Raw genomic sequence first — 144,179 nt, 5'->3', positions numbered from 1 at the left:
CATATATGGGGTCAGCATATAATATAAATTCATATATGGGGGTCAGTATATAGTATAAATTCATATATGGGGGTCAGTATATAATATAAATTCATATATGGGGTCAGTATATAATATAAATTCATATATGGGGGTCAGTATATAATATAAATTCATATATGGGGGTCAGTATATAATATAAATTCATATATGGGGGTCAGTATATAATATAAATTCATATATGGGGTCAGTATGTAGTATAAATTCATATATGGGGTCAGTATATAATATAAATTCATATATGGGGTCAGTATATAATATAAATTCATATATGGGGTCAGTATATAATATAAATTCATATATGGGGTCAGCATATAATATAAATTCATATATGGGGTCAGTATATAATATAAATTCATATATGGGCTCAGTATATAGTATAAATTCATATATGGGGGTCAGTATATAGTATAAACTCATATATGGGGTCAGTATATAGTATAAATTCATATATGGTGTCAGCATATAGTATAAATTCATATATGGGGTCAGTATATAGTATAAATTCATATATGGGGTGAGTATGTAATATAAATTCATATATGGGGGTCAGTATATAATATAAATTCATATAGTATACATTCATATATGGGGGTCAGTATATAATATAAATTCATATATGGGGTCAGTATATAGTATAAATTCATATATGTGGTCAGTATATAATACAAATTCATATATGGGGGTCAGTATATAGTATAAATTCATATATGGGGTCAGTATATAATATAAATTCATATTTGGGGTCAGTATATAATATAAATTCATATATGGGGGTCAGTATATAATATAAATTCATATAGTATACATTCATATATGGGGGTCAGTATATAATATAAATTCATATAGTATACATTCATATATGGGGGTCAGTATATAATATAAATTCCTATATGGGGTCAGTATATAGTATAAATTCATATATGGGGTCAGCATATAATATAAATTCATATATGGGGGTCAGTATATAGTATAAATTCATATATGGGGTCAGTATATAATATAAATTCATATATGGGGTCAGTATATAATATAAATTCATATATGGGGGTCAGTATATAATATAAATTCATATAGTATACATTCATATATGGGGGTCAGTATATAATATAAATTCATATATGGGGTCAGTATATAGTATAAATTCATATATGGGGTCAGTATATAGTATAAATTCCTATATGGGGTCAGTATATAGTATAAATTCATATATGGGGTCAGCATATAATATAAATTCATATATGGGGGTCAGTATATAGTATAAATTCATATATGGGGGTCAGTATATAATATAAATTCATATATGGGGTCAGTATATAATATAAATTCATATATGGGGGTCAGTATATAATATAAATTCATATATGGGGTCAGTATGTAGTATAAATTCATATATGGGGTCAGTATATAATATAAATTCATATATGGGGTCAGTATATAATATAAATTCATATATGGGGTCAGTATATAATATAAATTCATATATGGGGTCAGCATATAATATAAATTCATATATGGGGTCAGTATATAATATAAATTCATATATGGGCTCAGTATATAGTATAAATTCATATATGGGGGTCAGTATATAGTATAAACTCATATATGGGGTCAGTATATAGTATAAATTCATATATGGTGTCAGCATATAGTATAAATTCATATATGGGGTCAGTATATAGTATAAATTCATATATGGGGTGAGTATGTAATATAAATTCATATATGGGGGTCAGTATATAATATAAATTCATATAGTATACATTCATATATGGGGGTCAGTATATAATATAAATTCATATATGGGGTCAGTATATAGTATAAATTCATATATGGGGTCAGTATATAATATAAATTCATATATGGGGGTCAGTATATAGTATAAATTCATATATGGGGTCAGTATATAATATAAATTCATATATGGGGTCAGTATATAATATAAATTCATATATGGGGGTCAGTATATAATATAAATTCATATAGTATACATTCATATATGGGGGTCAGTATATAATATAAATTCATATAGTATACATTCATATATGGGGGTCAGTATATAATATAAATTCCTATATGGGGTCAGTATATAGTATAAATTCATATATGGGGTCAGCATATAATATAAATTCATATATGGGGGTCAGTATATAGTATAAATTCATATATGGGGTCAGTATATAATATAAATTCATATATGGGGTCAGTATATAATATAAATTCATATATGGGGGTCAGTATATAATATAAATTCATATAGTATACATTCATATATGGGGGTCAGTATATAATATAAATTCATATATGGGGTCAGTATATAGTATAAATTCATATATGGGGTCAGTATATAGTATAAATTCCTATATGGGGTCAGTATATAGTATAAATTCATATATGGGGTCAGCATATAGTAGGAATTCATATATGGGGTCAGCATATAATATAAATTCATATATGGGGGTCAGTATATAATATAAATTCATATATGGGGTCAGTATATAGTATAAATTCATATATGGGGGTCAGTATATAATATAAATTCATATATGGGGTCAGTATATAATATAAATTCACATATGGGGGTAAGTATATAATATAAATTCATATATGGGGGTCAGTATATAATATAAATTCATATATGGGGGTCAGTATATAATATAAATTCATATATGGGGTCAGTATGTAGTATAAATTCATATATGGGGTCAGTATATAATATAAATTCATATATGGGGTCAGTATATAATATAAATTCATATATGGGGTCAGTATATAATATAAATTCATATATGGGGTCAGCATATAATATAAATTCATATATGGGGTCAGTATATAATATAAATTCATATATGGGCTCAGTATATAGTATAAATTCATATATGGGGGTCAGTATATAGTATAAACTCATATATGGGGTCAGTATATAGTATAAATTCATATATGGTGTCAGCATATAGTATAAATTCATATATGGGGTCAGTATATAGTATAAATTCATATATGGGATGAGTATGTAATATAAATTCATATATGGGGTCAGTATATAGTATAAATTCATATATGGGGGTCAGTATATAATATAAATTCATATATGGGGTCAGTATATAGTAGGAATTCATATATGGGGTGAGTATGTAATATAAATTCATATATGGGGTCAGTATATAGTATAAATTCATATATGGGGGTCAGTATATAATATAAATTCATATATGGGGTCAGTATATAGTAGGAATTCATATATGGGGGTCAGTATATAATATAAATTCATATATGGGGTCAATATATAATATAAATTCATATATGGGGTCAGTATATAGTATTAATTCATATATGGGGGTCAGTATATAATATAAATTCATATATGGGGGTCAGTATATAATATAAATTCATATATGGGGTCAGTATATAATATAAATTCATATATGGGGTCAGCATATAATATAAATTCATATATGGGTTCAGTATATAGTATGAATTCATATATGGGGGTCAGTATATAATATAAATTCATATATGGGGGTCAGTATATAATATAAATTCATATATGGGGGTCAGTATATAGTATAAATTCATATATGGGGTCAGCATATAATATAAATTCATATATGGGGTCAGTATATAGTATAAATTCATATATGGGGTCAGTATATAGTATAAATTCATATATGGGGTCAGCATATAATATAAATTCATATATGGGGGTCAATATATAGTATAAATTCATATATGGGGTGAGTATGTAATATAAATTCATATATGGGGTCAGTATATAGTATAAATTCATATATGGGGGTCAGTATATAGTATAAATTCATATATGGGGGTCAGTATATAGTATAAATTCATATATGGGGTCAGTATATAATATAAATTCATATATGGGGTCAGTATATAGTATTAATTCATATATGGGGGTCAGTATATAATATAAATTCATATATGGGGGTCAGTATATAGTATAAATTCATATATGGGGTCAGTATATAATATAAATTCAGATATGGGGGTCAGTATATAATATAAATTCATATATGGGGTCAGTATATAGTATTAATTCATATATGGGGGTCAGTATATAATATAAATTCATATATGGGGTCAGTATATAGTATAAATTCATATATGGGGTCAGTATTTAATATAAATTTATATATGGGGTCAGCATATAATATAAATGCATATATGGGGTCAGTATATTATATAAATTCATATATGGGGTCAGTATATAGTATAAATTCATATATGGGGTCAGTATTTAATATAAATTAATATATGGGGTCAGTATATAGTATGAATTCATATATGGGGTCAGTATATAATATAAATTCATATATGGGGGTCAGTATATAATATAAATGCATATATGGGGTCAGTATATTATATAAATTCATATATGGGGTCAGTATATAGTATAAATTCATATATGGGGGGTCAGCATATAATATAAATTCATATATGGGGTCAGTATATAATATAAATTCATATATGGGGTCAGTATATAATATAAATTCATATATGGGGTCAGTATATAATATAAATTCATATATGGGGTCAGCATATAATATAAATTCATATATGGGGTCAGCATATAATATAAATGCATATATGGGGTCAGCATATAATATAAATTCATATATGGGGTCAGTATATAGTATGAATTCATATATGGGGGTCAGTATATAATATAAATTCATATATAGGGTAAGTATATAGTATAAATTCATATATGGGGTCAGTATATAATATAAATTCATATATGGGGTCAGTATCTAATATAAATTCATATATGGGGTCAGTATATAATATAAATTCATATATGGGGTCAGTATATAATATAAATTCATATATGGGGTCAGTATATAGTATAAATTCATATATGGGGTCAGTATATAATATAAATTCATATATGGGGGTCAGTATATAGTATGAATTCATATATGGGGGTCAGTATATAATATAAATTCATATATGGGGGTCAGTATATAATATAAATTCATATATGGGGTCAGTATATAGTATAAATTCATATATAGGGCTCAGTATATAATATATATATTCATATATGGGGCTCAGTATATAATATAAATTCATATATGGGGTCAGTATATAATATAAATTCATTTATGGGGTCAGTAGATAATATAAATTCATATATGGGGTCAGTATATAATATAAATTCATATATGGGGCTCAGTATATAATATAAATTCATATATGGGGGTCAGTATATAATATACATTCATGTATGGGGTCAGTATATAATATAAATTCATATATGGGGGTCAGTATATAATATAAATTCATATATGGGGGTCAGTATATAATATACATTCATATATGGGGTCAGTATACAGTGGTCCCCCGATATACGATCGTTTCAATATATGATGGACTCTCAGAGGCCATCGTATTTTGAAGGCAGCATCAACATATGATGCTTCTGTGTGTCGGGGCCATCGCATAAACGGCTATCGGGCAGCGCTGACTGCTTCGGCTGCCACCGGATAGCCATTTAATGTACCCCACTAAATAACACTTACATGTTCCCACTGCTCCAGCCCATCAGTTCGCAACCCCTTCGCTGCTGCTGCCCTGTGCCGTCGTTCTCCTTCGTCGTCATCCCGTCGCCACTCACCCTGCCCTGTCATCCAATAGGGGCGGCGTGAGCGGCGATGTGATGATGGCGACGGCGCAGGGAAGCGGCGTCATATTCATATGGCAGCAGAAGAGTGGAGAACTGACGGGCCAGAGCAATGGGGACATGTGAGTATCATTGATCATCTGTCCGTTTGTCTCCATGTATAGTGTCAGTGATCCCTCAACATACGATGGTTTCAGCATACGATGGTCCGCCTGGAACCAATTACCATCGTATGTTGAGGGACCACTGTATAAGTATAAATTAATATGTGGGGGTCAGTATATAGTATAAATTCATATGGGGGGTAAGTATATAGTATAAATTCATATATGGGGTCAGTATATAGTATAAATTTATTTGTGGGGACCAGTATATAGTACATTTATATGTGGGGTCAGTATATAGTATAAATTCATATATGGGGTCAGTATATAGTATAAATTTATTTGTGGGGACCAGTATATAGTACATTTATATGTGGGGTCAGTATGTGGTAACAATTCATATGTGGAGGTATTAAAAGATTGATAAAAATAAATAAATAAATAAGGAGATATACATTTTATTGTATGTGGGCAGCCCACCTATATAGCAGTGGCTTACACATGGGTGAGCGGCCCATGGGGCCCCTCATGATCCACTGTTGCCTGGGGTCCCATGAGTTGTCAATCCACCCCTGCCCCCCAATGTGGACCTCACTGCCAGACTCCGAAGGGTTAGGGGTTAAATTTTTTGCCGCTGGGCTGGTACGTGATGCAATGTGACTGGACATGGGCGGAGCTTCCTGTTATATCACGCATATATAATTAATTATGCAGATTAGCATGACCGGTATTTTTTGCCATTAAGGTGGTAACCCTAGTCTTAGAGGGAGTAATAGCCTGCAGCATCATATTTCCTAAAGGGAGTAATAACCTGCAGCATCATATGTCCTAGAGGGAGTAATAACCTGCAGCATCACATGTCCTAGAGGGAGTAATAACCTGCAGCATCATATGTCCTAGAGGGAATAATAACCTGCAGCATCATATGTCCTAGGGGGAGTAATAACCTGCAGCATCATATGTCCTAGAGGGAGTAATAACCTGCAGCATCATATGTCCTAGAGGGAGTAATAACCTGCAGCATCATATGTCCTAGGGGGAGTAATAACCTGCAGCATCATATGTCCTAGGGGGTGTAATAACCTGCAGCATCATATGTCCGAGAGGGAGTAATAACCTGCAGCATCACATGTCCTAGGGGGAGTAATAACCTGCAGCATCATATGTCCTAGGGGGAGTAATAACCTGCAGCATCACATGTCCTGGGGGAAGTAATAACCTGCATCATCATATGCCCTAGAGGGAGTAATAACCTGCAGCATCATATGTCTTAGGGGATGTATTAACCTGCAGCATCATATGTCCTGGGGGAGTAATAACCTGCAGCATCATATGTCCTAGGGGGGAGTAATAACCTGCAGCATCATATGTCCTAGGGGGAGTAATAACCTGCAGCATCATATGTCCTAGAAGGAGTAATAACCTGTAGCATTATATGTCCTAGGGGGAGTAATAACCTGCAGCATTATATGTCCTAGGGGGAGTAATAACCTGCAGCATCATGTGTCCGAAAGGGAGTAATCATCTGCAGCATCACATGTCCTAGGGGGAGTAATAACCTGCAGCATTATATGTCCTAGGGGGAGTAATAACCTGCAGCATCATATGTCATAGGGGGAGTAATAACCTGCAGCATCATATGTCCTAGGGGGAGTAATAACCTGCAGCATCATATGTCCTAGGGGGAGTAATAACCTGCAGCATCATATGTCCTAAGGGGTGTAATAACCTGCAGCATCATATGTCCTAGGGGGAGTAATAACCTGCAGCATTATATGTCCTAGGGGGAGTAATAACCTGCAGCATCATATGTCCTAAGGGGTGTAATAACCTGCAGCATCATATGTCCTAAGGGGTGTAATAACCTGCAGCATCATATGTCTGTGGTGTGGCGGGGTGTGTGGTGCAGGGCAGATGTTGTTACCCCAGGGGCAGATAGTATTAACCCCTTGTGTTCATGACGCCAGGGCTTGGTTTAGCCTATAACCACCCAATGGTTTACTGCTGGATCCTGGGCTAGGTACGGGGGGGGGGGCAATAAAGACTCCGACGCCAAGTTACAGACAACGGTAGCTTTACTGAGGGTAGCCAGAGGGTAAAGTCTATACAGTGCAGCCAGGGCCGAAGGAGGTGATCAGTGACTCGGAGACCTTGCAGGCTCGCTGGGACTTTTAGTAGGACTGGGTATTTTAGTGCAGGCCACGTTGACTAGACAGATGACTTGACTTGACTGGTGACTGACAATTATTGCAGGTTTATCTTACTTGCACTTGATTGTGGCTGCAGACTGGGCTTGAAGCCTCCAATGCTCTGGACACACACACTGAGACGACTGCACTGGACCTCAGCAACAAGAGAGAGAAGCTCCGCCCAGGGCTTATATGGGGGAGACTGGCAGGGAGCCCATAGGTCACCATTGTGGTCAGCTGGTCACTGACACCTCCTGGGTAACAATCACATGGTATATTTCATTAAAGCTATAACAACTCTTATAATACAACACATATGTACAAATGGGGAAACAACTACAGGGGCCATGGGGACACTGAGGGACACTGCCGGACAGGGCAGTTAAGGTACGGGGATACACCATCCCGTACTGGGCCACCACATGTCTTAGGGGGAGTAATATCCTGCAGCATATCCTGCATCATACAGAATGTCCTAAGGGGAGTAAAATTGGGAGAGTCACTAATAGGGAAGGATTTGGGTGTACAGAACATCACAATGCCAGACAGCTTCTTCTAAAGCCAGCAGGATATTGTCTTGTATACAAAAGAGGCCTGGACTGGTGGGACAGAGACATAATATTACTGCTTTATAAAGTGTTGGAGTATACTATTTACTTCGGACCACCACAGAAAGGAAATCCTGAAGGTAGAAATGATTCAATGAAGAGCAACTAATGGAGGCTGCAGTTTCCAGCCAATCCTTGAAGAATGTTGTGTAAAGTTGCAACCGGACTCAAAAACCTTAAAAGGGTTGGGTTATCCACCATGAGGTGATCTTAGTTTTTACCTGCCAGACAGTAATGTACATGTTTACAAAGGATCCATGCTTGTCTTGGAGCTAAATAGCTGTGTTGTGAGTTTATTATAACGCTGCTGCTTTTATTTTCTTTTTTTGTGAACTGGCTATTTCCTGTTGGAGTTCCCTCCCTCCAACTACAAGTGTCAGGATCCATTTTTCACTTTTGGCAAGGGAAGAGTGAAGCCCTGAACTCACCGACTCCCACTTGCCATGCCTACTTGCGTACCCTCCCTAGGCGACGGTTCCACAACCACGGTGACAGTCCCTGCCTGAATAAATGCAGGAAATAAAGCGTCAACAAAATAAACTTACAATACAGACAGAGGTCGGGACACTGTATGGAATAACACACACTAACAGAAATAATAACTAAACATACACACACAGTATGTCACAGTCCACAAGCCGAGTCAGTACCAAGAATTAACAAAAATGCCAAATTGTAGAAACAGGAGAAGAGTCAGAGAGTGGAGCCAATGGGTCAAATATGCCAGAAATACAAGACACAACACAAACGCAAGCTAGGAGTATGAGCTCTTTCGCAGGCAAGGCCTGGATTAATATTGAGGGTTTAAATAGCAAGCTAAGCAGGTGAAAAGCCAACGAGGTCAGCTGACCATCCAGAGAACATGGTGTTTCCACAGTAACCAAAATAACAAAAGACCTCAGTGCAGAATAACCCTTCGGGTTCTTACACCATTCTTTGCAAGTGTGAGAAAACTTATCTCCCTCCCTCACTTCAGCCAACCCCCCATTGCAGCACAGCTAGGCTCCCTTCCATGCGTGTTGTGACTGAAACTACAATTCCCTGTAGCCTTGTGTAAAAATGATCTCCCTCCCACCCAGTGGTCGCTCCACCCATTGAAGCGAAGACAGGCTCCATTTCAACACCTGACTGGTGCAACCTGGGAAAACCTGAGATGACACTTATTTTGTTTGCTGCTAAAAATGAATATCAGGGGTTGAGGTGCAGACTTGCGCCCCGTGCAGAATTGCTTCTGCTCCTCCCCTCAGCTCTTTGAAGATTTCCAAAGTTAGAGCTGGGGGGAGGGCAGAGCGAAGCCCAGGGGCAGGGGGAGAGATGTACACGTCTCCGTTATTTCCCCTCCCTTCTTCTGAGAACGCAGCTTTGCACGGGCAGAGCAGGGGGAAAGAGGAGATATATATGACTCCCTCCTCGTCTCTCCTTCTCAGACTCCTCCGAACGCAGGTTTGGTTATACACAGACCCCTTATAGAAACCAGTCTCAACCCCTGGAGTTGGTCCTCTCCTTGCAGCCCGTGCAAACCTGCATTCTCCGAAGACAGGTGGAGCAGAGGGAGGGGAAATAAAGCAGGTATGTATGTCCACCCTCCCCCTGCTTTATTTTCACTCCGCCCTCCCCCAGCTCTAGCTTCATCTTTGGAGAGCTGAGGGGAGGAGCAAAAGCAATTTTACACAGGGCGCAAGTTTGTACCTCACGGGCAAAGATCACCGAGATCATGCAAGACCATCCATCAAACACAGGTACAGACACTATATTGTGAACTACATTTATACATTAACTTTACAGCCCCTGTAACACAATCAAATGAAAACAAATCCTGGACTACTCCCTTAGGGCCTATTCACACAAACAGTATCATGTGGACATTTGATGTGATAGTCATTTAGTTTAAATTAAAATGTGCAGCATAAAATCCTGCATATCAAATATGCACATGTGGTATGGGGTGTGAGATGGAGGGCAGATGAAATACCCGAGGGGCAGATGGCAATAACCCCTTGTATTCGTGATGCCAGGGCGTGGTTTATCCTAAATACCACCCGAAGGTATACCGCTGGATCCTGGGCTAGGCACAATGGCAATAATGACTCCGACGCCAAGTTACGGAAACATTGGACCAAGTTAACCCTTTCAGGTACCGACTCTCTGCAGTTCACTATGGCAAATAACAGTCCTTTCTACACTTCCCCCTCTATTTCACAAGCACCTCGGGTAAAACACTTTTCACTGGTAAAGTCCCATACACTTTTTGGTGCAAATTTTATCCGCATCGGCATGCGACTTTCTGACAATACTGGACACAGTTCAGACTGGGGGAGGACTTGTCGCATAAGGCGCACACCCGTATACTGGTCGTAGGATGCCAAAAGTTGTGGTATGGGGTTTGAGATGCAGGGCAGATGGAATTACCTTAGGGTCTGATGGCATTAACCCCTTATATTCGTGACGCCCGGGCATGGTTTATCCTCAATACCATCTGAAGGTATACCACTGGATCCTGGGCTAGGCACGGGGGCAATAATGACTCTGACACCAAGTTACGGACAATGGTAGCTTTACTAAGGTTAAACAGGCAGATAAGTCTATACAGTTCAGTCAGGCCCACGGAGGTGACCAGTAACTTCAGAGACCTACCTTGCTGGGACTTGTAGTAGACGTGGACAATTTAGTGCAGGCCACATTGACTAGACAGATGACTGTGACTTGACTGACTTGTGACTGACAAGACTGTGACTGTGGCTTACTTGCAGCTAAGTAGCTTGTGGCTGCAGTCTTGACTTGAGGCTCCTATGACTCCAGACTCTTAGGCTCTACTGCACCTCAGCAAAGACTCAGGAACTAAGAGAGAGAAGAGACTCCTCCCAGGGCTTTTATGGGGGAGACTCTGGTGGAGTCCCATTGGTCACCCTTAAGTCACCTGGTCACTGACTGATACCTCCTGGGTAACAATCACATGACAACTGGTGATCACATGTTAACCTTTCTTAAAGATACAACATTCTCATATACATAACATTGGGGATAATATACAATTACAGTAGATCAGATGTAGGGGGGCCCAGGGGACACTGCAGGGAGGCTGCCTGACAGGGCAGCAAGGGTACGGGGTAACACCTCCTGTACTGGGCCACCACACACAGGACACTATGTGTGAATACACATTTAAAGGGATATTCCGGCCTTATACATTTTATCCCCTATCCAAAGGATCGGGGATAAGATGTCTGATTGCAGGGCCCTGCCGCTGGGACCCCCGCGATCTCGGTGCAGCCACTGGCAATCTGTGCCAGGCGCTACCTCCGAGATGTGATGTCATGCCACGCCCCCCTCCATTCCCAGCGGCGGGACCCCTGAGATCAGACATCTTATCTCCTATCCTTTGAATAGGGGATAAGATGTATAAGGATGGAATACCCCTTTAAGCGTCTATAGCTCACCCAGTCACAAGAGCCAGGGTTCTAAGATGGTGAAAGAATAGTACAATGAAGATCCTACAGTAGGTGAAGCTATGTCACAATCAGAATATACGTAGATAAAGTTCTATTAAGAATCTTCCTCCATTGTTGATAAATATTGACCTCCTGTAGACCATGTTGGATAAACTTACTTACTTACCAGCATTACTTACCAGTACATCAAACTCTCCTCCGAACCTTTCTCAACTCTTTGCCATAAACTTCCTCCTCTCCCGGTTTTCAAGAGACTTGGATTCCTGGGACTTGATGGGGTTCTTTTTAGTTCTGCAGGATCCATCTTTGAATAACCATCTGGTTGTCCAGGTTGCTTTACCTCTTACAGACCATCCCCATCTACCGTATTTTTCGTCCTATAGGATGCACCGGCGTATAAGACGCACCCAATTTTTAGGGGCAAAATCTAAAAAAAAATAAAGATTTTGAACCCAATAGTGGTCTTCAACCTGCGGACCTCCAGATGTTGCAAAACTACAACTCCCAGCATGCCCGGACAGCCGTTGGCTGTCCGGGCATGCTGGGAGTTGTAGTTTTGACACATCTGGAGGTCCGCAGATTGAAGACCACTGCATAGGAGGTAGTACTCACGTGTCCCCGCCGCTCCGGACCCGTCACCGCTGCCCTGGATGTCGCTCCATCACTGTCCCCGTCACTCCGGAACGTCTCTGCTGCCGGCCGGGTATCCTCGCTCTCCGTCGCCGCCATCACGTCGTTACGCACGCCGACGCACGTACGCGACGACGTGATGACGAGGAAGGAGAGCGCCGGCCATACAGGGGATCCCTGAACGGAGAAGACACCGAGGAGGCAGGTAAGGTCCCCCCCGGTGTCCTGTAAGCACTAACCCGGCTATTCACTAACCCGGTCCCGAACAGCCCGACTGAACAGCCGGGTTAGTGTCACTTTCCCTTCAGACGCGGCGGTCAGCTTTGATCGCCGCGTCTGAAGGGTTAATACAGGGCATCACCGCGATCGGTGATGTCCTGTATTAGCCGCGGGTCCCGGCCGTTGATGGCCGCAGGGACCGCCGCGATAGGGGTGTATTCGCCGTATAAGACGCACTGACTTTTTCCCCCCAGTTTTGGGGAAGAAAAAGTGCGTCTTATACGGCGAAAAATACGGTAAATTCCGCACGATTTGGCAGTCATACAGTATTTGGTATTTAGACCACGTGAGGATTTGGCCACACGATGAATGTGAGGTTGATCTACCTGACTGGTTATTACTTAGTCAAGTTGTCTTCCCACGTTCTTGACATGTTTCACAATATTAAAGTAAACTTTTGGGTTTGATATTGTTCAATAATTAAGCCATTAAAGGGGTACTACGGGCTTGACTTAACTGGTGCCAGAACATTAAACAGATTTGTAAATTATTTCTATTTAAAAATCTTAACCCTTCCAATACTTATCAGCTGCTGTATACTACAGAGGAAGTTCTTTTCTTTTAAAATGTATTTTCTGTCTGACCACAGTGCTCTCTGCTGACACATCTGTCCATGTCAGGAACTGTCCAGAGCAGGAGAGGTTTGCTATGGGGATTTGCTTGTACTCTGGACAGTTCCTGATATGAACAGAAATGTCGGCAGAGAGCAGTGTGGTCAGACAGAAAAGAAATTCAAAAAGAAAATAACTTCCTGTGGGGAATACAGGAACTTATAAGTACTGGAAGGATTAAGATTTTTAAATAGAAGTAATTTCCAAATCTGTTTAACGTTCTGGCACAAGTTGATTTAAAAAAAAAAAAAAAAATGTTTTTTCACCAGAGTACCCCTTTAATCCCTAACTACACTCTCTGGACCTGGTTCTTCAATATGTAATACCATTCTGAAACTGACACGTTTTACATGTTCCTCAATGTCTAATGGCTTCTTTATGGACTCAATGGGTCCATTATTGCCAATTACAGATAACTCCATGGAGTTCCTCATCCAATAGAACAAACATAATATCCTCCCCCATTCCTACATTTTTTAAGACCAAACTCCTATAGTTTGTACTTTTTTGATTGTACAAAACTCCAACAATTTTATGTTAACACTCACCAAAAGGCTTGATCCGTGATGGTTTTCATACTTTGATTATACTATATACTGGTTTTCTTTCTCCTGCACCCGGCATGTAATCTCATTCATATACAAGTTGTTGATCTCTTTCTGCCCTTGACATCCTTTGTGTTCTGCGGAGCCTGGGAGATGGAACCGAAGAAACAATTCTCTCCTGCCCTATAGTAAAGATGTTATCACTAGAGATAAAGTAATGGCCAGAGATTCATTTTGGGTCTAATTCAGATAATCTGTATGTTTTTAGATTTCAATCCTGATTCAGAAGTGCCCCGATTGCCCCGTGAGTCAATGACAGGAGTCCCTGCTCTTGAACAGTACACTAAGTGGCTGGAAAGAGTTCAGAACACACGGCCCGGTGAAAGAGTTCAGAACACACAGCCCGGTGAACGTGGAAGCTGCCACACATACAGAATCTGTATCTGATCTGCCCCAAATCAGTTTTCTCATCTCCACTCAAGGCAGTCAATGCCACTAAAGCTCAAGAAGTTTTACAATGGTATACTTTATAGGATGTATGGCTTGGTACTAGATGTCTGATGGTGGATCTGACAGGCTTCTGGGTTGTGGCAGACATCATGATCCCAGGCACTCCTGAAGTCTGCGGGCATTACTGGCGGCCGTGGTCCGGATCTGGACCGCGGTCCGCCAGTTGATTACCCCTGGCCTAGGTCTTATTTTCGGGGTAGGGCTTATATTGCACCCCACCCTGATAATCCCGCTAGGGCTTACTTTTGGAGTAGGGTTTATTTTTGGGGAAACTATATGGGATATGTCCCATGGTGTACTAACCCAATGTTCCTCTGAGACAACTTTTGTCAAGAAAGCTATTCCTGTATGCAGGGGCACTCTGGACACTAGGATTGCATGAAACAACTTGTAAACTTTTCACAAACTTTTGGTGCAATTCCAATAAAATGCAGTTGTTTTATTATCACTTGGAATGTTACAGCTTTTCAGCCATAAGAATGGATATTTGGTCCCTGTTCCTTTAATTATTGCTTTTTTGGCAGCTTTTGTGAAATAATCAACCTTTAGCTCTTCCTTAGCATGTGTACATGTGGCCATTAATGCAGATCTATATGTTTTAGCACTTAAAGGGGTTATCCACCATAAGGGGATTTTAGTACTTACCTGTCAGAACTGGGCATTTCCTTTTGGATTTTGTTCTCTAAACTACACATCCCACAGTTCCATGCTTTAAAGTTTGAGGTCACTTTCCTTCCTCCCACAAATCAGCCACCCCACCCATTGACACACAGTGTTTTCTGACCAGGGGGCCTACAGCTGCTGCAAAATTGAAGCAGGACAGGCTCCCTCTGATCACCTGAATAGTGATGTCAGGTCTCAACGCACTGCAACCTGGGAAATCCTGAGACATGGGTAATTTTGTATGCTGCTAAAAATACATTTTGGGGCAATAATCACAGAAGAATTGTTAGACCACCGTCACACACAGGTACAGACACTATATTATGGACTACACTAACTTTACAGCCCCTGTAGCATAGTCACATAAAAAAAATCCTGGACTACCCCTTTAAGTTCCTGAAACTACTGTTGAGGATCTTCTCAGGTTGGTACACTGTGTTGCAAGGTGCTAAATGTAGACTTCTCTCTTTTCACTCTTCTGTGACACAGCACTTGAAAAGGCACATTCAGAGTGGTCTTCCTGACATGGCAGACAGGCAGCACTGATCCTACTGATTGGCACACAAAAGTTCAGTGTAATTCAGGAAGGCCCTTGTTTAGCATTCTCCTCTCTTGCACAGACAACATTCTCCCTCTTGAAGACAAAGTGTTGTTGAGCAATATCCTAACTGTGTGCAAGGAACAGGAGCCTTGATTTATAGAACTTGATCAAAAAATTGATTGTAGACATGTGGCCCAGGAGTGTTAATTTAATTTTACTTGTCTTCCCGGCAGTAACTGAGCAGAGAGACATTTCTCCTTGAATAGAGAGGCTGGACTAGCGACTTCCTCTTGCAACCATCTGGTGAAGGTCCAATCTAAACGCTAAGGCCTCGGTCACACCTATACTAGGCACCTATAATAGCCGAAACAGCGCCTGCAGTAGAACATAATTATTACTCTAATAATAAGTTGAATAATAATAATAAGGGTAAAACAAGCGAAGGTGTGGAAGATTTAAACCTACTGTTCCCTGTTTTACCTGAATACTGCCACACACACTGTGCCCTAGAGTATAATACCGCCACACACTGTGCCCCTGAATATAATACTGCCACATATTATGCCACCAAATATAATATCACCAAACTGTGTCCTGAACCGAATAATTGTGTAACACTCACGGTTCAGTAGACAGGAACACTGGAGGTAGTAGATCCGTGTTGCAGATGATGCGGGCCGTACCAGAGAGCGGAGTCTAAGGTGCTGCTGGTTTTCAGCAAAGCCCGCCGCAAAGTGGGATGGACTTACTGCGGCAGGCAGCACCTAGGTCGCTACTCCTGGCACAACTCAACCCCACAGGCGGCTGAGGAGATTTGAGGTACAGATGGGAAACAGCAACTCGTAGTCTGGATAGCAGAAGGTCAGGGCTGGCAGCACAGGTGTGTATTCAGGAACGAAGCAGGAGGTCAGTAGGCAGGCGGCACAGAAGGAAGGTCAGGAATGTAGCAGGAGGTCAGTAACAAGGCAAGACAAAACACAGTAACGCTTTCTCAATGGCACAAGGACAAAAATCCGGAAGGGATGTGGGGGAGGAGCAGGAACTTATAGAGGAAGCATGTGTTGCACATAATTATGGGAGTACTGGCCCTTTAAATCTTAGAGCTCCGGCAAGCGCGTCCTAGGAGATGGGGACACGCGTGTCGGAGTTGAGAGGCAGAAGAGGAGGCAGCAGGGGAACGAGGTGAGTAACGGGCTGGGATTCGCAGGCCGGCGCGTTTCGCGATGCGAACACCAGCCCCACCGGCAGCAGGGGAGAGCAGGGAAATGCGCTCACGGCCAGCACTGGCGGCCGAAGTGCAAACCGTAACAGTACCCCTTTGGTCTCCCCCTCCTTTTGTGGTTCAGAAATTTCCTGAGAAGGTCACGGTCCAGGACATTCTCCTCCAGCACCCAAGATCTTTCCTCATGGACCATAACCTTCCCAGTCAATCAAGAAGAATTGTTTATGTCTCACGGTCTTGGTGGTAAGAACATCTTTGAGCTTAAAGACATCAGAAGAGCCGGAGACTGGCATGGGGACAAGATTCTTTTGTGAAAAACAAGGGGCTTGAGGAGAGAAACATGAAATTAATTAGAAATATGTAAAGTAGCAGGCAAACGGAGTTTGTAAGAGACAGGATACATTTGTTGCAAGACTCTGAATGGACCAAGATAGAGAGGACCACGCTTGTAGCAGGGTATCTTGAAGTGAATATATTTGGAGGAAAGCCAACCCAGACAGAGACTGACGAGTTTGTTGCGAAATGGAAGGGAAGTCCCCAACAAGCTCATCAACAGCTGGCACACCAGAAAAAACTGGAAGTGGAAGAGGAGAGCGAAGATGGAGACCATAAACAACAAAAAAGGGAGAAGACCTTGTAGACTCGGAATCCTTATGATTATATGAGAATTCTGCCCTAGGGAGAAGGTCGACCCAATCATCCTGGCAAGCTGAAACAAAATTACGAAGATATGTCTCAAGAATTTGATTAACCCTCTCCCCCTGACCGTTGAACTGAGGGTGGTAGGAAGAGGAGAACTCCAGATTGATGTCAAGACGGGTACAAAGAGTTCGCCAAAATTTAGAAACAAACTGAACTCCATGATCCAAAACGATATGCTGTGGAAGATCATGCAGACGGAAGATATCAAGCAAGAAATACTTCGCCAGTTGTGGAGCAGATGGGAGGCCAGGAAGAGTGATGAAATATGCCATTTTGGAAAACCTATCGACCACAACCCAAATGACCGTGTTATTACAGGAGGGAGGCAGATCGGTGATAAAATCCATAGCGATGTGGGACCAGGGAGTCTCCAGAATGGGAAAAGGCGGCAAGAGTCCAGCTGGTTTCTGCCGAGGAGTTTTGTCACGGGCACAAGTATCACAGGAACGGACAAAATAGTCCGTAGTGCCGAGAAATTAGAAGAAAAGTCTTGCGTACACCAGGATGACCTGCCAACAGAGAAGAATGACCCCACTTCAGTACCTTCCATCTCAATCTGGCCGGTACAAAGGATTTTCCAGGAAGAACTTGCTGAATATCGGCAGGAGCGACAGAAATCAAACGGTCAGGAGGAATAATATGCCTAGGCATGGAGTCCAAACCTACGACGTCAGAAGACCTGGAAAGAGCATCAGCCCTGATGTTCTTGTCTGCTGGACGGAAGTGAATGTAGAAATTGAATCTAGAGAAGATCAGAGACCACCTTGCCTGACGAGGAATTAATCGCTGAGCAGACTGAAGGTACAGAAGATTCTTATGATCGGAGTAGATGCTGACCGGATGAGAAGACCCTTCCAATAAATGTTGCCATTCCTCCACGGCAAGCTCTCGATCTCCAATGGAGTAGTTCCTTTGATTCTCCAGCTGTTGCCAACTATCACTCCCATTATGCACAGACAAAAGGATATGATGGGAACCATAATTCTATAACAACTGGGCAGTCACAGTTGGGGAAACACGAGCGGCTGTTAACCAGAGAATTATTTCCTCCCCTGTCCCAGGCCCCATGCTGATCCTTTGCTCTGACCTCTTCTAGTCAGGCCTGGCCAGAGCAGAATAATGTAGGCAACGCTAATAGCGCCGCCTGCATCATAGAAGAAGCCCTGCGTGGCTTGGCAGTGAACAGAGTGCTCCCTTGCTCCTGCCCGCACTCGGCTATGGATTTGTAAAAGACACTGGTACAAATAAATGCAGGGAGAGCAGTTGCCTCTCTAGGGAACCGGCTGGTGGTCCAGATGATTGGTGGCCGCAGTCACTTCTTTCTATGATCATAGAGATGAGTGCAGAAAGGGGACAAAGAGCACTGTGCAGCTGTAACTGTATGGCCACACAGTACTCTCTATGGTCATAAAGATGAGTGCAGGGAGGGGATAGAGAGGACTGTGCAGCTGTAACTGTATGGCCACACAGTACTCTCTATGGTCATAAAGATGAGTGCAGGGAGGGGATAGAGAGGACTGTGCAGCTGTAACTGTATGGCCACACAGTACTCTCTATGGTCATAAAGATGAGTGCAGGGAGGGGATAGAGAGGACTGTGCAGCTGTAACTGTATGACCACACAGTACTCTCTATGGTCATAAAGATGAGTGCAGGGAGGGGATAGAGAGGATTGTGCTATGTAGATGTATGGGCACAAAGTTCTCTCTATGGTCATAGAGATGAGTGCAAGGAGGGGATAGAGAGGATTGTACTATGAAGATGTATGGCCACAAAGTTCTCTCCATGGTCATAGAGATGAGTGCAGGGAGGGGATAGAGAGGACTGTGCAGCTGTAACTATGATCACACAGTTTTCAGTGATCATAGAGATGAATGGGGAAATATGTTGGCCAAATAACACATACACTTTTTTTTTTTTATAGTGACCAAATACTATTATATATAAATGAACCCAATAATTGTCTACATGATACTGCTATAGATGTAATAGTCCAACATATGGTGATCACAAGCCTCAGGGCATCTTAGATCACACAATCCTGGAAGATCTTTTCCATGACACCTTTCTCTTCCTTGCTCCTTTCCCTGTTGGTCAGCCTTCAGTGGGATTCTGGCCTCTTATTTGTGAACAGGAAGGCTCAGGATGAACAGTTTTAGTATGTACTGCATGAAACTACAAGAGCAAATATGTCTCCACTCCATGGGGCCTCTTGGAAAAAAAATTCTTTACAGCTACTCCAGAGCTTTCTCCGGTATTTCTTTTTATATACCCCAATTTGCTGAACTTTCTAACACTCTTTCCATTCCCCAGACTGAACATTTTAGGAAACTCAATCCAAGTATCGTGTTACCTCTTAGATTAACCAGCCTGGGATATTGATAATTTCGATCTCCGCTGGCTTGGTGACCATTGGAGGCACTGACTCTCCTTCAAGCACGTACAGAATGAATATCTTAGAGGAGATGAAAGAAGCGGACATATCTAACAATGCTTATAGTAAAATGCGAGACGCTTAGGAAGAGTAGCAAGCGAGTTACGACAGCCACCGGGGAAAGCAAGTCAGGGTTAAAGAGAAAGGTCGGAGCTGCTCAGTTGCTCGGGGAAACATAGATTGTTTCATCAGACAACTTGTATACCATAAAAGAAAGCGAGGTCTCGCCAAGCTCCATTCAACTACTACTGAATGTTTGTGTTGGCCCAGCTGTCCGTACGGGGGGAATCGTTCGCCAAAATTGAGCACTAACACGTTCTCTGTCGTCATGGATACAGGGAATAAGGAAGCTTCTCAAGGAAAGGATCACACACTTTTGGCGCTGAAAAAGCTTTGTCCGTCATTTCGCACACAGACTCCTATGAAGGACACCTGAAGAATATCAAAACTATCAGTGCTGTGTAGGATTGCCACCTGGCCGGTATTTTACCGGCACAGCCGGTAATGACGCCCCCCTGCCTGTATCTTTATATTTAAAATACCGGCAATGCAATGGCCGGTATTTATCCAACCAATCCTCCAACTCCCGGAATGTTGCACCATATACTATACAAGTGTTTCCCAACCAGAGCGCCTCCAGCTGTTGCAAAATTACAACTCCCAGCCTGCCCGGACAGCCGTTGGCTGTCCGGGCATGCTGGGAGTTGTGGATTTGCAACAGCTGTAGGCACCCCTGGTTGGGAAACACTGACCTAAACTATATAATACTATATAGTCCAGCATGCTGGGAGTTATAGTTTTTGTTTGGGGCAGCTGCTGAGCCACAGGCTGTATCAGGGCATGCTGGGAATTGTAGTTAATAACCAACTGCAACTCCCGAATTTAATAAAAAAAAATTTAAAAAATGGTGCTGTTAAAAACTACAGATAAGGGCGCAAAAAATGAGCCCTCACACAAAATGAGGCCCGTATAAGGAGAGATAAAAAAAAGTTATAGGGGTCAGAATAGGACAAAATTTCCCCCGCATATGTGTTTCCTGTGATGCCACGCATATATAATTAATTATGCAAATTTGCATGGCCGGTGTTTTTTTGCAAAAAAGATGGCCATCCTAGTGCCGTGTCATGAAAACGTGTATAGTGGCGGAGAAATCTGTGTACGCCATTGTGCATTGGTTTGTATACAAGGATAGCAGAGCCCAGCAGGGTGGCCTCAGCCTTTGACACAATTATGGTTTCAGAAGAAGACATAAGTAGGTGATGGACCCCATAAGTAGGTGATGTTGGAGCTATCACTTACCTCTTGGGTCTATTTATGATTGGATGATTCACAAATAACCTACTAGATCTTGTTGATGATCCAGCCTCCAAGTACAATGATAACAATAAAGAATGCAAATGGAGGTTGGGCCTCCGAAAACATCTGTTTTGGTAGGCCCAGGGAATTTTTGACCAAAGCTGGCAAAGCTCCGGGGGGCTCCTATCATTGTGGTCAAGGGTTAAAGGGGTTCTCTGATGCTTACACATCTTTTCCCCTATCCAAAGGATAGGGGATAAGATGCCTGATCGGCGTGTGACCACCGGGCGGAGGTGTGACATCACACGCCGCCGGCCCGGTGGTCGCCTGTAATCAGACCCGGAGCGACCACTCTCCGAGGAACTGATTACGAATGGGGTGCCGCGTGCAAGATCCCGGGGGTCCCCAGCGGCGGGACTCCCTCGATCAGGCATCTTATCCCCTATCCTTTGGATAGGGGATAAGATGTGTAAGCACTGGAGAACCCCTTTAAGGGCCAGTAGGGTCTGTACTTCAGGTGAATTGGTATCTGAAGTTGCAGATGAACCCATAGGACTGCTTTAGGTTGCAAGGTAAGTTTAAAAATTGCCCATCTAATGGTTGTGCAACTCTCACACGTCACAGAGACCTCCATAGTAATTGATGTATAGGCCATGCTGCCATAGACTTGGTAGGGTGATGTGTCTTTGTTTAGAGAGTGAAGAATTTATCTCATGTTCACCTATCTGATGTCTAACCAGAGGGGTCCGACTGCTGGGACCCCCCAATTTCTTGTATGGGGCCTGGCTCTCACGCTAAACTTACCAAACTTTTGAGCGGTCCAGCTCCCACCCTAGGAGACAAACAGGAGTGACAAATCTCTTAGCCCATCACTGACTAAGAGGAGCTCGTCTTGGATGATGATTGGCTGAGCGGGCCATCACTCTTGCTCATCTCAGAAGGTGGGGGCTGGAGCAGTCCGAGGACTGGTGAGTAGGTTGGGCCCCGTACATGAGATCGTGGGTGGTTCCAGCAGTTGGACCCCCGTCATCAGACACTTATCTCCTATCCTGTGAACAGGGAATAAGGTGATTCCCCAGGAATACCTCTTTAGTGGAATTCAACCTGAAAAAGACTGAGAGCATTGTAAGCCGCTCTGTCTCCTCCATTTCAGTCAGATGCCAGGTATTGGATAACATCTCTCAAACTGTGGTTCTTCAAGCTGCAATGAAAATCTCTTAGCATTCACTAGATTAAATAGGTTATCCCAAAATACAAAAAGACCCGGTTCACAGAATATAGCCTATACTCAGCTATGTTTAGAAGTCAAATAGAGAGTGAATGAACAATTGCCGAGCATGCGCACTATTATTCAATTCACTCAAGGGACAAGGGACCTCTGTTCTTGTGATTGGTCATGGTCCCAGCAATAGGTGGTCCCCCCCACAATCAGCTAGTCATCACCTATACCTTGGATAAGTCATACCATTTAATCTTGGCATATCCCCTTTTTGACCACCACAATAAGCTACACTGTTTCGGTAAAATGGCAGCTACATCAACAGCGTAGCTTCAATGAGTTCAACTGCGTAAAACACGTTCAGTGGCCCTGATTTAAACCGGCATAAATCAGACATATATTCAGATATGAATACCCCCTTCAACTTCATACTGGCACCATAGTAGCCTCCTGGTCTATGGTACCGTATATACTCGAGTATAAGCCGAGTTTTTCAGCACGACTTTTTGAAAACGCCCCCCTCGGCTTATACTCAAGTGAACTCTCCGCCTGTCAATCCCTTCTCAGTGGTCTTCAACCTGGTCTTCAGCATGCTGGGAGTAGTAGTTTTGAAACCTCTGGAGGTCCGCAGGTTGAAGACCACTGCGGCCTTCGTCATCATCCAGACCCCCCCTTTAGTTTTCTTCTGACCCGGACTAGTGACGTTGCCTTGACAACGACGCACAGGGACGTTCATTCGCAGCCTCCCTGCGCATGAATGTCCCTGTGCGTCGTCGTCTAGGCAACGTCACTAGTCCGGGGCAGGCCCGGAGCGTGGAGAAGAGGCCCCCCCCCCCCGGTGAAAATGGACAGCCCGGAACGACTAACCCTCCCCACCGGAAGGTCCCTGCAGCATAGATGGCCAGGACCAGCTCACCCTTCCTTCCCACCGAGGGGAGGTGAGTAGAAAACTAAAGGGGGGGGGGGGGTCTGGATGATGACGAAGGCCGCAGTGGTCTTCAACCTGCGGACCTCCAGAGGTTTCATAACTACAACTCCCAGCATGCCCGGACAGCCCATGGCTGTCCGGGCATGCTGGGAGTTGTAGTTTTGCAACATCTGGAGGTCCGCAGGTTGAAGACCACTGATGAAGGGATTGACAGGCGGTGATGATGAGGGGGAGGTGGGATGATGACGAAGGCTGCAGTGGTCTTCAACCTGCGGACCTCCAGAGGTTTCAAAACTACAACTCCCAGCATGCCTGGGCAGCCGATGGCTGAAGGGATTGACAGGCGGTGATGATGAAGGGGGGGGGGGGGGGCGGATGATGATGGGGGTCTGGATGATGACGGGGGTCTGGATGATGTATTTCCCACCCTAGGCTTATAGTCGAGTCAATAACTTTTCCTGGGTTTTTGGGGTGAAATTAGGGGCCTCGGCTTATATTCGGGTCGGTTTATACTCGAGCATATACGGTATATACTCTCCTCTCACTACCTAAATAAACGTTTCTTCTGTTGATCAGAATCACAAATGCATGAAAAGTTTGCTGTGATTTGATATCGTTCTTAAATTTAAAAAAAAAATGCAAAAAAATTCCACGGGGGTGAAGACTTTCTATTGTGTGTTTTTTCCCAGCTTGAGGACAGGTGTTCTCAAAGGTTTGACAAGTTAAAGCTACTTTTCCTCTGGCCCATGTTCCGTGGTAATCCTGTTCTCCACAGAGCAACCTGTATTTTTGTAATCTTTTTTTTTCCCCCTAGTTCAGTTCATACCGGAGCTTGTACTTTAAAAATTCCAGAAGTTCCTTGCAGCGGTGGTTGAGAAAGAATTTGATGACAAATCAACTATTTAATGCTGTCTGCTCAAACCTTGCTTTTTTTTCTCTCTCTCCTGCGCTGAGAAGTTGGCAATCCATCTTACAAAAATATTGAAGGAAAAGTAGCATTCAATTGGCGGATTTCACTTTGCTTCAACTATTCCACATTAGAAATTCCAACTGATCACTTCTAAAAAAAAATTCAGTCTATGTTACACAATAGGAAAGAATGGAATTTATTAAATCAATATTTTGTAGATTTTTCTTTTTTATTGTTGTAAAATAATTTGCCGTTTTCCAGCGATGAGTTCCTCTCTTTTTATGTTACAGCTCAAATGGAAGGAATCCATTCATAAGAGACATGAAGGGTTCAACGGCTCGAGAGGCGTATTAGTGACTAGACTGCTGTAGAGTCGGTCCAGATAGACGCAGACGGGAGATTAAAAGTTGGATTCATTTGGAAATCGTATTAAATGTGAATTTATGGACGTGGTAATGGTAATATATCACCTACAGGCAGCGAGGGAGGTCATTGTGTGGCTCCAGCCTTATGTTCAGTTATGGGAATTGGCAGGCTCAAGCCCAAAACCCAAGCTCCGAGTCGGAAAGTCGCAGCACTCTTTTAATTTCTGCTCATCATTATTTTCTTTTCCTTTAGGATCAATTCACACTGAGGCTGGGTTTGGATTTTTGTGAGGTTAAGAACAGGGTAGTCTGGAGCGTTATTCTTGCTGTCAAAACCTTCCGAGCTCATGGACCACATTGTAAGCCCATGGAACCCATCAGGATGGGTCAAAGTTGTCTTATCTGCATTGAGAATGGAAGCCTTGGGGGTTGAGTGAACAGACCATCTATCATATGTGTTTGTCTGATTGTGGGGGGGCTGACCACTGTAACCCCCTAAGATCTCCAGGATGGGGCTCGTCTCTTACCTCTGAGCACTCCGGCCACCAGCTTCTGGTGTACCGCCTCACTGATTGGCTAAGTGGCCATTACTGCTAAGATCAGTTTGTCTCAGAAGGTGGTGGCTGCTGGAGCGCTCAGTAATAAGATACGGCCCCGTTCTGGAGAAAGTGAGGGTTACCAGTGGTCGGACCCCCTAAGATCAGACACTTCAGAGATTCTGCTTCGACCAAACGAGTAAAGTCAAGACCATAGACAGGACTCTTGGCATGTCTACATTTTATAAGATATTGTCATTTTTGTTCCATCACTCTGTGCTGGTGGGGTTGTCCTCCCAACATCACCTATCTACTTGATGGGGGATAATTGTATGCTTATTTAGTGTCTGACCACTTGGCTAAATGTGATCACTAGTAGACCACATTTGGCCTATAAAACTCAGTGGGCGCTTTGTTAGATAGAGCACCCCATTATACCTTTTGCCGATATGCTAGTGAATACACCTCCGACATACTGTCCCAAACACCGTGTGAACCCAGCCAAAGATATCTTGTATTCCACCTTTTTGATACTTTTTACCATGTTCCATTCTAAACTGTGGACAGGCATAGTACTGGAAATGGAAGAAAGCAGCCATGTTTTTCTAATGGTAGCTATAGTAAAACATAAGAGGACCGGCTCACCTCCACATGTAGCATCCATATACCCAGAGATCTTGCTTAGGTTCTGGAGCACATAAGACATCAAGCCGGGCTAACTTCCAGTTTAACACAAGGTGCAAGATTGGAATAGTTCCCCAGAAACAAATAGTAGTTAAAAACGTACCCGTATTTTTTGCCGTATAAGACGCACTTTTTCTTCCCCAAAACTGGGAGGGGGGGGGGGAAAGTTGTTGCGTCTTATACGGCAAATACACATTAAAACCCTGTCCTATCGTGGCGGTCCCTGCGGCCATCAACGGCCGGGACCCGCGGCTGATACAGGACATCACCGATCACAGATGATGCCCTGTATTAACCCTTCAGATGCGGCGATCAAAGCTGACCGCCACGTCTGAAGCGAAAGTGACACTAACCTGGCTGCTCAGTCGGGCTGTTTGGGACCGCCGTGGTGAAATCGCGGCGTCCCGAATAACTTACAGGACACCGGGAAGGACCTTACCAGCCTCCTCGGTGTCTGCTCCGTGCCGGGATCCCCTGCATGGCCGGCGCTCTCCTTCATCGTCATCACGTCGTCGCGCACGCCTCCCCGTCATCCAATAGGAGCAGCGTGCGTAGCAACGGCGACGGAGAGCGAGGATACCGGGCAGCAGAGACGTTCCGGAGCGACAGGACACCCCGGAGACGCGGCAACAGCAATGGAGGGCGACATCCATGGCAGCAGTGACGAGCGGTGACGGTCCGGAGCGGCGGGGACACGTGAGTATTACCTCCTATACCAGTGGTCTTCAACCTGTGGACCTCCAGATGTTGCAAAACTACAACTCCTGGCATGCCCGGACAGCCAACGGCTGTCCGGGCATGACGGGAGTTGTAGTTTTGCAACATCTGGAGGTCCGCAGGTTGAAGATCACTGTCCTATACTTTACATTGTATTTGGTTCAGAATCTTTTTTTTTCTAGATTTTCCTCCTTTAAAATTGGGTGCGTCTTATATGCCGGAGTGTCTTATACGGTGAAAAATACGGTAGTTTCTATTTGTTCATAGAAAAACAAGACACATGAACGTGCTACGTATAAAAATACAAATGAATTTCTGACGTGTATCGAACTCTTGAGTTCTTATTCAAGCTATGTTTTTGTAATGCTGTAATACAACCCTTCAAACCTTCGATGTAAACCTATATGACAGAAGTAGGACACATAATAACGCTGAGTTGTCTGTGCGGTTTGAAGACTAGAACAGTAACTCATTTTGTCCCATACTGGCGAGTTGCCATCAGCTGACTGGACAGGACATATGGAGTAAGGTTATAAATGTACTGTTATTACAAACTCCTACTAACTCGTTTCCAGAAATAGCACAAGAGGCAACAAACAATGCACAAAACATGCTCAAATATACAGAAATACTCTAAAAAGAAAACACAAAACGTCATGTTTTGTTTCTCAAGAAAACAGAAAACAGGAAAGGATATTTTCCCCAAAATATGACCCCCCCCCAAAAAAAAAAAAGTGATAAGGAGAAAGGATGTTATAATGCTATCAGTGTGTGTACGGGGGGGGGGGGGGGGGGGGTCATAGGATTTAACAGACCTTAAAGAGGCAGAAGGTAATAAAGGCTACACTGGAGCAGTGTCGATACAGCCACAGAAATTCAATCCAAAATCTTAGAAGTAGGAGGGGTAAAAGAGGTCATAATGGTGCCCTTTTTAGCCTTTTTTTGGCTAACAGTCGACAGGAGTTTATAGTCCATAGCCTGCCATGTCTGTATGCCACCCAAGTTCATGAAGCTGTTTTGATGGTAGCTGACCCAGAGACATTAGTTCAAGTACCTTAATAATCCTATCTGCACTACTCTCCCCATTCTGTTCCCCTATGGCAGCCCAAGATATTTAACTTACTTATATAGGTCTGGTCTGGGGTCTGATATTCATGTAGAAGGTCTGGTGTCTGATATTAATATAGGAGGTTCTGATCTGGCATCTGATATTATATATAAGAGGTCTTGTCTCTGATATTAATATAGGAGGTCTGTTCTGGTGTCTGATATTAATATAGGAGGTCTGTTCTGGTGTCTGATATTAATATAGGAGGTCTGTTCTGGTGTCTGATATTAATATATGAGGTCTGGTCTGGTGTCTGATAGTAATATAGGAGGTCTAGTCTTGTGTCTGATATTAAAGGGGTTCTCCACCATAAGGTGATTTTATTATGTACCTGGCAGACAGTAATGGACAGGCTTAGGAAGGATCTGCGCTTGTCTTGGGGCTAAATGGCTATGTTGTGAGATTAGCACAACACTGTGGCTAGCTTTTTGTGAACTGGTATTTTCTGTTTGACTTTTCTTTTTTTTGACTACAAATCCCACAATTCCATTTTCCTCCCTCCCTCCCACACATCAGCCACCCCACCGAATGAAACATAAATGAGCTGCATCCATTCAAAAGACCTGTGGTTTTCAATCAGGGTGCCTACAGCTGTTGCATTAGTTGCAGATTGATCTCTCTCCCACCAAGTGATCCCTCCACCCATTGAAGCAGACCGGCTTCCTGTCAACTAGTGAGTCAGGTCTCAGCCGCATTGCAACCTGGGAAAAATCTGAGACAAAAAATAAATATTGGAGTGAAAATCACAGAAGAATTGTGAGAAAACCATCACACACAGGTATAGACACTATATTATGAACTACACTAATGTTACAGCCACTGTAGCATAGTCAAATTAAAAAAATCCTGGAATACCCCTTTAATATATAAAATTTGGTATGGTGTCTGATATTAATTTAGGAGGTATAATCTGGTGTCGGATATTAATATAAGAGGTCTGTTCTGGTATCTGATATGACTACAGGAGGTTCTGGTCTGGTGTCTGATATTAATATAGGAGGTCTGGTCTGGTGTCTGATATTAATATAGGAAGTCTGGTCCGATATTAATATAGAGGTCTGGTGTCTGATATTAATATAGGAGGTCTAGTCTAGTGTATGATATTAATATAGGAGGTCTGGTCTGGTGTCTGATATTAATATAGGAGGTCTAGTCTGTTGTCTGATATTAATATATAAAATCTGGTCCGGTGTCTCATCTTAATATAGGAGGTCTAGTTGTCTGGTGTTGGATATTAATATAGGAGGTCTTGTCTGGTATCTGATATTAATATAGGAGGTCTTGTCTGGTATCTGATATTAATATAGGAGGTCTGGGCAGGTATCTGATATTAATATAGGAGGTCTGGGCAGGTATCTGATATTAATATAGGAGGTCTGGGCAGGTATCTGATATTAATATAGGAGGTCTGGGCAGGTATCTGATATTAATATAGGAGGTCTGGTCTGGTATCTGATATTACTATAGGAGGTTCTGATCTAGCATCTGATATTAATATAGGAGGTATGGGCAGGTATCTGATATTAATATAGGAGGTCTGGTCTGATACTAATATAGGAGGTCTGGTGTCTGATATTAATATAGGAGGTCTAGTCTGGTGTCTGATGTTAATATATGAGGTCTGGTCTGGTGTCTGTTATTAATATAGGAGGTCTGGTGTCTGATATTAATATAGGGGGTCTGGTCTGGTGTCTGATATTAATATAGGAGGTCTGGTGTCTGATATCAATATAGGAGGTCTAGTCTGGTGTCTGATATTAATATAGGAGGTCTGGTGTCTGATATTAATATAGGAGGTCTGGTGTCTGATATTAATATAGGAGGTCTGGTGTCTGATATTAATATAGGAGGTCTGGTGTCTGATATTAATATAGGAGGTCTAGTCTGGTGTCTGATATTAATATAGGAGGTCTGGTGTCTGATATTAATATAGGAGGTCTAGTCTGGTGTCTGATATTAATATAGGAGGTCTGGTCTGGTGTCTGATATTAATATAGGAGGTCTAGTCTGGTGTCTGATATTAATATAGGAGGTCTTTTGTCTGATATTAATATAGGAGGTCTAGTCTGGTGTCTGATATTAATATAGGAGGTCTTGTCTGGTGTCTGATATTAATATAGGAGGTATGGCGTCTGAAATTAATATATGAGGTCTGGTCTGGTGTCTGTTATTAATATAGGAGGTCTGGTGTCTGATATTAATATAGGAGGTATGGTGTCTGATATTAATATAGGAGGTCTGGTCTGGTGTCTGATATTAATATAGGAGGTCTAGTCTGGTGCCTGATATTAATATAGGAGGTCTGGTGTCTGATATTAATATAGGAGGTCTAGTCTGGTGTCTGATATTAATATAGGAGGTCTGGTCTGGTGTCTGATATTAATATAGGAGGTCTTTTGTCTGATATTAATATAGGAGGTCTAGTCTGGTGTCTGATATTAATATAGGAGGTCTTTTGTCTGATATTAATATAGGAGGTCTAGTCTGGTGTCTGATATTAATATAGGAGGTCTTGTCTGGTGTCTGATATTAATATAAGTTTTCAAAGTCCAAGTGTCCACCAGAGCAGAGGATTAAAGTCACGTTTTATTATATTCGCACATTTTTTGCTAAAACTTTTTGTTCTTTTATTCCAGGGTAAAGTCACCTTCAATTATCGTTCAAAAGAACAAGTATTTAGCGCAGTAAAAACATTTGTAAAAGTGACATATTTGAGTAAATGTAGCATGACATTAGCTTGGATAGTGGCTTAAGTAGCAGAGTATGTGTCAGTAAACACACTGAGTAGTTCCTGTGTAGTTTTCCGTATTGTTTTCTCATAGAGAACCTTTTGGAATCACAGACAACTGACGGGCTATTTATCATGTGTACTGCGGGTGACAGCTGAAGAACGGTTAATAAAAACAAGTTCAACCCTCTTCAAAGGGAAGCAGAATGCTAAAGTAACCAGATCCCCGGTACAGTATTCTCATCGCTGAGCAGAGAAGCTTTGAAGAGTCTGTCACCAAACATGAGCTTACAATAGAACAAAAAATGTATAGATATCTGCTGCGGGATTGTTTAATGGAGGTCAACGTTTTATATCTTATGTTGAAATATAAATTGTAGATACATTTTTCTTCTCTAACAAATTCTATTCGGAACATCTGGTAAAGATTAGTCGCTTTTCTCAAGAAAGGACTCGAAACCTAGAAATGATTAAGAAAAAAAAAGGATCAGACTCTTGTAGAAGAGAAGTGGGGTCCTTGCTCCCCCTAGCAACCAATCAAATCGCTTCTTTCATTTTTGAAAAGGCAATCTGATTGGTTGCTATAGGCAACTACACCACTCTCCTCCATGTTAAAGGAGAACTTCGGAATAGGAAAATTATCCTCCATACTGCCGGCAGTAAAAAAATAAAGATGTACATACCTTCCTTCGCTCCCCCGATGCTTCCGGTAACTGGCTCCGGTCTCTGCCGCGATCCTCTTCCTGGTTGCCGGTGGTCGGCGAGTCATACTGCACTCAGCCAATCATCGGCCGCAGCGAAGTCCCGACTTGGCCGGCGATAGGCTGAGTGGCAGTGTGACGTTTTCGGCCCCGGCAGCAGGTGCTGGTGTAGTGAAGAATTGTGTGTCTTAAAGAGATCTCACACTGCCACTCAGCCCATCACCGGCCGAGTCGGGACTTCGCTGCGGCCGATGATTGGCTGAGTGCAGTATGACTCGCCGACCACCGGCAACCAGGAAGAGGATCGTGGCGGAGACCGGAGCCGGTTACCGGAGGCACCGGGGGGAGCAAAGGAAGGTATGTACCTGTTTATTTTTTTTACTGCCGGCAGTATGGATTATTTTCCTATTCCGGAGTTCTCCTTTAATTTAAAAATGGACAGTTTGATCCTTGTTTGAGAGAGTGGGGAAGGTTTCTTCTGCAGAAAGTCATCTCCTATGCAGAGTTGTCTACTTTTTTTGTACTTTTTGACTTCTTGGACTACATCGCAAAACAGAACAGGATCAAGGAAAAACAAGGACTATTGGGGAGATTTATCAAGACCTGTGCTGAGGAAAAGCTGCTGAGTTGCCCAAAGCAACCAATCAGATCGCTTCTTTCATTTTTTGAAAAAGCCTCTGAAAAATGAATCTGATTGGTTGCTATAGACAACTCAACTTTTCCTCTTCACAGGTCTTGATAAAGCTCCCCCTTTGTGTTGTTGACTTCATTGATGGCCATGGTGCCTTCACAGTGATCAAGGCGAGAAAAAAGCATTCAGAGAACACTGATACATATCATGAAGGTTACAAAAGTACAGTTTAGACAGTGGTGTTATTGTGTTGTCCTCCTCCTGAGCTTTGGTATTGCTTGATCATCCATGGTTCCCACTCCATTTCTTCTACAGAAGGTCTTATGAGTAACATCTGACATTTCTTTGATTTTTCAATTTCTTTGGTTCCAGAAATGGTTACAAGAGGTTAAAGGGGTACTCCGCCCCTAGACATCTTATGCCCTATCCAAAGTATAGGGGATAAGATGCATGATTGCGGGGGTCCCGCCACTGGTGACCCCAGTGATCTCGGCTGCGGCACCCCAGACATCCGAACTTCGTTCCGTGCCAGATGACTGGCGATGCAAGGTGGAGGCTCGTGATGTCACAGCCACACCCCCTCAATGCAAGTCAATGGGAGGGGGCGTGAAGGCCATCACACCCCTTCCCATAGACTTGCATTGAGGGGGCGTGGCTGTGACGTCACGAGCCTCCGGCGCTGCACCCAATGCTCTAAGTGAAAGCCGGGTGCAGCAGGGAGATCGCAGGGGTCCCAGCGGTGAAAGTGTTGTGACTCCCTGGCTTAATCAGCTCTGCTTTTTAATGACAGTGGCATGATCAGACGAGGAGGGTAGGGACGTTGGGGAATTTTATCAAAACCCATGCAAAGGAAACGCTTCCCATAGCAACCAATCAGATCGCTTCTTTCATCTTTCAGAGGCCTTGTCAAAAATGAAAGAAGCAAGCTGAAGCAACTAGTCAACTTTTCTTCTGCACCGGTTTTGATAAATCTCCTCTGTTGAGTATATTGGTTCCTTTACACCTCTCATGTTATGACTGATGCTTTGGTCTATATAGGCCCCAATCTGGCGAATGAAGATTCATCTCTTGGTGGCCACAGTTAGAAGCCTAATGGGTATGACGCACTAAGTGGTGCACCTATTGGGCAAGGTTCCTGTAGAGGGCAACCTTTTTTAGGGTGATAACACAGTCTAGGTCCAAGGAAAGGCCTTATTGCAATATTAGGGAAAATAAGTTGAGTCTACAACTATCATGACCCTCTCCCCCTCCACCCCCAATTACCTTTTGAATACCTTGCTTCCAGACGTCACATTTCAATATGGCTAACGTTGGTGGTGTACTGTAACCATGATCATTGTACTGCGCCGTGTGGCATAAATTACTGTGTGTTGTGACACTCTTCCAGTTTGCTCTCTAAGACTTGTGATGATATATATAGAATTCATAACCAGGAGAATATAACACAAATTTATTAATATGAAAAGTCTCACTATCTATCCATGTTTATCTATACACTACTGATGTACACCAAGCGTGATTTCCATTGGTGACACGGCCGGTGGGCGGTAGTCCAGTTCTGTGAAGACGTGGATGGACTCCACTGTTTGAGGGCTGAGTTGTCTCAGGTTGGTCAGATTCTGTGGCTTGGGGGGGGGGGGGGGGGGAGAGACAGATATACTGTACTAATTCTGTATAGGAGGACTTAGTCTGGCACTTCAAGTCCGAAACAATAGACTCTTTTAAACAAATCTCAGAGGCGTGAACTGTGACCAAAGGGCTGTCCAGTTAGTGGTGTAGATTCGTGTATAGGCAAGTCCATATAAATAGGTATGAAGAAGTAAAGCAAGCGCACTCACCACTCTGTAGCAGCACAATTTATTCAAGCATATTCAGCAGGTACAGTCGTGCAGGGGCGCCTCCCATGGAGGCACCTCTGCATGACTGTACCCGCTGAATATGCTTGAATAAATTGTGCTGCTAAAGAGTGGTGAGTGCGCTTGCTTTACTTCTTCATACCTATTTAGATATACTAATTCCTTGATGTATATTTACAGAAAGAAGTCACGGTGTTAGATCTGGCAATTGTGGAGACCAGCGCAACCATGGTGAATTGTTGCTTCCGATCCCCCGGTAGAGTTTCATTCAGTTATCGGCAAACACCAAAATGGAACATTCTGCTGACAGAGGAAGATCTGCCAAGTGTAGTCTATCTATGGCATAAACCTTTCCTTTAAGATGCCCTTGTAGGAGCGACCAGTGAACGGCCTAAGCAAAAAAAAAAGTAAGTTCAAGTAGAGAAAACAGACATGTTCGAACATCCACAAATTTTATTTTAATCGAATTGCTTCTCAGCATAAATTCAAAAACTAGCAGGTTGTTAGTATACATTTTGATCAAAAAGTACAAGCCCACTCGCTACGTCAAGACCACCTATTTAGAGTGGGTCCCTAATGTCCCTAGCATAAAATGGCATAGTACTGGGCGGCGACCACCACAGCCGCAAAACCAGTGCCCAGAGGGGGAACGACCCACTGGCAGAGCAGCCCCAATTCCACTCAAACCAGTCCCAGGGCTGCACCTCCCCACAGACACAGCGCCACGGCAGCAATGGACGCCGCAAAGCACAACACCAATAAGAACAAGGTGCAAATGCTCACTTACCATGTACTCCCAGACTGGGAGGCTACCAGAAAAGAAAGGGCCCTGAGCAGCTTCCTGCTCATTTATATAGGGTTGGGCTGAGTCCAGCCCTATATAAATTAGCAGGAAGCTACACAGGGCCCCTACCTTTCTGGCAGCCTCCCAGTCTGACTGGGAGCACATGGTAAGTGAGCTTTTACACCTTGTTCACACTGGTTGGTGCTGTGCAGCATCCATTGCTGCCATGTCTATGGAGAGGCACGGCCCTGGGACTGGTTTGAATGGCATTTGGGCTGCTCTGCCGGTGGGTCGTTCCCCCCCTGTGGGCATTGGTGTTGTGGCGGTGGTGGTCGCCGCCCAGTGCTACACCATTTTATGCTAGGGATGTTAGGGACCCACTACTTACAGGTGGCCGTGACGTGGCTAGTGGGCTTGTACCTTTTGATCAAAATGTATACTAACAACCTGTTAGTTTTTGAATTCTGAGAAGCAAGTAGATCAAAATACAAATTGTGGATGTGCGACCATGTCTGTTTTCTCTACATGAATTCACAAAAAAAAAAGTAAGGACTTTAACTATAGGCCTTTACTTTTGCACCATCCTTTTTTGAACACCCTGTACAACAATATCTAAATTCTACGTTTCTTGAATAGTAGCAAACACCGATACATTTGATCATTTTGCTGTACATAAGATATCTATGAAAACACAGCATTGACGGAGATCGGTGTTCAGAATCTCTCACCGGGTTTCGAGCTGTAACTTAAAGCAGTCGTATCTCAGCTGGCACGTAGGATTGTAAAACACCATTTACACATTATTATTATACATGAAAGGACCTTTTTTTCTGCTGGAGGGTCTCGAGTTCTAGAAGATGCCATAGAAAGTTGGTTCTCCTTGCCATTGATGTGCTGCATCTGTGAAGCTCCATGGACGTGACGTCACCTCCAGCCCCGCTGCACCTGCTCATTTCTGAGCCCTACGACCGGCGTTCACTTTTAATGATCGTATTTGATCTTTATTCCGTCCCTTTCAAGTGATGGAATGCGTGAAGTAACACATCAAGAGAATATAGTAATCTCGGTTTGATGGACTTTTTTTTTTTTTTTTTGCCTTCTTTCAACCTCACCGGCTACGTAATTGCAAATACCATTTTCCAACGACTTGGGCCAGGAGAAATGTTTGGAGAAAATGTTTATACGATGAAGGAGTTGAGAAAGAATAGGTCTCGGGAAACATATAGGGAATTTAGCAGAAGACTACCGGGTCTATAATGTGTGAGGGAATCTCACGTTGAAAAATGGAGGTGGTAGAGAAGCTTCTCGTGCGTTGACATTTCAATGTGCCATGAATAGTTACATCACAGCAGATGATCAAATGGAGGTTTCATGCACATACACCAGGTCCTTTGTGTTCGGAGCCGACGCTTGGATTAAACAAATAGGTGGGGGCTTTGCCTTGGGTTAAGCTTTCTTCATAATGTCTTTGTTACTTGACCTGTCAGACACCCATCCGTGACAAGTGAGTGTATCAGTTTCAGAAGAAGTCACTCTCCTCCTGAAATTGCACAGAGGCCGTGTTGAGGCAGCCGATTCTTGTTTTCATGGGCTCATATTCTTCGTGCTTGTCAGGAGATATTTCAGAAATTATTATTTTTTCCTCTTCTTCAGAAAACCTTCCCTTCCCCAACAGTTCATAGACTGCGTTCGGTACGGTTCAAGAAGCAAAGATGACGTAGTATTGAGAAGAAGTGTGAAGAAGTCAAGGCTGAGGTTATATAACTCAATTGGCGTTTTGTTTATTTTTTACCGGCCAAAAACACCCACGTTTTGTGGAGAAGCAAGCCGGCGTGGGCAGAAGATGTGGATCATATTTAACTCATTCAGCATTGGACACACTGGACACTTATTTTTACTAGAAGATATTTGTACAGTGGTCCCTCAGGTTACAATGGCCTCAGATTTCAATAATGTCGACATAAATTGGTCTTTTCTAGACTGATGTAACTTGAGATGAGCATACAATGATACAGATGGCCTGTAGAGATGAGCGAACTTACAGTAAATTCAATTCGTCACAAACTTCTCGGCTCGGCAGTTGATGACTTATCCTGCGTAAATTATTTCAGCCTTCAGGTGCTCTGGTGGGCTGGAAAAGGTGGATACATTCCTAGGAAAGAGTCTCCTAGGAATCTTTATTTTTTCTATATATTTCTATATATTCTATAGTTTGAAATGTTAGAAACCTCTGAACCAATTGCTAGATTTCCTTAGACTTTTACTCTAAAGGTAGAATATTTTCAGCTACAATGGTCACCCAAGCAACTATTATTGCTACTTGAGGGACCACAGTACCACTGAGTACCACATGATTTGTGCTCAAGTCTCATGCTCACATGCAACATTGTCAATATTTTTGAATGGTTTCATTTAGGGGCATTATATGAGTTCTGTGTAACTCTGCAGGAGTTCTGTCATGAAATCTAGGGAACTACTTTCTTGGATGATCCAACCTAAATGGCGGCCCCCAACTGGGTGATGGTCCCTACACAGGACACTAAAGAGAGGGTCAGACATGCCAAGTCAGTAACACGCGGACAGAATTTGCAAACGGAATGGAAACAAACAGAAACAAGTCAGAGGGTCAGAAACAGGAGGAAGGGAAAATTGTGTTGCATCTGAATGTATACGCAGAACTTGTTCATATTGCGAACGTTTCATTACACCTCCTCCTGCAGCACACCTCCAGAAAAAGAAGTCAAGGTCTATTGAGCAAGTAGACCATTCCACATGACCTTCCCACAAATCACATCACACTATATTTTGCGCTCCTTGCTGTTAGTTATATTTGTGTGTGACTTGAGGGACACCCTGTAGTACAGAACAATTAGAACTTTGTATGCCATGGGGCCATATCTTGACTATGTTACACCCATGGTAAAGCTAAATCCATGCCACTGTCCGGGGGAGCTCCATCATGACAAAACGGAGCCGAACATGATCTCTGTACATCAGACACCAACGGTCCCAACAGATCCATTGACATGAATGGGTCCATCTGATGTCCATTGTATTGGAAGAGTTGAGTAGAGAACAAAATCAAACCTGCAGTATTTTTTTTCTCCACTCAAGTCCTGTACTTTAAAATGGACTGAGTGAAGAGCTCCCCTGGACGGGTAGGAATGGGGTTGTGAATAGAGTTGAGCACGAATATTCGTAATACGAATTTTCATCGCGAATATCGGCACTTTGCGATTTCACGAATATTTAGAATATAGTGCTATGCAAATTTTCCATGCGAATAGGGGTCTATCACATGGGTCTATCACATGGGTCTATCACGTGGGTCTGTTTATTTTTATGCGAATTTTTGCATGGGAAAAAAAAGTGAATGAACATAGCAAATATGCAAGTTTTGAGAACATTGGACGAATAATCGTCAATATATTTGCGAAATATAACAAATTAGTATATGGCCCCTGCCGCTCATCACTAATTGTGAACTTAGCCAAAACCATGTACTTCAAAAGGTCCTTCCGAAAACATACCTTGTGAATCTCTAAAACACCTCTACCTATTCACAGTGCTCTCTAGCTTTTCCCCAAATAACTTTCTTCCCAAAACCTTTCTTTAAAGGGGTACTCCGCCCCTAGACATCTTATCCCCTATCCATAGGAATCTAAAACGAAAAGCAGAGGCGCTCCATGGTGCAGGCTTCCTACACAGTATATAACAGGGAGGGAGTCAGCGCCTTACCGAGGCAAGTTGTGTACCCGCATTCACAACAATGGTGAGCATGAATCAGGGAAATCCAGCCTGTCTGCAGCCTTCATGAGTACATATAATGGACAACAAAAGCCACTTCAGAAAGTTTCAGAAATTCAGCGGCACTGTACAGGACTTAAAACACGGGAGCCGGCAGTACGTATAAAATCCCTTACTCTATCATGCAACGCATTTCACTGCACATGCGCAGCTTCCTCAGGCATACAACGCGTTTCACTTCCTGAGGAAGCTGCGCATGCGCATTGAAACACATTGCATGATACATAGAGTAAGGAATTTAATATGTATTGCTGGCTCCCTGATTGAACCTATCCATAGGAAAGGAGTAAGATGTCTGATTGTGGGGGTCCTGCCGCTTGGACCCCAGTACTTGCTGTGCAGCAGCAGGCATTCTGAAAGGGTTTGCGTGGCCATTATCGTGACATGACGCCACACCCCCTCCATTCATGTCTATGGGTGCTGCCAAGCTACCGCCCATAGACATGAATGGTGGGGGTGTGGCGTGAAATCACGACCCCCCCCACCCCCGCCGGCAGGAATCCAGTGTTCTAAACATACTGTTGTGAACAATGGGTGCTGAGCTGAGATCGTCGGAGTCCCAGTGGCGGGACCTCCGCAATCAGACATCTTATCCCCTATCCTTTGGATAGGGCATAAGATGTCTAGGGGCGAGTACTACATTAGAGTATCCCTAGACATCTTATGCTTTTTATTTCGTAGGAATTCTCCTTCCAGGATACGCCCATTACATAATAACATGGTATTCCCTGGATATCCCTGTAATAGACCTTCATCGTGGTATCATACAAAACAGCAGCTAAGTGAGAATGTCAGAAATGTGGGTAATACGGGGGTCCCCACAGTGCAAAGTCCAACTGTATTGTAGTTGTATGAAAACCAGATGGACTGCTGACTTCCTGAGCGATGTTCAAGGTGGGACTGAGTATCGTATAGTTTTAAAAGACTATTTCACTGGTTTTACGCCTCAACTGAGATATACAAGATAGAGTTTGCCGTATTATAGCTCGACTGACAAAGCGCAAAATGAGTTGTGGGATCAGATGTCCGCCATCCAAAAGTTTGACGTCTTTGATCGTCCTCATCATCAATATTCAGACCTCAACTGGAGGGGGTATAGATTGTCCTGAGACAACCCAGAAGGGAAAAAAAAAAAAAAGACAGATTTGCATCTGCTATGAGTTAAGAACAACCTACATTTTCACTTAAAGTGCTCCTGAATTTTCAGCTCAGCATAGTCCCCCTTCAGCTGTGATCAGCCTTACTTCATTCTTTTCGTTGACGTAAGCAGAGAGGTGTATGGATTCATATTCTTCCTATGAGCCTGTAAACACATCTAACCTCACCTCTAAAACAACAATCCGACACAGCCTTCACACTGCTTAACTTCTGGTGGAGATTCAGTCTGTAGTGAGCACCACCAAAATCAATCGGCGCTAGAACTACACGGACATCCGCCATCCCCATTGACAGAAATACAGTCCTCTCAGAATTCAGAAGAGCGAACATGTTAAAGGGGTTATCCAATATAAGGTGATTTTAGTAATTGTTATACAGTAATGGACATGCTTACCAAGGATCTGTGCTTGTGTTGGTGGTAAATGGCCATGTCCTGTGTCCTCCATCACGCTGCTGGCTTGTTTTTGGGAAGTGGCTACTTCAGGATCCTTTGTTTCAAGGTGGTAGGTGACTTATTTCCCTCTCACACATCGGTCACCCCACCCATTGTGTTATGAATAGACACATGTGTGCTGTCATCGGGGGGCCGGCTTCACACACACAGACAAAGCAGCCAAGCCCCCTTTTAGCACCTGACTTGTGATGTAATGTCTCGGGCCGCACTGTAAGCTGGGTAGGGTCCAGGACAACACTCATTTTGTAGGCTGCAGGAAATTAATTTCCAGGGAAAAGAACGACAAAGAAATTCAATACCAGCTACCAAACACAGGTTAGTGGAGTATATTAGTAACTAGACTAACTGTGCTGGGCATGTCTTACATTCAAGGAACCAAAAATCCAGAATTTCCGTGGCTGAAAGGGAGAACAGTGTAGCAGAATCCCATGGAAAACAATGGAAATTTTGTAGTGCGTATAGGTTCTAAGGGGCATTTCGGTTAATTGAGCATTGCTGACCCTTGGTGGGTCCTCAGCACCCTGTGAACCATACATCGATATGAATAGGAACGGTCTAAAGCTTTCCATTGTGGGTTTTCCAGGCAAAACTGTCATTGTAAAATCTGGTCAGGGAGTGGCCAGTAAAAAAATAAATAAAACCAAACCCTCTCTTGCCTTCCTTGCTTGGTATGGAGGAGCTCTGGTTCCCGCTGTCTGGTCCCTCTGGGTTCGGAACATGATGTAGAAAACACATTGTGATCTACTTTTTGTCAATGGACCCTACTAATAGGTAGCCCTGTTTCCCAACCAGGGTGCCTCCAGCTGTTGCAAAGTTACAACTTCCAGCATGCTGGAAGTTGTAGTTTTGCAACAGCTGGAGGCACCCTGGTTGGGAAACACTTAAGTAGGAAATTAAAGTGGGGAAAAAAAAAGGCTGTCTTAAACCTTTGCCTTGGGCCATTCCTCTTTTATTACTCCTGCAAACATATGAATGAATTGATGATTGGGGGGTTACAGTTTCCCCTCTCGTCCACCTAAATGAGTTGTATCCCTGCACATTGTCCATCTATGCTGTGAGTTCTAGTTTTGAGACAGCTGGAGGCACACCAGTTAGGAAACAATGTCTTAGACCATTTCTCTTTTATTCCTTCTGGAAACATATGAGTAAATTGATGATTGGGGGGGGGGGGGGTTACTGTTTCCCCTACTGTTCACCTAAATGAGTTGTACCCCTACACACTGTCTGGGCATGCTGGGAGTTGTAGCTATGCAACAGCTGGAGGCACACTGGTTTGGAAACATTGAAGCAGGATTTGATCAAAGTGGAGAACCCCTTAAAAAAACTAAAACCCAAGAAGGTAGCAGATAGAAATAAACACATTATAGTTAATGTTTAACGTATTACTACATTGTTATGGCATGCCGATTTCGCCTATGAAAAAAAAAAAGATGGTTTTTGTAAACCAGAGACACCTGGAAAGTTACTTCTCAACCCTTCCTAGTCTCAGATTTCCTGCTTAATGTTACACATTATGTGGTCGGCTTTTTACAATTTGCGGTTCTTCTCTAGATTGCCTTTCTTTGGTTATACACGGATAAGCTTTTGCTAAACACAAAGGAAGTAATCTTTCTAAAATTGCTGACCAGATCATTAAACGAATAGTCAGATTTTACAAGGTGAACGCTACGAGGAGACGTGTATTTTGAAGGCTTGGGAGGGAGCTGCAACCCTGTACAACAAACTCCCGATCACTGTGGGTTTAATGGGGGCTACAGATCACGAAGTTTATTTCTGTACAGTCATAAAAGTTTTTTTTTTCTTTAACTGCGAGGTCAGGCCTGATAAATGAGCATCCTCTGAATAAAGATAGGGTAGGACATATATATGTAGCACAATACAGTAAGCCATGTCTCTTAAAAACTGGGCAGATGCCTAGAGATGAGCGAACTTACAGTAAATTTGATTCGTCACAAACTTCTCGGCTTGATGACTTTTCCTGCATAAATTAGTTCAGCTTTCCGGTGCTCCGGTAGGCTGGAAAAGGTGGATACAGTCCTAGGAGACTCTTTCCTAGGAATGTATCCACCTTTTCCAGCCCACCGGAGCACCTGAAGGCTGAACTAATTTACGCAGGAAAAGTAATCAACTGCCGAGCCGAGAATTTCGTGACGAGTCAAATTTACTGTAAGTTCGCTCATCTCTACTGAGATACCCTCTACTATACCCCATCAATAATCTGAGTTAAAAAAAAAAAAAAAGACACACAGGTGAAAGGTGTTTCAGCTTATGACTTTCGTGGCATAACCATAAGATGTATAGATATATGAGACATGGTTGAGGCAATGATCCATTTGCTGTATGAAGCAGTAGAACACATGATCAACTAATGCTTCAAATATACTCCAACTCCCTAAGGTTGTGTGATTGGGAGATGAGCTCGGTGCTGGTATTCACACCTCACTGAATCGGGGATTTAAACCTGCTTTGATCGCAAACCCGTGATAGAGGTTCTTTCCATCACTAGCATTGCCTGTATTTCCTGTGCCTGACTAATCTTCTGACCTCCTGTTACCTGACCATTTTGTTGATTTTGTATTATGCCACTGTCTAGGTTTGTTTCCTGACAGTGCATTTGCCTTCTGATTTTGTACCTCACTACTCTCTAGGTTTAACCAAGAGTTTGTCCTGACTCGGTCTTCGCCTTTATGATTTTGTACCTTATCTTCTCGTGTTACCGACCTGGTTTTTCTGACTATTCTAATGGCCCTGCATGCAGTTTATTAGCTGTCGTTTAGGGTGGATCATGAAAATAAGTAGGGAAAGTGATTTAGGGCAAGCGACAGCTTGCACTCTTTCCCTACCCCAGACATGACACCTACCTTCCCCAACCTGTCCAATGGATGGATTTTCTGGTTATGAAAATTTTTATTGGGCTTCTGATTTTATATAGAGAAATCATTCACTCGGCACCACCAGAGCAGCGAGTGGCTTCTAGGAGGAGGGACTATGCACATGCATACACAAACAGCCCCATTGGCTTAACACATACTATGTAATGCTTCATTTCCCTTGCTGTGGCGCTGCAAAGAAACTCGCGGGGGAGATTGCAGCTTATTTCTGGGGGAATGGATTGTCCGAAGCAAACTCTTTAAGGTGAATAAAATTCTCAATATGTGTCACTGGAATTGAACAGCTTTCTACAGACATCTGCGTCTAAATAGTCTTCAGTAATATAAAAGACATAAAACACCAATCTTCTGGCTAAAACAGTCAGCCGATAAAATATCGACCTTCAATTGTCAACACTTCTTATCATCAAACGTCAAGTTGATGTCAAAGCTCAAGCACCAGAATTAAAGCTGTCACATGGAGAACAAAGGTAATCCCCCATAAGGACCTTCCTTCCCCAATAATCAGAAGTGAAGTCACTCTCCTCACTTTACACAATGGAACCAAATCCTCCAGTGAGGTCATATAAGAACAGAAGATACTGACAAGTGTGGGAAAACCTAAATATTCTCTTCCGAGACATTCTATAACATCTCAGGAGAAGTTCCCAAGTCTACACTTTTACTCCCTTCTTTGTCTTATCTTTACAGAAGACATTAGGCTTTATAACTGTTATCCAGTAAGAGAGAATAGTAGGGAAAAGAATCACCTGCCTCACCCTCTAGGATGTAGCTCAGTAATTAAAGGGGAACTGCAGCAAAAAGTAACTTCTCCCTATTAATAGACAACTCTATGATGAATTTTTAGCTCCAAATACAACCTTATCGCTTCCTCCTTCTGACCAAGGGCATCATATAACGTGTTAGGGTAGGGTCACACGTAACGGATCCACCGTTGACCCAACCCATTTTGTGCCTCCAGCTGTTGACTTCCCCCATGCCACGTCCCTGGCCTGTTCGCAACGGCAATCCGCCACTACGCGCAGCCACACGGGGTCTAAGAGTTACTGAGTGCACTCTGACATCGCAGAGCATCCGCAATGTCTGAGTACACTGCACGCTGCTCCGCAATGTCAGAGTGGACTCTGCAAATAGCAGACCCCCTTTGAGGCTGCTCATAGCGGCCGTTGCAAACAGGCCAGGGACGGGACGAGGCGTGGAAGGGGGGAGCTGGTAACAGCGTGAGGCACAAAATGGGTCGGGTCACTGTCGGATCCACAGCATAAAATACCCTGCGGATTTGTTACGTCTGACCCTAGCCTTAAAAGGAGTTATCCAGGCTTAGACTAAAGACTATGTTTTCACTACGGAATGTCCGCACGGACATTCTCATAGATGGCTATGCATTCCAAGCAGAACAGGTTCATACTTTCTGCGGAAACGGAATTCAGAAATTCCGTCGTGTGCACAGCGCAGCAGAATCCCATTGAATTCAACTGGACTCTGCTGCTCCGGATGGTGCTCCAAAGCGGAATGTGAAAAGTCAAACACAGCTATTTTTTTTCACAAACAGCCCCACGCCTGTCCTCAGGTTGTGTGTGGTATTTCAACTTGGCTTTATTCACATCAATGGAACAGAGACCATGAATGCCAACTGGAAGAATTTAGAGAGAGAAGTCATGATGATTGCCGGGGATCAATGTGGAAGTTAGGAAAACAAGTGATGTTACAAGATACGTTGGTGAAGGATTGGTTGATCTAATAAATGTAAAAAAAAAAAAGTCTAACAAATGAAGAATTGAAAGAATGTGTTAAAACGGAGGAAATATTAACTGAGGATGATGTTAAAAAAAATTCCCGGGAGTCCCGTACCTCTGTTCGTCCGATCCTGCCTTGTATGCACTTTGTCTATTCGTTGAATAAGAGAAGACTTTTTATACGCCAATGGTGAGTGCCCTGCATTTCTTTCTAACGAACGTACAATCAACCAAAATAGGCAAAGATGATTTTAGACTACTAGAATAGTAATAAAAGTGGAATTGTCTTACCTATTGGTCCATGCAACTTGCTTTTTATTGATTTACTCCATTTCTGCATCTTCCTAGGTATCCTGGCTAGAAGCCCGAAATCCAGAAGTCCCCATCTAACAACTCTACAACATATTCTACCACCAAATTGTTCCAGCAACCCCTGTGGCTGCGATTCTTCCAGCATTCCCTCATCAAAACTATACAATAACGCCCAACGGGAGCGCTGGGGTACCATAAAAGACCAAAGACACCAAACCCCAAACATAAAAGGGAAAACTTCCCCAGATACTAGGGTGCAAAACCCCTAATTAAAAAGGGGTACTCCACTGCCCCAGCATCAGAAACCTTGGTGCGGACTGCGGGGGTCGTGACGTCATGGCCACGCCCCCTCGAAAGCCTATGGGAGGGGGTGTGGCTTTGAACCACCCTCTATATCAGTGTTTCCCAACCAGGGTGCCTCCAGGTGTTGCAAAACTACTACTCCCAGCATGCCCGGAGAGCCAAAGGCTGTCCGGGCATGCTGGGAGTTGTAGTTTTGCAACACCTGGAGGCATCCTGGCTGGGAAACACTGCTCTATGTTAATAAAACTTCACATTTATTAATACAGAATAAACAATTATTCCAGAAAGTTATATTAAAGGGGTATTCCAGGTTTTTTTTTTTTTTATTTGACTATGCTACAGGGGCTGTAAAGTTAGTGTAGTCCATAATATAGTATCTGTACCTGTGTGTGACGGTTTTCTCAAAATTCTTATGTGATTTTCGCCCCAATATTTATTTTTACCAGCATACAAAATGACTGTTGTCTCAGATTTTTCCCAGGTTGCAATGCGGCCGAGACCTGACATCACTAGTCAGCTGATGACAGGGAGCCTGTCTGCTTCAATGGGTGGAGCGATCGCTTGGTGGGAGAGAGATCAATCTGCAACTAATGCAACAGCTGTAGGCACCCTGATTGAAAACCACAGGTCTTTTGAATGGATGCAGCTCATTTATGTTTCAATGGGTGGGCTGGCTGATGTGTGGGAGAGCGGAAAATGGAATTATGGGATTTGTAGGCAAAAGAAGAAAACTCAAACAGGAAATACCAGTTCACAAAAAGCTAGCCACAATGTTATGGTAACATTATAGCCATTTAGCCCCAAGGCAAGCACAGATCCTTTCCTTCCTAGGCATGTCCATTACTGTCTGCCAGGTACATATCACCTTATGGTGGAGAACCCCTTTAAAATTCCAGCATCTGTCCACTAGTGCACATGTCCTCCAATCAGAGTGAGAAGGAAGCAAAAGAGCCTGCAGAACGCTAATAGTGTGAAATTGCTGATATAAAACAGTAAACACTATGCCTCCCCTACATGTTTTAAAGGCACTAGCCACGTCTTCAGGGGACTTGCATCTACACCCCTGAAGATGTGTCATGCACGAAACATGTATCAGGCACAACGAACAATCATTTAACACCCAACAATCACAACAATTTAAGTGCCAGTCATCAAAAGGGTGTTGTGACGAACCTCGTGGCTCCGCTACTGATTACTTTAGTCTGCATAAATTAGTTCAGCTTTCCAAGCGCTCCAGTTGCCCGGAAAAGGTGGATACAGTCCTAGGAGACCTGAGAAGGTTATCCCGGACTTTTCCAGGCAACAAGAGCTCTTGGAAAGCTGAACTAATTTATGCAGATTATAGTAATCAACAGCCGAGCCACGAGGTTCGCTCAACTCTAATATTGGTGTAATTAGTCAGAAAAGTCAAAGTTGTAAAACAAAACTAAGTAAAGCTAGTTGCAGCAAATCACACTTAAACAGTAGATTCATGGGGTCATCCAGCTATTAAAGGGGTATTCCAGGGGGAAAAAAAAAAAAAAAAAAAAAAAAATATTATATATTGTAGCACGGTACAGCTTTGTAGCACGGTACAGTCTATAGAGGATGTGCATAAGTTACAAGATGACTTGGATAGACTAAGTGTCTGGGCATCCACTTGGCAAATGAGGTTCAATGTGGATAAATGTAAAGTTATGCATCTGGGTACTAATAACCTGCATGCATCGTATGTCTTAGGGGGGATTAAACTGGCAGAGTCACTGGTAGAGAAGGATCTGGGTGTACTTGTAGATCACAGACTACAGAATAGCATGCAATGTCAGGCTGCTGCTTCCAAAGCCGGCAGGATATTGTCATGTATAAAAAGAGGCATGGACTCAAGGGACAGGGACATAATACTCCCCCTTTATAAAGCATTGGTACGGCCTCACCTGGAATATGCTGTTCAGTTTTGGTCACCTGTCCATAAAAGGGACACTGCGGAGTTGGAAAGGGTGCAGAGACGCGCGACTAAACTAATATGGGGCATGGAACATCTTAGCTATGAGGAGCGATTAAAGGAGTTACAATTGTTTAGTCTTGAGAAGAGACGTTTAAGGGGGGATATGATAAACGTATATAAGTATATTAATGGCCCATACAAAAAATATGGAGAAAAACTGTTCCAGGTTAAACCGCCCCAAAGGACGAGGGGGCACTCCCTCCGTCTGGAGAAAAAAAGGTTTAGTCTAAAGGGGCGACACGCCTTCTTTACCGTGAGGACTGTGAATTTATGGAACGGTCTACCTCAGGAACTGGTCACAGCAGGAACAATTAACAGCTTTAAAACAGGATTAGATACATTCCTGGAACAAAATAAGATTAATGCTTATGAAGAAATATAAAATCTCATCCCTTCCCCAATATCGCGCCACACCCCTACCCCTTAATTCCCTGGTTGAACTTGATGGACATATGTCTTTTTTCGACCGTACTAACTATGTAACTATGTAACTATATATATATTTTTTTTATATATCAACTGGCTCCAGAAAGTTAAACAGATTTGTAAATTATTTCTATTAAAAAAATCTTAATCCTTCCAATAATAATCTGCAGCTGCTGAAGTTGAGTTGTTGTTGTTTTCTGTCTGACAACAGTGCTCTCTGCTGACATCTTTGCTAGAGATGAGCGAACTTACAGTAAATTCGATTCGTCATGAACTTCTCGGCTCGGCAGTTGATGACTTATCCTGCATAAATGAGTTCAGCTTTCAGGTGCTCCGGTGGGCTGGAAAAGGTGGATACAGTCCTAGGAAAGAGTCTCCTAGGACTGTATCCACCTTTTCCAGCCCACCGGAACACCTGAAAGCTGAACTAATTTATGCAGGATAAGTCATCAACTGCCGAGCCGAGAAGTTCGTGACGAATCAAATTTACTGTAAGTTCCCTCATCTCTAATCTTTGCTTGTCTCGGGAACTGCACAGAGTAGAAGAGGTTTGCTATGGGGATTTGCTTCTACTCTGGACAGTTCCTGAGACAGGTGTCATCAGAGAGCACTTCAGCAGCTCATAAGTACTGAAAGGATTAAGATTTTTTTAATAGAAGTAATTTACAAATCTGTTTAACTTTCTGGAGCCAGTTGATCTATATAAAAAAGTTTTTTTCTTGGATAAACCATTTAAAAAAGATATGCCCCTATCCCAGTGTTTCCCAACCAGGGTGCCTCCAGCTGTTGCAAAACTACAACTCCCAGCATGCCCAGACAGCCGAAGGCTGTCTGGGCATGCTGGGAGTTGTAGTTTTGCAACAGCTGGAGGCACCCTGGTTGGGAAACACTGCCCTAGCCACAGTACACCACCTTTGGAGACATAATCGTCTTGGCAGTGATAGTTTGCTAATCCAATCACCGGCTGCAGCCATGTCCCACCTCAGCCAGTAATTGGTCAAATGAGAACGTCTCAGAAGGTGGGGTCGGGAAGTTCAATTTTGGAGATTGTGGGGGGGGGGGGGGGGTACTAGAGGTGTAACCGGCCACAATCAGACACTTGTTTTTTCCTGTTCTACTTCTAATATTGACTCCCAGGACGACTTGTTTCCTCCTGCAACCCATCGGCATAGCAGCGACTACAGTACCCCGATTATATGGTGGGCGATATGCTTTTTTTGTATAGATCTCAAGGTGAGCGGCCATCTATAAGCCCCGTGGGGTTGCCCCCCCCCCACCCACCACCCGATCTATTGAGGGTAAATACACGAGGCGCCGTCCGTCGGTCCTTTATTTTCTTTTCTCTACATATACTACTGAGGCAAAAGCTTTTTTGTTGTAAGAAATCCAGTGTGTAAAGTTCTACAAGTGCCCAATACACTAATTATGAATGTCGCACAGTTTCTGAGCTAATAGAGCCACTCACCCCCGCCGGGAAGTTGTGTAGTCCCCTATCGTTTGTTTTTGTCACATTCCCGCTCTTGGGTGGTTAGTTGCTTACATCAGCTTGTTTTATTGCTCAGCTATACATGTTCCTCTCCTGCTTTGGCAATGGACAGAGAGTTGTCCCCAAGTGTCTCTTCCCAGCTCTCGCGATACTTCGGTGTATCACCGAAGCATTGCTTCTTATAGAATACAGTACTTACCATTTTGTGGCGCTTGGTCATGATCTGATACACTGGCTGTATATGTAGACTAACACAAGAGGGGGATAGATAAGTGTCTGATTGGGCGGGAATCCGACCGCTGGAACCACCCGCAGTCTCATACAGGGTTCAGTTTAGTTACAAGTCCTCGGCGCGCTCCTCCGCCTTGCTGGACGAGCCCAATCACGGCCTGCACAGCAAATTCCCATCGATATGGCCGATAATTGGCTGAATGGTCTGACTTTTGCGCGGTGAGGCTGAGTGAGCCATCAATCTTGCTCATCCAAGAAGGTGGGGGCCGAAGCACTACGAGGACTAGTAAGTAAACGGGGGTCTGTACAGGAGATAGTGGGGGTTCGGCCGCTGCGGATATGGGATAAGTGTTTGATAAGGTCAGTGTCCCAGCAACTCACTCATCCCTGGAGTGCTCTGGCCACTTATCCTTGAAGACGAGTGGGAGTAACTACCCACTCAGCCAATCACCGGCTGAGATGGGACCCCCCCCCCCCCCGTCTTAACCGGTGATTGGGCTGAGAGTAGTCAAACATCTGCTGTTTTTTTTCCCAATTTTTCAATAATAATTCTGTATGTATGTATGTGTGTGTATATACACACACACACACATTATATATATATATATATATATATATATATATATATATATATATATATATATATATATATATATATATATATATATATATATATATATAACACTGATCATCCATGCTGGGGATTTAAAGGGGTTATCCATAAGGTGATTTTAGTACGTACCTGGCAGACAGTAATGGACATGCTTAGGAAGGATCTGTGCTTGTCTTGGGGCTAAATGGCTATGCTGTGAGATTACCATAACACTGGGGCTCGCTTTTTGTGAACTAGTATTTCCTGTTTGAGTTTTCTTTTTTGACTACACATCCCATAATTCCATTTTCCTCCCTCCCACACATCAGCCACCCCACCCATTGAAACATAAATGAGCTGCATCCATTCAAAAGACCTGTGGTTTTCAATCAAGGTGCCTACAGCTATTGCATTAGTTGCAGATTGATCTCTCTCCCACCAAGCGATCCCTCCACCCATTGAAGCAGACATGCTCCCTGTCATCAGCTGACTAGTGATGTTAGGTCTCGGCCACATTGCAACCTGGGAAAAATCTGAGACAACAGTCATTTTGTACGCTGGTGAAAATAAATATTGGGGTGAAAATCACAGAATTGTTAGAAAAACCGTCACACACAGGTACAGACACTATTATGAACTACACTAACTTTACAGCCCCTGTAGCATAGTCAAATAAAATTCCTGGAATACCCCTTTAAATATCCCGTTGACTGGCCTGGTAATTGTAGAACAGGGAGCGATGGACTATACAAAACAATACGGCAAAAAGCTAGAAGAAACTGTGGATTTAGGGTTAAACTTTTAATGGATATCACACAAAGAACAGCGGATCCTACAATGCATCAATGCTAAAGGCCAAACCACAGTAGCTGAGTTGCAAATATCCACATCCCCCCCCCCCCTCCCCTCCCCCACAAGGTACCAATTGTGAAAGGAAACCGTAGCATCCTTTGATAAATGCAGGTCAAGCTGTTTTCTGTTCTTCTAACCTTGGAGAGACATTGGTGAAAGCCAAGTAGTTACTTTCATGCAGGATAATTTGAAGTACGGCGCTGGAATCTGTTTCAAGCCCGGCCAGACACTCCTCTCGCTGCCAGTAACAGTAGACACTTTAAACACATCTACCACACAAGGTGATGCCCGCAAGTGTATTATAACCCCCCCCCCCCCCCCCATCTTCTGCCAGTAGGGGGAATTGGGGGGGATAGGGGGGGGATGATGTTGTTAAAGGGGTTATTCAGAGAAAAAACTTTTTTCTTTAATCTCCCGAAATATTTTCCGAAATGTATAATTTTGCTACTTTTTATTATTTAAAAAAAAATGTTTTTATTATTATTATTATTTTTTTTTAAACCTCTTGTGCAGTCAAAACAGTGGAACCTGCCCAAATAATAGTGAAGACGGTGCCAGGGGCACCGTCTTCACTATTATTTGGGCAGGTTCCACTGTTTTGATTGCACAAGATGTTTAAAAAATAAAAAACAAAATAAAAATAGTCAAAGTAAAAAAATTATACATTTTGGAAAATATTTGGGGAGATTAAAGACTTGTAAAACCCACGAGAATAAAAAAAAAATAAAAAAATAGTATTTGGTTTCCAGTATCCTGGACCCTGTGTTTTTTTCCCCCATCTTTAAAGGGGTATTCCAGGAAAAAACTTTTTTTTTTATATATATCAACTGGCTCCAGAAAGTTAACACAGATTTGTAAATTACTTCTATTAAAAAAATCTTAATCCTTTCAGTACTTATGAGCTTCTGAAGTTAAGGTTGTTCTTTTCTGTCTAAGTGCTTTCTGATGCCACCTGTCTCGGGAAACGCCCAGTTTAGAAGAGGTTTGCTATGGGGATTTGCTTCTAAACTGGACGGTTCCCGAGACAGGTGTCATCAGAGAGGACTTAGACAGAAAAGAACAACCTTAACTTCAGCAGCTCATAAGTACTGAAAGGATTAAGATTTTTTAATGGAAGTAATTTACAAATCTATTTAACTTTCTGGAGCCAGTTGATATATATATATATAAAAAAAAGTTTTTTCCTGGATAACCCTTTAAAAATGGAAAAAAAACAAAAAAAAAACAGGATCCAGGATACTAGAAACCAAATACTTTTTTTTTTTTTTATTCTCATGGGTTTCACAAGTCTTTAATCTCCCAAAATATTTTCCAAAATGTATTATTTTTTAACTTTTACTATTTTTTTTTTTTTTTTTAAAACCTCTTGTGCAGTCAAAACAGTGGAACCTGCCCAAATAATAGTGAAGACGGTGCCCCTGGCACCGTCTTCACTATTATTTGGGCAGGTTCCACTGTTTTGACTGCACAAGATGTTTTAAAAAAAATTAATAATAATAATAAATAAATAAAAAAATATTAAAAAATAATAAAAAGCAGCAAAATTATACATTTTGGAAAATATTTCGGGAGATTAAAGACTTGTGAAATCCACGAGAATAAAAAAAAAAAAATTACTGTTTTCTTTCTTTTCTGAACTCTGCGCATACTTTTTATTTTTTTTAAACAAGGCATTTGTGTAATGTCAAAAATGTAACGCATTCATAGAATGAAGAGTTTATCCAGCTCGGATACTGAGAGATAAGGTTTTTTTTTTTATCTTTAGCTCTCTTTCCGCCCGCCGTGTTATCTGTCGGAATCACTTTCACTATCTTCCCGTTTGACCCCGGGTTTCGATTTGGCGTTTACTCCTCCGTCGTCGCTGTCCTTATCCCAGTCCTTCATAGAGGCTCCCATCATGAAGTCGTCACGGAGGATGTTCCATTCGGAGGAGTTTTGTGTTTTTGCGGCAGCCTGGAATGAAAGAGGTTGGAAGAAAAAAAAAAAGCTATGTCAGCAAGTGGCGAATGCGCAATTTATGTAAGCGTGTTATTGGCAAAGATATAAAGGGTTGGACTAAGGATCGGCAGGGGGAGAGAAGCGGGCGGCGGCAGGGGTGGGGGGGGGGAGAGGTTATGATGCGGTGGTTGGACTAAGGCCCAGCAGGGGGAGAGAAGCGGGCGCCGGGGGGGTGGGGCGGGTCGTGATGGGGTATGGGGGGGTATAAGTTATCGGCTATCAGCCTTAAAGTCCACAGAGTATCGGCCCTAAAAAAAATCGATATCGGTCGTATAGACCGGTAGTGTAGATAACAGATGTGCACACAATAGCTGTTGCTCACCGATCAGCCTCCCTCTTCCTCTAGAACGATCTTTTAAAAGGTCACAGAACACGACCAGACAACTTTTCCCATTCAAAAGCACCTGTCTATTATTGCCTATGTCCATGGGTCTTGCTGTAAAGCATGCCTAAATGCTGTTAAAAATAGCTCAGGCAAGATGGCTGGCCCATGATAATGTACTTAAAATTAAAAAAAACTTTACAATCACAAAACAAAAACAGATACTTGGGTATTTGGCTATCTTCAAAAGTCCGATAGAGTGAAAAGGGCGGCAGGTGACCGTGCATGCTGCTGCTCCCTTCACTCGGGAAGAAGGATCTCCATTTTTGTGATCGTGGGGGTCCCAGCAGTCAGACCCACAATGATCAGGTATGTATTACCTATCCTGGATTTTGGGATAGCCCCATTTAACCTGAAATCCATAGAGTCTGAGACAACGCACTTATCATACACACAATATTGCTTTTACCAGGATCAGATGTAATATTAAAGGGGTACTCCCCTAGAAAACATAGTTTTTTTAAATCAACTGGTGCCAAAAAGTTAAACATATTTGTAAATTACTTCTATTTAAAAATCTTAATCCTTCCAGTACTTATCAGCTGCTGTATACTATTTCTGTCTGACCACAGTGCTCTCTACTGACACCTCTGTCCATGTCAGGAACTGTCCAGAGCAGGATAGGTTTGCTATTGGGATTTTCTCCTACTCTGGACAGTTCCTAAAATGGACAAAGATGTCAGCAGAGAGCACTGCGGTCAGACAGAAAGGAAATTAAAAAAGAAAATAACTTCCTCTGTAGTATAGAGCAGCTGATAAGTACTGGAAGGATTAAGATTTTTAAATAGAAGTAATTTACAAATATATATAACTTTCTGGCACCAGTTGATTTAAAACATTTTTTTTTTCCCAGCGGAGTACACCTTTAAGAAGGGACTGACAGCCACTCTCATGCATATGCTCTTTGGGCGATATGGTCAGCCATGTCTGATCTTCACAACTGATCTGCTCCCCAGAGGTAAGTGGTTACCAGATGTTTGTTGCAGATATCCCGTCTCTAGACACTAACCAGGCATCAACTCATACGTTCTGCAAAACTGAACCAGAGATGGCAGGCATGTTATACCTTTTAAGAGCCCCATCATTATACTGGCTTCCCTAGGAATGGCTTACAAATATATTTTACATACGTCAGTAGTACACAAACATAAAAACAAATAAAATATAGGCAAAAGTGGAATCCCCCCATTTACATTGTGCAGAAACCACCCAAAAAATCTGTATTGAGTAAATTAGTAAATATTTGATGGGTAGGAGGGAGATGCAGCTGCAATTGTGTGCGAGACTGCATGCTGTGAGGAGGGGGGGGGGGGGGGGGGGGAGTGGTCCGACTGGCTCAGTAAAAGGCCATTACACCAGGAGGAGCCCACCCACTCAACAGGTAAATTACGGAAAATAAGAACTTTACAAAGGCAAAAGGAACAGCCCAAAATACACAGGACACCTGCGCAATCTGGCTGCATGACATTTACTACACATTTTCTGCTGCCCTTCTGGTACCCTTTAAAGCGGGGCAAAAAATGGGGTGCAAATAATCACGACTAAATAGGGCTAGTCATCAGGATTCAGGGGATACCTTTCCAGTGTCATGATATAAACCGTTTTTGCTATTATTAAAATGCCCAGGGGGGCGAACCCCAGATGAGAAGAGCAAAAGGTACGGAAAGTCCAGCCTGTGTTCTCTTTATCTAGCGGCTGTCAGTTAATTTGGGATGAAAAATGAAAGCTGGTAAAAAGTCTGTGAATAAAAAGATATGGGTTGGACTTACCTGGGCTCTTGCCACACTTGGGAACACCCCCTGGACACTTGAGCCTCATTAACATATTAAAGGAGAAGCTCTGTGGTGAAAAACAGTGGTGAAAATCGCGGGAGTCCGATGGCTGGGGCCCCCCGCGATCTACTGTATGGAGCTTCGGCTCTCCCCAGGAGCGGCATGTCTTGACCCCCACCAAAAGTGGGGGATGCCACGCCCTCTCCATATAGCTCTATGGTAGAGCCGAATGCCTCCATACCAACCTAACTTGGTGAGCAGAGACTGGACAGAGATAGTGTGCAGGGATACAACGCATCTAGGTGAACGGAAGGGGAAACAGTAACCCCCCCAATCATCAATTTATTAATATCTTTCCAGGAAGAATAAAAGAGGAATGGCCCAAGACTAAGGCAAGGTCTAAGACAAGGTTTCCCAACCAGTGTGCTTCCAACTGTTGCAATACTGCAACTCCAAGCATGTCGGATAGTGTGCAGGGATACAACTCATTTAGGTGAAGGGTAGGGGAGACAGTAACCTCCCAATCAATTTGTTCATATGTTTCTAGGAGAATTAAGAGAGGAATGGCCCAAGGCATAGGTCTAAGACAGGGTTTCCCAACCAGTGTGCCACCAGCTGTTGCAAAACTACAACTGCCAGCATGCCTGGACAGTATGCAGGGATACAACTCATTTAGGTGAAGGGTAGGGGAGACATTAACCCCCCAATCATCAATTTGTTCATATGTTTCTAGGAGGATTAAGAGAGGAAAGGCCCAAGGCATAGGTCTAAGCCAGTGTTTTCCAACCAGTGTGCCACCAGCTGTTGCAAAACTACAACTCCCAACATGCCCGGACAGCCTGCGGCTGTCCGGGCATGCTAGGAGTTGTAGTTTTGCAACAGCTGAAGGAACACTGGTTGGGAAACACTGGTCTAAGTAAAGGTGCCACTGAAAAGGGAGAGCAGAGAGGTCACCTTTATAGAACACAAGAGTAAGGTCATCAGGAGGTGTTTACTGATGTTACCATTATGTACTCTCCATTCACTGGCACACACTTCTATGACATATGTGCTACAAAACGCTGAAAAAAATAAAATGCAATACCGCTGAAAAGAGTATAATGTGTGTGGCCAGCATTAAAAGCCATTTCAGATTTGCCTTACTGTCCGGGAATCAGGAAGCACTTTCAGTGAAGCGTGTAATCTGCATACAGAATAGCATTCCTATGCCCTTTCATAAAGATATTTCAAATGACTGTATGTTTAAACAATAACCGGCGTTTGCCAAAGTGTAAACGGGAGTATCGTTTGAGACCGTGATGCAACAGCGCCACCGTGTGGTTAAGGCATAGGCTGGAAGCCAAATAACGTAAAAACACCAGCAACCTCATATATGCAATTGAACAAAATGACCTATCCTATGTGTCTAAAAACATGCACATCTTCATCCCTGATATGTGTATAGGACGACTCGCAAAAAATAGTCACCTCCGTTAACCCCAAAAGTCGACGGGGGAGACTATATGCAAGTGCCTATATGCCTTTCACATTGAATAGGTCATAGACGTGCATGTTTGAGTTGGTTGAGGGGCGCATGTTTATAGAGGTGAAAAGGCTGCTACCCCACAACTAGGTTGGTCATGTTAAAGGGGCTCCCTCAAGATTACAATTTATCACCTATGGGTCTGAATGGAGGGATCCCCAATGACCATGTCAAGTATGCACACTGCCGCTTATTATGGGACTGCCAGAGAAAGCCAACTGCAGTACTCTGCTACCTCAGTCAGTACCATGGAGAGTGGATGAATGGGTGATAAATTGTAATCTTGGGGGTAACACCCTATAAAGGGGCACTCCAGAGGAAAACAATTTCTTTAAAATTAACTGGTGCCAGAAAGTTAAAGAGATTTGTAAATTACTTCTATTAAAAAATCTTAATCCTTCCAGTACTTATCAGCTGCTATATGCTCTAGAAGAAGTTGTGTAGTTCCTTCTAGCCTGACCACAGTGCTCTCTGCTGACACCTCTGTCCATGTCAGGAACTGTCCAGAGCAGGAGAGGTTTGCTATGGGTAAAAATATTAAATAACTGTAATGCAGCACTCACCAAGTTAGATGTGAAACTCTTTATTTCCAAATTCCAAGTATTGTGCACAGCAGGGGGGGTAGAGGAAAGAAAATCACCGAAGCTCCGCGGAGCTCATGGGTAACGACTGTCCCGTTTCGCGGTACATCCGCCTCACAGTTTTTTTTAACTATTTTTACCTGTGTCAAATTCTCTTTGTCCATGTAGGAGCACCTAGGGCACAACGCTGGGCGACACCTCTCATGCATACATCACAACCCGGATGGATATCAGCAGTGCAGTGTCGAGATTGCTAATTTCTCCTTGGCATCCAGGTTTGATATGGGGACTTGTTCCTACTCTGGACAGTTCCTGACATGGACAGAGGTGTCAGCAGAGAGAACTGTGGTCAGACAGAAAAGAACTACACAACTGCCTCTAGAGCATACAGCAGCTGATACGTACCGGAAGGATTCAGATTTTAAATCGAAGTACATGTAATTTACAAATCTGTTTAACTTTCTAGCACCAGTTGATTTAAAAAAATGCTGTACGCCTTTTAAAGTCTGAGGTTAGTTTCCACCAACAAACCGTTCACACACACACACATTGATCATCATCCAAACCAGTTCCTCGAAGTAACAAGGGTAAGGACCTAAGATATGGATGGAGTAATAAGCTTCTTATCCATCTCATGATGCATAAAATCTATGATGCCTATTGCCATCTCAAGAAGTTGTCAAGGAGTCCTGTTTGACCCATGAAACCCACAAATTCACAATAGAACCTGTGGGTTGACAAAGGACCATGAGGTGGACTATGATGGTGCTATGTAAATATATACTCATGAGTATGAGCTCTATAAAAGGGACAATCTGAGCCCCATCTTGTGGAAGAGCAGTTGATGGTTCTCACTTACCAAACAGCAGAGACAAATAAAAGTTAGAGTCAATGAGGCAGAAGAACCAGCCGAAGTCGGAATCTGAGTGTAGAAGAAATGACGAACTGTACACTGCCCATGGAGGTCTGGATATGGAGTCACACTCAAAATCAAAGTGGAAAACCGCACTAGAGGCTGATCCAACTTTATGTAATGTCCTTAAAGGTCACAATGAGGCTCAGTAGTGTGTGTGGCCTCCATGTGCCCGTATGACCTCCCTACAACACCTGGGCATACTCCTGATGAGGTGGCGGATGGTCTCCTGAGGCATGTCCTCCCAGACTTGGACTAAAGCATCCGCCAACTCCTGGACAGTCTGTGGTGGATGGAGCGAGACATGATGTCCCAGATGTGTTCAATCGGATTCAGGTCTGGGGAACGAGCGGCCAGTACATATCAATGCCTTCCTCCTGCAGGAACTGCTGACACACTCCAGCCAAATGAGGTCTAGCATTGTCTTGCATTAGGAGAAACCCAGGGCCAACCGCACCAGCATATGGTCTCACAAGGGGTCTGAGGATCTCATCTTGGTACCTAATGGCAGTCAGGCTACCTCTGGCAAGCACATGGAGGGCTGTGCGGCCCCCCCAAAGAAATGCCACCCCACACCATTACTGACCCATCGCCAAACCGGTCATGCTGGAGGATGTTGCAGGCAGCAGAATGTTCTCCACAGCGTATCCAGACTCTGTCACGTCTGTCACATGTGCCCAGTGTGAACCTGCTTTCATCTGTGAAGAGCACAGGGTGCCATTGGCGAATTTGCCAATATTGGCGCTCTCTGGTAAATGCCGAACGTTCTGCATGGTTTTGGGCTGTAAGCACAATCCCCACCTGTGGATGTCGGGCCCTCATAACACCCTCATGGAGTCTTTCTGACCGTTTCAGTGGACACATGCACATTTGTGGCCTGCTGGAGTTCATTTTGCAGGGCTCTGGCAGTGCTTCTCCTTACACAAAGGCAGAGGTAGCGGTCCTGCTGCTGGGTTGTTGCCCTCCTACGGCCTTCTCCACATCTCCTGATGTACTGGCCTGTCTCCTGGTAGCGCCTCCATGCTCTGGACACTACGCAGACAGACACAGCAAGCCTTCTTGCCACAGCTTACATTGATGTGTCATCCCGGATGAGCTGTACTACCTGAGCCACTTGTGCGGGTTGTAGACTCCATCTCATGTTACCACTAGAGTGAAAGCACGCCAGCATTCAAAAGTGACCAAAACATCAGCCAGGAAAGCATAGGAACTGAGAAGTGGTCAGTGGTCACCACCTGCAGAACCACTCCATTGTTGGGGGTGTCTTGCTAATTGCCTATAATTTCCATCTGTTGTCTGTTCCATTTGCACAACAGCATGTGCAATTGATTGTCAATCAGTGTTACTTCCTGAGTAGACAGTGTGATTTAATTGAAGTGTGATTGACTTGGAGTTACATTGTGTTGTTTAAGTGTTCCCCATTTTTTTGAGTAGTATCATACTCATCAATTGTGGAACAATTCGGAAAAATTTTTAACAGATGGGCAACTGGTCTTAAAAAAGGGGTTGTCTCACAAAGACACCAACGCTAATGCCAGCATACTAATCAGATCAGCACTACAAGTCCTTCTATCACCACCAGTGATCAGCATGAGCACCAAGATTCTAGATATGAAGTGGCAGATGCCGGGAAATATTGTATTACGTAGTGCCCAATAAAATGTGTCCATGTCAGGCAAAGATGCATTGGGTTCCAAGCAAAGTATCCATTCTATGATAGTCTATATGTCCTAATAGGACACATGGAGAGGTGGTGTTGTCCTCAGATAACCCCTATGCAGCCACCAATAATGCTCAAAGGGCAGTGAGAGAACAGTAGGTAGAATCGGGGAGCAACCTCGAGGCAACAGACTGTTTCCTGCGCCCAAGCGCAGAGCGCTTGGGCGCAGGAAACAGTCTGTTGCCGCGAGGTTGCTCCCTGATTAAACCTGCTGTACTCTCACTGCTTTTTAGAATAAAGTTCTACTAGCAAGTTGTCCTAACGGGTGAATGCATTCATTCATTATTCCTTTCTATGAATTGACACTTCTGTAAACACTTTGTCTGCTTATTGTACAGCACCCCCGTATATGATCCTCTATGGCTGACTGTACGGTGCCGGACCATCTCTACATTGGAAGGCTCATAGGGATACAATGGGATCGGCAATACTTATAGCCATGAGGTATTATCGCCTAGTAAATTCAAGACACAAAAGTAAGAGCCACAATATGTACGTCTCTACTGAAGACACATGATGGGTAGAGACTAAAACCGAGACCTAGAATTATAGGCTTTGTAGATTATGGTTTTTGCTCCAGACAGTCCATCCCTCCGATCCAGCTCTAAGACATTCTGTGCTCTACTAATAACTCTGTGGTATTTGCTTGTAAACAGCCGAAATCCAAGTGATAAACTTGTGTAAAGGAGCTTTCCTTTATTAGCACAGCCCTGACACAATGCCAGCCTATTAAACATTCTGGGGTCTTTTGTGTTTTCTGCCCTCCTTTACAAATAGCCAAGATAAAGACCACAAGCTTTGTTGGGTTTTTAGCTCCACGCACCTGTTACAGATTCTGGGATGGCTCATTCCTATGTTCCCCAGTGCAAAAGTCAAAGCTCAGAATGCTAAAACCAGAAGAACCTAAGAGCCACAATGGATCTGATCTTCTTCAACCAACACACTGGTGTATATAGCTGGCCATATTGTTTAGATTATGGTCAAAACTGCTCCCGTAGATGTTGGGAGAAGCATTGGGCATGCTGAATTTCTTGGGGAGAACCTAGTCGCAGCCAAAAGGTGTCTAGCAGCAACTTTCTAACTTATCCTATTCATTAATTCAATACATGAACTTTTGGCCAATGTATGGACTGGGTTCCCCCAGTTGTTCACATCATCTGGTGGTTCCATTCAGAAGCTCCATCAAAAATTCTATCATATTTGATGACATGAACAGCACAAAAAACAGTACTGTTCAAATCAGGGACACCACAGGATAGGGTATAATTAGTTGATCACGGGGTCCAACCACTGGGGCACCCCGCGATCACTGGGACGGGACCCTGACACTCTCAGTCAGGAGAGTGTGTAATCTACTGCTAATGCGCTCCATTAATGCCTATAGGAGCGCCGATGATGCCTGAGAGCTATACTCGGCACGCGCTCCTCATTGAGTGCCAGTGTCCAGTCTCTGTGATCACGGGAGGCCCCAACATCTGCGACCACCAAACCCAACCCAACCCCCCTACCCTCCAGGATGAGCTACTCCTGTGGATAGGTGATACTTTTTTTTGCCTTTAATGGATCCTATTATAAGTCAATGGGGTCCTTCAGAGTCAGTCATATGTCCAACCCAGAACTGTCATTTTGGTTTGTCTGCTCCTATGACCTCGCATGCTCAGCACTAGAGCCCTGCGCGTGACTTGTTTTTAATCCCGCTCCCAATGGATTTTTGACCACTCCTGCAAGGCGCTCTGATAACGTGTCCAATCGCGCCTGCTGCTGCTAATATAGGAATGTACAGACACTAGAGTGTAATACTCTGCTCATACCCACATGTGTAAAGGAATATAAAGACATTACAGTATAATACTCTGCACAAACCTCTGTACCTCCCCACGCCATGAGGATTATAAGTGAGTAGAAATTAATTTATGGAATGAATAAAAGTATGTGTGAATCCAACTCATACACATCAGCAGGGCGGATTATACAGTGGGCAACCTGCAGTCACCCGTGACCTATGTATGTGTATATTGGCTGGTGGAGTGAAAAAGGGTGCTGCTCCAGGGCAGGCCGTTGTACATACTACGTTGCTTAGTGTACCACCTCGAGTCAACGGGGGAGGGGGGGGGATGGGACAGCCGGACAAGAGGCTGTGCATGCGCAAAGCACCAAGCATGACACTGGGCAAGCTCAGCTGGGACTCTGGAAGGGAGGATGAGACCTAACTTATAGAGGTTTTCGGTGCGGTAGTGTGAGATTTGCAGGACCTGCCGGCATAGTGCCTGACCATCTGCAACAAGCTCATAACCGCCTGCAAGCTTTACATTGTGTTCCCGTTGGATGTCAATCCCGATGCAGTGCTCTACTCAGCACCATTATGTTTTCAGTACAAAGTCAGGCAACAAAGACTGTCCCTTGTTTCAGTGGACCATACATGGCTGTGCAGTATATGGCAGTCCAACTGTTTCATTTTCCAGAGATGCTATAGGGTAACTAAACACTCACTGTGGAGTAAAGTTATGCCAGGGTACCCTATAAGGAAGCAAATAACCCGTTGACCCAGATGAGGTAGAACCTTCCCGTCTGAAGTGATATCTGGTTTTGGCCAACTAAGGACAACCAGGTTATTTAAAAATAAGACCATCTTGGTAAGAAATGAAAAGAGAAGACGACTGCGGCCAGAAAACAAAATGGATGAGAAAAATCCCAGAAATCGAAGCAGCTGAAGAGCCAAACATTCAGGAAAAACTCTTTACACATGAGTAGTCTCAGTGGACTTTAGGACGACTGACACTTGAGTATTTGGATGTTTGGTTAGCTGTGTCAATTTGCTACAGCCTAAGAGAGTGGCTTATATGTACACAAGGCAGATAATGGATGTAATCCCTGACTACACAGAGCGGTAAGGCCAGAGGAATCTCTGTTTACATGAAATGTCAAGAGGTGCCAGGCTGCGAGGGCTCGAGAGCTCACCTATTAAACCAGACAATGAAAAGGGGCGAACAGGAGACCACCCAGTGACTGAGCCTTCACGTGAAAGTGGAGCTCAATGGGATTGTGTCTCAACTACGGTTTTAGAACATAACTACTGACTATGATGGACCAGAATGACAACCTCTTATTTAGGATTTACTTATTGACCCCTCCAAAGCGAGAATTTGACAGTACTGGTGACAAATACATGGGTAATATTGAGAGTCTAGAAGTTTTTGCATCTTACTCTAAATGTAAACAGTATACATGTTTTAAAACATGGTTCATATCTTGACACGTTTCGAGCGCATGCGCTCGAAACGTGTCAAGATTTGAACCATGTTTTAAAACATGTATGCCGTTTGCTCATAATTTCATGAGATAAAGCTGTGTGTCTGGGCACAAGCCTATGGGGAGGGGAGCTGTTTTGGGGATCCATGTGGTACTGATTCATAATGTCATGCCTATAAAAATCCACACGCGAAAAGTGAGAATATCACAGAACTGTGGTAGAGAAAATATGGCACAATTCATGGCATGGGGGACTATGGCATCCTCCGTTAGAAGCACTGTTTATAGGGTAGGATATAGACCCTGAGGGACTTTGCGTGCCACAGCAGGGCCTGTTAGGCTAGGTTCAGACTACGGAATCTCCGGGCAGAAAATTTCCGCCCGGAGATTCTGAGTTCCGCCTGCGCCGACTGAATAAGTCGGCGCTAGGACCGCGCGGACACTGCAGTCTCCCATAGACTGCAATGTGTTCCGCGAGGAATTCCGCCTGAAGAAAGAGCACTGCCTTTCTTCAGGCGGAAATTTCTAAGCGGATTTTCCGCTTCACAAATTCCGAAGTGTGAATTTGTGAACGGAAAACCATTCACTACACTAGACATTTTAGCAAGCGGAATTTCTGACGGAAATTTTACGACTGAATTTCTGTCGGAAATTCCGTAGTCTGAACCTAGCCTAACATGTCACTGCTGTGTGCATGCTTTCTTAAAGTGCTGGTCTTAAAGGGGTTATCCAGTAAAAAACTTTTTTATATATCAACTGGCTCCTGAAAGTTAAACAGATTTGTAAATTACTTCTTTTAAAATATCTTAATCCTTTCAGTACTTATGAGCTTCTGAAGTTAAGGTTGTTCTTTTCTGTCTAAGTGCTCTCTGATGACACGTGTCTCGGGTATCGCCCGGTTTAGAAGAGGTTTGCTATGGGGATTTGCTTCTAAACTGGGCGGTTCCCGAGACACGTGTCATCAAAGAGCACTTAGACAGGAAAGAACAACCTTAACTTCAGAAGCTCATAAGTACTGAAAGGATTAAGATTTTTTAATAGAAGTAATTTAGAAATCTGTTTAACTTTCTGGAGCCAGTTGATATATATATATAGAGGCAGAAAAAAAATGGTTGCAGCACTCAAATATAGTGAAAAAAGTAGTGGTAGCTTTAATCCATGAAAAGTTACAGATGCAACGTTTCTGCTGCCAGTGCAGCCTTTTTCAAGCATGAAAAAGGCTGCACTGGCAGCAGAAACGTTGCATCTGTAATTTTTGATGGATTAAAGCTACCACTACTTTTTTCACTATATTTGAGTGCTGCAACCATTTTTTTCTGCCTCTACCTTGAGACCTGTGACCGAGGTCTATTCGGCTGCCTGCACCAGCACCTAAAGATTAGGAGTGCTGCTCTCCACTATACCTTTTACATATATATATATATATATATATATATATATATATATTCCTGGATAACCCCTTTAAGGTGCCCAGATACATTAGATTAACAGGGTCAGCCAGTGTTTTGCTCAAATTCATATTCTGCTTGGAGTAGGGACAAAAAACCTATACTTACCTAGCCTCCTGTTGGGGAAGGCAGACCAGAGGTGATCAGCTGATCATGACACAACGCGATGAAACACTGAGCAAAATGGAGTGGTGGATCGGCATGTGCTCCATTAATTGTCTATGGCAGTGGTTTCCAAGCGTACTCCTCAAGCACCCCCAACAGGTCAAGTTTTCAGGCTTTCCTTAGGCTTTCACAGGTGATATAAATTGTGGTCAGTTAATGAAAGTTAGTGAAATACTAAGGAAATCCTAAAAAAAATGATCTGTTGGGGGTACCTGAAGACCGCGCTCGGGAAACATTGCTTGGGTACCTTCGGCACGCTCACACACAATGGAGCGCATTCTGGCCCGCCATACTATTCAGTGGGGAGAGTTAGGTCTTTGTTTCGGAGATTGCGTGGGGTCCTAGAGGTAAAGACACTCCTGTGGATAGGGGATACATTTGTAGGCGCTGGAATACTCCTTTAAGGGTAGGATCACACGTAACGGATCAGCATCGCATTTTACGTTGCGGATACGCCGGTGACCCGAACCATAGTGTGCCTCCAACTGTTGTCACCACCTGCCCAGCCCCCTGGCCTGGTCGCAGTGGCAATCTGCCGCTCCGTGCAGCCACATGGGCCCGCGAGTTGCTGAGTGCACAGCAGTATACTCAGTCATCGTGGAGCAGCCATGATGTCTGTGTACACTGCGCATGCGGGTGGCAACTCGCAGGCCCGTGTGGCAGCTCAAGAGCGGCGGATTGCTGCTGCGGCGAGGCCAGGGGGTGGGGCAACAGCTGGATGCACACTCTGGGTCGAGTCACCGGCGGATCAGCAGCGTAAAATACGCTGCGGATCTGTTACATGTGACCCTACCCTTATAGTGCATGTCCTGAGAAGGTGAAGAATGACACAAGGATTCTCTCTTTTCTATTATTTCTAAGCTTTCCTACTTCTACAACGGTTAGAACCAGAAAAAAAAAAAGTTTCTTAACTACGGAAACAATTTGTTTTTAGCTTTAAGAACATCCAAGTGTCCCAGCTTGTAACTTTCTTTAACCTCAAGAAAACGATGAGCCAGTCGGCAGGAGGATTTAAGCTAAACATCTTAACATTTCCAGTAGCCAAGAACCAAGTCATCAAGAACACGAGCAACATGAGACCGGGTTATTATAAAATAAAACCAGAGCATGACACGAGAAAGCTCACATAGATGTATTACCCTCTTAGATGGAAGTGACTTCATAAACCCCCCAAATATGATTCCTGGAGCAGAGATCTTGGCAAACAAGCCGTGCAAGAACGTGTGTGTTTGATCTGATTCATTCTTCCCCAAAGGGCCACAAATAAATTAAATGCCGTGGACCGAAAAACCAGAACAGAGTAAAAGACCCCGGGAAAGACAATGACACACACACAAAAAAAAAGCAATAGGTTGAATAAGGATAACGCAGTACCTTGATAAAAACACTGGGAGATATGAAAGGAGAACGCTGGCCCGCGTCCCAAATATAATGAGCGCCATATGGGCATCAATAACTTCTACATCACACTCCATGTTAAAGGGGGCAAATAGTCATCAGATGTTTAAGTACTATGTCCGGCTTGTAAACAGCACTCCTGGAAAGACCACTGTGGGCAGATAGACAGGGAGAGCAGGGCACCAATTTATTGGATAGGTTGAGATTTTTATGAAATAGGTGGCAGCAGAGAGCAACTTTGCATACTTTATTCCCATGAAGCATTGCATGGCTTACATAAGTCTCAATATGTCTGTTTGGCGATCTCCTTAAAAGGGTACTCCGGCAAAAAACATCTTATCCAACAAGGGATAAAATGTCCGATTGCGGGGATCCCACTGCTGGAGACCCCCGCTATCTCCGGCACGGCACACAGGAAATCCTTGCTCGTAGCGAACTCCGCTCCGTGCCGGATGACTGGCGACTACAGCCGCCACTCCCCCTCCATTCATGTCTATGGAAGGAGGCGTGACGGCTCCTGGAGCTTCCGTGTTCCGGATGCCGCCGCTGACCCCGCGATCAGACATCTTATCCCTTATTCTTTGGATAGGGGATAAGATGTTTTTTGCCAGTGAACCCCTTTAAGGAGACCCACCAGCCAGTCTCACATCAAAGCCTGACCAGAAACCATCTCTGTACTGACTGGGAGCACGAATCGCCCAGAACGTGTTTGGCTTAGATCGAGGGTAGTACCTGTTATGGCTGACAGCAGGGCCACAGAATTGGAATGGATCTACACATGGAGTAGAAGCTTCAGAGAACGGGTTGGCCTAATGGCTACTCCAAGGTAGGGTGGATGTTCTGGATTTGGCCATTAGGTGCAGGTAGGGAGAAAGCTCAAAATGCAGAAGAGCCCCATAAGTGGTGACCTTAACCCACACCTCACCTCCACCCTCTAATTGTCCGGCGTGGCTGTTGGCCATTTCATTGTTTTTCGGCTCCTCCTCTCTAATATTCTGACTACTGTTGGGTGTTCTTGGTCGACTACTCATTCTTGGTGAGCTTCTGTGATGTTCTTTTGGCGGAGCCAAATAAATCACATAACCTAAAAAAACCTATAACCTTAAAAAAAAACTGCTGCCACCGCTATTGTATTCGACATCAATTCTACAGAAGAAAAAACCTTCTACAAATTACCTCAAGTGCTATGTGATGTGGAGGTACGTATTAATTTTAATGTAATCCTGATGAACATGCAGTCAGGCTCTCTTGGCTGTAGATGTGAAGCGCAGATCGTAAAAACCGTAAAGTTAATGAAATCCAAAGCTCAGGACGGCACAATCTATAATAAACTCTTTCAAGGTGTACAGGGAGCGTGAACGTAGATAAAGCTGGAGACGCCGAATATACGCTCATTCACTGTGCAGGTTTCTCCTTTCAAAGCCCAAATTGTTGCACAACGGAAAAATTCTGCGACTTCCTAATAGAACGTACAAATCTTATAAGTATGTACTCTGCTGGCTGTCAGTGAATGAAGCAAGCTCTGGAGTATGAATGTACACAGTGACCCCACCAGCAGAATAGTGAGTACAGCTCTGCAGTATAATACAGGATATAACTCAGGATCAGTACAAGATAGGTAATGTAATGTATGTACACAGTGACCCCCCCAGCAGAATAGTGAGCACAGCTCTGGAGTATAATACAGGATATAACTCAGGATCAGTACAGGATAAGTAATGTAATGTATGTACATAGTGACCTCACCAGCAGAATAGTGAGTACAGCTCTGGAGTATAATACAGGATATAACTCAGGATCAGTACAGGATAAGTAATGTAATGTATGTACACAGTGACCTCACCAGCAGAATAGTGAGTACAGCTCTGCAGTATAATACAGGATATAACTCAGGATCAGTACAGGATAAGTAATGTAATGTATGTACACAGTGACCTCCCCAGCAGAATAGTGAGTACAGCTTCCCAGATGGTGCTAATATGATACGTAATGTTGACTATACGTCAGGATGTAACTGGCCCCATTCAGCCCGGACCTTTCATTAGATCTCAGTAACTCAGTAGTCATTGCCAGGGATAGCACAGCAGCTTCATACTACAACTCCCCTTCTCTGAATCTGCACATAAGAGGGAGGAGTAGTCTTAAACCTTCCCCATGGACTCGGTCAGTGACAGTTACATGGAGTCTGTCAGCCAGAGCAGAGACACCTTTTAAAAAGCAAAAAGTTGCAAAGAATAAGGTAAAGCCCCTCTTTATATGCTAAAAGCCTCCCAGCAGCCTCAGCTTTTGATGGGGGGTCTGAAGTAACCCCTTTTCCGTATCGGGCGTCTGATACCGAGTATCTGTTATTGGAAGACATAAAACCCTTCGATGGTAAAGTAACCTTCGGCGTGGCCAGGGTACGCACAAACAAAAACCATATGACAATCTGTTTATGTGGTAATTGGATCAAGCTCGGCTCCCTGGCATCCAAAAAGCACTTAGACGGAGAGAGAGAAAAAACCCACCGAGGTAGAAAGGGGCCAAGCGCGTCCCCCGCCCCGGCCAGCGCACATCAAAGTGTAAACACAACACTGCGATACCACGGCTCCGCACACTCTGTTACCGCCGCGCCACCAGGAAACATTTGTTTTTTTACATCTCGTCTATTACCGAATATAAACCACACAAACATTTTCCAGGAGAGGACTCGGGCAGGGGAGTTCAGATGGAAGGAAAACTGGGCCCATTATTAGAGGCATTAGCTCACGAGAGGCGACGCTCAGTGCCAAGGAGATTTAAGGAAAACCCAGTTGCCTACTAGGCACTTTTTAGAAGGACATTTACAGCACATTCTGTTCAGAGGAGTTAAAGGTGTATTCCAGGAAAAAACTTATATATATATATATATATATATATATATATATATATATATATATATATATATCAACTGGCTCCAGAAAGTTAAACAGATTTGTAAATGACTTCTATTAAAAAAATCTTAATCCTTTCAGTACTTATGAGCTTCTGAAGTTAAGGTTGTTCCTTTCTGTCTAAGTGCTCTCTGATGACACCTGTCTCGGGAACCGCCCAGTTTAGAAGAGGTTTGCTATGGGGATTTGCTTCTAAACTGGGCGTTTCCCGAGACAGGTGTCATCAGAGAGCACTTAGACAGAAAAGAACAACCTTAACTTCAGAAGCTCATAAGTACTGAAAGGATTAAGATTTTTTTTTAAATAGAAGTCATTTACAAATCTGTTTAACTTTCTGGAGCCAGTTGATATCCAGGAAAAAACTTTTTTTTTATATATATATAACTCCTTTAAGGCAGTGGTCCTCAAACTGTGGCCCTCCAGATGTTGCAAGACTACAACTCTCAGCATGCCTGGACAGCCAACGGCTGTCCAGGCATGCTGGGAATTGTAGTTTTGCAACATCTGGAGGGCCACAGTTTGGGGACCACTGAGTTAAGTGAAGGAGGAGAATGGGGGGGGGGGGGGGGGGGGGGGGGGGCGTGATGCAACATGGACCCTTAGGATGCTTAGAGCTGAATGAAGTATTGTGTGGCCCCCGTTTAATTAACAGCCAATGACCTAGAATTACGTCGTAGGTCACCTTAAAAACTTGACATACAACCCAGAATATTTGCACAATTGCAATAAAATTGTTTTTGCCACGAATTTGGGAAAAATCATGGAAAGAAAAGCATCAAAAATGTGATGTGTCAACACATCTTTAGGAGAGGTGTATATCTTCTATATATAGCCTGATCCCAAATATATAGCAGCAATATACAGATAGAGCTGTAGGGAGGTGTATAATTACTATATATCCTGATCCCATAGAGATGGCAGCAGCAGTATACAGATAGAGCTGGAGGAGAGGTGTATAACTACTATATAACCTGATCCCAAAGAGATAGCAGCAGTATACAGATAGAGCTGTAGGGAGGTTTATAATTACTATATATCCTGATCCCATAGAGATGGTAGCAGCAGTATACAGATAGAGCTGGAGGGGAGGTGAATAACAACTATATATACTGATCCCATAGAGATGGCAGCAGCAGTATACAGATAGAGCTGTCGGGGAATAAATAGTATATATATCCTGATCCCATAGAGATGGCAGCAGCAGTATACAGATAGAGCTGTCGGGGAATAAATAGTATATATATCCTGATCCCATAGAGATGGTAGCAGCAGTATACAGATAGAGCTGGAGGAGAGGTGAATAACAACTATATATACTGATCCCATAGAGATGGCAGCAGCAGTATACAGATAGAGCTGGAGGAGAGGTGTATAATAACTATATATTATGATCCCATAGAGATAGCAGTAGTATACAGATAGAGCTGAAGGAAAGGTGTATAACTACTATATATCCTGATCCCATAGAGATAGCAGCAGTATACAGATAGAGCTGAAGGAAAGGTGTATAACTACTATATATCCTGATCCCATAGAGAGCAGCAGTATACAGATAGAGCTGGCGGGGAATAAATAGTATATATCCTGATCCCATTGAGATGGCAGCAGTAGTATACAGATAGAGCTGAAGGAGAGGTGTTTAACTACACAGAATCTCCTCTACCAAAGTCTTTAACCTCAGTGTTTTCCAATGAGTTGTAGTTTTGCAACAGCTGGGGGCACACTGGTTGGGAAACACTGACAACAACTATCCAGAACATTTTTTCTTTTTTATTATCTACAATAACAAGTGTACAACAGGATAAGTTGGTCCTCAGTGGGGGGAATGGTCCCAGTCACATCTGTAATAAGTCAGGCCAAATACAAGAGATGTTCATTTACTATGATTTTAAAGACAACACTGCCCCCTGCAGGCAAAGCTTCAGTACTTCTCAAACCAGAATAAAAAATTAGACATTTGTATTTTCTTGCGTTGACATAAATAGTAAAACTGTTGCTGCAATAGCTACCCAGTAAAAAAGGTAGAGTGCTCCCTCAAGTTACAATATTATTAATTGGTTCCAGGACGACCATTGTATGTTAAGACCATAACTCTATGAATATCTGGTAGATGGTTCTAAAGCCCTCAAAATGTCATCCAAAAATAGGAAAAAGTGAGGATTAAAGAAAAATACAGTGACTCCCCCCCCCCCCCCGACCTACGATGGCCCCGACATACGATCATTTCAACATACGATGGCCTCTCAGAGACCATCGCATGTTGAAGGCAGAATCAACATCCGATGCTTTTGTATGTCGGGGCCATCAGGTAATCGGCTATCCGGCAGCGCAGACTGCTTCAGCTGCCCCCGGATAACCATTTACGGTGCCCCCTGTGCTCCGCTGACGATCACTTACCTGTCCTCGGGGCTCCGGCGCGTCCTCTTCAGGATCCCTCCATATTCGGCGCTCTCCATCGTCATCACGTCGCTGCGCACACTGTCCCGTCATTCAATAGGAGCGGCGTGCGTAGCGACGTGATGACGGCGACGGAGAGCGAGGATGCCAGGGAAGCAGAGGCCTTGCCGGAGCGTCGGGGACACCGCGGGGACGCGGCGACAGCGATGGACGGCGACATCCAGGGCAGCGGTGATGAGCGGTGACGGTCCGGAGCGGCGGGGACACAAGAGTATAACCTCCAATACCAGTGGTCTTCAACCAGCGGATCTCCAGATGTTGCAAAACTACAACTCCCAGCATGCCCAGACAGCCGTTGGCTGTCCGGGCATGCTGGGTGTTGTAGTTTTGCTACATCTGGAGGTCCGCAGGTTGTAGACCACTGTCCTATACTTTACATTGCACGGATCCCTCAACATACGATGGTTTCAACAAACGATTGTCCATTTGGAAAGGATTACCATCGTATGCTGAGGGACCACTGTAAGTAGATAATGATATAGATAAAGCAAATCCTTACATATAAAAGTAATAAAGATCTGCTGGGAGCTGTAATCACTGTTTATGTAGAGGACAGGAGCTTCTTCAGGGTCCTGAACAGTACAAAACAGTGTCCAAAAAAAGTAACATGGAGCCGCCCTCACCTGATGTCCAAAGGAGCAGCTAACCCTGGTACAGGTAAAGAGTATAAAGAACATGTAATACCTCCCTGTACTGTAGGGGGGGGCGCTACCAGACACCAGTCAGTGCATACACTTCAGTAATACAGGTAAAGAGTACAGAACATGTAATACCTCCCTGTACTGTAGGGGGCGCTACCAGACACCAGTCAGTGCATGCACTTCAGTAATACAGGTAAAGAGTATAGAGAACATGTAATACCTCCCTGTACTGTAGGGGGTGCTACCAGACACCAGTCAGTGCATGCACTTCAGTAATACAGGTAAAGAGTAGTACAGAACATGTAATACCTCCCTGTACTGTAGGGGGCGCTACAAGACACCAGTAAGTGCATGCACTTCAGTAATACAGGTAAAGAGTATAGAGAACATGTACTATTGTACTAATTGCATGTTGACTAATGCCAGAAGTCTGACCAATAAAACAGAGGAACTGGAGTAGTTGATGTCTGAGGAGAATTGTGACATAGTGGGTATAACAGAGACTTGGTTGGACGATAGCTGTGACTGGGCGGTCAACATACAGGGTTATAGCCTATTCAGGAAGGATCGGACAAAACGGAAAGGGGGAGGAGTCTGTCTATGTAAAGTCTAGTCTGAAGGCCGCATTGTGGGAGGATATACGGGAGGGAAACGATAATGTGGAGTCATTATGGGTAGAAATATATGGAGATAAAAATAAAAAAATTCGGATAGGGGTTTGTTATAAGCCCCCAAACATAATGGAAGAGGCAGAAGATCAATTACTGAGGCAAATAAACAAGGCAGCAAATCAGAATGAGGTTATAATAATGGGGACTTTAACTATCCTGATATAAATTGGAGACTGAGACCTGTGAATCTCATAAAGGAAACAGGTTTCTGACTATAACTAAAGACAATTATCTGTCCCAAATGGTGCAGGTCCTGACCAGAGGGGGCGCCCTACTAGACTTAATATTAACCAACAGACCTGACAGAGTAACTAATGTGCAGGTAGAAGGACACCTAGGAAATAGTGATCATAATATAATACATTATAACTTGTTCTTCAATAAGGGAATCTCTCGAGGGGCCACAAAAACAATAAACTTTAGGAAGACAAAGTTTGATCAACTCAGAGAAGCCCTTAACAATATAAAATGGGATAAATGAGAGACTTTTAAGAATATCTTAAGTTCTCACTGTAAGATGTATATACCTTAAAAGAAAGATTCATTGCCAAAGAGTGTAAAACTAACCCCCAAATGTTTTTAACTATATAAATAGCAAAAAGGTCAAAAATGAAAGTGTAGGCCCTTTAAAAAACGATGAGGAAGAAATGATAACGGGATCAGGAAAAAGCTAATATATTAAACAAATTCTTCTCCACTGTATTCACCGAGGAAAATAAAATGCCAGGTGAAATACAGTGTGATAAGGTAAACTCCCCAGTACAGGTCACCTGTCTAACCCAGGAAGAAGTACAGGTCACCTGTCTAATCCAGGAAGAAGTACAGTGCCGCCTGCAAAAAATCTAAATAGACAAATCACCAGGTCCAGATGGCATTCACCCCCGTGTTCTAAAGGAATTAAGTAATGTAATAGACAGACCCCTATTTAATTTTCAGGGGCTCTATAGTAACAGGGACTGTTCCCCTGGATTGGCGCATGGCAAATGTGGTGCCAATATTTACAATGGGGTCAAAAGGTGACCCCGGGAATTATAGGACTGTTAGTTTAACCTCCGTTGTATGTAAATTATTTGAGGGTTCTCTAAGGGATGCTATTTTGGAATATCTTGATAAAAATAAATGTATGACCCCATACCAGCATACCAAACAACAACCTTGGGGATGTAAGTCCCCTCAGGGAAACCCTGAATAGAGACCCTCTACGGTCTAAAACTTAACTTTTAATAATTACACATTAATATTAAAGGTGCTCAAAAATTTTCACTAGGTGGCAATATGTATTTAAAATTACAGTCCCTATTAGTAAAGTTTTTTAATGCATTCTATGGGACTGAGCTAAAATCTACTCCTCTGCTCCTGTGAGCCAGAGGAGTAGATTTTAGCTCAGTCCCATTGTCATAAAATGGATGGATCACGGTGCGCAGTGACACTATGTCTATAGATGGTGTCAGACCATCCTGCATAGAATGCATTAAAAAACTTTACTAATACAGACTGTAATTTTAAATACATATTGCCACCTAGTGGAAATTTTTGAGCACCTTTAATATTAATTTGTAATTATTAAAAGTTAAGTTTTAGACCGTAGAGGGTCTCTATTCAGGGTTTCCCTGAGGGGACTTACATCCCCAAGGTTGTTGTTTGGTATATAAGTGCCCGTAGACCCTCTAGGGGGTATTTGTGAATTTACCCCATACCAGCATGGCTTTATGAGGGATCGGTCCTGTCAAACTAACCTGATCAGCTTTTATGAGGAGGTGAGCTCCAGACTGGACCAGGGGCAATCACTGGATGTCGTATATCTGGAATTTTCAAAAGCATTTGATATGGTGCCACATAGAAGGATCGGGCTGGGGGAGAATGTGTGTAAGTGGGTAAGTAACTGGCTCAGTGATAGGAAACAGAGGGGGGTTATTAATGTTACTTATTCTGATTGGGTGACTGTTACTAGTGGGGACCACAGGGGTCTGTCTTGGGTCTTGTTCTATTTAATATATTTATTAATGACCTTGTAGAGGGGTTGAATAGTAAAGTAGCAATCTTTGTAGATGATACTAAACTCTGTAAAGCGGTAAACACAAAAGAGGACAGTGCACTTTGTATGGTAGATGATACAATAGAGGACAGTACACTGTGTATAGTAGATAACACTATAGAGGACAGTGAAGTATTACAAATGGATCTGGATAGGTTGGAGGTTTAGGCTGGGAAGTGGCAGATGAGGTTCAACACTGATAAATGTAAGGTAATGCACATGGGCACAAGAAAAATCCGGGCTGGGATTATGTATTAAATGGGAGAACACTTGGGACGACTGACGTGGAAAAGGACTTGGGAGTCTAGTTAATAGTAAATTTAGCTGTAGTGACCAGTGTCAGGCAGCTGCTGCCAAGGCAAATAAAATCATGGGGTGCATCAATAGGGGCATAGGTGCCCACGACAAGGAAATAATTCTACCGCTGTACAAATCACTAGTCAGACCACACATGGAATACTGTGTACAGTACTGGTCAGACCACACATGAAATACTGTGTACAGTACTGGTCAGACCACACATAGAATACTGTGTACAGTACTGGTCAGACCACACATAGAATACTGTGTACAGTACTGGGCACCAGTGTACAAGAAAGATATAGTGGAGCTGGAGAGGGTTCAAAGACGGCAACCAGGTTAATACGGGGAATGGGAGGACTACAGTACCCAGAAAGATTATCAGAATTAGGGTTATTCAGTTTAGAAAAAAAGAAGGTTTAGGGGTGACCTAATAACTATGTATAAATATATCAGGGGACAGTACAGAGATCTCTCCCATCTATTTATACCCAGGACTGTATCTATAACAAGGGGGCATCCTCTATGTTTAGAGGAAAGAAGGTTTCTACACCAGCACAGATGGGGATTCTTTACTGTAAGAGCAGTGAGACTGTGGAATTCTCTGCCTGAGAAGGTGGTCATGGTGAACTCGGTAAAAGAATTTAAAAGGGGTCTGGATGCATTTTTGGAGAATAATAACATTACAGGTTATGGATTCTAGATTCATAGGGACAGAACGTTGATCCAGGGATTTATTCTGAGGCCATATTTGGAGTCGGGAAGGAATTTTTACCTCTAGTATGAGGGTTTTTTGCCTTCCTCTGGATCAAGTTCAGTAGGGACTCATTAGGGATATAGGTTAAATTTGATGGACTTTTTTTTCAACCTTATGAACTATGTTACTATGTAATACCTCCCTGTACTGTAGGGGGCGCTACCAGACAGCCAGTCAGTGCATGCACTTCAGTAATACAGGCGTTTTACCAGTAAATGCACATTCTGATTGGTCAGATCTTTTAGCTATTGACACGTTTCACAGATTTGGACTGTCCGTAGCATTGTATGTTGGGTATGGTTTCAAGTTACAATGGTCCAGAAAAGACCGTTAATATAGTAACCCCAGGCCATAGTAGGTTAAGGGATCACTGTATGATATACAGAGTGCTGGGTCACTGGGGTATGGCTGAGCAAAAACTAGGGCCTATTCCAGCGTTTTCCAACTGGGGTGCCTCCGGCTGTTTCAAAACTACAACTCCCAGCATGCCCAGACAGCCGGAGGCTGTCTGGTCATGCTGGGAGTTGTAGTTTTGCAACAGCTGGAGGCACCCCAGTTGGAAAACAGTGGCCTATTCTATAGAGCTTATGTCATGGAGCCAGAGTCAGTACACACATATTCTGTACTCCGTCAGCAGACAGAACGCACCTTTTTCGTCCCCTGTCGCTCTGCAGCCGCGCCCTTGCTCTCCTTCCCTCTCAGGACGTCGATAAAGTCTTTCTTGGATACAGATTGCATGAGTTTGCTCTTCTTCCTTTCGGAGTGTCCGACCTCTTTTATCTTATCACTCATTTTGCTCTGATGGGTTCTTACGGCGTTGAATAGCTGTACGACACCTCTGCGGGAGAAGAGCGCAAATAACAGGTCAGTATAAGAGAGAGTCCTGGGAACACAGCATGGATGTCTGCAGATGGAATACCCCTTTAATAATAGGAAGCTGCTCTGTAAACTGCACAAAAAGGAGTCCAGGGAGCCATAGAGATCATTGAAAAACTGGACTATTCATCTGTCGGCTCAGAAGACAATGGAGGCCGGAGTAAGTAACGAAGCTGTGGACTTCTGCTTCTCACCCGTTTTATGCTTCTTAAACAGGGGGCAGCATGAAATGGAAGCGGGGTGTTATGATTCTTAGAGTTAATCATAGTGTTCCGGGACCCCCCTGGTCATGGTTTGGGCAGTATAAAACAGATGACAAGTTCCCTTTTAAGAATAAAGCAATAACAGTGTGCCTGTGAAAATGTGACCGTCCACCAGGAAAAACAACAGAATGGAAAGACACTGAAAGGAACTGGGGAGAGTCCTGCTGTGACTACTAGGGGAGCATTTGGAGTGCCCTGCTGCAACTATAAGGGAAGACTATGAAGTGCCCTGCTGCAACTTCAAGGGAAGACTATAAAGTGTCCTGCTGTGACAATTAGAAAAGTCTATGGAGTGTCCTGCTGTGACTACTAGGGCAGACTTTGGAGTGCCCTGCTGAACTACTAGGGGAAACTATGAAGTGTCATGCTATGACTACTAAGGGAGACTGTGGAGTGTCCTGCTGTGACTACTAGGGGAGCCTTTGGGGTGCCCTGCTGCAACTTCAAGGGAAGACTATAAAGTGTCCTGCTGTGACTACTAGGGGAGCCTTTGGGGTGCCCTGCTGCAACTACAAGGGAAGACTATGAAGTGTCCTGCTGTGACTACTAAGGGAAGACTATAAAGTGTCCTGCTGTGACAATTAGAAAAGTCTATCCAGTGTCCTGCTGCGACTACTAGGGCAGACTTTGGAGTGCCCTGCTGAACTACTAGGGGAAACTATGAAGTGTCCTGTTATGACTACTAAGGGAGACTGTGGAGTGTCCTGCTGTGACTACTAGAGGAGCCTTTGGCGTGTCCTGCTGTGACTACCAGAGCAGCCTATGGAGCATCCTAGTGTCACTACTAGGGGAGCCTATGGAATGTCCTGCTGTGACAATTAGAGAAGTCTGTGGAGTGCCCTGCCATGACTACTAGGGGATGCTATGAAGTGACAATTAGAGAAGTCTATGGAGTGTCCTGCTTTGACTACTAGGGCAGACTTTGGAGTGCCCTGTTGCAACTACTAGGGGAGACTATGAAGTGTCATGCTATGACTACTAAGAGAGACTGTGGGGTGTCCTGCTATGACTACTACAAGAGACTATGAAGTGTCCTGCTGTGACTACTAGGGGAGACTATGGACTGTCCTGCTATGACTACTACAAAAGACTATGAAGTGTCCTGCTGTGACTACTAGGAGAGACTGGAGTGTCCTGCTGCAACTACAGGAGGAGACTATGGATTGTCCAGCTGTGACTACTAGAGCAGCCTATGGAGCATCCTAGTGTGACTACTAGGTGAGCTTATAGAATGTCCTGCTGGAGTGGTCCTTCTGTGACTACTAGGGGAGACTATGGAGTGTGCCATTATGACTACTAGGGGAGACTATGGAGCGTGCCATTACGACTACTAGGGGAGACTATGGAGTGTGCCATTACGACTACTAGGGGAGACTATGGAGTGTGCCATTACGACTACTAGGGGAGACTATGGAGTGTGCCATTACGACTACTAGGGGAGACTATGGAGTGTGCCATTACGACTACTAAGAGAGCACTATGGTAGGTGGCTAAGCCCTTCTCTGTCTATAGATAAACTGGGAAAAATCCTACTACGACTACTGGGGAGGCAAAGGTCACTGTGACTATGAAACATGAAAAGGGGATAAAGCAGTGGTAGAGCAGGTCGATACAAATAGTATAGGGTCCTGCCCTGATCGCTACCGCCAGCAGGTCCACTGTATATGTGAGCGACAAAGCTGAACAGAACTGCAGTTTATACTTCCTGTTAAATTAGCAGTGGGGGGGGGGGTTACAATGGCTACAGGGGTAGAAAAGAGCAGGTGCTCACTACTATCCCAGGTTAAGATTTGTCCAAGCACAGAATATTTTACAGATGTGGGGAGTAAAGGATAACCCATCTGATCCTATAGAAGAGCCACTGAAGAGTAAACTGCTTAGAAGTCAGATCACACAGGGCATCACAGCTTGTTGTCTAGTCCAAAACCGGTGAGAGCGCCCACGCTGACCTGTGTCCACTACTAAGTGTCTACAATGGGAACGTGAGCACCACAACTGGAGCAATGGAAGACGACACCTGGTCTGATGGATCAAGATGTCCACCAAGTGGATGGACGTGTACGTGTGCGTCACTTACCTGGGGAAGAGACGGCACCAGGATGCCCTATGGGAAGAAGACAAGATGGCGCGGCAGTGTGATGGGCGATGTTCTGCTGGAGACCTTGGGAGAGATTTATCAAAACCGGTGCAAAGGAGAAGTTGCCCAGTTGCCCATAGCAACCAGATTACTATGGGCAACTGAGCAACTTTTCCTCTGGACAAGTTTTGATAAATCTCCCCCTTGTATCCTGGCATCATGTGGAACTTACTGTGACATGTTCCACCTACCTAAACTTTATGGCAGCAGGACCATCAGTGGCCTCTGTCAGCAGGATAATGCCCGGCCAGACTACAGATATTGTTCAGGGATGAGGAACATTACTCGGAGGTCAAGGTGGGGACTTGGCCTCCAGATCTCAATCTGACTGATCATCTGTGAGGAGGTGTTGGAGAAAAAAGGTCCCATCCAAGGAGGCCGCACATAAAAACTTCAAGAATGAGAAACATGACAAAGATCAAGATGATTTGACCTCCAAGTTCCTCTTAATCCGATCGATCATCTGTGGGGTATGATTGAGAAACGAGTTTCAGCTATGGAGGCCGCACCTAAAAAATTACTGGACCGGCAGGATCCTCTGCTGATGTCTCTGTATGGAGGACACACCTAAAAACGTTAGGAATGTTCAGGAATGAGAAACATGACAAAGATTGAGGTGGTCACTTGGCCTCCAGATTCCCCACATCTTAAAGGGGGACTCCAGTGGAAAACTTTTTTTTAAATGAACTGGTGCCAGAAAGTTAAACAGATTTGTAAATGACTTCAATGAAAATTTTTTTACCCTTCCAGTACTTAATAGCAGCTGTATGCTATAGAGGAAATTCTATTCTTTTTGAAAAATTTTTTTGTCTGACCACAGTGCTCTCTGCTGACACCTCTGTCCGTGTCAATTCTCCTGCTCTGGACAGTTCCTTATACGGGCATCAGATGTCGGCAGAGAGCACTGTGGACAAGACAAAAAAGAAAATCAAAAAGAAAATAATTTCCTCTGTAGCATACAGCTGCTAATAAGTTGTGGAAGGGTAAAGATTTACAAATTTGTTTCACTTTCAGGCACCAGTTGATTAAAAAAAATTATAATAATGTTTTCCACCGGAGTACCCCTTTAATCCAATCGATCATCTCTGGGATATGCTGGAGAAACAAGTCCCATCCATAGAGGCCGCACCTCACAACTTACAGGACTAATAGCATCTGCTCCCAACATCTTGGTGCAGATAACACAGGACACCTTCAGAAGTCTATGTAGTCCAGGCCTTGAAGGGTCAGAGCATGAGAGGGGCCCACACAATGGCCCCTATTTACTAAGAGTGTTGTGTAGGTCTCTTTGTTGGTTTTAAAGGGGTACTCCGGTGATAACCTTTTTTCTTTTAAATCAACTGGTGGCAGAAAGTTAAACATATTTGTAAATTACTTCTATTAAAAAATCTTAATGCTTCCTGTACTTATTAGCTGCTGAATACTACAGAGGAAATTCTTTTCTTTTTGGAATTCTCTCTGATGACATCACGACCACAGTTCTCTCTGCTGACGTTATTATAATAATAATAATGCTGCTTTATTTATTGTTGTCCTTAGTGGGATTTGAACCCAAGTCCCCAGCACTGCAAGGCAGCAGTGCCAACCACTGAGCCACCATGCTGCCCTTAGCATACATCTGCTATGCACGGTTGCTAAAATGGACAGAGATGTCAGCAGAGAGCACTGTGCTCGTGATGTCATCTGTGTTCCAAAAAGAAAGGAATTTCCTCTGTAGCATTCAGCAGCTAATAAGTACTGGAAGGACTAAGATTTTGTAATAGAAGTAATTTACAAATATGTTTAACTTTCTGCCACCAGTTGATTTAAAAGAAAAAAGGTTTTCACCGGAGTACCCCTTTAATTCCCTACAATTTATTTTCCACGGTGTTTACTAAGGTTTCCCTACATTTTCCTTTTTTTTTTTTTTTTTTTTTTTTTTTTTTACACATGTTCTGATCTGTAGGGTTTTTCTCAGCTCAAATCCACCACATTTTATGTGGAAACCTTAGTAAATATGTTGGGTTTTTGTGAAAATGTCGGGGACACGCCCCTTTTCGGAGACCACGCCCCTTTTCTGGATTTTCTCAGCAAAATGGAGAGTTTGTCAGGGTTTTTTCAATTCTGGCGCAAATTCTGGCGCAGACAGAATTTCTGGCGCAATGCGACAGAATCTGGCGCACAACCCGACAAAACATGTCGGGTTTGCAATAGTAAATGAGGGCCAATATTCGGTAGGGCAGATCTGGGTACGTATCTACACTTCTATATCCATATAGGGGGAGATTTATCAAATCCTGTCCAGAGGAAAAGTTGCCGAGTTGCCCATAGCAACCAATCAGTTCTCTTCTTTCATTTCTAACAAGGCCTCTGAAAAATTAAAGAAGCGATCTGATTGGTTGCTATGGGCAACCGGGCAACTTTTCCTTTGCACAGGTTGTGATAAATCTCCCTCACAATCATTTGGGGGGAAATTTTTCAAAACTTGTGCAGACAAAAAAAAATTGACCAGTTGCCCATAGCAACCAATCCGATGGCTTCTTTCATTTTGCAGAGGCCTTGTCAAAAATAAAGAGAAGCGATCTGATTGGTTGCTAGGGGCAACTGGTCAATTTTTCCTCTGCACAGGTTTTGATAAATCTCCCCCCAATATCTTTTTCCTCTCAGACCCCTTCGTTGGCCGCTTCTCCTTCCATAAATCTTAAGGCTCCTCTGCGGCTGATCTCAGGGTCTCTCTCTTATTGGAACCAGATTACGCACGAGGTCCCATCTTCAATATCAGTTTGGAGGGGGGGAAAAAAATGAGGTGAAATATAAAAGGGAAGCAAAGCGTAGAAGATTTTTTTTTTTTTTTAGTTTTTTTTTTTACCTTGTAGCAATTCTCTGCAGATTCCTCTCCGCTTCTCTGTCTTTCACCACATCTGGCTTGACTCTGCACATCATCTCCCACTGTCGTTTTTTATCAATCTGAGAAGGAGAAAAAGAAAACGTCAGGGACGACAGAGACGCATGAAGTGACTGACTACGGGGGGGTCGACCTCCGACCTCACCTGGCATCCATGAAGAGAAACCACAAGGGGAACTTTGTAAAGAGCAACATGGGGTGACCCCATAGGCCAGTGTTTCCCAAGCAGGGTGCCTCCAGCTGTTGCAAAACTACAACTCCCAGCATGCCCAGACAGCCTTTGGCTGTCTGGGCATGATGGGAGTTGTAGTTTTGCAACAGCTGGAGGCACCCTGCTTGGGAAACACTGCCATAGGCAGAGGCTTTCTCCATCTAAATAGTAGGGATCGACCGATATCGTTTTTTTTAGGGCCGATACCGATAATCGGTGGAGGTTAGGGCCGATAGCCGATAACTTATACCGATATTCCGGTATAAGTAATCGACTATTTATCCCCCCGCGACACCGCTGCGGATTAGAGATGAGTGGACTTACAGTAAATTCGATTTGTCACGAACTTCTCGGCTCGGCGGTTGATGACTTTTCCTGCATAAATTAGTTCAGCTTGCAGGTGCTCCGGTGGGCTGGAAAAGGTGGATACAGTCCTAGGAGACTTTCCTAGGACTGTATCCACCTTTTCCAGCCCACCGGAAAGCTGAACTAATTTATGCAGGATAAGTCATCAACTGCCGAGCCGAGAAGTTTGTGACGAATCGAATTTACTGTAAGTTCGCTCATCTCTACTGCAGATCATTGATTTAAAGCGGGCGCTTTAAATCAATGCACTGCAGTGGCTTTTGCGGTGCCATAGACCGCCGCCGCCACCTGCTTCTCTCCCTCTGCCTGTCCGGGGGTCCTGAGACCTATCACCTGTGCGGGGCATTATCGGCTTATCGGCAAGATAATTGCCGATACCGATAATGCCCAAAATCTTGATTATCGGCCGATAATATCGGCCATACCGATAATCGGTCGATCCCTAGTAAATAGTTCCTTTTCAGGTAGAACCTTGTTTAGGTCGGTCCTTCCACTGCGGCACAAAGTCTCTTTATAGGGGTACTCCACTCAACAGAGCTCGGAACATTTAGTTCGGAATGCTGGTGCAGGCTTCGAGGGTCGCCCTGCCCCCTGGTGACGTCACGCCCAGCTCCTCTTGAAGTCACGCCCCCTCAATGTAAGTCTATGGGAGGGGGCGCGGCCATCACACCTCCTCCCATAGACTTGCATTGAGAGGGCGGGGCATGATGTCACGAGGGCGGAGCGTGATGTCAAGAGGGGGCGTGGTGAAGCCGCACCAGCACTTAGAACTAAATGTTACGAACGGTGCGGAGTGGAGTACCCCTTTAAGATTGGGGTCTCTCCAGCTGTTGCAAAACTACAACTCCAAGTATGCCGTGAGAGCAGATGGCAGTGTATGTGAGACACTGATAACTGCTTTGATTCATACAAATCACCCAACCCTTTTTTCATGTCTATATGTTCATTCATAGGTAAAAATTTATTGATCCATTTTAAAGGGGTTTATTCCAGTCCCCCAAAAATAATCGCCTATATAAGTGTCTGATATCAGGGGTCCGACCACGATCTCTAGAACAGATCCTTGACCCTACCGGCTGAAGTGGGTTGGCATTCATTTTCTTTAAGAGTGCCATAGATACCCAAGCGTTGAACTCTGCTATCTCTACTGCTCCCATAGACAATGAGGAGCGCATGCCGACCATCTGCTTAATTCGGAGAGGACTGCCAGGGCTCCATTCAGTACATCAAGGGGGTCCCAAAGTTTAATTAATTCTAATATGGGTTGTTTTACCAATAAGGCAACCCCCCAACTCTGTCAGCAATCAACATTGAGAAGAATGATATGGATATGTCTTCAGAAACCTCTAGTGATCGGCTTCAGAAACCTCTAGTGATCGGTTGCAGCCAGGTGCTTTCCCAGCAGTGGCCGCTACAGGACAAATGTAGTATTACGCATCCATTCAGATTCATGGCGATACATGCACAACACAGAGCTGCTTTAGTTTATAGAGAAAAATCCCCCCCACCCCATCTTTAACCTCTTAAGGACGCAGGGTGTACCGGTGGCTATTGATAGCCGGGACCCTGGGCTAATAGTGTGCGGCACCGATCGTTGTGCAGCGCACGAATTAACCCTTTAGACGCAGCGATCAAAGTTGCCGCGTGTAAAATGAAAGCTTCCCAGCAGCTAGGATGTCCCAATCAGCTAGGACGCGAGCAATGGTCCCCTTACCTGCCTCAGTCGCATCCCATCGGCGATTGATTGCTCCAAGCCTGAGATCCAGGCTTGAGCAATCGACCGCCTATAACACTGATCAATGCAAAACTGTGGCTTTGCAGGGATCAGTGTAAAAGATTGTGTGCAGTGTTATAGCCCCCTATGGGAGCTATAACATTGCAAAAAAAAAAAAAAAAAAAAAAGTTAATAAAGGTCATTTAACCCTTCCCTAATAAAAGTTTAACCCCTTAAGGACCAGGCCATTTTACACCTTAGGACCAGAGCGTTTTTTGCACATCTGACCACTGTCACTTTAAACATTAATAACTCTGGAATGCTTTTAGTTATCAATCTGATTCCGAGATTGTTTTTTCGTGACATATTCTACTTTAACATAGTGGTAAAATTTTGTGGTAACTTGCATCCTTTCTTGGTGAAAAATCCCAAAATTTGATGAAAAATTTGAAAATTTAGCATTTTTCTAACTTTGAAGCTCTCTGCTTGTAAGGAAAATGGATATTCAAAATATTTTTTTATTTTATTCACATTTCCAATATGTCTACTTTATGTTTGCATCATAAAATTTACGTGTTTTTACTTTTGGAAGACACCAGAAGGCTTCAAAGTTCAGCAGCAATTTTCCAATTTTTCACCAAATTTTGAACCTCGCTTTTTTTCAGAGACCAGTTCAGGTTTGAAGTGGATTTGAAGGGTCTTCCCATTAGAAATACCCCACAAATGACCCCATTATAAAAACTACACCCCCCAAAGTATTCAAAATGACAATCAGTAAGTGTTTTAACCCTTTAGGTGTTTCACAGGAATAGCAGCAAAGTGAAGGAGAAAATTCACAATCTTTATTTTTTACACTCACATGTTCTTGTAAACCCAATTTTTGAATTTTTACAAGGGGTAAAAGGAGAAAATGTATACTTATATTTGTAGCCCAATTTCTCTCGAGTAAGCACATACCTCATATGTCTATGTAAATTGTTCAGCGGGCGCAGTAGAGGGCTCAGAAGCGAAGGAGCGACAAGGGGATTTTGGAGAGAACGTTTTTCAGAAATGGTTTTTGGGGGGCATGTTGCATTTAGGAAGCCCCTATGGTGCCAGAACAGCAAAAATAACCCACATGGCATACCATTTTGGAAACTAGACCCCTTGGGGAACGTAACAAGGAATAAAGTGAGCCTTAATACCCCACAGGTGTTTCACGACTTTTGCATATGTAAAAAAAATATATTTTTTTCCACTAAAATGTGTGTTTCCCCCCAAATTTCACATTTTTGCAAGGGTTAATAGCAGAAAATACCCCCCAAAATTTGTAACCCCATCTCTTCTGAGTATGGAGGTACCCCATAAGTTGGCATGAAGTGCATTACGGGCGAACTACAATGCTCCGAAGAGAAGGAGTGATATTTGACTTTTTGAGAGCAAATTTTGCTCAGGGGGCATGTCGCATTTAGGAAGCCCCTATGGTGCCAGAACAGCAAAAAAAAAACACATGGCATACCATTTTGGAAACTAGACCCCTTGAGGAACGTAACAAGGAAAAAAGTGAGCCTTAATACCCCACACGGGTTTCACGACTTTTGCATATGTAAAAAAATATATATATTTTTTTCACTAAAATATGTGTTTCCCCCCAAATTTCAAATTTTTGCAAGGGTTAATAGCAGAAAATACCCCCCAAAATTTGTAACCCCATCTCTTCTGAGTATGGAGGTACCCCATAAGTGGACCTGAAGTGCACTACGTGCGAACTACAATGCTCAGAAGAGGCTTTTGGAAAGAGAATTCGTTTGGAATGGTAGTCAGGGGCCATGTGCATTTACAAAGCCCCCCATGGTGCCAGAACAGTGGACCCCCCCCACATGTGACCCCATTTTGGAAACTACACCCCTCACAGAATTTAATAAGTGGTGCAGTGAGCATTTACACCCCACTGGCGTTTGACAGATCTTTGGGACAGTGGGCTGTGCAAATGGAAAATTACATTTTTCATTTTCACGGATCACTGTTCCAAAAATCTGTCAGACACCTGTGGGGCGTAAATGCTCACTGCACCCCTTATTACATTACATGAGGGGTGTAGTTTCCAAAATGGGGTCACATATGGGGGGGTCCATTGTTCTGGTACCATGGGGGCTTTGTAAACACAAGTGGCCTTCAATTCCGGACAAATTTTCTCTTCAAAATCCCAATGGCGCTCCTTCTCTTCTGAGCATTGTAGTGCACCCGCAGAGCACTTTACATCCACATATGGGGTATGCTCTTACTCAGAAGAAATTGGGTTACAAATTTTGGGGGGCTTTTTTTTATTTTCCCTTGTGAAAATGAAAAATTTAGGGTGACACCAGCATTTTAGTGAAAAAAATTTTTTTTTCACTTTCCCATCCAACTTTAATGAAAATTTGTGGGGTGTTCAGGCTCACTATACCCCTTGTTACGTTCCGTGAGGGGTGTCGTTTCCAAAATGGGGTCACATGTCTGTATTTATTGTTTTGTGTTTATGTCAGAACCACTGTAAAATCAGCCACCCCTGTGCAAATCACCAATTTAGGCCTCAAATGTACATGGTGCGCTCTCACTCCTGAGCCTTGTTGTGCTTCCGCAGAGCATTTTACGCCCACATATGGGGTATCTCCGTACTCAGGAGAAATTGCGTTACAAATTTTGGTGGTCTTTTTTTCCTTTTACCTCCCGTGAAAATAAAAAGTAAAGGACAACACCAGCATGTTAGTGTAAAAAAAAATTTTTTTTTACACTAACAGGCTGGTGTAGACCCCAACTTTTCTTTTTCATAAGGGGTAAAAGGAAAAAAAGCCCCCAAAATTAGTAACGCAATTTCTCCCGAGTACGGAGATACCCCATATGTGGCACTAAACTGTTTCCTTGAAATACGACAGGGCTCCAAAGTGAGAGAGCGCCATGCGCATTTGAGGACTAAATTAGGGATTGCACAGGGGTGGACATAGGGGTATTCTACGCCAGTGATTCCCAAACAGGGTGCCTCCAGCTGTTGCTAAACTCCCAGCATGCCTGGACAGTCAGTGGCTGTCCTGAAATGCTGGGAGTTGTTGTTTTGCAACAGCTGGAGGCTCTGTTTTGGAAACACTGCCGTACAATATGTTTTTTAGTTTTTATTAGGGGGACAGTGTAAGGGGGTGTATGTGTAGTGTTTTACCCTTTATTATGTGTAAGTGTAGTGTTTTTAGGGTACATTCACACTGGCGGGCGTTTACAGTGAATTTACGGCTAGGAGTTTGCGCTGCGGTGAAAAATTTGCCACAGCCCAAACTTGAAGCAGAAAACTTACTGTAAACCCGCCAGTGTGAATGTACCCTGTACGTTCACATGGGGGGGGGGGGGGGCAAACCTCCAGCTGTTTCAAAACTACAACTCCCAGCATGTACTGACAGACCGTGCATGCTGGGAGTTGTACTTTTGCAACAGCTGGAGGTACACTGGTTGGAAAACCTTCAGTTAGGTTCTGTTACCTAACTCAGTATTTTCCAACCAGTGTGCCTCCAGCTGTTGCAAAACTTCAACTCCCAGCATGTACTGATCGCCGAAAGGCATGCTGGGAGATGTAGTTAGGCAACAGCTGGAGGGATCGCAACTACAACTCCCAGCATGCAGAGACAGCTGTTTGCTGTTTAGGCTTGCTGGGAGTTGCAGTTTTGCAACATCTGTAGAGCTATAGTTTAGAGACCACTGCATAGTGGTCTCCAAACTGTGGACCTCCAGATGTTGCAAAACTACAACTCCCAGCATGCCCAGACAGCAAACTGCTGTCTGGGCATGCTGGGAGTTGTAGTTTTGCAAGATCTGGAGGTGCACAGTATAGAGATCACTTTGCAGTGGTCTCAGACTGTAGACCTCCAGCTGTTGCAAAACTGCAACTCCCAGCAAGCCTAAACAGCTCTCTGGGCATGCTGGGAGTTGTAGTTTTGCCACATCTGGAGGGTTACAGTTTAGAGACCACTATAGTGGTCTCAGACTGTAGCCCTCCAGATGTTGCTAAGTAACTCACCGGCTTCCGTTGGATCCAGGGAGCTGCGTCGCGGTCCTCTTCTTCCGCCGATCGTCGCCCGCTGCCGCCGCTGATCGTCGCCGCTGCCGTCGCCGATGGGTAAGTGGATCTTCAGCGCCGGTCCCTGTCGGTTTCCCCGTCCTGCCCCGCCTATTGTGGGAGGGCAGGACGGGGAAACCGAAAGTAAACCCCTCCGCCCCCGATCTGCTATTGGTGGTCGCGTCTAGACCACCAATAGCAGAGATAGGAGGGGTGGCAACCCTGCCACCTCACTCCTATCGCTACAGGGGGATCGTGGGTGTCTAGGACACCCGCGATCCCCCTTCTATTCCGGGTCACCGGGTCACCATAGACCCGTATGACCCGGAATCGGCGCAAATCGCAAGTGTGAATTCACTTGCGATTTGCGCCGATCGCCGACATGGGGGGGTCTAATGACCCCCCTGGGCATTTGCGCGGGGTGCCTGCTGATAGATATCAGCAGTCACCCCGGCGCGATCCCCGCCCGGCGCGCGGCGGGGACCGAAATTCCCACGGGCGTACAGGTACGCCCTTGGTCCTTAAGTACCAGGGAGCAAAGGCGTACCTGTACGCCCTTGGTCCTTAAGGGGTTAAATAAAAATAAACATATGTGGTATCACCGCGTGCGGAAATGTCGGAACTCTAAAAATATATCGTTAATCAAACCACACGGTCAATGGCGTACGCGCAAAAAAATTCCTAAGTCCAAAATAGCGTATTTTTGGTCACTTTTTATCTCATGAAAAAATTATTAAAAAAGCGATCAAAAGGTCCGATCAATACAAAAATGGTATCGATAAAAACTTCAGATCACGGCACAAAAAATGAGCCCTCATACCGGTCCATATGCGGAAATATTCAAAAGTTATAGGGGTCAGGCGATTATCATTTTAACCTTATGGACAAACAGAATAATGATAAGGTGTCATTTTTACCGAAAAATGTACTGCGTAGAACGGAAGCCCCCAAAAGTTACAAAATGGCATTTTTTTCTTCAATTTTGTCGCTCCGTTTCGCCGTGGATTTTTTGGTAAAATGACTGATGTCACTTGCAAAGTAGAATTGGTGGCGCAAAAAATAAGCCATCATATGGAATTTTAAGTGCAAAATGGAAAGCGTTAAAGGGTACCTCTCATCAAATAAACTTTTGATATATTTTAGATTAATGAATGTGGAATAACTTTCCAATAGCATGTTAATGAAAAATATGCTTCTTTCTATTGTATTTCTCCCGATCAGTCCTGTCAGCAAGCATTTCTGACTCATGGTGGAGTCCTAAATATTCAGAGCTGCCAGCCTGCTTTGTTCACAGCTAAACAGGCTGTGAACAAAGCAGGCTGGCAGCTCTGAGTGTTCTCCTTTGTGAACAAAGCAGACTGGCAGCTCGTAGTGTATAGGACTCCAGCATGAGTCTGAAATGCTTGCTGCCAGGACTGGTAGGGAGACCCCTAGTGGTCATTTCTTCAAAGTGGAAAATTAAATAGAAAGAAGCATATTTTTTAATAACATGCAATTGTACAGTTATTCTGCATACATTAATCTATAATATATCAAAAGTTTTTTTTTGATGAGAGGTACCCTTTAAGATTTTTAGAAGGTGATGAGGAAAAAATGAAAATGCAAAAACGGAAAAACGCTGCGTCCTTTAGGTAAAAAAACTATTTATCCATTTTAGTTGAAGGAGAATATTCCAGCCCTAAAAACATTCTCTAGATAGGTGTCTGATCTCGGGGGCTACGACCTCTGGTGGTGGCTCCATTTTTTAGGACCGGAATACCCCTTTAAGTTTCTATGACTGATAAAGTATGAGACAACCAATATGTCCCCATGAAAGCCCCCACTGGTGAGACACATACAATTTTCAAATGAAAGCCCAATTTTTGTTAAGCTTTTCCCTGTCCTGACATCTGCCCAGGGTCCTACCTACCTGCTTCTTTTTCTCCAGCCGCTCCCGTTTGTCTTTTTCCTTCTCCTTTTGCAGCGTTTTGCTTTTCACCAGGATGATGCTGGCCTTGTCAGAGGGCGTTTTCTTGTTGAGGATTTTAGCCATGGCATCTGCCCAGCCTTCGTTTGGGTCACGGGACTCGGCTTGATCGGTGGCTTCATGGTCGGATGTGTCTGACTCGTCTCCTCCATCTGAAGAAAAACTATCGTCTGCATAATCTGAATCTCCAGAACCTAAAAGAAAATACATAACACACATGAAATACATTACAATATATACACCCCTAGGGAAATCACTGGGTCCCTCTCCCCAGAAGGAAGCTGTGGCCAAAAAGACATTTCCCTGCCACTAAATGTAGTATTTGCTCAGGATATATAGTAGTTATACACCACCCCTCCAGCTTTATCTGTATAATGCTGCTATCTCTATGGGATCAGGACATATAGTAGTTATACACCTTCCCTCCAGCTCTATCTGTAGTGTATACTGCCCCCCCCAGGCTCTATCTGTATACTAGTATACTACTACTGCTACCTCTATGGGATCAGGATATATAGTAGTCATACAACTCCCCTCCAGATTTATCTGTATACTGCTGCTATATCCATGGGATCTGGATATATGTTAGTTATACACCTCCCATCCGGCTCTCTCTCTCTATGGGATCAGGATATATAGTAGTTATACACCTCTCCTCCAGCCCTATCTATATACTGGTGCTGGTATCTCTATACGATCAGTATATATTAGTAGATATACACCTTCCCCTCTAGCTCTATCTGTATACTGCTGCTATTTCTATGGGATCAGGATATTTAGTAACTATACATCTCCCCCCAGGCTCTATCTGTATACTTGTATACTACTACTGCTATCTCTATGGGATCAGGATACATAGTAGTCATACACCTCTCCTCCAGCTCTATCTGTATACTGCTGCTGCTATCTCTATGGGATCACTATATATAATATTATACACCTCCCCTCCAGCTATATCTATATACTACTGTTGCTATCTATATGGGATCAAGATATATAGTAGTTATACCGCTACCCATGTAAGTATTAAATGGCCAGGTGCAGTGATCAAATGCCCCACACTGAGCCAGAGGATTCATGGGGAATGTAGGCAGCATTAGGAAATCATTTCAGCGATTAAATGGCAAGCAGTATGGCTGAAAACACATCACATCAGCTAAAACAGGTAAGAACAAGGTATACACAAGAACCTCTACATTACTCTATATAATAGCCTATGTTACACTATAGAATTCTGAGTACTTCTTTAGTGAATCTGACTGGCACTGTGCTGTAGACATCAAACACGTTAAGTGACCGTGAAGAAGCTTTTCATGTGCTTCACTATATACTTTCCATAATATTGTGTTCTGCTGTTACTGAGAACCCATGGGTAACCTAAACGCTCACTGATAAGGGATTAAGGAAATGTTTTTTGCAGGACTAGAGACACTTTATAATAAATGCCCCTTCCTGGATCTTCCCACTGCCCTATCTTCAGCAGCAGATCAGCACACAAAAAGGAGAAGGCAGCAGCTTCTGCCCAACTACCTCTCTCTGCTAGAAGAGCTTAGAAGAACTTGGAGGAACAGCTTCTTGGATTCAAATGTAAGTGTTTATAAATACATTCGCATATTAATACAGAGGAGTCGGAAGTACAAAAAAGCTGCGGAGTCGGAACATTTATCTACCTACTCCACAGCCCTGCTCCACTGGCCAGTGTTCGGAACTAAATGTACCGAACGCTGTTTTCACGCTGCCGGGGTCGGTCACACCCCTCATGGTGTGACACGCCCCCTCCCATAGACTTGCATTGAGGGGGCATGGCCGTGATGTCACAAAGGGCGTGGCCGTGGCATCACAAAGGGCGTGGCTAACCCCGGCAGAGTGAAAACAGCGTTCAGTACTTTTAGTTCTGAACGCTGACTAGTGGAGAACCCCTTTAATCCACAGTGAACTGAGCGGAGGACTACTACTGCATTCATACAGGGACTTGTGATATGTGGGGGGCCCAGCTGTCACGTTATAGGTGATGAATATTGTTAAATCACATTAGAAGCTGCACAGGTTTTCCTTCTCTTCCAGCCTCTGCAGATGATAGAATAGATAATAGTATTGGGCCCCTGTACATTGCAGCTGCCAGGTTTCATGGAGAGTGATGAAATCTTCCTGGCTGGAGAACGTGAAACGTCTGTAGTTATTGTGATCGTCTCCATTATCAGGTTCTTACACGTCTTCACCTTGTACACCAGATAGGTTGGCTTAAAGGGGTACTTCGGTGGAAACTTTTTTTTTTTTAAATCAACAGTTGCCAGAAAGATAAACGTATTTACAAATCTGTTTAACTTTCTGGCAACAGTTGATTTAAAAAAAAAAAAAAAAAAAAAAAATTTTCCACCGGAGTACCCCTTTAACTGGCAGCTGCGGGTTCATCCAGAGGAGAGGACGAGCCGCTTCTTCATCTACTGTATACACGCGGGTGGTGTCTAATCCGGGTCACCAGATCTCCTGACTACAAACACATGGAGAGATGCACGAAAAATGCAAAAATAACATCTACTGCTATTTGCAGAGTGTTTTTGAATGCACGTTCCTCTATGTCCATAACAGGGATGTATCTGAGGTGACGTGGCTTCAGTGCTACAGATTTATGATGGGTCGTCCTCTAGGGAAGGACATCTTATCCTCTATCATTTGAATAGGAGATAAGGTATCTAGCAGGGGACTGCCCCTTTAAATAGTAAAGCAGTACGGATCATAAACAGATCGCAATCTGATATGTCCTACAATCTGTTTAGACTTAAACGGGAGTCTCCATGTATGAAAGAGCGTCCTTTGGCCTCCATCGGGTCGGTGTATGTCAGGATCTTATTTTAGCTTAAACAATAAGAAGCAATTTATTTTTTATTTTTTCCCTATCATGCCCACTCTTCATCACTAGCCCTACAGTGCCATCCATTTCATTACAGCTCAGCTGCATCCATGCTTTTCATTACTGGAACTGGGTCATATGATCACCCATCAGACCAACAGAAAATCAAGGTGCTTTGTGTGTCAGAAGATGTGGTCATCTGACTTCCTGTAAACCAGAGGATGACATCATCCCCTATCAGATCCCTCCTGCTATCTCCCAGCTCTATCTGTATACTGCTGCTGCTCTCTCTACAGGATCAGGATATATAGTAGTTATACAACTCCCCTCCAGCTCTCTCTGTATACTGCTGCTATCTCAACAGGATCAGGATATATAGTAGTTATACACCTCCCCTCCAGCTCTTTCTGTATACTGCCGCTATCTCTATGGGATCAGAATATATAGTAGATATACACCTCCCCTGCAGCTCTATCTGTATACTGCTGCTATATCTACAGGATCATGATATAAAGTAGTTAAACATCTCCCCTCCAGCTCCATCTGTATACTGCTGCTGCTCTATCTACAGGATCATGATATAAAGTAGTTAAACATCTCCCCTCAAGCTCTCTCTGTATACTGCTGCTATCTCTACAGGATCAGGATATATAGTAGTTATACACCTCCATCTGTATACTGCCGCTATCTCTATGGGATCAGAATATATAGTAGATATACACCTCCCCTGCAGCTCTATCTGTATACTGCTGCTATATCTACAGGATCATGATATAAAAGTAGTTAAACATCTCCCAGGGGTGTGGAAATTTAAAAAAAAACTACTTGTCCAAGGGACTAAAGCTGAACACAATCTACTTGTCCCTCAAGAAAATCCACTTGTCCTGGCAGATAAAATAATTTTCACCAAAATAGTCTGATCCCCCCCACTAGACCACCAGGGATGGATATAAGATCCTTTAGACACTGCTGACAGCGCTGATCTAATGGTTTAATAGGCGATCGCAGTATGTCAGGATATTAGCGGGGGGAGAGCTGTAGATCCTCTTACACCCGAGCCCAGAAAAGTCTACATGTTACTTTTTGATCACCTTATAATAAATTTCTCATATGAAGTGACCAAAAATGAACAATTCTGGACTATTTACATTTACACCGTTCACCATACGGTTTAATTAACATCATATTTTAATAGTCTGGACATTTCCACATGCAGCGATACCACTTATGTTTATTTTTGTACATTATTTTTATTTAAAGAAAATTGGAAACTTTTATTAGGAAAGGGGCTTATTCACATATATACGCACTTTTTAAAATATTTTAATCACAATTTTTCAGTCTTCATAGGGACTTATGTGTTACTGGGGGGGGGGGGGGGGGGGTTCTGCTTCTCCAGTTTATATGGTGCATTTTGTGTCAGAAAATGCTGGAAGTTGCATTTAGTTACTAGATAACTACAACACCCAGCATGCCCTGATACAGTCTATGGTTGTGTGGGTGTTGCAGCATGTTGCACTGTATAGTAGTACAGTTAAGGTTATTGTGTAACATGCTGGGAGTTGTAGTTTTGGTTTGTGTCAGCTGCAGAGCCATAGTCTGTGTCAAGGAATACTGGGAATTACAGTTAGTAACTACAACACCCAGCATGCCCTGATACAGCCTATAGCTCTGCAGCTGATCCGAACCAAAACTACAACTCCCAGCATGTTACACTTTATAGTTCTACAGTTTAGGTTATGGTCCAACATGCTGGGAGTTGTAGTTTTGGTTCGGGCGTGTTTCAGGCGTGCATCCGTGGGGCTCTTGGTTGGCGGGTGAGTATGAAGGGGGGGGGGATTCTGGGGGTGCAATTTTAGTGCGGGGGCCACTAAAAATAAATAAAATTAGATGGTACAACTGCCCTAATGCCCGACGTGACAGTCCGCTCCTATACAAAACATTCATGTCATACACATATCATACATGCACCAGCCACTGCCCCCCCATATCATACACACACCCCCGCCACATCATACATTACATACACACATACACTCACACCATACATATACACCATACATATGCACACATCATACATACACCTGCCGCTGCCCACCCCACATCATACATCACATACACAGACATCATACACACATCACACATACACTCACACTATACATATACACACATCATACATACACCTGCCGCTGCCCACCCCACATCATACATTACATACACACATCATACATACACCGGCCACTGCCCCCATATACATACACACACCCCCGCCACATCATACATTACATACACACATACACTCACACCATACATATGCACACATCATACATACACCTGCCGCTGCCCACCCCACATCATACATTACATACACACATCATACATACACCGGCCACTGCCCCCATATACATACACACACCCCCGCCACATCATACATTACATACACACATACACCATACATATGCACACATCATACATACACCTGCCGCTGCCCACCCCACATCATACATTACATACACACATCATACATACACCGGCCACTGCCCCCATATACATACACACACCCCCGCCACATCATACATTACATACACACATACACCATACATATACACACATCATACATACACCTGCCGCTGCCCACCCCACATCATACATTACATACACACATCATACATACACCGGCCACTGCCCCCATATACATACACACACCCCCGCCACATCATACATTACATACACACATACACTCACACCATACATATGCACACATCATACATACACCTGCCGCTGCCCACCCCACATCATACATTACATACACACATCATACATACACCGGCCACTGCCCCCATATACATACACACACCCCCGCCACATCATACATTACATACACACATACACTCACACCATACATATACACACATCATACATACACCTGCCGCTGCCCACCCCACATCATACATTACATACACACATCATACATACACCGGCCACTGCCCCCCATATACATACACACACCCGCCACATCATACATTACATACACACATACACTCACACCATACATATACACACATCATACATACACCTGCCGCTGCCCACCCCACATCATACATTACATACACACATCATACATACACCGGCCACTGCCCCCATATACATACACACACCCCCGCCACATCATACATTACATACACACATACACTCACACCATACATATACACACATCATACATACACCTGCCGCTGCCTACCCCACATCATACATTACATACACACATCATACATACACCGGCCACTGCCCCCATATACATACACACACCCCCGCCACATCATACATTACATACACACATCACACATCGACATCATACACACATTATACATTACATACACACATCACACTTAGACATTATACACACATTATACATTACATACACACATCACACTTAGACATTATACACACATTATACATTACATACACATCACACAGACATTATACACACATTATACATTACATACACATCACACATAGACATCATACATCACATACACTCACACCATACATATCCACCAGTGTTTCCCAACCAGGGTGCCTCCAGCTGTTGCAAAACTACAACTCCCAGCATGCCCAGGGCATGCTGGGAGTTGTAGTTTTGCAACAGCTGGAGGAACCCTGGTTGGAAAACACTGATATACACCATACATATGCACACATCATACATACACCTGCCGCTGCCCCCCCCCATCATACATTACATACACATCACACATACACTCACACCATACATATACAACCACCCTTCCTGTCGCCTGCATTCTTGGTCTCCTCACCTGAGCCGCCATGAGTGGACATCAGAGCTGTAGTCCCGGCCGGTGTGAGGTGAGATTTCCGTCCTCCCCCTCCCCCCCGCTCTGTGTTTTCCCCGTGCAAACTAGCAACCGCCCCGTGGTGGATTAGGTCTTATGGAGACAGAGCAGGGGGAGGGGAGGGATAGAGCTGAGTGCGGGGGATGGAGCGGTGCACGGAGCTGTCTACATCCTCTCTCTCACCCTGCTGTGTCTTCTGAGCTCCGTCCATCCTCCGGGAGGGGAGATAAGGGGGCTCTGCAGTCAGCTGGAGGCCGCCGCCCCCTCCATACACTCAGAGCTGGTGTGAGGTCGGGCTATAGGATTTCCACATCCCTGATTATTCTCCCCTCAAGCTCTATCTGTATACTGCTGCTATATCTATGGGATCAGGATATGTAGGAGTTATACAACTCCCCTCCAGCTCTATAAGTATACTGCTGCTACCTTGACCAATAAAAACTTTTGACATGTAGCTAACATATTTAATTAAATTATTATTTTTTTAAATACAGCAAGTTAATGTAGTATCGTGAATGAGGTCATAGTAGAGCAACACTGACCTCTAGTGGAAGCACAGAACACTGCAATGTATCAGGCTGACACACTGTAGCAAACCATCAGGAAGTGATGGAGACTTATGTAGACGCTGCTGTAGTAAAATCTCTTGCTGGTGAGAACTAGGTGTGTATTAGCATCTGAATAGAAACAAGAATGATTCTATTCACTGACAGCAAACTGAAAGGATTAGACAGTTGCAGAACTTTGCAGCACAATAGCTGAGCTTTCTACCTATGACTAAAACAGTGGTGTGAACAGCTCCAAAAAACAAGATGGGCCCCTCTCAGTGTTTCCCAACCAGGGTGTCTCCAGCTGTTTCAAAACTAAATACATAAAACCCCAGGTGAGTTAAAGGGTATTCCGGCTTTATACATCTTAACCCCTATCCAAAGGATATGTATGATCGCTAGGGACCTCCGAGACGGGACAGGTAAGTGACATCATGGCCATGCCCCCTCCATTCATGTCTGCTGTGACTGCTGGAGGAGATATTAGGGGGCTCTGCTGTGACTGCTGGAGGAGATATTAGGGGGCTCTGCTGTGACTGCTGGAGGAGATATTAGGGGGCTCTGCTGTGACTGCTGGAGGAGATATTAGGGGGCTCTGCTGTCACTGCTGGGGGAGATATTAGGGGGCTCTGCCGTGACTGCTGGGGGAGATATTAGGGGGCTCTGCTGTGACTGCTGGAGGAGATATTAGGGGGCTCTGCTGTGACTGCTGGAGGAGATGTTAGGGGGCTCTGCTGTGACTGCTGGAGGATATGTTAGGGGGCTCTGCTGTGACTGCTGGGGGAGATGTTAGGGGGCTCTGCTGTGACTGCTGGGGGAGATATTAGGGGGCTCTGCTGTGACTGCTGGGGGAGATATTAGGGGGCTCTGCTGTGACTGCTGGGGGAGATATTAGGGGGCTCTGCTGTGACTGTTGGAGGAGATATTAGGGGGCTCTGCTGTGACTGCTGGAGGAGATATTAGGGGGCTCTGCTGTGACTGCTGGGGGAGATATTAGGGGGCTCTGCTGTGACTGCTGGGGGAGATATTTGGGGGCTCTGCTGTGACTGCTGGAGGAGATATTAGGGGGCTCTGCTGTGACTGCTGGGGGAGATATTAGGGGGCTCTGCTGTGACTGCTGGGGGATATATTAGGGGGCTCTGCTGTGACTGCTGGAGGAGATATTAGGGGGCTCTGCTGCGACTGCTGGAAGAGATATTAGGGGGCTCTGCTGCGACTGCTGGGGGAGATATTAGGGGGCTCTGCTGTGACTGCTGGGGGAGATGTTAGGGGGCTCTGCTGTGACTGCTGGAGGAGATGTTAGGGGGCTCTGCTGTGACTGCTGGGGGAGATGTTAGGGGGCTCTGTGACTGCTGGAGGAGATATTAGGGGGCTCTGCTGTGACTGCTGGAGGAGATGTTAGGGGGCTCTGCTGTGACTGCTGGGGGAGATATTAGGGGGCTCTGCTGTGACTGCTGGGGGAGATATTAGGGGGCTCTGCTGTGACTGCTGGAGGAGATATTAGGGGGCTCTGCTGTGACTGCTGGAGGAGATATTAGGGGGCTCTGCTGAGACTGCTGGGGGAGATATTAGGGGGCTCTGCTGTGACTGCTGGGGGAGATATTAGGGGGCTCTGCTGTGACTGCTGGGGGAGATATTAGGGGGCTCTGCTGTGACTGCTGGGGGAGATAGGGGGCTCTGCTGTGACTGCTGGGGGAGATATTAGGGGGCTCTGCTGTGACTGCTGGAGGAGATATTAAGGGGCTCTGCTGTGACTGCTGGAGGAGATATTAGGGGGCTCTGCTGTGACTGCTGGAGGAGATATTAGGGGGCTCTGCTGTGACTGCTGGAGGAGATATTAGGGGGCTCTGCTGTGACTGCTGGAGGATATATTAGGGGGCTCTGCTGTGACTGCTGGAGGATATATTAGGGGGCTCTGCTGTGACTGCTGGGGGAGATATTAGGGGGCTCTGCTGTGACTGCTGGGGGAGATATTAGGGGGCTCTGCTGTGACTGCTGGGGGAGATATTAGGGGGCTCTGCTGTGACTGCTGGAGGAGATATTAGGGGGCTCTGCTGTGACTGCTGGAGGAGATATTAGGGGGCTCTGCTGTGACTGCTGGAGGAGATATTAGGGGGCTCTGCTGTGACTGCTGGAGGAGATATTAGGGGGCTCTGCTGTGACTGCTGGAGGAGATATTAGGGGGCTCTGCTGTGACTGCTGGAGGAGATATTAGGGGGCTCTGCTGTGACTGCTGGAGGAGATATTAGGGGGCTCTGCTGTGACTGCTGGAGGAGATATTAGGGGGCTCTGCTGTGACTGCTGGAGGAGATATTAGGGGGCTCTGCTGTGACTGCTGGAGGAGATATTAGGGGGCTCTGCTGTGACTGCTGGAGGAGATATTAGGGGGCTCTGCTGTGACTGCTGGAGGAGATATTAGGGGGCTCTGCTGTGACTGCTGGAGGGTATATTAGGGGGCTCTGCTGTGACTGCTGGGGGAGATATTAGGGGGCTCTGCTGTGACTGCTGGAGGAGATATTAGGGGGCTCTGCTGTGACTGCTGGGGGAGATATTAGGGGGCTCTGTGACTGCTGGGGGAGATATAAGGGGGCTCTGCTGTGACTGCTGGGGGAGATATTAGGGGGGCTCTGCTCTGACTGCTGGAGGAGATATTAGGGGGCTCTGCTGTGACTGCTGGGGGAGATATTAGGGGGCTCTGCTGTGACTGCTGGAGGAGATATTAGGGGGCTCTGCTGTGACTGCTGGGGGAGATATTAGGGGGCTCTGACTGCTGGAGGAGATATTAGGGGGCTCTGCTGTGACTGCTGGAGGAGATATTAGGGGGCTCTGCTGTGACTGCTGGAAGAGATATAAGGGGGCTCTGCTGTGACTGCTGGAGGAGATATTAGGGGGCTCTGCTGTGACTGCTGGGGGAGATATTAGGGGGCTCTGCTGTGACTGTTGGGGGAGATATTAGGGGGCTCTGCTGTGACTGCTGGGGGAGATATTAGGGGGCTCTGACTGCTGGAGGAGATATTAGGGGGCTCTGCTGTGACTGCTGGAGGAGATATTAGGGGGCTTTGCTGTGACTGCTGGAAGAGATATAAGGGGGCTCTGCTGTGACTGCTGGAAGAGATATTAGGGGGCTCTGCTGTGACTGCTAGAGGAGATATTAGGGGGCTCTGCTGTGTCTGCTGGAGGAGATATTAGGGGGCTCTGCTGTGACTGCTAGAGGAGATATTAGGGGGCTCTGCTGTGTCTGCTGGAGGAGATATTAGGGGGCTCTGCTGTGACTGCTGGGGGAGATATTAGGGGGCTCTGCTGTGACTGCTGGAGGAGATATTAGGGGGCTCTGCTGTGACTGCTGGAGGAGATGTTAGGGGGCTCTGCTGTGACTGCTGGAGGATATGTTAGGGGGCTCTGCTGTGACTGCTGGGGGAGATGTTAGGGGGCTCTGCTGTGACTGCTGGGGGAGATATTAGGGGGCTCTGCTGTGACTGCTGGGGGAGATATTAGGGGGCTCTGCTGTGACTGCTGGGGGAGATATTAGGGGGCTCTGCTGTGACTGTTGGAGGAGATATTAGGGGGCTCTGCTGTGACTGCTGGAGGAGATATTAGGGGGCTCTGCTGTGACTGCTGGGGGAGATATTAGGGGGCTCTGCTGTGACTGCTGGGGGAGATATTTGGGGGCTCTGCTGTGACTGCTGGAGGAGATATTAGGGGGCTCTGCTGTGACTGCTGGGGGAGATATTAGGGGGCTCTGCTGTGACTGCTGGGGGATATATTAGGGGGCTCTGCTGTGACTGCTGGAGGAGATATTAGGGGGCTCTGCTGCGACTGCTGGAAGAGATATTAGGGGGCTCTGCTGCGACTGCTGGGGGAGATATTAGGGGGCTCTGCTGTGACTGCTGGGGGAGATGTTAGGGGGCTCTGCTGTGACTGCTGGAGGAGATGTTAGGGGGCTCTGCTGTGACTGCTGGGGGAGATGTTAGGGGGCTCTGTGACTGCTGGAGGAGATATTAGGGGGCTCTGCTGTGACTGCTGGAGGAGATATTAGGGGGCTCTGCTGTGACTGCTGGGGGAGATATTAGGGGGCTCTGCTGTGACTGCTGGGGGAGATATTAGGGGGCTCTGCTGTGACTGCTGGAGGAGATATTAGGGGGCTCTGCTGTGACTGCTGGAGGAGATATTAGGGGGCTCTGCTGAGACTGCTGGGGGAGATATTAGGGGGCTCTGCTGTGACTGCTGGGGGAGATATTAGGGGGCTCTGCTGTGACTGCTGGGGGAGATAGGGGGCTCTGCTGTGACTGCTGGGGGAGATATTAGGGGGCTCTGCTGTGACTGCTGGAGGAGATATTAAGGGGCTCTGCTGTGACTGCTGGAGGAGATATTAGGGGGCTCTGCTGTGACTGCTGGAGGAGATATTAGGGGGCTCTGCTGTGACTGCTGGAGGAGATATTAGGGGGCTCTGCTGTGACTGCTGGAGGATATATTAGGGGGCTCTGCTGTGACTGCTGGAGGATATATTAGGGGGCTCTGCTGTGACTGCTGGGGGAGATATTAGGGGGCTCTGCTGTGACTGCTGGGGGAGATATTAGGGGGCTCTGCTGTGACTGCTGGGGGAGATATTAGGGGGCTCTGCTGTGACTGCTGGAGGAGATATTAGGGGGCTCTGCTGTGACTGCTGGGGGAGATATTAGGGGGCTCTGCTGTGACTGCTGGAGGAGATATTAGGGGGCTCTGCTGTGACTGCTGGAGGAGATATTAGGGGGCTCTGCTGTGACTGCTGGAGGAGATATTAGGGGGCTCTGCTGTGACTGCTGGAGGAGATATTAGGGGGCTCTGCTGTGACTGCTGGAGGAGATATTAGGGGGCTCTGCTGTGACTGCTGGAGGAGATATTAGGGGGCTCTGCTGTGACTGCTGGAGGAGATATTAGGGGGCTCTGCTGTGACTGCTGGAGGAGATATTAGGGGGCTCTGCTGTGACTGCTGGAGGAGATATTAGGGGGCTCTGCTGTGACTGCTGGAGGAGATATTAGGGGGCTCTGCTGTGACTGCTGGAGGAGATATTAGGGGGCTCTGCTGTGACTGCTGGAGGAGATATTAGGGGGCTCTGCTGTGACTGCTGGAGGAGATATTAGGGGGCTCTGCTGTGACTGCTGGAGGAGATATTAGGGGGCTCTGCTGTGACTGCTGGAGGAGATATTAGGGGGCTCTGCTGTGACTGCTGGAGGAGATATTAGGGGGCTCTGCTGTGACTGCTGGAGGGTATATTAGGGGGCTCTGCTGTGACTGCTGGAGGGTATATTAGGGGGCTCTGCTGTGACTGCTGGGGGAGATATTAGGGGGCTCTGCTGTGACTGCTGGAGGAGATATTAGGGGGCTCTGCTGTGACTGCTGGGGGAGATATTAGGGGGCTCTGTGACTGCTGGGGGAGATATAAGGGGGCTCTGCTGTGACTGCTGGGGGAGATATTAGGGGGGCTCTGCTCTGACTGCTGGAGGAGATATTAGGGGGCTCTGCTATGACTGCTGGGGGAGATATTAGGGGGCTCTGCTGTGACTGCTGGAGGAGATATTAGGGGGCTCTGCTGTGACTGCTGGGGGAGATATTAGGGGGCTCTGACTGCTGGAGGAGATATTAGGGGGCTCTGCTGTGACTGCTGGAGGAGATATTAGGGGGCTCTGCTGTGACTGCTGGAAGAGATATAAGGGGGCTCTGCTGTGACTGCTGGAGGAGATATTAGGGGGCTCTGCTGTGACTGCTGGGGGAGATATTAGGGGGCTCTGCTGTGACTGTTGGGGGAGATATTAGGGGGCTCTGCTGTGACTGCTGGGGGAGATATTAGGGGGCTCTGACTGCTGGAGGAGATATTAGGGGGCTCTGCTGTGACTGCTGGAGGAGATATTAGGGGGCTTTGCTGTGACTGCTGGAAGAGATATAAGGGGGCTCTGCTGTGACTGCTGGAAGAGATATTAGGGGGCTCTGCTGTGACTGCTAGAGGAGATATTAGGGGGCTCTGCTGTGTCTGCTGGAGGAGATATTAGGGGGCTCTGCTGTGACTGCTAGAGGAGATATTAGGGGGCTCTGCTGTGTCTGCTGGAGGAGATATTAGGGGGCTCTGCTGTGACTGCTAGAGGAGATATTAGGGGCTCTGCTGTGACTGCTGGGGGAGATATTAGGGGCTCTGCTGTGACTGCTGGGGGAGATATTAGTGGGCTCTGCTGTGACTGCTGGGGGAGATATTAGGGGGCTCTGCTGTGACTGCTGGGGGAGATATTAGGGGGCTCTGCTGTGACTGCTGGGGGAGACATTAGGGGGCTCTGACTGCTGGAGGCGATATTAGGGGGCTCTGCTGTCACTGCTGGAGGAGATATTAGGGGGCTCTGCTGTGACTGCTGGGGGAGATAGGGGGCTCTGCTGTCACTGCTGGGGGAGATATTAGGGGGCTCTGCTGTGACTGCTGGGGGAGATATTAGGGGGCTCTGCTGTGACTGCTGGGGGATATATTAGGGGGCTCTGCTGTGACTGCTGGAGGATATATTAGGGGGCTCTGCTGTGACTGCTGGAAGAGATATTAGGGGGCTCTGCTGTGACTGCTGGAAGAGATATTAGGGGGCTTCGCTGTGACTGCTGGGGGAGATATTAGGGGGCTCTGCTGTGACTGCTGGAGGAGATATTAGGGGGCTCTGCTGTGACTGCTGGGGGAGATATTAGGGGGCTCTGCTGTGACTGCTGGGGGAGATATTAGGGGGCTCTGACTGCTGGAGGAGATATTAGGGGGCTCTGCTGTGACTGCTGGAGGAGATATTAGGGGGCTCTGCTGTGACTGCTGGGGGAGATATTAGGGGGCTCTGCTGTCACTGCTGGGGGAGATATTAGGGGGCTCTGTGACTGCTGGAAGAGATATTAGGGGGCTCTGCTGTGACTGCTGGAGGAGATATTAGGGGGCTCTGCTGTGACTGCTGGGGGAGATATTAGGGGGCTCTGCTGTGACTGCTGGAGGATATATTAGGGGGCTCTGCTGTGACTGCTGGAGGATATATTAGGGGGCTCTGCTGTGACTGCTGGAAGAGATATTAGGGGGCTCTGACTGCTGGAGGAGATATTAGGGGGCTCTGCTGTGACTGCTGGAGGAGATATTAGGGGGCTCTGCTGTGACTGCTGGAGGAGATATTAGGGGGCTCTGCTGTGACTGCTGGGGGAGATATTAGGGGGCTCTGCTGTGACTGCTGGGGGAGATATTAGGGGGCTCTGCTGTGACTGCTGAGGGAGATATTAGGGGGCTCTGCTCTGACTGCTGGGGGAGATATTAGGGGGCTCTGCTCTGACTGCTGGGGGAGATATTAGGGGGCTCTGCTGTGACTGCTGGGGGAGATATTAGGGGGCTCTGCTGTGACTGCTGGGGGAGATATTAGGGGGCTCTGCTGTGACTGCTGGGGGAGATATTAGGGGGCTCTGCTGTGACTGCTGGAGGAGATATTAGGGGGCTCTGCTGTGACTGCTGGAGGAGATATTAGGGGGCTCTGCTGTGACTGCTGGAGGAGATATTAGGGGGCTCTGCTGTGACTGCTGGAGGAGATATTAGGGGGCTCTGCTGTGACTGCTGGAGGAGATATTAGGGGGCTCTGCTGTGACTGCTGGAGGAGATATTAGGGGGCTCTGCTGTGACTGCTGGAGGAGATATTAGGGGGCTCTGCTGTGACTGCTGGAGGATATATTAGGGGGCTCTGCTGTGACTGCTAGGGGAGATATTAGGGGGCTCTGCTGTGACTGCTGGGGGAGATATTAGGGGGCTCTGCTGTGACTGCTGGAGGAGATATTAGGGGGCTCTGACTGCTGGAGGAGATATTAGGGGGCTCTGCTGTGACTGCTGGAGGAGATATTAGGGGGCTCTGCTGTGACTGCTGGAGGATATATTAGGGGGCTCTGACTGCTGGAAGAGATATTAGGGGGCTCTGCTGTGACTGCTAGAGGAGATATTAGGGGGCTCTGCTGTGTCTGCTGGAGGAGATATTAGGGGGCTCTGCTGTGACTGCTGGGGGAGATATTAGGGGGCTCTGCTGTGACTGCTGGGGGAGATATTAGGGGGCTCTACTGTGACTGCTGGGGGAAATATTAGGGGGCTCTGTGACTGCTGGAGGAGATATTAGGGGGCTCTGCTGTGACTGCTGGGGGAGATATTAGGGGGTTCTGCTGTGACTGCTGGGGGAGATATTAGGGGGCTCTGCTGTCACTGCTGGGGGAGATATTAGGGGGCTCTGCTGTGACTGCTGGGGGAGATATTAGGGGGCTATGCTGTCACTGCTGGGGGAGATATTAGGGGGCTCTGCTGTGACTGCTGGGGGAGATAGGGGGCTCTGCTGTCACTGCTGGAGGAGATATTAGGGGGCTCTGCTGTGACTGCTGGGGGAGATATTAGGGGGCTCTGCTGTGACTGCTGGGGGAGATATTAGGGGGCTCTGCTGTGACTGCTGGGGGAGATATTAGGGGGCTCTGACTGCTGGAGGAGATATTAGGGGGCTCTGCTGTCACTGCTGGAGGAGATATTAGGGGGCTCTGACTGCTGGAGGAGATATTAGGGGGCTCTGCTGTCACTGCTGGAGGAGATATTAGGGGGCTCTGCTGTGACTGCTGGGGGAGATATTAGGGGGCTCTGCTGTGACTGCTGGGGGAGATATTAGGGGGCTCTGTGACTGCTGGAGGATATATTAGGGGGCTCTGCTGTGACTGCTGGAGGAGATATTAGGGGGCTCTGCTGTGACTGCTGGAAGAGATATTAGGGGGCTCTGCTGTGACTGCTGGAGGAGATATTAGGGGGCTCTGCTGTGACTGCTGGGAGAGATATTAGGGGGCTTCGCTGTGACTGCTGGGGGAGATATTAGGGGGCTCTGCTGTGACTGCTGGGGGAGATATTAGGGGGCTCTGCTGTGACTGCTGGGGGAGATATTAGGGGGCTCTGACTGCTGGAGGAGATATTAGGGGGCTCTGCTGTCACTGCTGGGGGAGATATTAGGGGGCTCTGTGACTGCTGGAGGAGATATTAGGGGGCTCTGCTGTGACTGCTGGAGGAGATATTAGGGGGCTCTGCTGTGACTGCTGGGGGAGATATTAGGGAGCTCTGTGACTGCTGGAGGATATATTAGGGGGCTCTGCTGTGACTGCTGGAGGATATATTAGGGGGCTCTGCTATGACTGCTGGAAGAGATATTAGGGGGCTCTGCTGTGACTGCTGGAGGATATATTAGGGGGCTCTGCTATGACTGCTGGAAGAGATATTAGGGGGCTCTGCTGTGACTGCTGGAGGAGATATTAGGGGGCTCTGCTGTGACTGCTGGGAGAGATATTAGGGGGCTTTGCTGTGACTGCTGGGGGAGATATTAGGGGGCTCTGCTGTGACTGCTGGGGGAGATATTAGGGGGCTCTGCTGTCACTGCTGGGGGAGATATTAGGGGGCTCTGCTGTGACTGCTGGAGGAGATGTTAGGGGGCTCTGCAGTGACTGCTGGAGGAGATGTTAGGGGGCTCTGCAGTGACTGCTGGAGGAGATGTTAGGGGGCTCTGCAGTGACTGCTGGAGGAGATATTAGGGGGCTCTGCTGTGACTGCTGGAGGAGATATTAGGGGGCTCTACTGTGACTGCTGGAGGAGATATTAGGGGGCTCTGCTGTGACTGCTGGAGGGATATATTAGGGGGCTCTGCTGTGACTGCTGGAGGATATATTAGGGGGCTCTGCTGTGACTGCTGGGGGAGATATTAGGGGGCTCTGCTGTGACTGCTGGGGGAGATATTAGGGGGCTCTGCTGTGACTGCTGGGGGAGATATTAGGGGGCTCTGCTGTGACTGCTGGGGGAGATATTAGGGGGCTCTGCTGTGACTGCTGGGGGAGATATTAGGGGGCTCTGCTGTGACTGCTGGGGGAGATATTAGGGGGCTCTGCTGTGACTGCTGGAGGAGATATTAGGGGGCTGTGCTGTGACTGCTGGAGGAGATATTAGGGAGCTCTGCTGTGACTGCTGGACGAGATATTAGGGGGCTCTGCTGTGACTGCTGGACGAGATATTAGGGGGCTCTGCTGTGACTGCTGGACGAGATATTAGGGGGCTCTGCTGTGACTGCTGGAGGGTATATTAGGGGGCTCTGCTGTGACTGCTGGAGGAGATGATAGGGGGCTCTGCTGTGACTGCTGGACGAGATATTAGGGGGCTCTGCTGTGACTGCTGGAGGGTATATTAGGGGGCTCTGCTGTGACTGCTGGAGGAGATATTAGGGGGCTCTGCTGTGACTGCTGGACGAGATATTAGGGGGCTCTGCTGTGACTGCTGGATGAGATATTAGGGGGCTCTGCTGTGACTGCTAGAGGAGATATTAGGGGGCTCTGCTGTGACTGCTGGAGGGTATATTAGGGGGCTCTGCTGTGACTGCTGGGGGAGATATTAGGGGCTCTGCTGTGACTGCTGGAGGGATATATTAGGGGGCTCTGCTGTGACTGCTGGGGGAGATATTAGGGGGCTCTGCTGTGACTGCTGGGGGAGATATTAGGGGGCTCTGCTGTGACTGCTGGGGGAGATATTAGGGGGCTCTGCTGTGACTGCTGGGGGAGATATTAGGGGGCTCTGCTGTGACTGCTGGGGGAGATATTAGGGGGCTCTGCTGTGACTGCTGGGGGAGATATTAGGGGGCTCTGCTGTGACTGCTGGGGGAGATATTAGGGGGCTCTGCTGTGACTGCTGGGGGAGATATTAGGGGGCTCTGCTGTGACTGCTGGGGGAGATATTAGGGGGCTCTGCTGTGACTGCTGGGGGAGATATTAGGGGGCTCTGCTGTGACTGCTGGGGGAGATATTAGGGGGTTCTGCTGTGACTGCTGGGGGAGATATTAGGGGGCTCTGCTGTGACTGCTGGGGGAGATATTAGGGGGCTCTGCTGTGACTGCTGGAGGAGATATTAGGGGGCTTTGCTGTGACTGCTGGAAGAGATATAAGGGGGCTCTGCTGTGACTGCTGGAGGAGATATTAGGGGGCTCTGCTGTGACTGCTGGAGGAGATATTAGGGGGCTCTGCTGTGTCTGCTGGAGGAGATATTAGGGGGCTCTGCTGTGACTGCTAGAGGGGATATTAGGGGGCTCTGCTGTGTCTGCTGGAGGAGATATTAGGGGGCTCTGCTGTGACTGCTAGAGGAGATATTAGGGGGCTCTGCTGTGACTGCTGGGGGAGATATTAGTGGGCTCTGCTGTGACTGCTGGGGGAGATATTAGGGGGCTCTGCTGTGACTGCTGGGGGAGATATTAGGGGGCTCTGCTGTGACTGCTGGGGGAGATATTAGGGGGCTCTGCTGTGACTGCTGGGGGAGATATTAGGGGGCTCTGCTGTGACTGCTGGGGGAGATATTAGGGGGCTCTGCTGTGACTGCTGGGGGAGATATTAGGGGGTTCTGCTGTGACTGCTGGGGGAGATATTAGGGGGCTCTGCTGTGACTGCTGGGGGAGATATTAGGGGGCTCTGCTGTGACTGCTGGAGGAGATATTAGGGGGCTTTGCTGTGACTGCTGGAAGAGATATAAGGGGGCTCTGCTGTGACTGCTGGAGGAGATATTAGGGGGCTCTGCTGTGACTGCTAGAGGAGATATTAGGGGGCTCTGCTGTGTCTGCTGGAGGAGATATTAGGGGGCTCTGCTGTGACTGCTAGAGGGGATATTAGGGGGCTCTGCTGTGTCTGCTGGAGGAGATATTAGGGGGCTCTGCTGTGACTGCTAGAGGAGATATTAGGGGGCTCTGCTGTGACTGCTGGGGGAGATATTAGTGGGCTCTGCTGTGACTGCTGGGGGAGATATTAGGGGGCTCTGCTGTGACTGCTGGGGGAGATATTAGGGGGCTCTGCTGTGACTGCTGGAGGAGATATTAGGGGGCTCTGACTGCTGGAGGCGATATTAGGGGGCTCTGCTGTCACTGCTGGAGGAGATATTAGGGGGCTCTGCTGTGACTGCTGGGGGAGATAGGGGGCTCTGCTGTCACTGCTGGGGGAGATATTAGGGGGCTCTGCTGTGACTGCTGGGGGAGATATTAGGGGGCTCTGCTGTGACTGCTGGGGGATATATTAGGGGGCTCTGCTGTGACTGCTGGAGGATATATTAGGGGGCTCTGCTGTGACTGCTGGAAGAGATATTAGGGGGCTCTGCTGTGACTGCTGGAAGAGATATTAGGGGGCTTCGCTGTGACTGCTGGGGGAGATATTAGGGGGCTCTGCTGTGACTGCTGGAGGAGATATTAGGGGGCTCTGCTGTGACTGCTGGGGGAGATATTAGGGGGCTCTGCTGTGACTGCTGGGGGAGATATTAGGGGGCTCTGACTGCTGGAGGAGATATTAGGGGGCTCTGCTGTGACTGCTGGAGGAGATATTAGGGGGCTCTGCTGTGACTGCTGGGGGAGATATTAGGGGGCTCTGCTGTCACTGCTGGGGGAGATATTAGGGGGCTCTGTGACTGCTGGAGGAGATATTAGGGGGCTCTGCTGTGACTGCTGGAGGAGATATTAGGGGGCTCTGCTGTGACTGCTGGGGGAGATATTAGGGGGCTCTGCTGTGACTGCTGGAGGATATATTAGGGGGCTCTGCTGTGACTGCTGGAGGATATATTAGGGGGCTCTGCTGTGACTGCTGGAAGAGATATTAGGGGGCTCTGACTGCTGGAGGAGATATTAGGGGGCTCTGCTGTGACTGCTGGAGGAGATATTAGGGGGCTCTGCTGTGACTGCTGGAGGAGATATTAGGGGGCTCTGCTGTGACTGCTGGGGGAGATATTAGGGGGCTCTGCTGTGACTGCTGGGGGAGATATTAGGGGGCTCTGCTGTGACTGCTGAGGGAGATATTAGGGGGCTCTGCTCTGACTGCTGGGGGAGATATTAGGGGGCTCTGCTCTGACTGCTGGGGGGAGATATTAGGGGGCTCTGCTCTGACTGCTGGGGGAGATATTAGGGGGCTCTGCTGTGACTGCTGGGGGAGATATTAGGGGGCTCTGCTGTGACTGCTGGGGGAGATATTAGGGGGCTCTGCTGTGACTGCTGGGGGAGATATTAGGGGGCTCTGCTGTGACTGCTGGAGGAGATATTAGGGGGCTCTGCTGTGACTGCTGGAGGAGATATTAGGGGGCTCTGCTGTGACTGCTGGAGGAGATATTAGGGGGCTCTGCTGTGACTGCTGGAGGAGATATTAGGGGGCTCTGCTGTGACTGCTGGAGGAGATATTAGGGGGCTCTGCTGTGACTGCTGGAGGAGATATTAGGGGGCTCTGCTGTGACTGCTGGAGGAGATATTAGGGGGCTCTGCTGTGACTGCTGGAGGATATATTAGGGGGCTCTGCTGTGACTGCTGGGGGAGATATTAGGGGGCTCTGCTGTGACTGCTGGGGGAGATATTAGGGGGCTCTGCTGTGACTGCTGGGGGAGATATTAGGGGGCTCTGCTGTGACTGCTGGGGGAGATATTAGGGGGCTCTGACTGCTGGAGGAGATATTAGGGGGCTCTGCTGTGACTGCTGGAGGAGATATTAGGGGGCTCTGCTGTGACTGCTGGGGGAGATATTAGGGGGCTCTGCTGTGACTGCTGGGGGATATATTAGGGGGCTCTGCTGTGACTGCTGGAGGATATATTAGGGGGCTCTGCTGTGACTGCTGGAAGAGATATTAGGGGGCTCTGCTGTGACTGCTGGAAGAGATATTAGGGGGCTCTGCTGTGACTGCTGGAAGAGATATTAGGGGGCTTCGCTGTGACTGCTGGGGGAGATATTAGGGGGCTCTGCTGTGACTGCTGGAGGAGATATTAGGGGGCTCTGCTGTGACTGCTGGGGGAGATATTAGGGGGCTCTGCTGTGACTGCTGGGGGAGATATTAGGGGGCTCTGACTGCTGGAGGAGATATTAGGGGGCTCTGCTGTGACTGCTGGAGGAGATATTAGGGGGCTCTGCTGTGACTGCTGGGGGAGATATTAGGGGGCTCTGCTGTCACTGCTGGGGGAGATATTAGGGGGCTCTGTGACTGCTGGAGGAGATATTAGGGGGCTCTGCTGTGACTGCTGGAGGAGATATTAGGGGGCTCTGCTGTGACTGCTGGGGGAGATATTAGGGGGCTCTGCTGTGACTGCTGGAGGATATATTAGGGGGCTCTGCTGTGACTGCTGGAGGATATATTAGGGGGCTCTGCTGTGACTGCTGGAAGAGATATTAGGGGGCTCTGACTGCTGGAGGAGATATTAGGGGGCTCTGCTGTGACTGCTGGAGGAGATATTAGGGGGCTCTGCTGTGACTGCTGGAGGAGATATTAGGGGGCTCTGCTGTGACTGCTGGGGGAGATATTAGGGGGCTCTGCTGTGACTGCTGGGGGAGATATTAGGGGGCTCTGCTGTGACTGCTGAGGGAGATATTAGGGGGCTCTGCTCTGACTGCTGGGGGAGATATTAGGGGGCTCTGCTCTGACTGCTGGGGGGAGATATTAGGGGGCTCTGCTCTGACTGCTGGGGGAGATATTAGGGGGCTCTGCTGTGACTGCTGGGGGAGATATTAGGGGGCTCTGCTGTGACTGCTGGGGGAGATATTAGGGGGCTCTGCTGTGACTGCTGGGGGAGATATTAGGGGGCTCTGCTGTGACTGCTGGAGGAGATATTAGGGGGCTCTGCTGTGACTGCTGGAGGAGATATTAGGGGGCTCTGCTGTGACTGCTGGAGGAGATATTAGGGGGCTCTGCTGTGACTGCTGGAGGAGATATTAGGGGGCTCTGCTGTGACTGCTGGAGGAGATATTAGGGGGCTCTGCTGTGACTGCTGGAGGAGATATTAGGGGGCTCTGCTGTGACTGCTGGAGGAGATATTAGGGGGCTCTGCTGTGACTGCTGGAGGATATATTAGGGGGCTCTGCTGTGACTGCTGGGGGAGATATTAGGGGGCTCTGCTGTGACTGCTGGGGGAGATATTAGGGGGCTCTGCTGTGACTGCTGGGGGAGATATTAGGGGGCTCTGCTGTGACTGCTGGAGGAGATATTAGGGGGCTCTGACTGCTGGAGGAGATATTAGGGGGCTCTGCTGTGACTGCTGGAGGAGATATTAGGGGGCTCTGCTGTGACTGCTGGAGGAGATATTAGGGGGCTCTGCTGTGACTGCTGGAGGATATATTAGGGGGCTCTGACTGCTGGAAGAGATATTAGGGGGCTCTGCTGTGACTGCTAGAGGAGATATTAGGGGGCTCTGCTGTGTCTGCTGGAGGAGATATTAGGGGGCTCTGCTGTGACTGCTGGGGGAGATATTAGGGGGCTCTGCTGTGACTGCTGGGGGAGATATTAGGGGGCTCTACTGTGACTGCTGGGGGAAATATTAGGGGGCTCTGTGACTGCTGGAGGAGATATTAGGGGGCTCTGCTGTGACTGCTGGGGGAGATATTAGGGGGTTCTGCTGTGACTGCTGGGGGAGATATTAGGGGGCTCTGCTGTCACTGCTGGGGGAGATATTAGGGGGCTCTGCTGTGACTGCTGGGGGAGATATTAGGGGGCTATGCTGTCACTGCTGGGGGAGATATTAGGGGGCTCTGCTGTGACTGCTGGGGGAGATAGGGGGCTCTGCTGTCACTTCTGGGGGAAATATTAGGGGGCTCTGTGACTGCTGGAGGAGATATTAGGGGGCTCTGCTGTGACTGCTGGAGGAGATATTAGGGGGCTCTGCTGTGACTGCTGGAGGAGATATTAGGGGGCTCTGCTGTGACTGCTGGGGGAGATATTAGGGGGCTCTGCTGTGACTGCTGGGGGAGATATTAGGGGGATCTGACTGCTGGAGGAGATATTAGGGGGCTCTGCTGTGACTGCTGGAGGAGATATTAGGGGGCTCTGCTGTGACTGCTGGAGGGTATATTAGGGGGCTCTGCTGTGACTGCTGGGGGAGATATTAGGGGGCTCTGCTGTGACTGCTGGAGGAGATATTAGGGGGCTCTGCTGTGACTGCTGGGGGAGATATTAGGGGGCTCTGTGACTGCTGGGGGAGATATAAGGGGGCTCTGCTGTGACTGCTGGGGGAGATATTAGGGGGCTCTGCTCTGACTGCTGGAGGAGATATTAGGGGGCTCTGCTGTGACTGCTGGAGGAGATATTAGGGGGCTCTGCTGTGACTGCTGGAGGAGATATTAGGGGGCTCTGCTGTGACTGCTGGGGGAGATATTAGGGGGCTCTGTGACTGCTGGGGGAGATATAAGGGGGCTCTGCTGTGACTGCTGGGGGAGATATTAGGGGGCTCTGCTCTGACTGCTGGAGGAGATATTAGGGGGCTCTGCTCTGACTGCTGGAGGATATATTAGGGGGCTCTGCTGTGACTGCTGGAAGAGATATTAGGGGGCTCTGCTGTGACTGCTGGAAGAGATATTAGGGGGCTTCGCTGTGACTGCTGGGGGAGATATTAGGGGGCTCTGCTGTGACTGCTGGAGGAGATATTAGGGGGCTCTGCTGTGACTGCTGGGGGAGATATTAGGGGGCTCTGACTGCTGGAGGAGATATTAGGGGGCTCTGCTGTGACTGCTGGAGGAGATATTAGGGGGCTCTGCTGTGACTGCTGGGGGAGATATTAGGGGGCTCTGCTGTCACTGCTGGGGGAGATATTAGGGGGCTCTGTGACTGCTGGAGGAGATATTAGGGGGCTCTGCTGTGACTGCTGGAGGAGATATTAGGGGGCTCTGCTGTGACTGCTGGGGGAGATATTATGGGGCTCTGCTGTGACTGCTGGAGGATATATTAGGGGGCTCTGCTGTGACTGCTGGAGGATATATTAGGGGGCTCTGCTGTGACTGCTGGAGGATATATTAGGGGGCTCTGCTGTGACTGCTGGAAGAGATATTAGGGGGCTCTGACTGCTGGAGGAGATATTAGGGGGCTCTGCTGTGACTGCTGGAGGAGATATTAGGGGGCTCTGCTGTGACTGCTGGAGGAGATATTAGGGGGCTCTGCTGTGACTGCTGGGGGAGATATTAGGGGGCTCTGCTGTGACTGCTGGGGGAGATATTAGGGGGCTCTGCTGTGACTGCTGAGGGAGATATTAGGGGGCTCTGCTCTGACTGCTGGGGGAGATATTAGGGGGCTCTGCTGTGACTGCTGGGGGAGATATTAGGGGGCTCTGCTGTGACTGCTGGGGGAGATATTAGGGGGCTCTGCTGTGACTGCTGGGGGAGATATTAGGGGGCTCTGCTGTGACTGCTGGGGGAGATATTAGGGGGCTCTGCTGTGACTGCTGGGGGAGATATTAGGGGGCTCTGCTGTGACTGCTGGGGGAGATATTAGGGGGCTCTGCTGTGACTGCTGGAGGAGATATTAGGGGGCTCTGCTGTGACTGCTGGAGGAGATATTAGGGGGCTCTGCTGTGACTGCTGGAGGAGATATTAGGGGGCTCTGCTGTGACTGCTGGAGGAGATATTAGGGGGCTCTGCTGTGACTGCTGGAGGAGATATTAGGGGGCTCTGCTGTGACTGCTGGAGGAGATATTAGGGGGCTCTGCTGTGACTGCTGGAGGAGATATTAGGGGGCTCTGCTGTGACTGCTGGAGGATATATTAGGGGGCTCTGCTGTGACTGCTGGAGGAGATATTAGGGGGCTCTGCTGTGACTGCTGGAGGAGATATTAGGGGGCTCTGCTGTGACTGCTGGAGGATATATTAGGGGGCTCTGACTGCTGGAAGAGATATTAGGGGGCTCTGCTGTGACTGCTAGAGGAGATATTAGGGGGCTCTGCTGTGTCTGCTGGAGGAGATATTAGGGGGCTCTGCTGTGACTGCTGGGGGAGATATTAGGGGGCTCTGCTGTGACTGCTGGGGGAGATATTAGGGGGCTCTACTGTGACTGCTGGGGGAAATATTAGGGGGCTCTGTGACTGCTGGAGGAGATATTAGGGGGCTCTGCTGTGACTGCTGGGGGAGATATTAGGGGGTTCTGCTGTGACTGCTGGGGGAGATATTAGGGGGCTCTGCTGTCACTGCTGGGGGAGATATTAGGGGGCTCTGCTGTGACTGCTGGGGGAGATATTAGGGGGCTATGCTGTCACTGCTGGGGGAGATATTAGGGGGCTCTGCTGTGACTGCTGGGGGAGATAGGGGGCTCTGCTGTCACTGCTGGGGGAGATATTAGGGGGCTCTGTGACTGCTGGAGGAGATATTAGGGGGCTCTGCTGTGACTGCTGGAGGAGATATTAGGGGGCTCTGCTGTGACTGCTGGGGGAGATATTAGGGGGCTCTGCTGTGACTGCTGGGGGAGATATTAGGGGGCTCTGCTGTGACTGCTGGGGGAGATATTAGGGGGCTCTGACTGCTGGAGGAGATATTAGGGGGCTCTGCTGTGACTGCTGGAGGAGATATTAGGGGGCTCTGCTGTGACTGCTGGAGGGTATATTAGGGGGCTCTGCTGTGACTGCTGGGGGAGATATTAGGGGGCTCTGCTGTGACTGCTGGGGGAGATATTAGGGGGCTCTGCTGTGACTGCTGGAGGAGATATTAGGGGGCTCTGCTGTGACTGCTGGGGGAGATATTAGGGGGCTCTGTGACTGCTGGAGGAGATATAAGGGGGCTCTGCTGTGACTGCTGGGGGAGATATTAGGGGGCTCTGCTCTGACTGCTGGAGGAGATATTAGGGGGCTCTGCTCTGACTGCTGGAGGAGATATTAGGGGGCTCTGCTGTGACTGCTGGGGGAGATATTAGGGGGGCTCTGCTGTGACTGCTGGAGGAGATATTAGGGGGCTCTGCTGTGACTGCTGGGGGAGATATTAGGGGGCTCTGACTGCTGGAGGAGATATTAGGGGGCTCTGCTGTGACTGCTGGAGGAGATATTAGGGGGCTCTGCTGTGACTGCTGGAAGAGATATAAGGGGGCTCTGCTGTGACTGCTGGAGGAGATATTAGGGGGCTCTGCTGTGACTGCTGGGGGAGATATTAGGGGGCTCTGCTGTGACTGTTGGAGGAGATATTAGGGGGCTCTGCTGTGACTGCTGGGGGAGATATTAGGGGGCTCTGACTGCTGGAGGAGATATTAGGGGGCTCTGCTGTGACTGCTGGAGGAGATATTAGGGGGCTTTGCTGTGACTGCTGGAAGAGATATAAGGGGGCTCTGCTGTGACTGCTGGAGGAGATATTAGGGGGCTCTGCTGTGACTGCTAGAGGAGATATTAGGGGGCTCTGCTGTGACTGCTGGGGGAGATATTAGGGGGCTCTGACTGCTGGAGGAGATATTAGGGGGCTCTGCTGTCACTGCTGGAGGAGATATTAGGGGGCTCTGCTGTGACTGCTGGGGGAGATATTAGGGGGCTCTGCTGTGACTGCTGGGGGAGATATTAGGGGGCTCTGTGACTGCTGGAGGATATATTAGGGGGCTCTGCTGTGACTGCTGGAGGATATATTAGGGGGCTCTGCTGTGACTGCTGGAAGAGATATTAGGGGGCTCTGCTGTGACTGCTGGAGGAGATATTAGGGGGCTCTGCTGTGACTGCTGGGAGAGATATTAGGGGGCTTCGCTGTGACTGCTGGGGGAGATATTAGGGGGCTCCGCTGTGACTGCTGGAGGAGATATTAGGGGGCTCTGCTGTGACTGCTGGGGGAGATATTAGGGGGCTCTGACTGCTGGAGGAGATATTAGGGGGCTCTGCTGTGACTGCTGGAGGAGATATTAGGGGGCTCTGCTGTGACTGCTGGGGGAGATATTAGGGGGCTCTGCTGTCACTGCTGGGGGAGATATTAGGGGGCTCTGCTGTCACTGCTGGGGGAGATATTAGGGGGCTCTGTGACTGCTGGAGGAGATATTAGGGGGCTCTGCTGTGACTGCTGGAGGAGATATTAGGGGGCTCTGCTGTGACTGCTGGGGGAGATATTAGGGAGCTCTGTGACTGCTGGAGGATATATTAGGGGGCTCTGCTGTGACTGCTGGAGGATATATTAGGGGGCTCTGCTGTGACTGCTGGAAGAGATATTAGGGGGCTCTGCTGTGACTGCTGGAGGAGATATTAGGGGGCTCTGCTGTGACTGCTGGGGGAGATATTAGGGGGCTCTGCTGTGACTGCTGGGGGAGATATTAGGGGGCTCTGCTGTGACTGCTGGGGGAGATATTAGGGGGCTCTGCTGTCACTGCTGGGGGAGATATTAGGGGGCTCTTCTGTGACTGCTGGAGGAGATGTTAGGGGGCTCTGCAGTGACTGCTGGAGGAGATGTTAGGGGGCTCTGCAGTGACTGCTGGAGGAGATGTTAGGGGGCTCTGCAGTGACTGCTGGAGGAGATATTAGGGGGCTCTGCTGTGACTGCTGGAGGAGATATTAGGGGGCTCTGCTGTGACTGCTGGAGGAGATATTAGGGGGCTCTGCTGTGACTGCTGGAGGGTATATTAGGGGGCTCTGCTGTGACTGCTGGAGGGTATATTAGGGGGCTCTGCTGTGACTGCTGGGGGAGATATTAGGGGGCTCTGCTGTGACTGTTGGAGGGATATATTAGGGGGCTCTGCTGTGACTGCTGGAGGATATATTAGGGGGCTCTGCTGTGACTGCTGGAGGATATATTAGGGGGCTCTGCTGTGACTGCTGGGGGAGATATTAGGGGGCTCTGCTGTGACTGCTGGGGGAGATATTAGGGGGCTCTGCTGTGACTGCTGGGGGAGATATTAGGGGGCTCTGCTGTGACTGCTGGGGGAGATATTAGGGGCCTCTGCTGTGACTGCTGGGGGAGATATTAGGGGGCTCTGCTGTGACTGCTGGAAGAGATATTAGGGGGCTCTGCTGTGACTGCTGGGGGAGATATTAGGGGGCTCTGCTGTGACTGCTGGAGGAGATATTAGGGGGCTCTGTGACTGCTGGAGGAGATATTAGGGAGCTCTGCTGTGACTGCTGGACGAGATATTAGGGGGCTCTGCTGTGACTGCTGGACGAGATATTAGGGGGCTCTGCTGTGACTGCTGGACGAGATATTAGGGGGCTCTGCTGTGACTGCTGGAGGGTATATTAGGGGGCTCTGCTGTGACTGCTGGAGGAGATGATAGGGGGCTCTGCTGTGACTGCTGGACGAGATATTAGGGGGCTCTGCTGTGACTGCTGGAGGGTATATTAGGGGGCTCTGCTGTGACTGCTGGAGGAGATATTAGGGGGCTCTGCTGTGACTGCTGGACGAGATATTAGGGGGCTCTGCTGTGACTGCTGGATGAGATATTAGGGGGCTCTGCTGTGACTGCTAGAGGAGATATTAGGGGGCTCTGCTGTGACTGCTGGAGGGTATATTAGGGGGCTCTGCTGTGACTGCTGGGGGAGATATTAGGGGCTCTGCTGTGACTGCTGGAGGGATATATTAGGGGGCTCTGCTGTGACTGCTGGAGGATATATTAGGGGGCTCTGTGACTGCTGGAGGATATATTAGGGGGCTCTGCTGTGACTGCTGGGGGAGATATTAGGGGGCTCTGCTGTGACTGCTGGGGGAGATATTAGGGGGCTCTGCTGTGACTGCTGGGGGAGATATTAGGGGGCTCTGCTGTGACTGCTGGGGGAGATATTAGGGGGCTCTGCTGTGACTGCTGGGGGAGATATTAGGGGGTTCTGCTGTGACTGCTGGGGGAGATATTAGGGGGCTCTGCTGTGACTGCTGGGGGAGATATTAGGGGGCTCTGCTGTGACTGCTGGAGGAGATATTAGGGGGCTTTGCTGTGACTGCTGGAAGAGATATAAGGGGGCTCTGCTGTGACTGCTGGAGGAGATATTAGGGGGCTCTGCTGTGACTGCTAGAGGAGATATTAGGGGGCTCTGCTGTGTCTGCTGGAGGAGATATTAGGGGGCTCTGCTGTGACTGCTAGAGGGGATATTAGGGGGCTCTGCTGTGTCTGCTAGAGGAGATATTAGGGGGCTCTGCTGTGACTGCTAGAGGAGATATTAGGGGGCTCTGCTGTGACTGCTGGGGGAGATATTAGTGGGCTCTGCTGTGACTGCTGGGGGAGATATTAGGGGGCTCTGCTGTGACTGCTGGGGGAGATATTAGGGGGCTCTGTTGTGACTGCTGGGGGAGATATTAGGGGGCTCTGACTGCTGGAGGCGATATTAGGGGGCTCTGCTGTCACTGCTGGAGGAGATATTAGGGGGCTCTGCTGTGACTGCTGGGGGAGATAGGGGGCTCTGCTGTCACTGCTGGGGGAGATATTAGGGGGCTCTGCTGTGACTGCTGGGGGAGATATTAGGGGGCTCTGCTGTGACTGCTGGGGGATATATTAGGGGGCTCTGCTGTGACTGCTGGAGGATATATTAGGGGGCTCTGCTGTGACTGCTGGAAGAGATATTAGGGGGCTCTGCTGTGACTGCTGGAAGAGATATTAGGGGGCTTCGCTGTGACTGCTGGGGGAGATATTAGGGGGCTCTGCTGTGACTGCTGGAGGAGATATTAGGGGGCTCTGCTGTGACTGCTGGGGGAGATATTAGGGGGCTCTGCTGTGACTGCTGGGGGAGATATTAGGGGGCTCTGACTGCTGGAGGAGATATTAGGGGGCTCTGCTGTGACTGCTGGAGGAGATATTAGGGGGCTCTGCTGTGACTGCTGGGGGAGATATTAGGGGGCTCTGCTGTCACTGCTGGGGGAGATATTAGGGGGCTCTGTGACTGCTGGAGGAGATATTAGGGGGCTCTGCTGTGACTGCTGGAGGAGATATTAGGGGGCTCTGCTGTGACTGCTGGGGGAGATATTAGGGGGCTCTGCTGTGACTGCTGGAGGATATATTAGGGGGCTCTGCTGTGACTGCTGGAGGATATATTAGGGGGCTCTGCTGTGACTGCTGGAAGAGATATTAGGGGGCTCTGACTGCTGGAGGAGATATTAGGGGGCTCTGCTGTGACTGCTGGAGGAGATATTAGGGGGCTCTGCTGTGACTGCTGGAGGAGATATTAGGGGGCTCTGCTGTGACTGCTGGGGGAGATATTAGGGGGCTCTGCTGTGACTGCTGGGGGAGATATTAGGGGGCTCTGCTGTGACTGCTGAGGGAGATATTAGGGGGCTCTGCTCTGACTGCTGGGGGAGATATTAGGGGGCTCTGCTCTGACTGCTGGGGGGAGATATTAGGGGGCTCTGCTGTGACTGCTGGGGGAGATATTAGGGGGCTCTGCTGTGACTGCTGGGGGAGATATTAGGGGGCTCTGCTGTGACTGCTGGGGGAGATATTAGGGGGCTCTGCTGTGACTGCTGGGGGAGATATTAGGGGGCTCTGCTGTGACTGCTGGAGGAGATATTAGGGGGCTCTGCTGTGACTGCTGGAGGAGATATTAGGGGGCTCTGCTGTGACTGCTGGAGGAGATATTAGGGGGCTCTGCTGTGACTGCTGGAGGAGATATTAGGGGGCTCTGCTGTGACTGCTGGAGGAGATATTAGGGGGCTCTGCTGTGACTGCTGGAGGAGATATTAGGGGGCTCTGCTGTGACTGCTGGAGGAGATATTAGGGGGCTCTGCTGTGACTGCTGGAGGATAAATTAGGGGGCTCTGCTGTGACTGCTGGGGGAGATATTAGGGGGCTCTGCTGTGACTGCTGGGGGAGATCTTAGGGGGCTCTGCTGTGACTGCTGGGGGAGATATTAGGGGGCTCTGCTGTGACTGCTGGAGGAGATATTAGGGGGCTCTGACTGCTGGAGGAGATATTAGGGGGCTCTGCTGTGACTGCTGGAGGAGATATTAGGGGGCTCTGCTGTGACTGCTGGAGGAGATATTAGGGGGCTCTGCTGTGACTGCTGGAGGATATATTAGGGGGCTCTGACTGCTGGAAGAGATATTAGGGGGCTCTGCTGTGACTGCTAGAGGAGATATTAGGGGGCTCTGCTGTGTCTGCTGGAGGAGATATTAGGGGGCTCTGCTGTGACTGCTGGGGGAGATATTGGGGGCTCTGCTGTGACTGCTGGGGGAGATATTAGGGGGCTCTACTGTGACTGCTGGGGGAAATATTAGGGGGCTCTGTGACTGCTGGAGGAGATATTAGGGGGCTCTGCTGTGACTGCTGGGGGAGATATTAGGGGGTTCTGCTGTGACTGCTGGGGGAGATATTAGGGGGCTCTGCTGTCACTGCTGGGGGAGATATTAGGGGGCTCTGCTGTGACTGCTGGGGGAGATATTAGGGGGCTATGCTGTCACTGCTGGGGGAGATATTAGGGGGCTCTGCTGTGACTGCTGGGGGAGATAGGGGGCTCTGCTGTCACTTCTGGGGGAGATATTAGGGGGCTCTGTGACTGCTGGAGGAGATATTAGGGGGCTCTGCTGTGACTGCTGGAGGAGATATTAGGGGGCTCTGCTGTGACTGCTGGGGGAGATATTAGGGGGCTCTGCTGTGACTGCTGGGGGAGATATTAGGGGGCTCTGCTGTGACTGCTGGGGGAGATATTAGGGGGCTCTGACTGCTGGAGGAGATATTAGGGGGCTCTGCTGTGACTGCTGGAGGAGATATTAGGGGGCTCTGCTGTGACTGCTGGAGGGTATATTAGGGGGCTCTGCTGTGACTGCTGGGGGAGATATTAGGGGGCTCTGCTGTGACTGCTGGAGGAGATATTAGGGGGCTCTGCTGTGACTGCTGGGGGAGATATTAGGGGGCTCTGTGACTGCTGGGGGAGATATAAGGGGGCTCTGCTGTGACTGCTGGGGGAGATATTAGGGGGCTCTGCTCTGACTGCTGGAGGAGATATTAGGGGGCTCTGCTGTGACTGCTGGAGGAGATATTAGGGGGCTCTGCTGTGACTGCTGGGGGAGATATTAGGGGGCTCTGTGACTGCTGGGGGAGATATAAGGGGGCTCTGCTGTGACTGCTGGGGGAGATATTAGGGGGCTCTGCTCTGACTGCTGGAGGAGATATTAGGGGGCTCTGCTCTGACTGCTGGAGGATATATTAGGGGGCTCTGCTGTGACTGCTGGAAGAGATATTAGGGGGCTCTGCTGTGACTGCTGGAAGAGATATTAGGGGGCTTCGCTGTGACTGCTGGGGGAGATATTAGGGGGCTCTGCTGTGACTGCTGGAGGAGATATTAGGGGGCTCTGCTGTGACTGCTGGGGGAGATATTAGGGGGCTCTGACTGCTGGAGGAGATATTAGGGGGCTCTGCTGTGACTGCTGGAGGAGATATTAGGGGGCTCTGCTGTGACTGCTGGGGGAGATATTAGGGGGCTCTGCTGTCACTGCTGGGGGAGATATTAGGGGGCTCTGTGACTGCTGGAGGAGATATTAGGGGGCTCTGCTGTGACTGCTGGAGGAGATATTAGGGGGCTCTGCTGTGACTGCTGGGGGAGATATTAGGGGGCTCTGCTGTGACTGCTGGAGGATATATTAGGGGGCTCTGCTGTGACTGCTGGAGGATATATTAGGGGGCTCTGCTGTGACTGCTGGAGGATATATTAGGGGGCTCTGCTGTGACTGCTGGAAGAGATATTAGGGGGCTCTGACTGCTGGAGGAGATATTAGGGGGCTCTGCTGTGACTGCTGGAGGAGATATTAGGGGGCTCTGCTGTGACTGCTGGAGGAGATATTAGGGGGCTCTGCTGTGACTGCTGGAGGAGATATTAGGGGGCTCTGCTGTGACTGCTGGGGGAGATATTAGGGGGCTCTGCTGTGACTGCTGAGGGAGATATTAGGGGGCTCTGCTCTGACTGCTGGGGGAGATATTAGGGGGCTCTGCTGTGACTGCTGGGGGAGATATTAGGGGGCTCTGCTGTGACTGCTGGGGGAGATATTAGGGGGCTCTGCTGTGACTGCTGGGGGAGATATTAGGGGGCTCTGCTGTGACTGCTGGGGGAGATATTAGGGGGCTCTGCTGTGACTGCTGGGGGAGATATTAGGGGGCTCTGCTGTGACTGCTGGGGGAGATATTAGGGGGCTCTGCTGTGACTGCTGGAGGAGATATTAGGGGGCTCTGCTGTGACTGCTGGAGGAGATATTAGGGGGCTCTGCTGTGACTGCTGGAGGAGATATTAGGGGGCTCTGCTGTGACTGCTGGAGGAGATATTAGGGGGCTCTGCTGTGACTGCTGGAGGAGATATTAGGGGGCTCTGCTGTGACTGCTGGAGGATATATTAGGGGGCTCTGCTGTGACTGCTGGAGGAGATATTAGGGGGCTCTGCTGTGACTGCTGGAGGAGATATTAGGGGGCTCTGCTGTGACTGCTGGAGGATATATTAGGGGGCTCTGACTGCTGGAAGAGATATTAGGGGGCTCTGCTGTGACTGCTAGAGGAGATATTAGGGGGCTCTGCTGTGTCTGCTGGAGGAGATATTAGGGGGCTCTGCTGTGACTGCTGGGGGAGATATTAGGGGGCTCTGCTGTGACTGCTGGGGGAGATATTAGGGGGCTCTACTGTGACTGCTGGGGGAAATATTAGGGGGCTCTGTGACTGCTGGAGGAGATATTAGGGGGCTCTGCTGTGACTGCTGGGGGAGATATTAGGGGGTTCTGCTGTGACTGCTGGGGGAGATATTAGGGGGCTCTGCTGTCACTGCTGGGGGAGATATTAGGGGGCTCTGCTGTGACTGCTGGGGGAGATATTAGGGGGCTATGCTGTCACTGCTGGGGGAGATATTAGGGGGCTCTGCTGTGACTGCTGGGGGAGATAGGGGGCTCTGCTGTCACTGCTGGGGGAGATATTAGGGGGCTCTGTGACTGCTGGAGGAGATATTAGGGGGCTCTGCTGTGACTGCTGGAGGAGATATTAGGGGGCTCTGCTGTGACTGCTGGGGGAGATATTAGGGGGCTCTGCTGTGACTGCTGGGGGAGATATTAGGGGGCTCTGCTGTGACTGCTGGGGGAGATATTAGGGGGCTCTGCTGTGACTGCTGGGGGAGATATTAGGGGGCTCTGACTGCTGGAGGAGATATTAGGGGGCTCTGCTGTGACTGCTGGAGGAGATATTAGGGGGCTCTGCTGTGACTGCTGGAGGGTATATTAGGGGGCTCTGCTGTGACTGCTGGGGGAGATATTAGGGGGCTCTGCTGTGACTGCTGGGGGAGATATTAGGGGGCTCTGCTGTGACTGCTGGAGGATATATTAGGGGGCTCTGCTGTGACTGCTGGGGGAGATATTAGGGGGCTCTGTGACTGCTGGAGGAGATATAAGGGGGCTCTGCTGTGACTGCTGGGGGAGATATTAGGGGGCTCTGCTCTGACTGCTGGAGGAGATATTAGGGGGCTCTGCTCTGACTGCTGGAGGAGATATTAGGGGGCTCTGCTGTGACTGCTGGGGGAGATATTAGGGGGGCTCTGCTGTGACTGCTGGAGGAGATATTAGGGGGCTCTGCTGTGACTGCTGGGGGAGATATTAGGGGGCTCTGACTGCTGGAGGAGATATTAGGGGGCTCTGCTGTGACTGCTGGAGGAGATATTAGGGGGCTCTGCTGTGACTGCTGGAAGAGATATAAGGGGGCTCTGCTGTGACTGCTGGAGGAGATATTAGGGGGCTCTGCTGTGACTGCTGGGGGAGATATTAGGGGGCTCTGCTGTGACTGTTGGAGGAGATATTAGGGGGCTCTGCTGTGACTGCTGGGGGAGATATTAGGGGGCTCTGACTGCTGGAGGAGATATTAGGGGGCTCTGCTGTGACTGCTGGAGGAGATATTAGGGGGCTTTGCTGTGACTGCTGGAAGAGATATAAGGGGGCTCTGCTGTGACTGCTGGAGGAGATATTAGGGGGCTCTGCTGTGACTGCTAGAGGAGATATTAGGGGGCTCTGCTGTGACTGCTGGGGGAGATATTAGGGGGCTCTGACTGCTGGAGGAGATATTAGGGGGCTCTGCTGTCACTGCTGGAGGAGATATTAGGGGGCTCTGCTGTGACTGCTGGGGGAGATATTAGGGGGCTCTGCTGTGACTGCTGGGGGAGATATTAGGGGGCTCTGTGACTGCTGGAGGATATATTAGGGGGCTCTGCTGTGACTGCTGGAGGATATATTAGGGGGCTCTGCTGAGACTGCTGGAAGAGATATTAGGGGGCTCTGCTGTGACTGCTGGAGGAGATATTAGGGGGCTCTGCTGTGACTGCTGGGAGAGATATTAGGGGGCTTCACTGTGACTGCTGGGGGAGATATTAGGGGGCTCCGCTGTGACTGCTGGAGGAGATATTAGGGGGCTCTGCTGTGACTGCTGGGGGAGATATTAGGGGGCTCTGACTGCTGGAGGAGATATTAGGGGGCTCTGCTGTGACTGCTGGAGGAGATATTAGGGGGCTCTGCTGTGACTGCTGGGGGAGATATTAGGGGGCTCTGCTGTCACTGCTGGGGGAGATATTAGGGGGCTCTGTGACTGCTGGAGGAGATATTAGGGGGCTCTGCTGTGACTGCTGGAGGAGATATTAGGGGGCTCTGCTGTGACTGCTGGGGGAGATATTAGGGAGCTCTGTGACTGCTGGAGGATATATTAGGGGGCTCTGCTGTGACTGCTGGAGGATATATTAGGGGGCTCTGCTATGACTGCTGGAAGAGATATTAGGGGGCTCTGCTGTGACTGCTGGAGGAGATATTAGGGGGCTCTGCTGTGACTGCTGGGGGAGATATTAGGGGGCTCTGCTGTGACTGCTGGGGGAGATATTAGGGGGCTCTGCTGTGACTGCTGGGGGAGATATTAGGGGGCTCTGCTGTCACTGCTGGGGGAGATATTAGGGGGCTCTTCTGTGACTGCTGGAGGAGATGTTAGGGGGCTCTGCAGTGACTGCTGGAGGAGATGTTAGGGGGCTCTGCAGTGACTGCTGGAGGAGATGTTAGGGGGCTCTGCAGTGACTGCTGGAGGAGATATTAGGGGGCTCTGCTGTGACTGCTGGAGGAGATATTAGGGGGCTCTGCTGTGACTGCTGGAGGAGATATTAGGGGGCTCTGCTGTGACTGCTGGAGGGTATATTAGGGGGCTCTGCTGTGACTGCTGGAGGGTATATTAGGGGGCTCTGCTGTGACTGCTGGGGGAGATATTAGGGGGCTCTGCTGTGACTGTTGGAGGGATATATTAGGGGGCTCTGCTGTGACTGCTGGAGGATATATTAGGGGGCTCTGCTGTGACTGCTGGAGGATATATTAGGGGGCTCTGCTGTGACTGCTGGGGGAGATATTAGGGGGCTCTGCTGTGACTGCTGGGGGAGATATTAGGGGGCTCTGCTGTGACTGCTGGGGGAGATATTAGGGGGCTCTGCTGTGACTGCTGGGGGAGATATTAGGGGGCTCTGCTGTGACTGCTGGGGGAGATATTAGGGGGCTCTGCTGTGACTGCTGGGGGAGATATTAGGGGGCTCTGCTGTGACTGCTGGAGGAGATATTAGGGGGCTCTGCTGTGACTGCTGGAGGAGATATTAGGGGCCTCTGCTGTGACTGCTGGGGGAGATATTAGGGGGCTCTGCTGTGACTGCTGGAAGAGATATTAGGGGGCTCTGCTGTGACTGCTGGGGGAGATATTAGGGGGCTCTGCTGTGACTGCTGGAGGAGATATTAGGGGGCTCTGTGACTGCTGGAGGAGATATTAGGGAGCTCTGCTGTGACTGCTGGACGAGATATTAGGGGGCTCTGCTGTGACTGCTGGACGAGATATTAGGGGGCTCTGCTGTGACTGCTGGACGAGATATTAGGGGGCTCTGCTGTGACTGCTGGAGGGTATATTAGGGGGCTCTGCTGTGACTGCTGGAGGAGATGATAGGGGGCTCTGCTGTGACTGCTGGACGAGATATTAGGGGGCTCTGCTGTGACTGCTGGAGGGTATATTAGGGGGCTCTGCTGTGACTGCTGGAGGAGATATTAGGGGGCTCTGCTGTGACTGCTGGACGAGATATTAGGGGGCTCTGCTGTGACTGCTGGATGAGATATTAGGGGGCTCTGCTGTGACTGCTGGAGGGTATATTAGGGGGCTCTGCTGTGACTGCTGGGGGAGATATTAGGGGCTCTGCTGTGACTGCTGGAGGGATATATTAGGGGGCTCTGCTGTGACTGCTGGAGGGATATATTAGGGGGCTCTGTGACTGCTGGAGGATATATTAGGGGGCTCTGTGACTGCTGGAGGATATATTAGGGGGCTCTGCTGTGACTGCTGGGGGAGATATTAGGGGGCTCTGCTGTGACTGCTGGGGGAGATATTAGGGGGCTCTGCTGTGACTGCTGGGGGAGATATTAGGGGGCTCTGCTGTGACTGCTGGGGGAGATATTAGGGGGCTCTGCTGTGACTGCTGGGGGAGATATTAGGGGGCTCTGCTGTGACTGCTGGTGGAGATATTAGGGGGCTCTGCTCTGACTGCTGGGGGAGATATTAGGGGGCTCTGCTGTGACTGCTGGGGGAGATATTAGGGGGCTCTGCTGTGACTGCTGGGGGAGATATTAGGGGGCTCTGTGACTGCTGGAGGAGATATTAGGGAGCTCTGCTGTGACTGCTGGACGAGATATTAGGGGGCTCTGTGACTGCTGGACGAGATATTAGGGGGCTCTGCTGTGACTGCTGGACGAGATATTAGGGGGCTCTGCTGTGACTGCTGGAGGAGGTATTAGGGGGCTCTGCTGTGGAAGATTTAATGAAATCACTGGAGTCGCCCAAAGCAACCAGACTACAGCTCGCTCTCTCAACCTAATTGGTTACTTGGGGTGAACGCTATACTACTTCTCCCTGCAGCGCCCAGATCAGGTGATCAACACTAATGTATTCAGACAGCATTCTGGGACTTGTAGTTCCCCCACCAGAGTATGTAATCCCACAGTTCACAAACACAACCTCCGCCCCGTCCCATGTACACAGGACCCGCCGCCCATACCTGCAGGTCCGCTCTGCTCCGCTGCTACTTCAGCTGCCATATCTGCCCAGGATCACACACGTGCTTAGAGCGCAGCTTCCGGATGAAGTGACGTAATTTCCTGTCTGCCCGACTCTCGCGCCGCCATGTTAAGGTCGGGAATCCCATCTCCCTCTGCTCTGCCGCCATCTGGTGGTGAGTACGCAGTAATTTGTTTGTTGGATGTATTTATTGTTTGTTTCCGGGAGGTTCTGCAGTTATTAGTGGCCACAGACAGGTCCCTGATGTCAGTGCAGCAGCGCAGAGTGTTGGTGGCTGTTCACACTGCTGCATGTCATTTCTCAATATGTCCAATTATTCCCAGATATAGTTAATCTATAAGATTGTCCCTATAATAGTGTAAGGAAATCCACATAACAATGGTGGAAATTGATCGAAATCTGTGTAGATCAGGGGTCCTCAAACTTTTTAACCCCTTAAGGACCGGGGTTTTTCCGTTTTTGCATTTTCGTTTTTTGCTCCTTGCCTTTAAAAAATCATAACTCTTTCAATTTTGCACCTAAAAATCCATATGAGGGCTTATTTTTTGCGCCACCAATTCTACTTTGTAATGACGTCAGTCATTTTGTCCAAAAATCTACGGTGAAACGGAAAAAAAAATCATTGTGCGACAAAATTGAAAAATAAGCACCGTTTTGTAATTTTTTGGGGCTTCCGTTTCTACGTAGTACATTTTTCGGTAAAAATGACCCCTGATCTTTATTCTATAGGTCCATACGATTAAAATGATACCCTACTTATATAGGTTTGATTTTGTCGGACTTCTGTAAAAAATCATAACTACATGCAGGAAAATTAATACGTTTAAGATTGTCATCTTCTGACCCCTATAACTTTTTTATTTTTCCATGTATGGGGCGGTATGAGGGCTCATTTTTTGCGCCGTGATCTGAAGTTTTGTATTGATAGGACTTATTGATCACTTTTTATTCATTTTTAAATGATATAAAAAGTGACCAAAAATGCCCTATTTTGGACTTTGGAATTTTTTTGCGCGCATGCCATTGACCGAGCGGTTTAATTAATGATATATTTTTATAATTCGCACATTTCCGCACACGGTGATACCATATATGTTTACTTTTTATTTACACTGTGGTTTTTTTTTATTGGAAAAGGGGGGTGATTCAAACTTTTAATAGAGGAGGAGTTAAATGATCTTTATTCACTTTTTTGTTTCACTTTTTTTTTGCAATGTTATAGGTCCCATAGGGACCTATAACACTGCACACACTGATCTCTTATACTGATCATTGTTATCCCATAGGGACCTATAACACTGCACACACTGATCATTGTTATCCCATAGGGACCTATAACACAGCACACACTGATCTCTTATACTGATCATTGTTATCCCATAGGGACCTATAATACTGCACACACTGATCATTGTTATCCCATAGGGACCTATAACACTGCACACACTGATCATTGTTATCCCATAGGGACCTATAACACTGCACACACTGATCATTGTTATCCCATAGGGACCTATAACACTGCACACACTGATCTTCATCATTGATCACTGGTTTCTCATAAGAAACCAGTGATCAACGATTCTGCCGCTTGACTGCTCATGCCTGGATCTCAGGCACTGAACAGTCATTCGGCGATCGGACAGCGAGGAGGCAGGTAGGGGCCCTCCCGCTGTCCTGTCAGCTGTTCGGGATGCCGCGATTAGCCGCGGCTATCCCGAACAGCCCGACTGAGCTAGCCGGCAACTTTCACTTTTAGCCGCGCGGCTCAGCTCTGAGCGCGCGGCTAAAGGGTTAATAGCGTGCGGCGCCCCGATCGGCGCTGCGCGCTATTAGAGACGGGTCCCGGCTTCACTATGACGCCGGGCCCGCCGTGATATGATGCGGGGTTACTGTGTAACCCCGCGTTATATCGGGAGAGCAGGACCAAGGACGTACCGGTACGTCCTTGGTCCTTAAGGGGTTAAACAGGGGGCCCGTTCACGGTCCTTCAGACCGTTGGAGGACCGGGTTTTAAAAAAAAAAAAAACTCTGAACAAATTCCTATGCGCTCTGCATATATCTTATTTTGAAGTGAAGAAACAAAACGGGAATAAATACAATATTTAAAATGAAGAACAAGTAAAGTTAAATCAACAAACTTACCAGTATTTCAATGGGAACTGGGTAGTTCCCCCCCCATAAGGTGCAGTATAGTTCCCCCCACATTAGGTGCAGTATAGTTCCCCCCACATTAGGTGCAGTATAGTTCCCCCCACATTAGGTGCAGTATAGTTCCCCCCACATTAGGTGCAGTATAGTTCCCCCCACATTAGGTGCAGTATAGTTCCCCCCACATTAGGTGCAGTATAGTTCCCCCCACATTAGGTGCAGTATAGTTCACCCCACATTAGGTGCAGTATAGTCCCCCCCACATTAGGTGCAGTATAGTCCCCCCCACATTAGGTGCAGTATAGTTCCCCACATTAGGTGCAGTATAGTTCCCCCCACATTAGGTGCAGTATAGTCCCCCACATTAGGTGCAGTATAGTTCCCCCACATTAAGTGCAGTATATTTCCCCACATTAGGTGCAGTATAGTTCCCCACATTAGGTGCAGTATAGTTCCCCCACATTAGGTGCAGTATAGTTCCCCACATTAGGAACAGTATAGTTCCCCACATTAGGTTGTAGTTCCCCCACATTAGGTGCAGTATAGTTCCCCCACATTAGGTTGTAGTTCCCCCACATTAGGTGCAGTATAGTTCCCCCACATTAGGTTGTAGTTCCCCCCACATTAGGTGCAGTATAGTTCCCCCACATTAGGTGCAGTATAGTTCCCCACATTAGGTGCAGTATAGTTCCCCACATTAGGTTGTAGTTCCCCCACATTAGGTGCAGTATAGTTCCCCACATTAGGTTGTAGTTCCCCCACATTAGGTGCAGTATAGTCCCCCCACATTAGGTGCAATTTAGTCCCCCACATTAGGCTGGCACATTAGGCTGGCAGTATAGTTCCCCCACATTAGGCTGGCAGTACGTTCCCCCACATTAGGTGCAATATAGTCCCCCACACTAGGCTGGCAGCATAATTCCCCCACATTAGGTGCAATATAGTCCCCCACATTAGGCTGGCAGTATAGTCCCCCCACATTAGGTGCAATATAGTCCCCCACATTAGGCTGGCAGTATGTTCCCCCACATTAGGTGCAATATAGTCCCCCACATTAGGCTGGCAGTATAGTTCCCCCACATTAGGTGCAATATAGTCCCCCCCATTAGGCTGGCAGTATGTTCCCCCACATTAGGTGCAATATAGTCCCCCAAATTACGTTGGCAGTATAGCTCCCCAAATTACGTTGGCAGTATGTCCCCCCACAGGCATACAGCCTCCAGCCATGGCTGGAGGCTGTATGCCTGTATACTGCCCCATTTCAGTGTTCCGACCACCGCTCCGGCCATAGCAGGACCGGAGGATCGGTGGTCAGAACACCGAAGGGCCGCGCCGTTGGTAAACACTTTCCTCCAGCGCGCGTCCTTGCTTCTTCTCTGCTTCTCCACTCCGTTGCCATGGGCGCACGCATGGGACGTCATTGACGTCGCTGCGTGCGCCTGTTCCCGGCGGTCCCCGCGTTTTTAAAGTAAACGCGGGCCGCAGGGACTTAACAGAGGCATCCGTGTGTTCCGAAAGCATCTTTCGGAACACAGGGATGTCCTGAGTCATTTGGGTAAATGCACTCCACGGGCCGTAGTTTGAGGACCCCTGGTGTAGAGGAAGAAAGGTGCAGTTGCCTATAGCAACCAATCAGCTTTAGGATAATTATAACAATACAAGACACAGGGCCCCATAATAGAGCAAACTTTTCAAATGGTTGCCATCTCTGAGATATTTCTGCACCTTGATCACCAGTGGTAAATTCAGCTTACAGCCCTTTCTATATAAGGTCTCATAGCTGACAATGTATATCAGAACAAAAACCAAACCATGAGGTAGAAAGAACTGCCTGTAGAGATCAGAGACAGGATTGTGTGAAGCCTCACATATTGAGAAGGGTAGAATGGGATTCTGCTGTCCTGTTCATACTGCAGAATTTCTGCTGCAGGAATTCCATTGAAGTGAAATGGCAATACATTCATGTAGAAATTCTGCCTTGTGAACATAGCCTAAAGGTCTCTGGGACCGTGAGAAACAAAATTCTCTTGTCCGATGAAACCAACATTAAAGTTTTTGGCCTCAATTCTAAGCATCATGTCTGGAGGAAATCAGGCACTGCCCATCGCCTGCCCAATACCATCCCTACAGTGATCATGGTGGGGGCAGCATCATGTCTGGGGGAAACCAGGCACTGCCCATCACCTGCCCAATACCATCCCTACAGTGATCATGGTGGGGGCAGCATCATGTCTGGGGGAAACCAGGCACTGCCCATCACCTGCCCAATACCATCCCTACAGTGATCATGGTGAGGGCAGCATCATTTCTGGGGGAAACCAGGTACTGCCCATTACCTGCCCAATACCATCCCTACAGTGATCATGGTGGGGGCAGCATCATGTCTGGGGGAAACCAGGTACTGCCCGTCACCTGCCCAATACCATCCCTACAGTGATCATGGTGGGGGCAGCATCATGTCTGGAGGAAACCAGGCACTGCCCATCACCTGCCCAATACCATCCCTACAGTGATCATGGTGGGGGCCGCATCATGTCTGGAGGAAACCAGGCACTGCCCATCACCTGCCCAATACCATCCCTACAGTGATCATGGTGGGGGCAGCATCATGTTTGGAGGAAACCAGGTACTGCCCATCACCTGCCCAATACCATCCCTATAGTGATCATGGTGGGGGCAGCATCATGTCTGGAGGAAACCAGGCACTGCCAATCACCTGCCCAATACCATCCCTACAGTGATCATGGTGGGGGCAGCATCATGTCTGGAGGAAATCGGGCACTGCCCATCGCCTTCCCGATACCATCCCTACAGTGATCATGGTGGGGGCAGCATCATGTCTGGAGGAAACCAGGCACTGCCCATCACCTGCCCAATACCATCCCTACAGTGATCATGGTGGTGGCAGCATCATGTTTGGAGGAAACCAGGTACTGCCCATCACCTGCCCAATACCATCCCTACAGTGATCATGGTGGGGGCAGCATCATGTCTGGAGGAAACCAGGCACTGCCCATCACCTGCTCAATACCATCCCTACAGTGATCATGGTGGGGCAGCATCATGTCTGAGGGGAAACCAGGCACTGCCCATCACCTGCCCAATACCATCCCTACAGTGATCATGGTGGGGGCCGCATCATGTCTGGAGGAACCCAGGCACTGCCCATCACCTGCCCAATACCATCCCCACAGTGATCATGGTGGGGGCAGCATCATGTCTGGAGGAAACCAGGCACTGCCCATCCCCTGCCCAATACCATCCCTACAGTGATCATGGTGGGGGCAGCATCATGTCTGGAGGAAACAAGGCACTGCCCATCACCTTCCCAATACCATCCCTACAGTGATCATGGTGGGGGCAGCATCATGTCTGGAGGAAACCAGGTACGGCCCATCACCTGCCCAATACCATCCCTACAGTCATCATGGTGGGGGCAGCATCATGTCTGGAGTACAAGGAGCAACATAACATCTAGAACATCGTTTCCCGACCAGGGTGCCTCCATTGTTGCAAAATTTCAACTCCCAGCTTTCCGGCATGCTGGGAATTGTAGTTTTGCAACAGCTGGAGGCACCCTGGTCAGGAAACACTGGTCTAGAAGCCTCCTCTCCTTGATAAGCAGCCAGTTCAATAATGGTCCTGTAGAACTTGGGCTTGTTAACCTTTCAGGTCAACTAGTTTGAACATACGTTAAATGAAATCCCCCGGTGCCAGGATTTATAATACCGCCTGCTGCATGTTAAATTGGACAATTTACATAAGCAGGACATTAACCTTCTGAGCAGTAAGTAGCATTTTAGCACTTAGCCGCTGGGGACAATAAGAGGACGCGTTCTATATATTTGTGATTAGCCTGCCTGGAATCTCTCATGATGACCAATTGGCTTTACCGAGTTTAGCGGCATAATTAAGCGAATGGACTCGGCGTAAGTAAATTATTGGCGCTGTGTACAGTATATCATTATGGCTCGGGAAGATATGCATAATTTAGTCGCGCGTTCGCTAATTTGTCAGTGTTGAGCGAGTAAGGAGACAATTCCATTTGTTGTTTTTAAATGGGATCTTTGATTAAGAGCCGGGGGGTGATTAAACACTGAGCGGGGGCGACGGTGGCATCGGAGATGAGCGGGATGGAGGGGGGCGTACATGTGTGAAATAGTATTAGTCGAGGGCTTTTGTCGTGTGGTAGTCCAGAGCCCTCATTTGAGGTTTGTCGCTTTTGGACCGCAAGAATAGCGCAGAATGTAACGCTGTTGTGATCACCGAAATGGCGGAAACTTTACCAGAACCTTCGAAAGATCCTACAAGTTAATGAGGTTGGTCATGTGATGAAAACGGTGGGACAATCGGTTCAGCCTGGAGAGCTGTAGTCAGAATTCAGAACAGCGTACGACTGAGGTCTCCAACAAGTGGTTTGTGACCCAATGCTTTATGGAGGTCCCCAACCAGTGGCTCGTGATCTAATGCTCTATGGCCGGGGTCCTCAAACTGTGGTTTATGACACAGTGCTCTATGGCCGGGGTCCTCAAACTGTGGTTTATGACACAGTGCTCTATGGCAGGGGTCCCCAACGAGTAGCTCATCTCTGTGGCAGGGAATTGCCCACCAGTGGCTCGTGACCCAATGCTTTTTGGCAGGGGATCCCAACCAGTGGCTTATGAACCAATGCTCTGTGGCAGGGGTTTCCAATTTAGAAGCTTGAGAAACAATGCTCTATGGTAGGGATCCCCAAATAGTAGTTCATGCCCCAGTTTTCTATGGCAGGGATCCCCAACCAGTGGCTCGTGACCCAATGCTCTATGGCAGGCGTCTCCAACCAGTGTCTACTAAACCAATGCTTTATTGGAGGGTTCCCCAACCAGTGGCTCTTGATCCAATGCTCTAGGGCAGGAGTCCCCAAACATTGGTTCATGACCCTATGTTCTATGGCACGGGTCCTTGTCCAATGGCTTGTGAGGAGCATCTGTCTTTCCACTTCTGTATTATGACCCCAGTAGTGCTCCCTGGGATATTCAGCTAAACCCCTTAAGGACCTGGGGTTTTTCCGTTTTTTGCATTTTCGTTTTTTTCCTCCTCGTAACTCTTTCAATTTTGCACCTAAATATCCATTTGATGGCTTATTTTTTGCACCACCAATTCTACTTTGCAGTGACATTAGTTATTTTACCCAAAAATTTACGGCGAAAGGGAAAAAAATGCTATTTTGTGGGCTTCCATTTCTAAACAGTAAATTTTTCAGTAAAAATGACACCTTCTCATTATTCTTTATTTATTTTTATTTATTTATTTATTTAATTTTTTTCACTTATTTTTTGCAGTGTTATAGCTCCCATAGGGACCTATAACACTGCACACACTGATCTTTTACATTGATCAGTGGTTTCTCATAAGAAACCATTGATCGATGATTCTGCCGCTTGACTGCTCATGCCTGGATCTCAGGCACTGAGAAGTCATTCGGCGATTGGACAGCGAGGAGGCAGGTAGGGGCCCTCCTTCTGTCCTGCAAGCTCTTTGGGACGCCGCGATTTTGTTGCGGCGATCCCGACCAGCCCCCTGAGCTAACCGGCATAGGTTTACTTTCACTTTAGATGCGGCGTTCAACTTTGAACACCACGTCTAAAGGGTTAATAGCGTGTGGCACCGCGATCAGTGCCATGCTCTATTAGCCACGCATCCCGGCCGTTGTTAGAGGCCAGGCCCGACCCGCTGTGGCCCCGTATTATAGAACGGGAGTGGACTCAGGGCGTACAGGTATGCCCTGGGTCCTTAAAGGGGTACTTCGCACCCCTAGACGTCCTTTGGATAGGGAATAAGATGTCAGATTGCCGGGGTCCCGCTGCTGGGGACCCCCGGGATCTTGGCTGCAGCACCCACCTGGACGGCTTCCACCTCACACCGGGAACGCTGGAGGCTTCGGATCCCGACCACAATGGCGGACGAGCGTGACGTCACAACTCCGCCCTGTGTGACGTCATGCCCTGCCCCCTCAATGCAAGTCTATGGGAGGTCCCACGGGGCGGAGTCGTGACATCACGCTCATCCGCCATTGTGGTCGGGATCCGAAGCCTCCAGCGTTGCCGTAAGCCGTTGAGGTGGGTGCTGCAGCCGAGATCCCGGGGTCCCCAGCAGCGGGACCCCGGGGATAAGATGTCTAGGGGTGCGGAGTACCCCTTAAACAGGTTAAAAACGTGTCTGTAACCAACTCCATTGTTATGTTTTCTAACAATTAGGTTGTGAAGCTCTGGAGACAGTTCTTTGCTTTAACCCATCATGAGATGTCTTGTGTGACACTTTGGCAATGAGAACTTTTTGTAGCCATCAGTTGGGACTGAACCAACTGTAATTTGCACTTATAAGGGGCTGGATTTCTTTTTGCTTACTGATAGATTTCAGCTGTTCTCTTGGCTTTCCATGCCCTTTTGCACCTCCTTTTCTTCATACCTTCAATACTTTTCCCCATGTCTTTTCACATTATTACACATAACTTAAATACTGAGCTTATTTATTTTGGTTTCTTTTTGTGTATGGATTACTTGGGTTGTTACCAACATCTGGTGAAAATTTCATGTCAGTAGCAACTGGAAATATATTTAGTGAGAAAAATGGTGACGTGCTCAATACTTATTTTACCCGCTGTATATCCAAATAATGGTCAAAGCCGCACTTAGGCAATGAAATCCGGCTAACTTGGGACTCCTGAAAATGAATGACCAAGCTGTGTTTTCCATTTATTGTTTCTTGGGGTCTGTATGGACTATATACACTTGAAAAAAAAAAGCCTGGGATGTTCTGCCAAATGTGTAATGAAATTGTACAAATAATTATTTACCTTCAGACAATTAGCTGGATCGTGTGTTACTGGGATATCCTCTAGATCTAACAGTGGATTAATACAGTGACCCCCCCCCCCCCCCCGACCTACGATGGCCCCGGCATACGATCATTTCAACATACTATGGCCTCTCAGAGGCCATCACATGTTGAAGGCATCATCAACATATGATGCTTTTGTATGTCGGGGCCATCGCATAAACGGCTATCCGGCAGCGCAGACTGCTTCAGCTGCCGCCGGATAGCCATTTATGGTGCCCCGTGTGGTCCGCTGACCATCACTTACCTGTCCTCGGGGCTCTGGCGCGTCCTCTTCGGGATCCCCTGCATCGTCGGCGCTCTCCTTCGTTGTCATCACGTTGCTGCACACGCTGTCCCGTCATCCAATAGGAGCGGCGTGCGTAGCGACATGATGGCGGCGACGGAGAGCGAAAGGGAAGCAGAGGCCTTTCCGGAGCGTCGGGGACACCCCGGGGACACAGCGACAGCGATGGAAGGTGACATCCAGGGCAGCAGTGACGAGCGGTGACGGTCCGGAGCGGCGGGGACAGGTGAGTACAACTTCCTCTACCAGCCGTTGGCTATCCGGGCATGCTTGGTGTTGTAGTTTTGCAACATCTGGAGGTCCGCAGGTTGTAGACCCCTGTCCTATACTTTACATTGCACGAATCCCTCAACATGCAATGGTTTCAACAAACGATGGTCCATTTGGAATGGATTACCATCGTATGTTGGGAGACCACTGTATTATTAAATGTGGAATATTTCTATAATCAGTGGCCTTGGCTGTCACGTTCTATACTACTGGCATGTGATCACTGAGCTCTCCATGAATGAAGGGATTGGGTAACATGCCCAATTCTTCTCCGTCCCAACATCATACACATTAGATGGGAGGCCAGTCCCACCGAAATAATGGGATTTGTCTGACCCATATGTAATGTGTATGGGGAGGGGGGTCTCCTTCAGCTGTATTTGTTGCTAAGATCTGTAGACACGGTTGGACAGCTGTTAGACTGGGTTCCACAATGGAATTTCCAAGCGGAATTCTGATTTGAAATTCTGTTTCACAATCTTATTGCTGGGATTCCGCTACACAATGCACACTATGAAATTTCAGAGGCAGAGCTTTCCGTTGCCGAAATTCACACTGCGCGGAATACATTGCCATCTATTGGGATTGGGAATGACCCTGCTGTGTTGACCCACCTCGGAATCTCCAGCCAGTGTATTTCTGGCCTGAGTTTCTGATGTATAAACCAAACTGTACCTTTCCTACAGATGATGATCATAAAATCTCCTTTTTATTTCTTAGCCAAGTGTCAAAGAGGCAGGGATGAGCTGCTCAAGTGCCACAGCTTGGCATGCCTTCTCACTCGCCATCCCAACCCCTCCTTGATTCGGCTTACAATTAATCCCTTGGATGGAAGGTAAGGGAAAGTGAGAAGACGTGCCAGGCTGTGGCACTTGAGCAGGTCGACCCTGCCTCCTTGACACCTGGCTGAGAAAGGAAAAAGATGATTTGTTTTATAAGTTTGGCAACCGCCATCAGGTCTGGGAAAGGTACAGTTTGGCGTTCTATATGTCCTGGCACTTACCAGTGTCAAGCTGCATTCTCTGTGCCATATATTTGCTGTGTGTCCCGGTCATCCTCTTCTGGACTGTCTCCTGCTTTCTTGGCCATTGCTGCAGTTTCCACTATGCCCTCTAGGGGCTGCACGTGAGCACTGGCTGAGACTTACAGAGCCAGTGTGCTCTCTCTTATGGATCCTCCTATCCCAGGCCAAGCACCACCTATATAACCCTGCTCCCCTCATTCCCTGAGCAATAGTGTGGTTCCTGCATAGCCATGGTGGTTATATTCTGTCTCCTGATTTTTGTTCCTGACCTGAGCGTGTTATCTTGACGCTGCCTCAGCCTGATCCCTCTGTACCTGTCCGCTTCTCCTGTGCATGACCTGGCTTGTTGACCATGCCTTTGTCTGCTGATCAAGCCTATCCCATATGGCTGCATCTGAGCTTCTAAGCTGTGCTGTTTTAACAGCTATACACCTAGTCAGCTCTGTTTCATCAGACTCTGTTTAGTCAGCTTGCTCAGTTGCCACTGCGACCTGGTATCTCCCCTGCAGCTAAGTCCAGCGTCCATATCCTGGAGTGGGAAAAAAGGGTGAAAAGCAGGGGAACACTTAGACTTCGTGTTTGGCCCAAAGCCAGACTGGTAAGTGACACAGTGGGGGAGATTTATCAAAACCTGTGGAGAGAAAGAGCAACCAATCAATTTGCTTCTTTCATTTTTCACAGGCCTCTTTAAAAATGAAAGGAGAAATCTGATTGGTTGCTATGGGCAACTGCACCACTCTTCCTCTGCACAGGTTTTGATAAATCTCCCCAAGTGGGTCCACACCCGTTGGGGCGTTATGGTAGGCTTTTGGTCAGCCAACAGGGAACTGGTCCAGCAGGGTTATATAGGTGGCGCTTGGCTGGGATAGGAGGAGGATCCCAAAGAGAACGCCCTATAGGTTTCAGCCAGTGCCTAAAACGGCAGAGAGGAAACTGTAGCAATGGCTGAAACAGCAGTGGAGAAGAGGCAGGCCAGGAAGCACCAGGAAACATAGAATACAGATGTATGCCATCCAATGGTTTCAGGAGGGTTTGGCTGATAATCCCTTTGATTTCCACCGGTGGCGCTGGAGAGCTTACACTTTTTTCTTCTGGAGGAGAGCTACTTTGTATCTTAAAGGGGTACTCCGGTGAAAACCTTTTTTTTTTTTTTTTTTTTAAATCAACTGGTGCCAGAAAGTTAAGCAGATTTGTAAATCACTTCTATTAAAAAATCTTAATCCTTTCAGTACTTTTTAGGGGCTGTATACTAAAGAGAAATCCAAAAAAGAAATGCATTTCCTCTGATGTCATGACTACAGTGCTCTCTGCTGACCTCTGCTGTCCATTTTAGGAACTGTCCAGAGCAGCATATGTTTGCTATGGGGATTTTTTCCTGCTCTTGACAGTTCCTAAAATGGACAGCAGAGGTCAGCACAGAGCACTGTGGTCATGACATCAGAGGAAATGCATTTCTTTTTTGGATTTCTCTTTAGTATACAGCCCCTAAAAAGTAGTGGAAGGGTTAAGATTTTTTAATTGAAGCGATTTACAAATCTGTTCTGGCACAAATTGAAGCGATTTACAAATCTGTTCTGGCACCAGTTGATTTAAAAAAAAAAAGTTTTTCACCGGAGTACCCCTTTAACATAGAATACATAAATGAAATGAGTAGAGATGAGCGAACTTACAGTAAATTCGATTCGTCACGAACTTCTCGGCGGTTGATAACTTTTCCTGCATAAATTAGTTCAGCTTTCCGGTGCTCCGGTGGGCTGGAAAAGGTGGATACAGTCCTAGGAGACTCTTTCCTAGGACTGTATCTACCTTTTCCAGCCCACCGGAGCACCTGAAAGCTGAACTAATTTATGCAGCAAAAGTCAGCAACCGCCGAGCTGAGAAGTTTGTGACGAATCGAATTTACTGTGAAGTTCGCTCATCTCTAGAAATGAGTAGCGTGAGCAGTTTTCTAATTCACACCCTCGAAGGATACAGAAGAATTGTCTTGGTTTACAGAAAAAAAAAAGAAATAATAAAATCTACAAAGGAGAAGAATTCATCCAATTCTCAAATCACGCAGAGAGAAAAAAAAACATAAAAGTGCTCATTTTGCACCAAAGTCAGCAATATTGGATGGGAATTATTTACACCCATGCGCCGTCTGCGCTTCATTAGATGGAGAATATTGGTAGTAAAGTGTTGACAGCGCTGTCAGGACGGCGTCTTTAATTTACCAACATGTAACAACATGGGATACGCGTTAGTCAACAAGAAGAAGATGAATAAGAGGAGGGGGTCCGGGGGCATTTTACATTAACACAAGACAAACCCAACGTTTCTTTGTCGCTTGTCGTAGCCCTCGGCGCTCGCGGCAGAACTGGTACCTGTCACAGTGATTGACATACCAAAGAGACGGGAGCGATGGCGCCAGGAATAGCAGTAGGAGACGTATATGTGAAAACGCATATTAAACAGCACTGGGATCTGCCGCACCTTGATGTAACACGAAGAAGAGCCGGCGCTGGGATGTATGATAGAATTGTTAAAGCAGGCGCTGCTCCGCACATCATCTATCACCACCAAATATTTTACCTGGAAAAGGTTATTCTATTTTTTTTTTTTTTTTTTTTAAAGAGTTAAAAATATTTAGAAGAATTTTTAATTATTATTTTTATTATTCATATTATTATTTTTATTAAAGGGGCTATCCAGGAAAAAAACTTTTTTTTATATATATAAATATATATATCAACTGGCTCCAGAAAGTTAAACAGATTTGTAAATGACTTCTATTAAATAATCTTAATCCTTTCAGTACTTATGAGCTTCTGAAGTTAAGGTTGTTCTTTTCTGTCTATATACTCTCTGATGACACCTGTCTCGGGAAACGCCCATTTTAGAAGCAAATCCCCCCTAGCAAACCTCTTCTAAACTGGGTGTTTCCCGAGACAGGTGTCATCAGAGAGACAGAAAAGAACAACCTTAACTTTAGAAGCTCATAAGTACTGAAAGGATTAAGATTTTTTTTTAATAGAAGTAATTTACAAATCTGTTTAACTTTCTGGAGCCAGTTGATATTATATATGAAAAAAGTTTTTGACTGGAATACCCCTTTAATTATATAATTTATATATATATATATATATATATATATATATATATATATATATATACAGTGGTCCCTCAACATACGATGGTAATCCGTTCCCAATGGACCATCGTTTGTTGAAACCATCGTATGTTGAGGGATCCGTGCAATGTAAAGTATAGGACAGTGGTCTTCAACCTGCGGACCTCCAGATGTTGCAAAACTACAACACCCAGCATGCCCAGACAGCCAACGGCTGTCCGGGCATGCTGGGATTTGTAGTTTTGCAACATCTGGAGGTCCGCAGGTTGAAGACCACTGGTAGAGGAAGCTGTACTCACCTGTCCCTGCTGCTCCGGACCGTCACCGCTGCCCTGGATGTCGCCGTCCATCGCTGTTGCCGCGTCCCCGTGGTGTCGCCGATGCTCCGGCAAGGCCTCTGCTTCCCCGGCATCCGCGCTCTCTGTCGCCGCCATCACGTCGCTACGCACGCCGCTCCTATTGGATGACGGGACAGCGTGCGCAGCGACGTGATGATGACGATGATGGAGAGCACCGACGATGCAGGGGATCCCTAAGAGGACGCGCCGGAGCCCCGAGGACAGGTAAGTGATCATCACCGGACCACACGGGGCACCGTAAACGGCTATCCGGTGGCAGCTGAAGCAGTCTGCGCTGCCGGATAGCCGTTTATGCGATGGCCCCGTAGGACGGGGGGGTCACTTTATATATATATATTTTTTAAAGGAAAATACATGGGGGGGGGGTGGAGGGATTTATCATTGGTACTTGTGCATAGTTGTTTTTTACCACGCTTTTTTTTTATAGAATTAAAAGGTCATGCTATAGCGAGATTTTTTTTCATGTTTTTGTAGCGTTTGCCGTTTTGCACCAAAAACTTTAGCACATTTTTAACTTTTACGTATTCGCATTTTTCACTGGTCATGCACGCGGTGGTCAGAAATGTGTAAAGTGTTAATTTTGCAAAATATACAAAATTGCCAAATTTACACTGCTCGAAAGCAGAGCTCTGGAAAAAAGCTTAATAATCTCGCAACCTCCTTTAGTGTACTTGCGCAAAATTTCCCACACAACCGAGGAGGGATTTATCATTGGTTTTAGTCTTTATTTTGGTGTATATTTTTTGCTTATTTTTGTGCAAACTTTTGCAACGTCCACCATGATTTCTACAAAACTGACTAGCTAAACGTTTTTCTCCAGATGTGCTTGCAGTGGTCGCAAATTTTATAAAAATGCGCAAAAATGCACCGCAAATGGTCCAACAATTTGCAAATTTACACCACCCTAAGAAGAGCTCTAGAAAAAGGCTTTCTTAGGGTACGTTCAGACGAGCGGATTCACAACGTATTTTACGCTTTGGATCTGCCGCCGAAGGACCCCTACAGCGTGCCTTTAGATGTGCCACTACGAGCAGACATATTGCGATGTGCGAGTTGCCGCACGCATGCGCAGTATATTCGAACATCACGGCTGCTCTCAGCCTAGGTCAGGGAGGGTAGCGGCCGCGATGTGTGCGAGTACACCGTGCATATACGGCGAGTCGGACATTGCAGCAGTATGTCTGCTCGTAGTGGCGTATTGCCGCTCCGAGCAGGCACATCTAAAGGCACCCTGTAGGGGTCCTTTGGCGGCAGATCCGCAGCATAAAATACGCTTTGGATCCGCTTGTCTGAACGTACCCTAAGGGTATGTTTTTGCAGGATTTCCGCCCGGAAAATTTGCAGGGGACATTTCACAGGAAGGGGGCACCAGAAGAACATGTCGGCGCTAGGACTGATCTGAAATGTGCCGTCTCTATAGACAACAACGCATTTATGAGCGGATTCTGCAGAAATTGACATGTAAATTTTATCTGCGGTGGCTGGAATTGGAATTTCCGCTAGGGATCGACTGATTATCGGATTGGCCAATATTATCGGCCGATAATCACGATTTTGTAAGTTATCGGTATCGGCATCTAACCTTGCCGACAATGCCAATAATGCGTCCAGCGCGTGCGCCACCAATCTGTCTTGAAGTCTCGCTGCTCCGCACGGCAAAACAAGGCATGCGCACTAGGCGCACAAATCGCTGGACTTCTGGAGAGGAGCTGAAGTCCCGGCCCTGAAGTACTGCTGTCTGGAGGAGGGGCTTCAGTCAGTTCCATGTGCCGACCAATGTTGTGTGCCAGCCCAGTTGGATCGCTTGGTTTGCCACCTTTTCTGGTCTACTAAAAAGGTAATTTTCTTTTCTTT

General features: G+C 46.6%; 1 protein-coding gene across 1 annotated transcript; it reads right to left on the bottom strand.

Moving 5' to 3' along the window:
- Nucleotides 1-52,483: 52,483 nt before the first annotated feature.
- Nucleotides 52,484-128,331, bottom strand: RRP15 (ribosomal RNA processing 15 homolog). The gene is made up of 5 exons (XM_056568355.1): nucleotides 128,231-128,331; nucleotides 90,206-90,456; nucleotides 81,910-82,007; nucleotides 76,434-76,623; nucleotides 52,484-52,817 (listed from the first exon to the last, which is right to left on the bottom strand). Exons 1-5 carry the CDS (start codon nucleotides 128,268-128,270, stop codon nucleotides 52,650-52,652), a joined length of 747 nt encoding a protein of 248 aa, XP_056424330.1. The 5' UTR covers nucleotides 128,271-128,331; the 3' UTR covers nucleotides 52,484-52,649.
- Between the last annotated feature and the right edge of the window lie 15,848 nt (nucleotides 128,332-144,179).

The sequence above is a fragment of the Hyla sarda genome, chromosome 3 (genome assembly GCF_029499605.1).
Source record: "Hyla sarda isolate aHylSar1 chromosome 3, aHylSar1.hap1, whole genome shotgun sequence".
Taxonomy (NCBI): domain Eukaryota; kingdom Metazoa; phylum Chordata; class Amphibia; order Anura; family Hylidae; genus Hyla; species Hyla sarda.
Note: the sequence above shows the minus strand (reverse complement) of the source record. Positions and strands in the feature narration are given on the sequence as shown.

Bases quoted from the DNA above. Each gene is read 5' to 3' on its own strand.
- RRP15 (XM_056568355.1), bottom strand. From the start codon at position 128,270: ATGGCAGCTGAAGTAGCAGCGGAGCAGAGCGGACCTGCAG. The intron at 82,008-90,205 runs GTAGGTAGGACC...TCTCCTTCTCAG, and splicing joins GGCTGGAGAAAAAGAAGCAG to ATTGATAAAAAACGACAGTG. The intron at 52,818-76,433 runs GTGCGTTCTGTC...CTTTCATTCCAG, and splicing joins AGCGACAGGGGACGAAAAAG to GCTGCCGCAAAAACACAAAA.